Source organism: Saccopteryx leptura, chromosome 4 (genome assembly GCF_036850995.1).
Source record: "Saccopteryx leptura isolate mSacLep1 chromosome 4, mSacLep1_pri_phased_curated, whole genome shotgun sequence".
Lineage (NCBI taxonomy): Eukaryota > Metazoa > Chordata > Mammalia > Chiroptera > Emballonuridae > Saccopteryx > Saccopteryx leptura.
In genome coordinates, this window is record NC_089506.1 from 216,445,602 (window position 1) to 216,585,364 (window position 139,763).

Here is a 139,763-nt window from a genome sequence, read left to right on the forward strand (position 1 = left end):
GTCTTCTTCTGCATCATTCAGCTCAGCCTTAAATGCATGGTCATATAGATTTTATGCATTTCTTATTAAGGCTATTCTTAGGCCGGTTACCTTTAGTGTTGCTATTGCAAATGGGATCACCGCTCCCATTAAATCTTCTAAGTGGTTGTTGTTGGTATAAATAGGGAAGCTATTGATTTCCTTAGTGTAATTTGAGACCCGGACAACTAACTGAACGTTTGCAGTGTTTGTATTTCAACAGCTTCACTTGGATTTTCCAGACAGAAAACTGTACCTTCTACAAATCATGTCAATTTTACCTCCTTTTCTTCATTTTCTAAAGATGACTGAAAATGGAGGAGGACATTCCTCCTGATTTCAAGCCTTGCACGTTTGCGGCGAAGAAGGGAGAAATTTGCATCTACTGCAGCACCTCGTGACCTTGACCTCTGTTTTTTTCCTTTGCCACCCACCTCTCCCTTTACACAGTACAGTAGTCCCCCCTTATCCACAGGGGAAGTGACCCCCAGTGGATGTCTGAAACTGCAGTTTCCGTGCATATACTATGAACCCCATCTGTAGTATACGTTTTTTTATACATACAGACCTGTGATAAAGTTGAGCTTGTAAGTTAGGCAATTTCACTGATAGAAGGTAAATTCTTTTTCTGGTTTTTTTTGTTGTTGTTGTTTTTTTACAGGGACTGAGAGAGAGTCAGAGAGAGGGATAGATAGGGACAGACAGATGATAGATACATGAATTACAACTGCCCTTTTGCTGTTCTTCTTATCTGTTTGACCTCACCCTTAATTACCGACAATGACAATCGCCTCTGGGACAAAGGAATTCCAGGAAGCTGGTCAATCACCCCAAAGAGGAGTATTCCAGAAAGCTGAACATACCAGCACCCCCTTGTTCGAGGCTATCCCCAACCCTATAAAGTTTTCCTCGGTCTGTTTTTGGGGCCCTTCTTTCGGAGAAGTGCCCCAGCAGGTCTTTCTCCTCTAATAAAGCCTGCACACCTGGAGTTCGAGTGCCAGCTCATTCTTACAAGACAGGAACGGAGAGAGATGAGAAGTATCAATCATCAGTTTTTCGTTGGGACACCTTAGTTGTTCATTGATTGCTTTCTCATATGTGCCTTGATCGCGGGCCTTCAGCAGACTGAGTGACCCCTTGCTCGAGCCAGCGACCTTGGGTCCAAGCTGGTGAGCTTTGCTCAAACCAGACGAGCCTGCGCTCAAGCTGGCGACCTCAGGGTCTCAAACCTGGGTCCTCTGCATCCCAGTCCGACGCTCTATCCACTGCACCACCGCCTGGTCAGGCTAGAAGGTAAATTCTTATTGTAGACCTTAGTAATCTCAATATACAATATTTCTCTTTCCCTATTAACTTGAGAACTTTCACCTTTTCACTTAAAGGAAGCATTTTATGGCTTCTCTGTGGCCTTATCTGAATTTCCAGCATCATTACTCTTGTGCTTTGGGGCCATAATTACCTAAAATAAGGGTGACTTCAACACAGGTGCTGCAAGACCATGACAGTTGGCTAAGTGACTACCAGGCGCGAAGCGTCGAGAGCATGGACACACCAGACCAGGGGTCGGGAACCTATGGCTCACGAGCCAGATGTGGCTCTCTTGATGGCTGCATCTGGCTCACAGACAAATCTTTAATAAAAAAATAATAATAACATTAAAAATATAAAACATTCTCTTGTATTACAATCCATTCATTTCCTACCGCTCATGTTCATGGTTGTGGGTAGCTGGAGCCAATCACAGCTGTTCTCCGGGACAACACCAAATTTTTATTGGATAATGCATAACGTACACAGGTCATTGTGAGGTCAGGAAGTAAACTTCCCTCCTTTTAATCAAGTAGTCAGCTAGTTAATTGCAGAAACCCTTTTTTTTTTTTTTTTTTTTTTGCATTTTTCTGAAGCTGGAAACGGGGAGAGACAGTCAGACAGACTCCCGCATGCGCCCGACCGGGATCCACCCGGCATGCCCACCAGGGCGACGCTCTGCCCACCAGGGGGCGATGCTCTGCCCCTCCGGGGCGTCGCTCTGCCGCAACCAGAGCCACTCTAGCACCTGGGGCAGAGGCCAAGGAGCCATCCCCAGCGCCCGGGCCATCTTTGCTCCAATGGAGCCTCGGCTGCGGGAGGGGAAGAGGGAGACAGAGAGGAAGGAGGGGGGGTGGAGAAGCAAATGGGCACTTCTCCTGTGTGCCCTGGCCGGGAATCGAACCCGGGTCCCCCGCACGCCAGGCCGACGCTCTACCACTGAGCCAACCGGCCAGGGCCAATTGCAGAAACCCTTTTGACGAAGAAGATGGCTAAAAGAAAAAAAGATGATAGGTATCGTACTTTTCAGCAGGAATGGACAGAGGAATTCGCCTTTGTGGAGAGAGCAGGTTCTGCAGTGTGTCTAATAAACAATGATAAAATTGCATCGATGAAACAAATATAAAACGGCACTTCAACACACGCCATACTACATTTGCATCGAAATATCCAGCGGGGGACAGCAGGAAGAAAGCATGTCAAGAGCTACTGTGCAGAGTGCAAGCTAGTCAGCAGCAACTCCGTGTTTGGACCCACCAAGGTGACTGGAATTCGGCTAGCTTTGCTGGTGCTTTAGCAATTGTGAGATACAAAAAGCCATTCACAGATGGGGAGTATGCCAAAACATTCGTGTTTGATGTTGCCAATGAACTTTTTGATGACTTTTCAGATAAAGACAAGATAATCAAACAAATAAAAGACATGCCTCTGTCGGCAAGAACTGTTCACAATCGTACCATCATCATGGCAAATCAAATTTAGGCAACACCAGTGAAGGACATAAATGCAGCACCATTCTTTTCTCTCGCTTTGGATGAGTCAACAGACAGAAGCCATTTATCCCAGTTCAGAGTGATTGCAAGGTATGCTGTCAATGACACGCTACGTGAGGAAAGTCTTGCTGTTTTGCCTATGAAAGAGACAATAAGAGGGGAGGATTTATTCAAGTCTTTCACTGAGTTCGCTAAAGAAAAAAATCTACCGATGGATAAACTTATTTCGGTGTGTACTGATGGTGCTCTGGGCATGGTGGGGAAAAACAGAGGATTCGTAGCGCTTCTTCGTGAACATGAAAAGAGACCCATCCTAAGTTTTCACTGCTCAGATGTGTGGTGAGCAGCTTGGTGAGGTGATGTCGCTGGTCATTTGGGTGGTCAACTTTATTGTTGCCCAAGCTTTAAATGATCGCCAGTTTAAAATACTGCTGGATGAAGTTGGGAATAATTATCCTGGTCTGCTTCTGCACAGCAATGTGCGTTGGTTGTCAAGAGGGAAGGTGCTCAGCCGTTTCACGGCTTGTCTGATCGAAATCCGGACTTTTCTTGAAATGAAAAACATCAAGCATCCTGAGTTAGCTAACACTGAGTGGCTCCTGAAGTTCTACTATCTCATGGACATGACTGAACATCTGAACCAGCTCAATGTGAAAATGCAAGGCATTGAAAATATAGTCTTATCCCTTTAACAAGCAGTGTTTGCATTTGAAAACAAGCTGGAACTCCTCATCACTGACATTGAAACAGGTCGTTTACTACACTTTGAAAAACTGGGAGAGTTTAAAGATGCATGCACAGCAAGTGACCCTGCTCAACATCTTGATCTCCAGTAGCTAGCGGGTTTCACATCTAATTTCCTGCAGTCATTCAAAGCGTGCTTTGGAGGCCCTGGCCAGTTGGCTTGGTGGTGGAGCGTCGGCCTGGCGTGCAGGAGTCCCAGGTTTGATTCCTGGCCAGGGCACACAGGAGAAGCGCCCATCTGCTTCTCCACTCCTCCCCCTCTCCTTCCTCTCTGTCTCTCTCTTCCCCTCCCGCAGCCAAGGCTCCATTGGAGCAAGGTTGGCCCGGGCACTGAGGATGGCTCCATGGCCTCTGCCTCAGGTGCTAGAATGGCTCTGGTCGCAACAGAGCGGGGCCCCAGATGGACAGAGCATCGCCCCCTGGTGGGCGTGCCAGTGGATCCCAGTCGGGTGCATGTGGGAGTCTGTCTGACTGCCTCCCCGTTTCCAACTTCATTAAAAAATAAAAACATAGGAAAAAAAAGCGCACTTTGGAGAATTTCGTGAGTGCGCTCATCTTTTTTTTACAGGGACAGAGAGAGTCAGAGAGAGAGACAGACAGATAGGAACAGAGAGAGATGAGAAGCATCAATCATCGGTTTTCGTTGCAAGACCTTAGTTGTTCATTGACTGTCCTCTCATATGTGCCCTGACCACGGGCCTTCAGCAGACTGAGTAACCCCTTGCTCAAGCCAGCGACCTTGGGTCCAAGCTGGTGAGCTTTTGCTCAAATCAGATAAGCTTGTGCTCAAGCTGGTGAGCTCAGGGTCTCGAACCTGGGTCCTCTGCATCCCAGTCCAATGCTCTACCCACTGCGCCACCGCCTAGTCAGGACGCACTTGTCTTTTTAAGTTCATCACCCATCCATACGAGTGTTCAGTGGACAGCACCAACCTAAGTTATATCCCTGGTGTCTCCGTCAGAGATTTTGAGCTACAAGCTGCTGACCTGAAGGCCTCAGACATGTGGGTGAATAAGTTCAAGTCACTGAATGAAGATTTGGAAAGACTTACATGACAGCAGAGTTGGCAAGCAAACACAAGTGGGAAGAAATGAAAACACTTCAACCCGCAGACCAGCTGATTGTCAAAACTTGGAACGCGCTTCCCGTCACATACCACACACTGCAGCGTGTGAGTATTGCTGTACTGACCATGTTTGGCTCTACGTATGCATGTGAGCAGTCTTTCTCACATCTAAAGAACGTTAAGACCAACCTACGATCACATTTATTTATTTATTTATTTTTAAAAATTTATTCATTTTAGAGAGGAGAGAGAGAGACAGAGAGAGAGAGGAAAGACAGAGAGAGAGAAGGGGGGAGGAGCTGGAAGCATCAACTCCCACATGTGCCTTGACCAGGCAAGCCCAGGGTTTCGAACCGGCGACCTCAGCATTTCCAGGTCGACGCTTTATCCACTGCGCCACCACAGGTCAGGCACGATCACGTTTAATGGATGGAAGTCTCAACCAACGCCTGCGTGAAGCTTAACCTCACCACATATCAACCAGAGTACAAAGCCATCAGCAAAACCATGCAGCACCAGAAGTCGCATTAATGGTAAGAAGTACTTTATTTATCATTGGTTAGCAACATAACAATGTTATTAAAAAGAATTCAGAGACTTATTGTACTTTAAAAGTGTTGGTCTTACATAAAATGTACACATTTACTTGTATTTAGTGTTAAACATATGGTATGGCTCTCAAGGAATTACATTTTAAAATATGTGGCGTTCATGGCTCTCTCAGCCAGAAAGGTTCCCGACTCCTGCACTAGACAGAGGGAGGGCTCACATCCTGAGCAGGGTGGAGTGGGATCGTGGGAAATCTGATCACGACGCTCAGAACAGCAAGCGACTTAAAACTTCTGAATTGTTTGTTTCTGAAATTTTTCAGTTAATATTTTCGGGCCATGGTTGACTGTGGACAGCTGGAAACATGGAAAGAAAAACTATGGATAAGGGGAGAGACTATTATAAATCCCCATCACTCTTCAAGACTGAGATCAAATGCCACTTCCTCTGGGAAGCTCTCCTTGACTTCTCGGCCCAAGTCTGTTTGCCTGTACTTCTCCGTCACAGAGGTCAGCCAGTCCATTGTACTGCACTGTGGGAGGAGGGGGTTAGTCTGGGCCTCCCCCAGGCTGGAGCTCTAAGAAGGAAAGGGATTGTGCTTATTTGGGGGAGCACTTGTTGAGCACAGCCTGCCCAACATCCACCTCCCCCTCAATTCCCTTCTGGGGTTTTCCTCCTCTCATTAAGTATATATAGTAAATAGAGATTGAAATCAAACGTCTCTTCCCAAGTCAAAGGGCAAGGGGCATATGGCCAAAGCTAGACAGACAGATGGACCCCAGCACCAGGAATTTGAATAGTGACACAAAGAGATTGAAATGGTTGAACTATGCTCTAGATCAGGGGTCCCCAAACTACGGCCCGGGGGCCACATGCGGCCCCCTGAGGCCATTTATCCGGCCCCCGCTGCACTTCCAGAAGGGGCACCTCTTTCATTGGTGGTCAATGAAAGGAGCACATTGACCATCTCATTAGCCAAAAGCAGGCCCATAGTTCCCATTGAAATAATGGTCAGTTTCTTGATTTAAATTTACTTGTTTTTTATTTTAAATATTGTATTTGTTCCCATTTTGTTTTTTTACTTTAAAATAAGATATGTGCAGTGTGCATAGGGATTTGTTCATAGTTTTTTTTATAGTCCGGCCCTCCAACGGTCTGAGGGACAGTGAACTGGCCCCCTGTGTAAAAAGTTTGGGGACCCCTGCTCTAGATGCATAGATGTCACCCTAAATGACAAGTCCTCCTTCCTATCCCCAATAGCTGCCCATCTTCAAGCCTCTTGTTGACTCTAAGAGTCCTTCCTAGGAATTCACTTTTGCTCAGTTGGTCACAGTTGATGTTGGGGTAGGCTATGCTGCTGTAACAACCTAAAATCTCAGTAGCGTAACAGAGTAGAAGTTTATCTCTTGTTCCTGTCACAGCCACAGTTGTTGGCAGGGCTCCACATAGTCATTCGGGTTCCCAGACCTTTTTCATCTTGGGATTCACCTCCCTTTGGTTTCTTCAGTCATCACATCTTCTCTATCCGATGGCACACAGAAAAAGAGAGAGTAGGAAGCATTCGTCAGGAGGTATTTTAGGAGAAAGGTCTGGAAGCCTCATATATCACTTTCACCCCAAATTCCATCTGCCAGAACTTAGCCATATGGCCCCACCCAGATGCAAAGGAGATTAAGACATGTGAGTCTAGTTGTGTGCCAACATGAAAAGGAAACAGGGTTGGGCACTATTCTTGCCACCAACCAAAGTATGTCTTTTTTTTTTTTTTTTTTTTTTTTTTTTAAGTGAGAAGAGGGGAGATAGACAGATTTCGACATGTGCCCTAATCCCGTCTAGGGCGGATGCTCCGATCAACCAAGCTATCTTCAGTGCTTGAAGCCAATGCTTGGACCAACCGAGCTATGCTCACCTAGCTGCTCAGTGCCCGGGGCTGACGCTCGAACCCATCAAGACACTGGCTGTGAGGCCCTGGCTGGTTGGCTCAGTGGTAGAGCATCAGCCTGGCATGCAGGAGTCCCGGGTTCGATTCCCGGCCAGGGCACACAGGAGAAGCACCCATCTGCTTCTCCACCCCTCCCCCTCTCGTTCCTCTCTGTCTCTCTCTTCCCCTCCAGCAGCCAAGGCTCCATTGGAGCAGAGTTTGCCCGGGTGCTGAGGATGGCTCTGTGGCCTCTGCCTCAGGCGCTAGAATGGCTCTGGTCGCAACAGAGCAACGCCCCAGATGGGCAGAGCATCACCCCCTGGTGGGCATGCCGGGTGGATCCCAGTCGGGCGCATGCGGGAGTCTGTCTGACTGCCTCCCCATTTCTGGCTTCGGAAAAATGCAAAAAAAAAAGACACTGCCTGTGAAAGGGGAAGAGAGAGAGAAGGAGAGAGGGAGGGGGAAAGAAGCAGATGGTCACTTCTCATGTGTGCCCTGACTGGGTATTGAACCTGGGACATCTGCATGCCCTGTTGACACTCCAGCCACTGAGCCAACTAGCCAGGGCCCAAGGTATGTTTTGACTAATACACTCACCATTGTACTGTCAGCCCAGGCCTGACACAGAGTGTCTTCACACTAACCCTCACAAGACTCACGACAGGTGAGTAACTTGCTGAAGGTCACACAGCTAGTAAGTGGCAGAGCCAAGGTTCAAAGCCAGTGCTCCTTCCATTGTCCCATGCTGCCACCCAAAATTCCATCCATGTGCTTAGCCCTGAGCTGTGGGGAGAAATGAATCCATAAGAGCCAGGACCTGGCCTGGCGTTCACATCAAAAGAAAAAAGCTTGCTCTGGCTGGATGGCTCGGTTAGTTAGAGCTTTGTCCTGAAGCATAGAGGCTGCCGGTTCAATCCCTGGTCAGGGCACACACAGGAGCAGATTAATATTCCTGTCTCTCTCTCTCTCCCTTCCTCTTTCTCTCAAATCAGTGAATAAAAAAGTTTTTAAAGAGAGAGAAAAGCTGAACAGCAGCCCAAGGTTGCCAAGACTTAAACATGGATTTTTTTAATTTTTTTAAAATTTTTTATTTTTTTTTTACAGAGACAGAGAGAGAGTCAGAGAGAGGGATAGATAGGGACAGACAGACAGGAATGGAGAGAGATGAGAAGCATCAATCATCAGTTTTTCATTGTGGCACTTTAGTTGTTCATTGATTGCTTTCTCATATGTGCCTTGACCGTGGGGCTACAGCAGACCGAGTAACCCCTTGCTCGAGCCAGCGACCTTGGGTCCAAGCTGGTGAGCTTTGCTCAAACCAGATGAGCCCGCGCTTAAGCTGGCAACCTCAGGGTCTCAAACCTGGGTCCTCCGCATCCCAGTCTGACGCTCTATCCACTGCTCCACTGCCTGGTCAGGTGGTTGCCAAGAGTTAAAGACCAGCTCAGGACAACAAGAGATGAGATGGCACATAATTCAGTGCCAACCACACTGCACAGACAGACATGGAGAGCAGAGAGATGCACTTTGGGCTAAACCCAATGGTCTAGGAAACGCTCAGAGACAAGGCAGAGCTCAGACATCAAGGGAAGCTATGTGCACACTTTGGATTCAGACTCTGGCCAATCAGTGCCTTGCCCTTTGCACTGGGTCTGACAGCAAGCAGCTTGGGCCTTAGTTCCCGGCCTCGTTGCCTGCATGCCACACTGCTTGTCATGGGCTGAACTTCTCGGGAATATTTTAGTTTGTGGGACAGAAAAGCAATTCAAATTGGCTTTAATGAACAAGGATATATTCTGATTCCCCTATATTAAAAGTCTAGGTGTAGGAGGCCTTCAGGCATAGCCTGATCCAGGGGCTCCTACCACATCCTTGGGACTTGGTCTCACTGTCTCTAAGGTTGTTTTTTTTTTTTTAATTTATTCATTTTAGAGAGAAGAGAGAGAGAGAGAGAGAGAGAGAGAGAAAGGGGGGAGGAGCAGGAAGCTTCAACTCCCATATGTGCCTTAGACCAGGCAAGTGCAGGGTATTGAACCGGCGACCTCAGCATTCCAGGTCGATGCTTTATCCACTGCGCCACCACAGGTCAGGCTGTCTCTAAGGTGTTGCTTTGCTCTTGGTGATGACCCCAGCTGCTCCAGACCATCATTCTCTCGAGAATAACTCTAAAGGCAAGAGAGATTTTCTTCCTGAATTATTCTGGGAAGAGTTCTAGGATTTGTCCTAGATCTGGAACGGCTTAGGCCGTCAGTCTTGACACGGATGGCATCAGACCGGAAGTCCTGGGCCGCGCACACGTTCCACACGCCGACCACATGTGGACTCTGTCACCCCTCCGTTTCCGGGCCGTGGTGATTCAGTTCAGGGACGACGCAGGAGGGAGGGCCTTCTCACAGAAAGGGAGACCTCGGGCCAGCAAGAGCCTGCCTGATGTGTCGTGACCCACGCCATCGAAGACCTGCAGTGGACAGGCCTGGGTCTCCCTCCAGCACTCAGCGACCGGAGGCCTCTGCTGCCCGGGAAGGGGGCCAGAAAATGTGGTAGGTCCAAAGGTGGACAGTCCTTGGTGGGCTGTCTCCGTCCTCCAGGCTGCTCGAAGGACCAAGATTGTCAGCGGAGTGCCCGTGGGAAGCATTCCCTCATCCACGTGACTCACTTAAATAAAATAAACCCCGCTGTGGGGACCACCAGGGTGGAACTGGTGGCCGGGCCAGGCTGAACCAGGTAGAGGAACGGGAAGAACTGTCTTGCGTCCACCTGGTCCAGCATTCAAGACAGTTTTGGGGCACCATTTGTGACAATAAAGAGAAACTGATCTCTGCTAATTTAAATAAAGTGATAGTGTTAACATTAGGAATGCTTTCGGCAGCAAGTAACTAAGACTTAAAAATCAGGATGCATACCTGACCCGTAGTGGCACCGTGGATAGAGCACTGATCTGGGACATGGAAATGCAGGTTTGAAACCCGAGTTTGAGAGCTTCAGGGCAGGGTCACTGACCTGAGTGTGGGATCACAGACATGATCTCATGGTTGCTGGCTTGAACCCAAGGCCACTGGCTTGAGCAAGGGGTCACCGGCTTGGTTGGAGCCTCCTGGTCAGGGCACATATGAGAAGCAATCAATGAACAGCTAAGGTGCCGCAACTAGAAGTTGATGCTTCCCATCTCCCTTCCTGCTGTATTTCTCTCTCTCTCTCAAGACAAAGACAAAGAAAAAATAAAAAGAAAAGAAAAGAAGAAACATCAGGGTGGCAGACTAAGGGAGTCGGGACACCACCCAGGTGCTGTCGCCCTCCACAGGGAGGCTGCTCAATTCCCACAGACTTCACGCTTGACTTTCCTCTGTTGCTGAGAATAATGAAAGGTCATTTTGTTTTTAAAGGCACCACCTCTAAGTACAATGACATTCTGAGGTGCTGGGGTTAGGGCTTCAACACAGGACCCGGGGGAGGGGAGCCCCACTCCGTGGAGCCCGGACCACCTTGCCGCGTCACTGGGTAAACAGACCCCTGCCGTTTCTGAGCCCTTTCCTCTCTTGTGACGCAGGGGGTTCAACACGCTGGTGGCCGCTGTTGTGCTGCTACTGAGCTTCTCAAGGCTCCCTCTGGGCTGCTCTTCACCTGCATGTAGGGCCTCTCTGTCCCCGTCGTGAGCTTGGCAGAGCTGGAGGAGGGTGTAAGTAGACTCACAGAGTGACGCCTGCGAGGGCAGCTCCTCTCTGCCATTGACTGTCCTCCCAAAGGGCACCGGGAGGGGCTGTGGACACACGTGCTGGAGAAGTCCTGCTCCCCAGGGAGAAGGCCTGTCCCCCAGGGAGAAGGCCTGTTCCCCAGGGAGACGGCCTGTTCCCCAGGGAGGAGAAGGCCTGTTCCCCAGGGAGGAGAAGGCCTGTTCCCCAGGGAGGAGAAGGCCTGTTCCCCAGGGAGAAGGCTGTTCCCCAGGGAGAAGGCCTGTTCCCCAGGGAGGAGAAGGCCTGTTCCCCAGGGAGGAGAAGACCTGTTCTCCAGGGAGAAGGCCTGTTCCCCAGGGAGAAGGCCTGTTCCCCAGGGAGGAGAAGGCCTGTTCCCCAGGGAGGAGAAGGCCTGTCCCCCAGGGAGGAGAAGGCCTGTCCCCCAGGGAGGAGAAGGCCTGTTCCCCAGGGAGGAGAAGGCCTGTCCCCCAGGGAGGAGAAGGCCTGTCCCCCAGGGAGAAGGCCTGTTCCCCAGGGAGAAGAAGGCCTGTTCCCCAGGGAGAAGGCCTGTTCCCCAGGGAGGAGAAGGCCTGTTCCCCAGGGAGAAGAAGGCCTGTTCCCCAGGGAGAAGGCCTGTTCCCCAGGGAGGAGAAGGCCTGTTCCCCAGGGAGAAGGCCTGTTCCCCAGGGAGGAGAAGGCCTGTTCCCCAGGGAGGAGAAGGCCTGTCCCCCAGGGAGGAGAAGGCCTGTCCCCCAGGGAGGAGAAGGCCTGTTCCCCAGGGAGAAGGCCTGTCCCCCAGGGAGAAGAAGGCCTGTTCCCCAGGGAGAAGGCCTGTTCCCCAGGGAGGAGAAGGCCTGTCTCCCAGGGAGGAGAAGGCCTGTTCCCCAGGGAGAAGGCCTGTTCCCCAGGGAGGAGAAGGCCTGTTCCCCAGGGAGAAGAAGGCCTGTTCCCCAGGGAGAAGGCCTGTTCCCCAGGGAGGAGAAGGCCTGTCTCCCAGGGAGGAGAAGGCCTGTTCCCCAGGGAGAAGGCCTGTCCCCCAGGGAGAAGGCCTGTCCCCCAGGGAGGAGAAGGCCTGTTCCCCAGGGAGAAGGCCTGTTCCCCAGGGAGGAGAAGGCCTGTCCCCCAGGGAGAAGGCCTGTCCCCCAGGGAGGAGAAGGCCTGTCCCCCAGGGAGGAGAAGGCCTGTTCCCCAGGGAGAAGGCCTGTTCCCCAGGGAGGAGAAGGCCCGATCCACAGGGAGAAGGCCTGTTCCCCAGGCCGCATCCTCGCCAGCCTCTCAGAGAAGGGGAGTGAGTCACACTGGACAAAAGTCAATGCGGGGTGTGTTGTTCATGGCTAGCTCAAGAGCCCTCGGTTGACCGGGGGAGAAACTGAGGCAAGTCACGACACTTCCATCTGGGCCTTGAATCCCACCCCGCCCCACCTCGTGGGGAACTTCTCTCTTCTAAATTTTCTCTCAACCGGAATCCATCTCATCAACTTTCTAAAGAGGAAATAATTCAACAATTTATAAAAGAACTAAAAACGAGACTAAGTGGACGTGCCACTCCTGTTCTCCACTCTCCCCGTGAGCAGCCCTTCCCGGTCACCATATTTACTTGTTTCCCAGGGGTTTTCTTTCCGTGCAAATGCAATACATTTTCGCATTCCCCACTTCCCCCGTGTCTTACCTAAAAAGTGACACACTACATATACAATGCTTCCTCTTGCTTTTTTTCAACTAACGGTATGCCCTAGCAATGTTTCCATTCCAGCACATAGAATTTTTCTTCATTTTTTTACAGCAGCAAAATATTTCATTTTATGCATGTACCACAGTTTATTTAATCAGCCTCCTATTAATGGCCTCTTGGGCTGTTTTCAGCCTTCTTTTTTTTGAGAGAGAGAGAGAGTCAGGGAATGAGAGAGCGGGAAACACTGAGCTGCTCCCGTATGTGCCCTGATTGGGGAACTGAACCGGCAACCTCCACGCTCCAGGGCACTGCTCCAATCAACCGAGCAATCGGCCAGGGCTTCATTTTTATTGATTTTTTTTTTTTTTTTTTTTTCATTTTTCTGAAGCTGGAAACAGGGAGAGACAGTCAGACAGACTCCCGCATGCGCCCGACCGGGATCCACCCGGCACGCCCACCAGGGGCGACGCTCTGCCCACCAGGGGCGATGCTCTGCCCATCCTGGGCGTCGCCATGTTGCGACCAGAGCCACTCTAGCGCCTGAGGCAGAGGCCACAGAGCCATCCCCAGCGCCCGGGCCATCTTTGCTCCAATGGAGCCTTGGCTGCGGGAGGGGAAGAGAGAGACAGAGAGGAAAGCGCGGCGGAAGGGTGGAGAAGCAAATGGGCGCTTCTCCTGTGTGCCCTGGCCGGGAATCGAACCCGGGTCCTCCGCACGCTAGGCCGACGCTCTACCACTGAGCCAACCAGCCAGGGCCATTTTTATTGATTTTTAGAGAGACAGAGAGAGGAAGGGAGAGAGAGAAGAAGGAGAAGGGAGGCATTTGTTGGTCCACTCAGTTGTTGTTTTATTCCAGCGAAGAGGAGAAGAGATAGTGAGACAGACTCCGGGAGAGGGAGAGGGCGAGGGGGAGGGGGAGGGGGAGGGGGAGGGGAGGGGGAGGGAGAGAAGAGAAGCAGATGGTCACTTCTCATGTGTGCCCTGACTGGGGGTTGAACCTGGATGTCTGCATGCCAGGCCAAGGCTCTACTCAGAGCCAACCAGCCAAGGCTGTTGTGCATTTTTTTTTGGTTGCTTCCCGTGTGTGCCCCAACCAGGGATCGAACCTACAACCTTGTTGGTTAGAGAAGACTCTCTCAATTGACTGAGCTAACTGGCCAGGGCCCTCTTTCCAGTCTTATGAGAAAAAGTCAAGAGCAACAATAATGAACACGTGCACACGTGCACACACAGACACACACACACACACACAGACACACTCACACACGCACATGCACACGCATACAGACACACACGCACACACACGCACATGCACAGACACACAGACACACGCACAGACACACACAGACATACACACACATTTTTATCTGTGCCAAGTAGCTCTGTAGCATAAATTCCCAGAAGTGAGATTGCTGAGTCAAAAAATAAATGCATTTGCAATTTCGATAGATAATGACAAATTGCCACTCACGAGAATTGTATGAATTTGCACAATGCATCTGAAATGTACACAAGGGCCTATGTCTCTTGCCTCATAAGAGTCAAAATAAAAATGACAAACTGGGAAAAAATATTTACAATGCATATCTTTTTAAAAAGGGCTCTTGCCTGACCGGGCGGTGGCGCAGTGGATAGAGCGTAGGACTGGGATGCAGAGGACCCAGGTTCGAGACCCCGAGGTCGCCAGCTTGAGCGCGGGCTCATCTGGTTTGAGCAAAAGCTCACCAGCTTGAGCCCAAGGTCGCTGGCTCCAGCAAGGGGTTACTTGGTCTGCTGAAGGCCCGCGGTCAAGGCACGTATGGGAGAGCAATCAATGAACAATTAAGGTGTTGCAATGCGCAACGAAAAACTAATGATTGATGCCTCTCATCTCTCCGTTCCTGTCTGTCTGTCCCTGTTTATCCCTCTCTCTGACTCTCTGTCTCTGTTAAAAAAAAAAAAAAAAAGGTAAAATCAATAAATCTTAAAAAAAAGGGCTCTTCTGCTTGATATATAGAATTCTTAAACTCAATAAGAAAAAGACCAATAAACCAATAGAAAAATGGGTAGAAAAAACATTAAAAAGGTATCTCTTAAACCTATGAAAAAATATCAAGTTCACTCATATTAAGAGAAACGCACATCAAAACCATACTGTGCCGCTATTTTTTGCCTATCAGAGTGGCAAACAATTCAAAAGTTTGATTCGTTGTCATTATTTGTACCACCTCCAAGGCTTCCCTTCCTAAAAAAATAACAAAGTAACTCTCACTTTCCTCTCCAGGTACTAGCTTATTTCGCTTCCCTTCTCCACAAGCAAACTTCTAGAAACAACTATCTAATGTGACCGACTCTACTTGCACACTGCCAAGGCAGGGGTTCTCAAGGGGGGGGATTTTGCCCTCCAGGGTGCCATTAGGCAATGCCTGGAAGCAGTTTTGGTTGTCATTACTGGGGGAGGGGGGTGCTCTTGGCATCTAGGGGGCAAAGGCCAGGGGGGCTGCTGAGCATCTTTGCCAGCACATGCCAGCACAGGACCACCCACAACACAGAATACCCAGCATTCAGGTTGCCTCTGGCATCAAAGTTAAGTCTTGTAGACTTTTTCTCTTTTTTTTTCCTTTTTTTAAAGACTTTATTTAATCAATTTTCGGGGGGGGGGGAGAGAGAGAGAGAGAGAGAAAGGGAGAGGAGCAGGAAGTATCAACTCCCACATATGCCTTGACCAGGCAAGCCCAGGGTTTCAAACCGGCGACCTCAGCACTCCAGGTCGACGCTTTATCCACTGCGCCTAAGTCTTCATCCATGTCGGCCCCTCCTCAGCATTCAGCACTGTTGACCCTTCCTCTCCTTAAAAGAAGCGGACCTCCGTGACATTGGCTTCCCTACTCCATTCCCATTACTGGCTCAGCGCCCTCTGGTGGCAAGTAAATGTGTACGTTCCTCCGGATGGGACCCTAGGTCCTCTCTTCCTCTCACTCCACACTCAGCCGAGTTGATGTCACCCACACCCTTGACTTGAAGCACAGTCTGCCCAAACCTCGCCTTGGAGCCTCAGTTCTGTACCCCCAACTTCCTGCTCCACAATTCCACTCCGATGTTTCCGCCCCCGGCCCCCGGGCCGAGCTGGCCCTCGCGACCCTCCCTACTAGCCCCTTTTGGCAGTCTCTAGCCCAGGGAAGGGCAAAGCACAGGCCTAGACACGTGAACCGGAGGGCAGACGTCATCCTCAACCCCTTTCTCTTCCCCAAACCTCACCAAGGCCCCAGATTTACCCTCCAAACACCTTTCTAGCTCACCAGCTTCTCTCTTCCCAGCTGCCACCAGTCTGCCCCAGCTGCGGTCTCGTTTGGCTCGGCCCGCTGCACCGCCTCCTCCATGGGCTCCCAGCCCGCACCTGCCCCCAGCAGCCAGAGGGGGCATTTCAAAACACAGACCTGACCATGGCCCCTCCCGCTGTCACTGGCTTCTGCTCGCTCTGAAGATGAAATCAAAACCCTTGTGCTGCTGGCATGGCCTTGTCCCTGCCGGTTTCGTCACTCTGTGGCGGAGGGGACGCCTGCCCCAGAGGACCCTGTAGAGGTCTTCGCACCGGTGATATTCTGTAATTCAAGGCCTTGCTCGTGCGTAGTAGGTATTCCAGACAAAGAGACAGGAAGTGCAGAGGCCTTCGGGAATGAGACAAGCTGAAAATCTTTTCCCACATGCTTATTGGCTCTTTTTATTTCTTTATTTTGAAACCGCAAGTTCCTGGTCTCTGCTCTTTGTCTCATTGGGTTTGTGGTCCTTTCTGGACTATTTGTAAGAGCTGATCTTGTATTAGGGATATTATCCTGTATCTGTCGTTTATATTACATACTTGAAAAATAGTTGGCCACGGGGGGGGGGGGGGTTGTTCATATTAGTTTTTGCTGTATAGAAAATATCTTTAAAAAATGACTTGATATCTGAATTTCATTTCTCTCCTGGAAAACACTTTCCCTTTGAGATTTAAAAAACAGGTTTTTTTTCTTTTAATTCTTTTATATATTTTTTAAACTTTGAAATCATTGATCTACCTGTCGTTTTCTGTGCTTTAAGAAGTGCGGTATCCAGTGAGTGATTTATATTTTTCAAAGACTATCGAATCGCCCACCTTTTCCTCACAGATTTGAAAAGCCCAGGTGCTGGGTATTAAGCTCAAACCCATTCCTTCTATATACTCAGTTTGCAATGCCGACAGTGGGACTCTGGTCAACCACCTTCCGCTGGGTCAGCGATGGTGGCAGAGTCTGCCCGTAGGTGGCGCTAGAGGCAGACTTGGAGCAGGGGGGGTGAGAAAGACATACATGTTCCTGCTCCTGTGATCCTGGGGCAATGGCGACGCTAACGAGTGGCTTGAGGGGCTTAAGCTCTCCGACTAGTTCATCAGTTCCCCTCAAAGTCATCCCAAATAAGCATAGCCTTGATCTCCAGTACTGCCTCAAAGCCAACCCTTCCTCTTGCAATCAGATTGCTGGCCCAAATACCTCTACAGAGAAACTCGGGAACTGGTCTTCGTTGGGTTCAGAAGGAGAGATCATTCCGCGCCGCACACCCTCTGGCTCCTCCTCTCCACCTTATACCACTAGGTGGAAGGACCCGCGCCTGGGGGCGGTCCCCTGGTGCCAGAGACTGCCCCCGCTAGGCTGGGAATCCAGCCCCCTCTCTGAGGCCACCAGGTTTCTTCAGTGGTGGCCAGTGCCACCGTAGTTCTTTGGGTGGCTCCGTCACAACACAGGGACACGTGGCACTGCAGCTCTCTCCTCTGATGGAGGGATTGCTGCTCCCAGGGGAAAGCAATCTTTTGTATGGGCCCCCAAAGACAGACTTAGGGCTGGGGGTGAAGGCACAGGGGCCCTTCCCACTGCCAGCAGCTGTCGTGGAAGGTGGTAGTAAGTTCCCCATTCCTGATCCTTTGCCAGAGTGCTGTCTCCTCAAGTATTAATGTATCTTACCACTCACCCCCTTCCAGTCCATGCCTCTGTATCAGGGGTACCCTCCACAACCACCTTGTCTAAAATCCAAGCCTCTTACTCCATCCCTCTTTCTCACTCTACTTCCTTACCTTCTCATCATACAGTTTATTCATTCATCTTATTTATTTTTTTAAATTATTTTTTTTTATTTATTCATTTTAGAGGAGAGAGAGAGAGAGAAGGGGGGAGGAGCAGGAAGCTTCAACTCCCATATGTGCCTTGACCGGGCAAGCCCAGGGTTTTGAACCAGCAACCTCAGCATTCCAGGTCAACGCTTTATCCACTGCGCCACCACAGGTCAGGCTCTTTCGTCTTATTTATTGCCTGTCTCCCACCACCAGCATACAAGCTCCGTAGGCATTCTACGTCCAGGGGCTGTGCCCTTACCTCTACACGATATTGCAGTTACAAAATGTTATTGCAGTATCTTGTAACAGAAGAAGCCTTGGAAACAACTGAATTTTCCATCAGTAGAGGAGTGGTTAAATAAATTACAGTGCTAGGCACACTGTAATAGCATATAAAAGCAACCTATAAACACATTAAGCAGATCTATATGTGCTTATTTGGAACAGTCTCTAAGATATTGTTTAGTGAAAATAGCAAGGTGCAGAGCAAACAATGCATTTGCGTATGCTTGTATCTGTGGAGTCGTACACACTTCGGTTCAAGTGCAGAGAAATGTTCTGAAGGGGTTTTCTAGGAACTGTTGACAAGGTAAAGGGAAGCCTGGGGTCTCTAGCAGGAGGAAGCCTTTGCATTCTATTTTTTATTGTTGGGATTTTTAAAAAAAGATTTTATTTATTGATTTGAGAGAGAAGGTAGGAGGAGCAGCAAGCATCAACTGGTAGTTACTTCCTGCATGTGCCTTGATCAGGCAAGCCCCGGGCTTCAAACCGGCGACCTCAGCATTTCAGGTCGGTGCTTTATCCACTGCGTCACCTCGGGTCAGGCTGTATTGTTGGGATTTTAAATCATACACATGATTTATTTCTTTTAGCAACATAAATCTTCCACATAGTTTAAAACTCAAAAAAATCTACAGGGCTTATATAAAAAAATTAGCAGTCCCCTATCCCACCCTCTCTGTACTCCGGGTCTCTTCTGAAAGGCAATGAATTAAGCCTTTTCGTTGTTTCTTCTGCTTGCCATCATCTAAAGTCGGGGTTCCTCAAACTTTAAGGAACTGTGAATCACCTGGGATCTTGTTAAAATACAGGTCTGATTCGGCAAGTCTGGGGTGGGGTCCAAGGTTCTTCATTTCTTTTTTATTTTTTTAAGTTTTTGTTTGTTTGTTTGTTTGTTTTTTTACAGGGACAGAGAGAGGGATAGATAGGGACAGACAGACAGGAACGGAGAGAGGTGAAAAGCATCAATCATCAGTTTTTCGTTGCAACACCTTAGTTGTTCATTGATTGCTTTCTCATATGTGCCTTGACTGCGGGCCTTCAGCAGACCGAGTAACCCCTTGCTCGAGCCAGCGACCTTGGGTCCAAGCTGGTGAGCTTTGCTCAAACCAGATGAGCCCGCGCTCAAGCTGGCGACCTCAGGGTCTCGAACCTGGGTCCTTCGCATCCCAGTCCGACGCTCTATCCACTGCGCCACCGCCTGGTCAGGCGGTTCTTCATTTCTAATAAGCTCCTGGCTAAAGCTGATGCTGCTGGATTCTAGATAATAGACTAATGCAGGCATTTCTTGATTTTTCTGATTTTGATCTTACTTTGCAATATAAAAAGATGAAAATTTAGTTCTCTTACACCCTTGCCCCGCCTTCCCGCACACATGCATCCTGTCCTCATCCTCCCAAGGTAGTTACAGACCCTTTTTTTTTTTTTTACAGAAACAGAGAGTGAGTCAGAGAGAGGGATAGACAGGGACAGACAAACAGGAATGGAGAGAGATGAGAAGCATCAATCATCAGTTTTTCATTGTGCGTTGCAACACCTTAGTTGTTCATTGATTGCTTTCTCATATGTGCCTTGACCACGGGCCTTCAGCAAACTGAGTAGCCCCTTGCTGGAGCCAGCGACTTTGGGTCCAAGCTGGTGAGCTTTTGCTCAAACCAGATGAGCTTGCGCTCAAGCTGGCAACCTCGGGGTCTCGAACCTGGGTCCTCTGCATCCCAGTCCGATGCTCTATCCACTGCACCATCACCTGGTCAGGCACAAACCCTTTTTGGTTAAAACAGTTTTTAGCATTTATATTGTTATATCTTCATATATAATAATCACAGCTCGGCCACATAGTGTACTATGGTTACACGTCCTTTCTTGTGCAGCTTTTTGTTTTCCCAGTTAATCATTGCTGCTGCTGCTTTTTCTTCTTTTTTTTTCAACTTCACTTTCAGTAATGCAGTTTCCAACCCTCCTGACAAAACTGAAAATCTCGGTAAATTTCAACAACTCATATAATCGATATCTGGAAGTGTCTGTCCTTTGGCCCAATATAGATTGGTTGTTCCATATATTTCCTCAATTAAAAATAAGACCCAAACAATGGACTGGTAAACAGTTTGTGACAGGGAGCCGAGAGCAGGGTTCAGAGCCTCAGCTATGAATTAAGTCTTCACAGCTGCTAACTGTACTTACTCTCCTCTCTCTTCTTCCTTTTAGTGGCACCCCACTGCTGCCCCAGTTTTATGCATTTGGCTGTGCAGCTAGAAACTGAATTTCCCAGTCTCCCTTGCTGCTCAGACACCAATTACTCGGTGACAGAAAGAGTGAAAGTGAGGAATGCTACTTCTGTCTCATTCCCTCTTTTCTCCTCCTTCGGGACTCAAACGTGACTATGGTGCTCATAAGCCAGCCCCAACTAAGAAGATCATCTACCTCCACCCTATTACCTGAAGAGAAATAAAATTCCATTTTGTGATAAAGAAAACTTGGACCAAACCTGGTGTGAAACATAACCTCGGCCTTGGCTCAATGTTCGAGCACCAGCTCGGGTTCGACTCCCGGCCAGGGCACACAGGAGAAGTGACCACCTACTTCTGCACCCCTCCTCCTCCCCTTCCCTCTCTCTCTCTTCCCCTCTTGCAGCCATAGCTAGATTGGTTGGAGTGAGTTGGCCCTGGGCGCTGAGGATGGCTAGTGGCCTCCACCTCAGGCACTGAAAAGAAAAATGGCTCAGTTGCTGAGCAACAGCCCTAGATGGACAGAGCACCACCCCCTAGTGGGCTTGCCATGTGGATTCTGGTTGGGGCGCATGTGTGACTCTGTCTCTGCCTCCTCTCCTCTCACTAAAATTTAAAAAAAGAAAAGAAAGAAACTTAACCTTTTCCACGTGTTGTAATTCACAAGCTCCTTCTGGCAAGACACTAGCAGTTCTTGACAAAAGGCTGAAGCAATATTCTAGCAAACTTTCATTCAAGCGAGACCTCTTGTAGGAAGTGAGCGCCCACCCACCCTGCGTTCACTCACTCAGTGCTAACGATTTGGCACCGGACACTCTTCTGGCTTGTGTTGGCCAAACAAAGACTATCGAACCATTCTCTTTCCTGAAAAAGGGGAGAGTCTCTTTGAACCGACATGGTCATAGCCTCTCTCCTCGTGGCCAACTTGAAATAAAACTGTGGCATATGGTCTTTACTAATTGGTCAGAAGATTTGTTTGAGCCACTGTACTGTGGGCCTCTTTGTTACAGCAGCTTGGCTGCCCTTAATAAATAGAGCAAGAAGGGCCATCTCCCACCCACCCCACCCCCACTAAGCAGAGAATCCCCCCCCCCCCAGGTGAGACCACTCCCTCTCTGGGCCTGTCTAGGCCCTGTATGAACTGCTCAGCACGTGGCTGGCCTAGATGTGCTGAATCGGAATTTGAAATGGGAACTAGCTATGTCTTATCTGCTTCCCCCTCAGACTAGGAGCAAGCTAGGTTCAATCCCAGAGACTCTTCTGGTCTTTTTTTTATTTTTATTTTTTTTTTATTGATTTTTAGAGAGAGAGAAAAAGAGAGAGGAGAAGCAGGAAGCATCAACTCATAGTAGTGGCTTCCTGTATGTGCCTTGACCGGGCAAGCCCAGGCCCTTGAACCAGCGACCTCAGTGTTCCAGGTCGACACTTTTCCACTGCGCCACCACGGGTCAGGCTACCCACCTGGTCTTTAGTGAGGGACGTTGACAAACACCAGCCATGCTCGGGTGTACCACAGGGGAAGGCGTTTCATCCAAGCGTCAAAGAGCCCCGAGGAGAGACCCCGACTGGAAGCGGAGCTGGGCCTGCCCCGCCCACCAGTGACTGCGTGCGGGCACGTCGCACGCTCCACCCATGTCATTCCCCCGACAAGCCCACAGCTGGGTATTCGGAGTAAACTTCAGCTGCTTTTCCTGCCCGCCATCCACGGGGGTACAAAGGAACAGGGAAAGTAATCAAAACAAGGGAGGGGCCCCGCGTGGACCAAGAATAACAATGTGCCATGAACTAAGAAGGGCTAACTCAGCCTTCTGTGCGCCCACGTCCAAAATGAAAAAGAAGGGAGTGTGAAGAGAATGAAAAGGAAAGGGCAGAGGGGACTCAAGCCAGGTCTGCCCACTGCAAAGCTGAGCCTCGGAAACTTCTTGTCTGGCCTGGGACAGGCCCGTGTCCGTTGGGGCCTGGGTGGACGGTTGGGAGAGGCCTGGCAGCCCCCATTCTCCGTGTGCTGGTCCCTGGGTTCGGGAGGGCCGCCGCGCCAGGCAGGGACAGCCTCTTCGGATGGTGGGGACATGGCATTTTCAGCCAGCCAGGTGTGGGCTCTGGGTCCATCAGGAAAGGCCAGGTTTCTCCGGGAAGCAGGCAGGGTCCCTCAATGCCAAGACGGCTCAGGCCTCTTCCTTCTGGGGAAGCTCATTTTGTTGTGGAAGCCTAACTAAATCCTGAGGCCCTGGCAGGGTAGCTCAGTGGATAAGCGTTGACCCTGCACGCCAGAGGTGGCAGTCAGGGTGTATATACGAAAAGCAATCAATGAGTGCACAGCGAAAGGGAGCGGCTGAGTGGAACAATGAGTTAGTGCTTCTCTTTCTCGCTCTTTCTCTCCCTTCCCCTCTCTATTTCCCTTCCTCTCTCTCTCTTTCTCAAATGAATAGAAACATATCAAAAATAAAACAAAGGAAAAGAAGTCCTGAACACAGCATTGTGAGGACCATGGTGTAGCTTAACTGTTTATACAGGCACGCAGCATGATACGTTGCCCTGGTCACAAGATGATGACGGGATCCCTGGGGTGGGGAGGGTGTCTGTGGTGGGACGCACTCTTCGTGCCCCAAGAGCGTTCTCAGTTCTCTATCCCGTCCGAGAAGTGGTCCGAATCTACAACTGAATGTTTCACTGCATGCAGAAACAATATCAGTTTATATTTACCATATTTTTCGCTCCATAAGAAGCACTTTTTTTCTCCAAAAGTGTAGGGGAAAATGCCCGTATGCTTATGGAGCAAATGTTTATTTTTATTTTTTAGCTGCTGCGGGTTCCCGGACAACTAGAAGAGTATTTGAACATTAAAGTCTCTTCTCGTTTGTTAATAACAGAGCTAATGGTTGTTAATGCTGCTGTTGAGTTTACATTGTTGACATATGATTGTGGTATATTTTATTAAATATCTTAACACACCATTTGGTTCAGAATATTTTTTTTTTCTTATTTTTCTCCTGAAAACCCTAGGTGCGTCTTATGGTCAGGTGCGTCTTTCGGAGCGAAAAATATGGTAAGCCTTTTCGGGACCGTGAGGCCTGGGCTGGATTCACCCCGTCCCCAGGACAGGTCTGTGAGCCAGGCCCTCCGAGCCCTGAGTGGCCAAGCAGGCGAGGCCTCCCCAGGCCAAAAAACACCAGAGCTGAGAGCTGCAGCCCCCAAATCTGGTAGGGCTGATTTTGCTGGCCCACCTCCGGCCTATCCATCTGCTGCAGGGGCCAATAGGGGCTCATATCTCTTTGGGGGCAGGGAGCAACGAGGGAATGGCTGAGATTTAAGGACTTACACCCTCCCAGATGTTTGAGGCAGAGTGTGAGCTGCCTGGGGACCCTTCTGTCCCCCCCCCAGGTTGGAGTCAATGGGTCGGGGATAGGAGAGGGAACGGTGGACACAGCTGTCCGCCCTGGGTCTGAGTCTCCAGCTCCAACTCCCAGCCCAACAGCCAGGCCGGACCACGCAAACAGGAGACAGAGTCACAGCCACCGAGAATTAAACCCTATTGATTTTCCCCATTAGCTAGAGAAGGCCATCAGAGTGCATTAAAACCAGGCAGAGCACCAGCATCGTGAATAATTAACATCCGCAAATGACAACCCCTGGGGCCCAGGGGAGGGGGAAGGGGAGAGGGGGGACAGGAGGCCCAGTGCACCCTGACCCCTCCGACTCCCACCCCAGGGAGCCACAGCCTGGCCTGCCCTCCCTCCCCTCCTCGGCCCCTCCTCCCCTGGCCTCCTCTCTTCCTCTCGTCCCCTGTCCTCTTCCTCGGGTACACACGTGACCCTGGCTGCCCTGGAGCAGGGAAGACGGAGCACTGAGAGGAGAGTCGGGAGGCCCAGTGTCCCCGTGTGACCTCAGGGGCCTCCGCCCTTCCTGGGGTCCTAGCGATTGGATTAGCAGGCCTCTAGCTAAGTCTCTGGATCTGTGGTTCCAGAGAGGGACAGGGACTGGCCCAGGGCACAGAGTAGGTCCTTGGCAGAGTTCACACTGGAACCTAAGCCCGTGTCATCCCCCCCCAGCCCAGCCTATGGGGCACTTCTGTGCAGATCAGAAAAATGTCACCCCTTTGGATACACTAATTCAAATAAGGAACCCCTCTGGGTGGACCAATCAGAAAAAGATCTCCCTCCCCGTCCTGTCACAGTTCTTAAAGAGCGATGCAGAGCTCAGCAGAGCAGCCGCAGGGTAGACAGCCCCCACCCACCGTCTGCCAGGGGTCTCTGAGCGATGCGCAACCACCCTAGACACTCAGCTGACTCCACACCTAGCTCCTCAGCCCCTCAGCTGACCCTTGTGCACACGTCCATCCTCTTCCCACCCACCCTTCCTCCTCGGAGCCCTGGGAGGGCCAGCTCTGGGACGAATACCTCCTACCTATCTAACCGTGTCAACTCCCTCTTCTCCCTGCCTTGCAGGGCACCATCCATCGTTTCATGCCTCTGGGCCTTTGCACATACTCTGTTCTCTCTGATGGTGATGTCCCACCTCTTGAGCCCCCTGGAAAACCCTACTCACCCGGCGTGAAGACCTTCTCCTCGGCTCCTTCTCCTCCTCCTCACACAGGCCAGCTCGGTCTCGCTTCTGGGCCCTGGCGCCTGCTGGTCCTTCTTCCTGAACTGCTGTCCCTCCAGATCCAGCCGCTCCTCCTCCTGCAGGTCACAGCTCCGATATGAGCTCTTTTAGAGGTCTGCCCCGAACACCCTATCGACCCCCTCCCCATCCTCACCCTCTCTCATATCTCCCTGCTTTATTTTTTCACAGCACTTTTGACAACCCGAATTTCTTTTTCCCTTGTTTATTGATTCTTCTGTGCCACTGCCTGGCTGCGCGTGTTGTCGACTGCAGAGAAGGTGAGTGGCGCTGAAATCCAGCTTGCAATCACACACTACAAGCTGGGGAGGGGGGGGGGGGGGGGGGCTGCCCCTGCAGGGATGTGGGGGAGGACCTGTTTCTAATTCACACTAAGGCACCATGTAGAGGGCCACTATGCCATTGGCTTCCCGCTATGACGATGGGACCCCACTAAAGCCAGAATAGCATCTGCCCTCCCATTGCTGGGTGCTCAATAAACATTTTCTTTTTTGTGTGTGAGTGTTTTAATATTTTTTTTTCCATTGATTTTGGGAGGAGAGAGAGGAAAGGGAAGAGAGGTGGGGGAGGGAGGGAGAGAGAAAAAGAAAGAGAGGGATCAACTCGTTTCACTTAGTTGTTCCATTTAGTTGTGTCCTTATTGGTGGCTTCTCATACGTGCCCTGAGCAGGGGTTGATCCTGTGACCTTGGGCAGCACCAGGTTAATGCTTTATTCACTGAGCCACCTGGCCAGGGCCTCAATAAACATTTTCAAGCAAACAGATTCTGCTCGGATTCTCCCACACCCACCCTCTTCCCACACTCCTCAGTAGAACGGATGACTGTATAGTGCATCCCTGGGCCCCACGGGGCCGCATGCAGTCCATCTGGGTAGGTCCCACTGGGAGGCCAGTGAGGACGAAACTGGACCCAGAGTCAGTGACGCTGCTGTTCGGAGAACGTGGGGCGGGGAGGGGGGAACCAGCACACTGAGGGGGGGATGGATGTGTGAGTGCAGGAGTCCTGAGGACGCTCTCCGGGGCACCAACGAGCTCCTCCCGAGTCCTGTCCACCCCAGGAATGCTGCCTTGGGCCACCAGGGTAGCCCAGCTCCCTGGGAACATGCACAGAGAGTCCAAGTGGCCAGGGCACTCTGATCACAGGAGGTCGCATCTGAGGGTCCTTCAGAGGCAGGCCGGGCTCAGCTGGGGACAGAGGTGAGACACCACCCTTCCCTCTGTTCCCAGTGGTCACCTGCTCACCCCCCCCCCCCCCCGCCCGCCCCAGCTCTGGCAGGGAAGGAGTTAACCTCCCAGCTTCTCAGCATGAATGTGGAGCTATTAATACCCACAGCCTAGCTGGGCTGCCAGAGCAGACTCCGGAGTCTGAGGGAGCAGGGCGCGGAGGGAGGGAGCGAGCTCCAGGCTCCAGCTGGAGCGAGGACTCCAGGGGCCAAAACTTTTCTTGGGGACAGTGTAGGCACGGTGCCAGCCTCACCCCATCCTCACCCATCTCTCAGCTTCAAGTCCTGACCCTGCCTCCTGGAGGCCACCCATGCCACCCACTTCAGCAGGGGGAGAACAAACTTTCTCGGGGAAACCACCTCTCCTGCCCTGCCGGCTGAACAGTGAGGAGCGGACGCCCCGGAGAGACAGAGGAGCAGATGGACAGGACACCTGAGAACCTGTCCTCCCGGTCTCACCTGTGACAGGCAGCAGCAGAGGGGACAGCCCGCGGCCCGGCTGGACCTGCGTCCTCCAGCAGCCACCTGACCCAGGCATCCAGAGGCAGCTTCCAAGGTCCCAGGTCCAGCGCTGCAGCTGGAGGTCCTGTGCGTCAGGACAGGAGTCCCCATCACACAGAGCCGTGGGCTCCTCCGCCCACCGAGGCCACGGGGAACCTGCGTGAAAAGGCACAGGTGGCAGGTGGGCAGGCGCAGGGCCCGGAGGCCAGCCGGCTGCTGACCCTGGAGCACTCTGGCTCGGGGACCCCTGCCCAGCCCGGGGAGGATGCTGCTGAGACAGCCCCCCGTCACCCCCGCCCGGTCCTGGAGCTGCCTCCAGCCTGGCCCCTGGGCTGTGGGGCGGAGGACATGCCAGCCTTCTGCTTCATCTGCTTCCACAGGGAGGAGGAGGAGGAACTGCTGGAAGAGGTCCCGCTGCAGAGGTCAGTGCCCGTGGCGGGCCGCGGGTGGGCAGGACGAGGGCACGGTGCTCAGACTGGGGAGCCCTCGGCGCCTGGCAGACCGGCTTCTGGGTCTCTCCGTCTGCTGCTTACCTCCCGCCGCCACCTCCTACCCCAGACTCTCAGCTCTCTCACCTGTGCCTCCCCTGTCCTCCCATCCTGGCCCCACAGTGACCTTTCTGTCCTCTCCCACTGTGGTTACGGCCCTCCTACTCAGAGCCCTCGTGGCTCCCAGCTCCCACGGGAGGAAGTAGACACTTTAGCTGGGAATTCAAAATGTGTGCGATCTCACTGACCCCACCCACCTCATCTTGCTCTGTTCTCCTATATAGTTCACCCCCCCCCCCCGAGTAAAACTGACCAGACTTCCCTTCTCCAGCCCCATCCAGGCCCAGCTGCAATGCCTCCTCCTCCAGGAAGTCTTTCAGGAAGCCCCAGCCCCACCCTGAGCTGAGAGTCCCCTTTCTTCCCTGTACTAAACTGACACCTGATGGTGTTGAGTCTTTGTTGAATTAATGAGTGGAAATGTCTGTGTGTATATATGCACGTGTGTATGTGTGTGTGTGTGTGTGTGTGAGAGAGAGAGAGAGAGAGAGAGAGAGAGAGAGAGAGAGGGTTAGGGAGTGAGGTTTGTGTGGCTGTGACTGGGCACTTGGGGGGTGTGGCTGTGAGTATACACACATGTTTGTGGGAGAGTGGATGAGTTCTATGCACCTGTGAGGGAGAGGGGTTATGCACTGTGCCCGGGAAGGGGCTTCATGCCCTAGGGACCAGTGTCCCTATTGCCAGCTTTCCCCACCCCCACCTGCACGGGAACCCAGGCGCCGGCCAAGTGCATTACCCAAGCTGTGACCACAGGCTCCCAGGACAGATGGAAAATCTGCTGGGGACACTAGGGTCACCTCTGCTCTGACCCAGCCCACACACATACCTCTCTGTCACCACCGAAGTCAGAGCTGCCCTGCGTGGGGAGAAGGGCAGACTCAGGGCCAACCCACGTGCCCCCTCCAGACTCGTAGCAGGAGGCCGGGGACGCGGGCCCCTGATGCCTGGCCAGCTTCCTCCCTTAATCTCTCAGTTAGAGTCCCGGTCTGAAATCTTCGCTCTGTGGGCCTCTGTCTCCTCACCTGTGAAATGAGGGGCTGCTCCTGTCACAGCCACCGGGACATCGTCGGCAAACAGTGACTGAGCATGCACAGGGTGTGCGGGCTTGCGTGGGGGGCTGGTGCCCCAGCCCCCCCCCCAGGGGCACAGCCTGCTGGGAGAGACGGACAGCAGGCAGATCAGCTTCACAGTGACGTGCGCCCTGATGGGCATGGGTGCGCGGTGCCCAGGGAGTCAGGGAAAGGCTGACCACCTCTGCGCACGGGAGCCCTGCTGGTCCACCTCACAGTTCAGACCGTGGCAGGGGACGCGGGGAGCTAGATCATAGGTCCTAGACTCCGAAGCCATGAACTCCTAAAGAATCGCTGTTTTCACTTTAGGAGCTCAAAATGCTTGTTGAAAGAAAGAAAGAAAGAACGAATGAACGAATGAACGAATGAATGAATATGACATGGGGAGATAGGACATCAGAATCATCTGACTTGATTGTTAAAAAATACACCCCGCCTGGCACCTTTGCGGCCTCGGGCCTTAGACGGGAGGGCTTGTCATTTTAACCAGCACCCCCAGGCCAGCAGCGTGAGCAAACCAGCATTTGGGAAAACCAAGAATGGGAGACACGGGCCTTAGGGTCACAGCCACGAGCTCCAGCCCTCTCCCCTCATTCCCCCGTCTCCCACCTCCAACTCTGGGGGCCCCTTGTCGGGATGCCCCTCCACCTCCTGCCCTGGCAGTATGGTGCCTACGTTTGTAATCTACTTTCCAGCTGGTAGACGCTGGCCCTTTAAGGCCTGAGGAGGGGACTCCGCCAGGCTAGGCAGAGACAGTGACCACAGGTGCCAGGTGGTGAAGCTAAAAATACTGAGTGATGTGAACACCGGCTGGGCTGTGGCTGCGGGAGCCAGGCAGGGCAGGGCGGGGCCGGGTGGGGGAGGGAGGCTCCCGAGTGCTCTGTCCTCCTGGAGGAGGGGCAGCGGGCGGTGAGATTGGATGGGTCACCTTGGGGGGCTCAGAGGACCCTGCCCCCCACCCTGTTCGCCTCAGCATTTCTCCAGCCCCCCGAAAAACACTAGAATTCCCTCCCAGTAGCTGCTTCATGTCAGCAGCCCCGGGGCATGCTGAATCTACTGCCTGCTGCTTCCCTGAGACCCTGGGGAAGTCATTTCTGCCCTTCGGGACTCTGTACAATTGAAGAGTTGGGCTTATTGGGCACCTTTAGGGGCAGAGAGGCAATGGGGGGGTGTGCAGGTGACCAGTTCCACTTATTTGTGGATTCAACAAACCCTCCCTGAGACCCCCTGGGGAGTGGAGGCTGAGACCACCAAGATGGACATGACACACAGGCACTTCCCCGGGGGCGCCTGGTGAGAACAAGACGGCACACTGGAGCCATGACGAGCAGGGCAGTGTGCTGTCCCAGGGTGTGAGCGCGTGCCTGGGACACGTGAGGAGCTGCCCGCAGAGAGCACATCTGCCTTGAAGGAAAGTTTGTCAGCAAAAGCGTCACCCACAGTGTTGCTCGCCAGCCACCCACAGAGGTGCTTTGATGGATTAATTAAGGTGAGCTACCTGTTGTGACAGATAAATCTGGAAATCACACGGGCTTGACTCAGCAGAGAGCCATATCCTGCCCTGCAAAGTCTGGGGGTGGGGTGGGGGCAGACTCTGCCCTCCTCAGTCTCTCCGGAGACCCAGGCCCCTCCCACCTGTGGCGCTACCGCCAATCACCCTTTGCAGCCACTAGAAGAAAGAGGACAGAGATCATATAGGAAATTTTTACAAGCAAAAGTTGGAAGTGGCTCCCTTCACTTCTGCCCACAGTCATTAGTCAGAATGGCTAACTGCAAGCAAACTGGGAAGTGTAGTTCCAGTTGTGATGATTTCATAGGGTTCTTGTGCAAATAAAACGTTTGGTAGACGTGAAAGCACCGGGCACGTAACAGCTGTCCAGCATGTTCATTCATTCATTCATTCATCCATCCACCCATCCATCCACAAATTCCACTGAGCACTCTCTGTGAGCTAGCCCAGAAACTGGGCAGTGAAAACACCGTGCCTGCTCTGCGGGGGCTGCTGTCAAATGGAGCAGCTTAAACAAAGCCCAAGTAAACAAATAAAAAAATATGATCACCTATGGTCACAACCCTCTGTTAAAGACATACCCAGAGGCCCTGGCCGGTTGGCTCAGTGGTAGAGCATCGGCCTGGCGTGCGGAAGTCCCGGGTTCGATTCCCGGCCAGGGCACACAGGAGAAGCGCCCATCTGCTTCTCCACCCCTCCCCCTCTCCTTCCTCTCTGTCTCTCTCTTCCCTTCCCGCAGCCCAGGCTCCATTGGAGCAAAGATGGCCCGGTCGCTGAGGATGGCTCTGTGGCCTCTGCCTCAGGCACTAGACTGGCTCTGGTCACAACAGAACGACTCCCCAGATGGGCAGAGCATCGCCCCCTGGTGGGCATGCCGGGTGGATCCCGGTCGGGTGCATGTGGGAGTCTGTCTGACTGCCTCCCCGTTTCCAGCTTCAGAAAAATACAAAAAAAAAAAAGACATAGCCAGAGAGATGATGGGAGAGGCACCTCCTTTGTATAAAGTGAACAGGGAAGGTACGGACAGTCCCGTTCCTACCTAGAGCACGAGAAGGAGCCTGAGCGGTGGAGGCGCAGTGGGTAGAGCATTGACTTGGGACGCTGAGGTCCCAAGTTCGAAACCCCGAGGCTGCTGGCTTGAGCACAGGGTCATGGACATGATCCTAAGGTTGCTGGCTTGAGCCCAGAGGTCACTGGCTTGAAGTCCAAGGTCACTGGCTTGAGCAAGGGTCACTGGCTTGGCTTGAGTACCACTACCCCCCCGCCCAGTCCAGGCACATATGAGAAGCAATCAATGAACAACTAAGGCGCCACAACTACAAGTTGAGGCTTCTCATCTCTCTCCCTTCCTCTCACTCTCTCTCGTAAAAAAGAAAAGAAAAGAATGAGAAGGGGCTGGGCAGAGTGGAGGTAGGAGCATCCGGCAAGAACAGAGAGTGCAAAGGCCCCGAGGCAGGGGAGGGTTTGGTGAGTGTGAGGAAGTATCAAGGCAGTGTGGCGAGAGCGGAGTGAATGATGGGGACAATGACACGAGGTGATGGGGACAGTTATACAGGGTGATGGGGACAGACGGGAAGGGGCTGTATCCTATAGGTTTTATGGACCATGGTGAAGAGAATGGTTTTTCCTCTGGAGGGGATTGGGAAGCCTTTCGAGGATTTTAAGTGGGGGGAAGTGATATAACCTAAGGGACGTTTTAAACAATCATTCCAGTGGCTCTGGGGAGACTCTGGCAGCTGGGCCACAGTGGGCCCAGGAAACCTGTGGGAAGGTCACAGTGATGGTGGAGGGGCATGGCACTGGCCTGGCCCGAGGCAGGCCTTGGAGGAAGCAGATGCCTTCTAGCTATGTTTTTTTTAAGATTTTATTTATTTATTCATTTTAGAGAGGAGAGAGAGAGAGAAGGGAGGAGTAGGAAGCATCAACTCCCATATGTGCCTTGACCAGGCAAGCCCAGGGTTTCGAACTGGCGACCTCAGCATTTCCAGGTCGATGCTTTATCCACTGCGCCACCACAGGTCAGGCACCTTCTAGCTATATTTAGGAAGAAGGGGCTAGAACAACCCTGGGGTTCCGGGTTGGGTGAGGGGGTGGATGGTGAGCGGCTCCGAGGAGGAAGCAGTGGGCGCAGGACTCAGAATTCTGCCAGGGAGGGTTCCATGCGGGAAGCTGGGAGCTGTCCAGGAGAAGGTGTCACTCACGTGAGGACTCGACAGTGGGAGCCTGGAGCTCTAGGGGAGGTCTCTTGGCTGGCGACAGACGACCAGAGACAACAGAGAGGTGGCACTGGAAGCCATGAGGTCACACTAAAGAGAGAGGAGAGGGAAGAGGCCCGGACCCAGTCCCGAGGAGCTCTGCAAGTTTGAGGTCACATGAGGGAGAAGCCAACGAGGGGAGAAGGAGCCGCAGGCAAAGTTGGGAAAAGCCGGGGGTGTGGGCCGTCACGGAAGCCAGGAGAAGAGTGTCCTAAGCAGGAGACAGAGCCTGGACCACTGACTTCCAAGAGGTTGAACGGTCAGGAAAACAAGGATGGATTTAGGGACAGAGAAGTCAAAACTGACGTGGACAGAATGTTACCCAAAGGGCATAGACAAAAGCAGGGACGAGCAGAGACTTCTGGTTAAAGATGGTGGGTTGAACAGACACACGTAAGTTCTCTGTGTCCTGAATCCCCATCGAAAGGAAGTGAATGGAGCCCTGACGAGGTTTGCGGTTCGACACTGAGTCAGGGCACACACACACACAGATAAATCCTTCTCTTTCCTCCATCTCTCCCTCCCTTCTCTCTTTAAAATCAATAAATAGCTTTTTTTTCTTTTTCTTTTTCTTTTTTTTTTTACAGAGACAGAGAGAGTCAGAGAGAGGGATAGATAGGGACAGACAGACAGGAACGCAGAGAGATGAGAAGCATCAATCATCAGTTTTTCGTTGCAACACCTTAGTTGTTCATTGATTGCTTTCTCATATGTGCCTTGACCGCGGGCCTTCAGCAGACCAAGCAACCCCTTGCTCGAGCCAGCGACCTTGGGTCCAAGCTGGTGAGCTTTGCTCAAACCAGATGAGCCTGCGCTCAAGCTGGCAACCTCGGGGTCTCGAACCTGGATCCTCCGCATCCCAGTCCTACACTCTATCCACTGCGCCACCGCCTGGTCAGGCAATAAGCTTTTTATTTTTTAAAAAAGGAAGTGGATATTTTATGGTATGTACAGTAGTCTCCCCCTAGCCACGCTTTCACTTTCTGATGGTTCAGTTACCCGAGGTCAACTGTGGTCCAAAGGTTTGAAAAGAAAAATTACAGAAAAAAAAACAACTCGTAAGTTTTACATTGCACCCCAGTCCGAGTGGCAGGATGAAGCGTAGCGACATCGTACTCCGTCCGCCGTCGCACTGTTTGTGTTCAGGTCACCCGCTTTTACTTCGTGACGGTACCCACGCCCGAGAGCGGAGATGCTGGCAACCCAGGTGTGCCACAGAGAAGCCGGAAGGCGCTCCCTTTAAGCGAAAAGGTGGAAGCTCTTGACCTAGTAAGCAGAGAAAACAATACCGCGCTGGGGTTGCTAAGATCTACAGTAACAACAAATCTTCTATTCGTGAAACTGTGAAGAAAAAATAAAATTCACGCTAGTTGTGCTGTCGCACCTCAAACTGCCAACATTACAGCCACAGTGTGTGATAAACGTGTGATAAGTGCTTAGTTAAGATGGAAAAGGCACTAAACCTGTGGGTGGAAGGCATGAACAGAAAACATTTTCCTATGGACGGAGACGTGTTGCACCAGAAAGTGTTAAGCCTGTCCAAAGACCCCTGAAATGAGGGACACCAAGCCAGTGACCGCAAGTAGGAGATGGTCACACAGATTCAGGAAGAGGTTTGGACTGAACAATATAAAAATCACTGGAGCCTGACCTGTGGTGGCGCAGTGGACAGAGTATCGACCTGCAATGCTGGGGTCACCAGTTCGAAACCCTAGGCTTGCCCGGTCAGGGCACATACAACAAGCAACTACTATTGATGCTTCCCGCTCCTCCTCCCCTTCTCTCTCTCTCTCTCTCTCTCTCCTCTCTCTAAAATCAATAACACAATCTTTAAAAAAAAATTACTAGAGGGAGCCTGACCAGGTGGTGGTGCAGTGGCTAGAGCGTTGGACTGGGATGCAGGAGGACCCAGGTTCGAGAGCCCGAGGTCGCCAGCTTGAGCGCGGGCTCATCTGGTTTGAGCAAAGCTCACCAGCTTGAGCCTAAAGTCGCTGGCTCGAGCAAGAGGTCACTCAGTCTGCTGTAGCCCCCTGATCAAGGCACATATGAGAAAGCAATCGATGAACAACTAAAGTGCTGCAATGAAGAATTGATGCTTCTCATTTCTCTCCCTTCCTGTCTGTCTATCCCTCTCTCTGACTCTCTCTCTGTCTCTGTCAAAAAAAAGAATTACTGGAGGGAAAGAGAGAGACAACATTCACATAACCTTAATTACAGTATATTGGCATAATTGTTCTATTTTATTCATCTCTTAACAACAATAACTAATTTATAAATTAAGTGTTATCATAGGTATGTACATATGTATAGATAAAAACAGTATACATCAGTACGATCTGCGGTTTCAGACATCCCCTGGGGGGGGTCTTGGAATGTTTCCCCCATGGAAAAGGGGGACAAATGTATAGTAGTCTCTTGTTGCTGCCATAACAAATTATCACAAATTTAGTTACTTAAAAACCAAACAAATTTATCATCTTACAGATTCTGTGTCAGAAGTCTAGCACAGGTCTCACTGAGCTAAAAGCCAGCGTGTTGACAGGGCTAGTCTAGGAAGCACTTTCTGGAAGAATTTCTGGAAGCTCGAGGGGAAACTCCATTTCCTTGCCTTTTCCAGAGGGTCCCCGCACCCCTTGGCTCGTGGCTCCCTCCCTCCAGCAAGGTGGCATTGCTGGCCCACCTTTTCTCTCTTCTCTCGGCACAGCTCTCTAGCCACAGCTCGGAAACTACTGCGATCCCTGCTTCCTTTGACGGGACTGGGCTCACCTGACCCATCCAGGGTCAGCAATCCATCTTAAGGTTTTTAACCTTAACCGCATCTGCAAAGTTCCTTTTTGCCATATACTATAACATACAGGTTCTGGGGATGAGGACATGGGCATTTTGGGGGGCCATTACTCTGCCGACCACGGTATGAATCAAAAAGAATAAAGTGAAAAGCAGACCAGGGCAGCAGAGATTGAAATCTGGAAGACAGACAGATGCACGTGGGGTGAGTGGTTTAGCAGCCTGATGACGTTGCGCCCGGAGTGAACCCTAAACCAGCAGTGAGAAAGCCCAGAGGACACCGGAGTTTACTCTACAAAACCCCAAAGGCTCCCGGGTTAACAGACTAAGTACTCCTGGAAATGGAAGTCAAGCTGGGGCCAAAAACAGGAGGATTGGTCTAAAATGAGCTTTAATCCTCAGATTTCCTTCTCAGCACAGCTGGGCAGCCGCCTCTCCCCCACCCCAACAAAGACTGAAGGTTCATTCTCCGGAGATGATAAAACACAGGGTCTCTGAACCAAGGACACAGCACAATGACAAGGACGTGTGACCCACCAGAATGCTCCATCCTGAATGCGGGAAGCCTTGCCTCCCATCCTCATCACCTGGGGCCTCTTCACCCTCCGGCTCCCGGACCAGAGATGTCAGGACTCAACTCTCCAGGCAGGACATGGCCGCATTTATTTCCTTCAATCTCTGACTCTATTTTTTTTTTAATTTTTTTTTTTTTTTTGTATTTTTCTGAAGCTGGAAACGGGGAGAGACAGTCAGACAGACTCCCGCATGCGCCCGACTGGGATCCACCCGGCACGCCCACCAGGGGCGAAGCTCTGCCCACCAGGGGGCGATGCTCTGCCCCTCCGGGGCGTCGCTCTGCCGCGACCAGAGCCACTCTAGCGCCTGGGGCAGAGGCCTAGGAGCCATCCCCAGCGCCCGGGCCATCTTTGCTCCAATGGAGCCTTGGCTGTGGGAGGGGAAGAGAGAGACAGAGAGGAAGGAGTGGGGGGGTGGAGAAGCAAATGGGCGCTTCTCCTATGTGCCCTGGCCGGGAATCGAACCCGGGTCCCCCGCACGCCAGGCCGACGCTTGACCGCTGAGCCAACCAGCCAGGGCTGACTCTATTTTTTTTTTTAATTTATTTACTTATTCATTTTAGAGAGGTGAGAGAGAGAGAAAGAAAAAGAGAGAGAGAGAAGTGGGGGAGGAGCAGGAAGCATCAACTCCCATATGTGCCTTGAACAGGCAAGCCCAGGGTTTCAAACCAGCGACCTCAGTGTTCCAGGTCGACTCTTTATCCACTGCGCCACCACAGGTCAGGCTCTGACTCTATTAATGATGGATATTTTGTTACTGTTGTTTCATTTTCTGTTTGTTTTAGTTTTCTTCTCTTTGCATAGTTTTTGTTTCCTCCAAATATTTTTGTTTGTATTATTTCTCTTCTAGAGTCCAACGCACCAAAAAAGAAAGCCGAACAGCTTGGCATTAGGGACTTCCCAAGGAAACGGCCCAAACCCAGCTCTCTGTATTGAGCCCCCAACTCAATCAGCCCTCCCACCCCCAGCATAGGGCTACTCAGCAGCTTGCTTTTATAAGTTGTTTTTATATTTTTTAATCAAGGCAGAAAGACAGTGAAATGCAAGCTCAATATAATGAGTTTGACAATTGTTTATGCACCTTACTCAAGATATAGAACATTTCCATCTCTCCAGAAAGTTTCCTCACGCCCCAGTCTACAATCCCCCACCATGGAGGCAACCACCATTCTTCAATGGGCTCTTTAAATCTCTTAAATATGAACAGATAACCAGGGATCACCAACATTTGAGAAAATGCTCTAATATTAGGGGCAGAAGAAAAACAAACAGAAAAACAGAATTTAGAGGAAGCAGAATATGCAGGGGGAAAAAACTGTAAAGTTATTATTACTATATTCAAATATAGGAGAATATATTGCACATATGAAACAAAAAGTAGATGTTATTTTGGGGAAAGAAAAAAACACTCTGAAGAGCCTGACCAGTGGTGGTACGATGGATAGAGTGTCTACGTGGGACGCTGAGGTCCCATGTTCAAACCCAAGGTCACCGGCTTGAGCACAGGCTCATCAGCTTGAGCACAAGTTTGCTGGCTTGAGTGTGGGATCATCGATGTGATCCCCTGGTCCCTGGCTTGCGCCCAAAGGTCAACGTCTTCAAGACCAAGGTTGTTGGCTTGAGCAGGGGTACCTGGCTTGTCCGGAGCCCGGATGGTGGTGAAGGGGGGTGTCCCCGAGCAGCATCTCTGGGCAACAGGCCTGGAGGGCAGGCAGTTCACACTGGAATTCATCAGAAGGTTCTAGAAAAGATTTCTTCAGGGAGATGAAATGTATCGAATACCTAATGTATTTGAACTTTTGAAAGATTTATTCAACTTGGAGAGAATGTGGGTTGAACTAACCATAAACACATAGAAAAACAAGCTCTCCCCTTTGAAACGTCCTCAAACCCAAGAAAACAAAACTTCTCTTCAGAAAAAGGAAACAAATATAAAATTTTAAACTTCTGCTCTGCAAAAGACATGCTGAAGAGAATGAGAAGACAAGCCATGGAACGAGAGAAAAATATTTACAAAAGACATCTGATTTGATAAAGAACTGTTTCTCAGATAAAGGACTGTTTCTCAAAGTATACAAAAAAAAATTCTTAAAACTAAACAATAAACAAATAACTCAATTAAAAAATGGGCAAAGGATCTGAACAGACATCTCACCAAAGATGACACACAAATGTCAAATAAACATTTCTAAAATGCTCAACATGACATGTCATTCGAGAATAACAAATTAACACCGCGACGAGATACCACTACACACCTGTTAGAATGGCTGCAACCCAGAACACTGACAACGCCAAGTGCCGGTGAGGACGTGGAGCAGCGGGAACTCTCACCCGTCGCTGTCGGAGATGCACGATGGTACTGACACCGCTGGAAGACAGCTTCTTGCAAAGATAAGCATGTCTTACCATACGATCCCAAAATAGCGTTCCTTGGCATTTACCCAGATGAATTGAAAACATGTCCACACAAAAACCTGCATTTGGGTGTTTATAGCAGCTTCATTCACGATTGCCAAAAACTCGGAGACAACCAATATGTCCTTCAATAGGTGAACAGGTGAACAAACTGTGGTACATCCATGTAATCTTTGTTTGAAAAGTGATCTGTCAAGCCATTAAAAAGCTATGTCAGAACCTTATGTGCGTACTGCTAAGGGAGAGAGGCCCGCCTGAAGACGCTGTGTGGTTCTGGTGATGTAACATTTGGAAAAAGCCAAAACTACAGAGACAGTGTAAAGTCAGTGGTGGCCAGGGGCTTGGGGGAGGGCGGGGGAGGGGTGGCTAGGGGAGCGGAGGGGGTTTTAGCGCGTGGAACTATTCTGGGTGATACTGTCCGGGCAGGTCCACGACGTCCACATCTGTCCGAACCCATAAAATATGCAGCCCAGAGCGAGCCCTCCTGCACACAATGGACTTTAGTTAATAATAGTGCATTGATACTGGTTTATCAATCGTAACAGTAAGGCAAGATGTCAATCATAGGGGAAACCTGAAAACGCTTTAAAAAACAAAGTCTATTATGGAAAAGGGGGGGGGGGAGGAAAGAAATCATAGTATTTCACATAAAACTGTAAATAATGTTCCCACAAGGTGTGTGCACGACCAGCCTTGCCAATATCATTGTGCAGCTTTATTACCAGGGTGGGCGACAGGGAGTGGGGTGTGTGTGAGGAGTGAACCCTCATCTTCCAAAGTGGGATGTTGACAAAAGCCTAAAACTGGAGAGAAGCAATGGAAGCATGCCATGTAAGAAAAAACAGAGGTGAAAATTAGCAAGAGTTACAATGAGTGTCTTTAAGAAGTAGGAAATGGTGACGCAGTGGATAAGGTGCTGACCTGGAATGCTGAGGTCGCCGGTTCGAAACCCTGGGCTTGCCCGGTCAAGGTACATCCAAGCAGTCAATGAACAACTAAAGTGAAGCAGCTATGAGTTGATACTTCTCTACCCACCCCTAGTAAATATCAATAAATAAAATCTCTAAAAAAAAAAAAGAAGTAGGAAATAGAAATGGGGTTGCCCACGTTTCTTGATTCTAAGCTATGGGTGTGTTTAGCTTGAATAAACGTTAAAACTACATTTATAAGAGGAAAGGAGCGACAACAGTAAGAACGAGAGCGACGGGAGCTGGCGGCGCAGGGACAGGAGCCAAGTCCCTCAGGGAGTTTGCTGCGCGGAGGGTTTGAGGAATAGACCGAGGCGTCAGATCCCACCAGCGGTCCGGTCCCGGACTAGGGGCGAGGACGGCGCAGTGGGGAGCCGGGGCGGTCCTGAAGTGACAGGGTTCCTTCAAACGCAGGGCAGGGGCTGGCACCGGAGACGGCACACGTGGAACAAGTGCGAGAGGAGCTCGGTGGGTCTACGCTTCCACGGTGGAGGCAACCGGACTGCATCTGACCCATGTTTTCTCAGGGCAGGGGGAGCCACGGTGTGAGCAGAGAGGAGAAGGTGGGAGAAGGGTGACCCGGCACATTGTCACTCAGGGCGAGGTGCGCCACCTGGGGGCTGGCTGGCTGGATGTGCAGAGCCTCCCGCCTCCCCAAGGTCCTAGGTCCTAGGGAGATTCGCAGGCAAATTCAAGTTGGAGAAGCACTGCTCAGAAACAGCGGGAAACAGCCCCTGGCAGAGGCTGTGGGGCAGCAGCCAGTGCCCCTCTGAGATCACGAATCAGGGCGGACACGGCCAGCCTGGTGTGGGCACTCCAAGCAGGGCTGGCTTGCCCAATGGAAGTGGCGCGTGGGGATGGCTGGCATTTTGCCAGGCAGGTACTGCCCCCAAAGGAGGCGGGCACCGGAGGGGTTTCCCAGGGAGCGGCTCTGGGGTGGTGGGCGGAACCCCAGTGGTGTGAGTGAGGTGGACAGCGGTGGCCGAAGGCTGCTGGCGAGCAGGGAGAACGGGATGGGGGCAGTGGAAGGGTGGTCCCTATGAGGGTCAAAGAGCTGTTGCGTGTGGGTACCGGGGCCAGTGATGAAGAGGATGAACGGGGAACGTAGAGGAGGTGGAGTCTGCGGTGATTACCAGGTTGTCGGGGTCTGAGCCTGGGAGCAGAGGTCAGGGGACTGAGAGACAGGTGGTGTAGGTGGCTGAGACCAACCTTGTCATCCCCTTTGAGGGCTGGGCCCTGCGTATCTAAAGAGAGTGAGCTGGCCCTGGCTGGATAGCGTCGTCCCAACGCACAGAGGTTGCTGGATTGGTCCCCGGTCAGGGCACCTTGATGTTCCTGTCTCTCTCTCTCTCTCTCTCTCTCTCTCTCTCCCTCTCTCCTCCTTACTCTCTCACTGAAATCAATAAATTAAAATATATACTTAAAGACAGTGAGACAAAGGTAATTTATTTGCTCTGGGTGTGGTCTGGGCATCAGGATGTGTTAAAGCTACATTATAATTAATGTGCAGCCGAGTTTGAGAACCAGGCCCTGATGGAGAGAAAGGGAAACAGGGAGCAACAAGAAAGTCCCCTGGGGTTAGCCTCGCAGGGGGCGCCTGGCCAGAGATAGTGGTCTTGAGCGGAGCAGCTGGGTAAGGACGGCGCGTCAGGGGTTGGAGATGAGCAGCGGGGGATGCTGTGTGGTCTTGCCTTGCTGATTCAGAGAGTAAACAGGGCGAGAGAGACGGAGACACAGGCAGACCCGGGCGCTTAGCGGGCCCCTTGTCCGTCCTGCACTGAGGCTAAGCGGCCACTAGAGGGAGCGCTGCGCTCACACATGCGGGACTGGCCCCGGCAGGGAGCCCTGGTGCGCGGTTCAGGCCTCTTTGCTGACAGCTTCTATGTTCGAAGTTCAGCTTTTGCAGCCACACACCCTGTATTTGACTCCAGGTCCCATTATTTCCAAGGGCTTGTGACCTTGGCCAGGTTACCAGACCACTCTGCGGCCCAGTTTTATCAGTGGTTAAAGGGGCCTCTGATCAGAGGTTCCAGCCTCTCTGAGTTGTTGGGAGGGTGAGGGAGGCCAGCCGTGGAGCACGGGCCACGCTGGGGAATGGCTGATCACCTGGTGGTGGAGGAGGCTTTGCGGCGCCTGGCCTTTGTCTTTGCTTCTCCTGCAGCCCCTCACTCAGCCCAGCCCTGCCCAGGCCAGAACCAAGGCAAAAAATGGAGGTCAACTTCCTTGATCGGGGAAGAGCCAAGGCCAGGGTGGAGGTGGCCTCCAGGCCTCGGCTTCCGGCTCAGTCTTGCTGCCGCTCCTGTCCTTGTAGCAAACCTCACCTGTGGCTCATCCTCGGCCACGTCGCACCCTCTTGGCCCCAGGCTTTCACCATCATCCAGGTGCCCAAGGGCCCAGCAGCTGCCCTTGCCTGGCAAACATGTGAGCCCTGGAATAATGTCACCGCCTGGTACCCAAGGGGCTCGGAAGGGGTGCTTCTTCCCAGCCAGTCCTCTTCTAACTGCCGCTCCCCTCCCTGCTGCCAGACCAGCAGGAGCCGATGTCTCCGGCCACACCACCAGCAGTGTCTTCATTCCTAGGTCTGCAGGTGCCCCTCCCCCACAGAGGCGGTGGGCCTCTGCACACAGGAGACCCCCTCTCTATTTTATCTTTGGTCTCACAGAGGGCATAGCCTGCTCTGACTTCTTAAATATGTTTTGGCCAGGCCCTGGCCGGTTGGCTCAGCGGTAGAGCATTGGGCTGGCGTGCAGGAGTCCCGGGTTTCGATTCCCGGCCAGGGCACACAGGAGAGGCACCCATCTGCTTCTCCACCTCTCCCCCTCTCCTTCCTCTCTGTCTCTCTCTTCCCCTCCCGCAGCCAAGGCTCCATTGGAGCAGAGAAGGCCCAGGCGCTGAGGATGGCTCTATGGCCTCTGCCTCAGGTGCTAGAATGGCTCTGGATGCGACAGAGTGACGCCCCAGAAGGACAGAGCATCACCCCCTGGTGGGCATGCCGGGTGGATCCCGGTGGGGCACATGCGGGAGTCTGTCTGACTGTATCCCCGTTTCCAGCTTCGGAAAAATGAAAAAAAAAAATGTTTTGGCCAGTACTTAAAAAATCAAGGCGGCCCTGGCCGGTTGGCTCAGCGGTAGAGCGTCGTCCTGGCGTGTGGGGGACCCGGGTTCGATTCCTGGCCAGGGCACATAGGAGAAGCGCCCATTTGCTTCTCCACCCCCCCCCCTCCTTCCTCTCTGTCTCTCTCTTCCCCTCCCGCAGCTGAGGCTCCATTGGAGCAAAGATGGCCCGGGCGCTGGGGATGGCTCCTTGGCCTCTGCCCCAGGCGTTAGAGTGGCTCTGATCACGACAGAGCGACGCCCCCAGAGGGGCAGAGCATCGCCCCCTGGTGGGCAGAGCTTCGCCCCTGGTGGGCGTGCTGGGTGGATCCCGGTTGGGCGCATGCGGGAGTCTGTCTGACTGTCTCTCCCCATTTCCAGCTTCAGAAAAATAAAAAATGAAAAAAAAAGAGAAAAAAAAAATCAAGGCGTTACATCCTAAGATCCAGATTTCAAACTTCTCTTGAAAAATTGGAAGCTCTAAGCACCTGAGTCCACATGCCCAAGTGACAGCAGTGGGCCCCAGGGGAGGGAAGGCCACCGTTCCGAGGGGCCAGGGCTCTCCCGTGTCCTGCTGTCCCTGCACAGGCCGAGGGGCCAGGGCTCTCCCGTGTCCTACTGTCCCTGCACAGGCCGAGGGGCCAGGGCTCTCCCGTGTCCTGCTGTCCCTGCACAGGCCGAGGGGCCAGGGCTCTCCCGTGTCCTGCTGTCCCTGCACAGGCCGAGGGGCCAGGGCTCTCCCGTGTCCTGCTGTCCCTGCACAGGCCGAGGGGCCAGGGCTCTCCCGTGTCCTACTGTCCCTGCACAGGCCGAGGGGCCAGGGCTCTCCCGTGTCCTGCTGTCCCTGCACAGGCCGAGGGGCCAGGGCTCTCCCGTGTCCTGCTGTCCCTGCACAGGCCGAGGGGCCAGGGCTCTCCCGTGTCCTGCTGTCCCTGCACAGGCCGAGGGGCCAGGGCTCTCCCGTGTCCTGCTGTCCCTGCACAGGCCGAGGGGCCAGGGCTCTCCCGTGTCCTGCTGTCCCTGCACAGGCCGAGGGGCCAGGGCTCTCCCGTGTCCTGCTGTCCCTGCACAGGCCGAGGGGCCAGGGCTCTCCCGTGTCCTGCTGTCCCTGCACAGGCCGAGGGGCCAGGGCTCTCCCGTGTCCTGCTGTCCCTGCACAGGCCGAGGGGCCAGGGCTCTCCCGTGTCCTGCTGTCCCTGCACAGGCCGAGGGGCCAGGGCTCTCCCGTGTCCTGCTGTCCCTGCACAGGCCGAGGGGCCAGGGCTCTCCCGTGTCCTGCTGTCCCTGCACAGGCCGAGGGGCCAGGGCTCTCCCGTGTCCTGCTGTCCCTGCACAGGCCGAGGGGCCAGGGCTCTCCCGTGTCCTGCTGTCCCTGCACAGGCCGAGGGGCCAGGGCTCTCCCGTGTCCTGCTGTCCCTGCACAGGCCGAGGGGCCAGGGCTCTCCCGTGTCCTGCTGTCCCTGCACAGGCCGAGGGGCCAGGGCTCTCCCGTGTCCTGCTGTCCCTGCACAGGCCGAGGGGCCAGGGCTCTCCCGTGTCCTACTGTCCCTGCACAGGCCGAGGGGCCAGGGCTCTCCCGTGTCCTGCTGTCCCTGCACAGGCCGAGGGGCCAGGGCTCTCCCGTGTCCTGCTGTCCCTGCACAGGCCGAGGGGCCAGGGCTCTCCCGTGTCCTGCTGTCCCTGCACAGGCCGAGGGGCCAGGGCTCTCCCGTGTCCTGCTGTCCCTGCACAGGCCGAGGGGCCAGGGCTCTCCCGTGTCCTGCTGTCCCTGCACAGGCCGAGGGGCCAGGGCTCTCCCGTGTCCTGCTGTCCCTGCACAGGCCGAGGGGCCAGGGCTCTCCCGTGTCCTGCTGTCCCTGCACAGGCCGAGGGGCCAGGGCTCTCCCGTGTCCTACTGTCCCTGCACAGGCCGAGGGGCCAGGGCTCTCCCGTGTCCTGCTGTCCCTGCACAGGCCGAGGGGCCAGGGCTCTCCCGTGTCCTGCTGTCCCTGCACAGGCCGAGGGGCCAGGGCTCTCCCGTGTCCTGCTGTCCCTGCACAGGCCGAGGGGCCAGGGCTCTCCCGTGTCCTGCTGTCCCTGCACAGGCCGAGGGGCCAGGGCTCTCCCGTGTCCTGCTGTCCCTGCACAGGCCGAGGGGCCAGGGCTCTCCCGTGTCCTGCTGTCCCTGCACAGGCCGAGGGGCCAGGGCTCTCCCGTGTCCTGCTGTCCCTGCACAGGCCGAGGGGCCAGGGCTCTCCCGTGTCCTGCTGTCCCTGCACAGGCCGAGGGGCCAGGGCTCTCCCGTGTCCTGCTGTCCCTGCACAGGCCGTTTCCCCCAATCACCCCTCCCTGGTCCTGGTGAAGATCTCAACCTGCGACCCAGTAAAGGGAGAACTAGACAAACCAGGCCTAAGAGGGCTCGTGTAAACATTTCCACGTTGCAGCCACTGGCCCAAGGCAGGCAGAAATGCCGAGAGAGAAGGGGTGGGGGTACCCCCAAATGAGAGCCAACTCTCAGGGGCCAGGAATCCCAGGGACTGTGTCCTCAGCTGGTCGTAGAATTTCATGGTTCAGGTGCCCAGGACAAACCACACACACGCGTGTGCGCACATGCCTGAGCACACACACACACACACACACACACACACACACACCACACCCCTGTCGTCCGTCAGCAGATCCTGCCACTGTCCGTCCGCCTCCCCTGCAGGTCGCCAGCCTCTCTCACCTGTCTGGATGCAGGAGCCTCCTCACTCCCCACCCTCCCTCCCCGGAAGCAGCCAGAGGAAGTCTATTAAAACCTACGACGCGCCTCATTCCTCCTCTGCTCAGATCCCTGTCACGACTCCCCTCTCACTCAAGTCAAAGCCAAAGGCTTAGGTGACCCCAAATAAACCCCCCCCCCCCCCCCCGTCACCTCTCGTGGCCTCCGTGCTCCGTCAGCTCCGCCGCTGCTCCGAAGCATCCCAAGCGCACTCCGCCTCCCGGCCTTCGCACTGGCTGTTCCCTCTGGCTGTTTCCTGCGCCTGGCCCCACCCCACATCTGCCTGGCTCCCCCTCTCACCTCCTTCAAGTTCCTGCTCAGAGGTCACTCTCCCTGGATGCTGTGTCCCCTCCTTGCTTTATTTCTTGCTGCGCACAAACCCCTGGAAGCATCATTGTTCACGCATGGGTCCTGCGTGCTGTTTTCTGTGCTCACTGGCATGCGCGAGGGCAGGGAGTCTTCTGTTTTGTTTACTGCAAACAGTGCCTAGCGCACAGGAGACACTCGGTGAGTACTTGGTCAATGAATGAGTGGATAAACATGTAAAATGAGGGCAGCCACAGTACCACGGATGCAGTGACACGGCGGCCGTGAGGCCCCCGTCAGATTGTGTGCCACACAGGGTGTGGCCGGCGCAGTCGCACAGAGCCCTGGCTCGGGTCTCGGTCTCGGGCTCTGTGGTTGGTGTCTTGCGGTCCTAATCATTTCACCTTTGAACGTGTCAGTGAAGTCTGAGGGGACAGTGGAGCATACGCCAGGAGCCATCCCGCCCTCCCACGTCCAGGGGGTTCTCGGCACCCACTCCTTGCCCCCACCCTGTCACCACCGTTGTCCTCTGTCTGGCAGGGGCCTGAGTATGGGAAGGTCCAGTGTCAGGTGCGCAGTGGCGCGGCCGGGGGCACCTGGGAGGACCTGCACTGGCCACACATTCACCCCTGTGCCCAGCAGAGCCTGACACTAAATAGCAGATAAGAAACACTATGACCCGGAAGGCTGAGGTCGCCGGTTCGAAACCCCAGGCTGGTCAAAGGCACATACGAGAAGCAACCGCTATGAGTTGATGTTTCCCTCTCTTTCCCCACCTCCTTTCTGTCTCTCTCTCTTTCTCTCTTTTTCTCTTTCTACTCTCTCTAAAATTAATAAATAAAAATCTTAAGCCTGACCTGTGGTGGCACAGTGGATAAAGCGTCGACCTGGAAACGCTGAGGTCACCGGTTCAAAACCCTGGGCTTGCCCGGTCAAGGCACATATGGGAGTTGATGCTTCCTGCTCCTCCCCCCTTTCTTTCTCTCTCTCTCTCTCTTCTCTAAAATGAATAAATAAAAATTAAAAAAAAAAAATCTTAAAAAATGAAAAAGAAATACCATGACAGGCTGAGAGAGAGGCCTGGGTAGAAAGGCAGAGCTGTTTTCCTGCTTTCTGAACAAAGGGCCCCCCGTTCCGCCGTGGGCCCTGCACAGCTCATCCCTGTCAAGTGCTTCACCCTGCGAACTGCTGTTGTTACTCAGGACCCTTCCGTTGGAGAGAAACAGGGCCCGAGCAGGGGAGGCCTGCGGGCCCCCGAGACAGCTGGCCTTCCAAGAGACTGGCCCTGGCCCGCCGCCCATGGCCCACACCCAGGGTTCGCGTGCGGGCAGCAGGCTGAGGACCAGCGGGAGGTAAGCCCCTTCCCCGCTGGCCGCAGCGGTCTCATCCGCGAGCTGGGACCAGAGCCCTACAGCGGGGGTGCATGTGCTTTGCAAACTAAATCATGGGGAGAAGGAAAGACACAGGTGGCGGTCATGGTACCCGACCTGTCGCAGGGATGTCCTGGTGCCTCTGAAAGGTCAGGGACATTGGTCAGGGCTCAATGTCTGTGCCCCCCTGACATGTGCAAAGGGAATCTAGCTTTAAGCCTGGAGGGATGGGCAGCGGGACCCGGCCTCCACGGTGACTTCAGGCCCAGGTGCCAGCAGGACACGTGGCCCTGCTGAGGGCTTCAGACCAGACCCTGGGGATGGCCGCAGACCCTGCTGGTCACCGCCGGTCTTGGTCGTGGCCTCGGTGGCCTCCCACCCCGGGGGTGCCTGCAGACTCGGCTGACACCCAGAGACACGCGGAGGCAGCAGCAGCGCCCCGTTCCCCTCCCTCCGCCCCGCCGAAGCCCCCGTCTCTCCCCAGCCCTGAATTTGAGCCATCCTCCAGGATCCACTTAATTAGCCCAGCTCATTAACTCCCACAGGCTTCTCCTCCCCACCTAATTAACTGACTTAATTAGGGCTTAGAGGCCCAGCTCCACCCAGCCCCCTCCTGCTTCTACCCCTGCCTGCCTCCCCCAGGCCCCTGGCGCAGCCACTCCTCCAGCTGGTCGGGGAACGCATGAGGCGTCTGCCCTGTGTCCCTCCCTTAGTCCCAGGACACCCGCACAGAGCCCCGCCCAGGCCGCCCACAGGCAGGAGCACGACCCGGGACAGGAAGGTGGGTGGGGAGAGGGGCGGGAACCGGATAGAAGGGAACAGGTGCGAGGAGGAGGTGAGGATGGCCTGGCGTGGGTGCACTGAGCTGCAGGTGGTTAGGAGCCTGGATTCTGAAGCCCGCCCAGGGTTCGAGTCCCAGCTAGTGTGTGAACCACAGCAGTCTCCTCCTCGCTGTGTCTCTCAGATACGTGATGAGCATCCCCTCACCCCAGTGTTACCGTGCGGGTTAAGTGAGCTGACATGTGTGAAATGCTCAGAGCGCGGCCTGGCACAGATGGTGACATTAGTGGGTGGGGACGAACAGGCTCCCCGGGGGGGGGGGTTGGGGGGGGCGGGAAAGCCAGAGGGTGCTGTTCCTAAGGGGGGATCTCCAGGCAGGCTCCGGGGTGCCAGGAGCGGACGAGGCCCAGGGACTGCACTGGAGGCTGCTGGCTGGCAGGGACCCCCGGCCTGAGCCAGGGCAGAGGGGTAAGCGGCACTCCCGGGGTGGAACGGACCGGACCTCTCAGTTCAGGACCTCCATACTCCGTGCCTCCGTTTCCCTATCTGGGGGAAAACCTAAGCTGGCAGAACACCTGGCATACCAGAGGCCTGATCCGTGCCTGGAGACTCATCCCTGAGGAGGGAGATGACGAGAAAGCACGCAGAGAAGGTGCCCAGCTGCCCTTCGCCTCCCCGAGTCCAAAGCCAAGAAGGCGGGCTGTGCCGGCAGCAAGCGGGATGCAGGTTAGACAGAAAGCACGCAGCAAGCGGGATGCAGGTTAGACAGAAAGCACGCCTTCCTGGAGTCGGAGCTGAGGACAAGACCAGGAAGGAGGAAGCGTGTGTCTGAGCGGCTGCTGGGCAGGCTCCAGGGGACCCGTGGCCAATTAGTACCTGCACGTGAGTGTGGGAAGAGGTGGCAGGGGCCCGGAACACTGGGGCGGCCCTGTACCTATTAAGCTCAGTGTGACTAGTGTAGGGTCTCCCCGCGTTACACCGGAAGCTCCTGAAGGTGAGGACTATCCACTGAGCCCACCCTTTTATCCCAGTGACCCGACGGAGCGGGTGCCCAGGAACAAGTGCGAATGCGGAATGAAGGAAGGCGCGCCTTGGCCAGGAACCCAGAGCTCAGAGAGAAAGGGGCCCCACGTGGGAGCCCAGGCAACCCACGCCGCCTGCTCGGCTACGAGCCCTCCAGCTCCTTCCGGGGTGGGTGCTGGTCTCTAAGCAGTCAAGGACCCCTGGGCAGGCTGAGCTCCCTCTGAGAATCCCCCTGCACAAACTGGGGGGCTGAGGAAATGGGGGACGCAGGGGAGAGTCTCTCGTTTCCCCCTGCACCGTTAAACACCTTAGAAACCCACATCTGTACTTGGTGTAGAGTGTGGGGTTGCAGTTGACAGAGACCCAAGTCCAACTGACATCAGCACAAAACGGACTCCTGGATTACCGACCCGAGAAGCCCAGAGTCTTCAGGCATGGCCAGCTCCAGGGGCTCAGATGACGGCATGAGGGTGCTGACTCTCTGTCTCTTGGCTCTGTGGTCTGCTGTGCTGGCCTCTTCCTCCCGGAGGGTCTGCCTAGTGGTAGCAACTCCAGGCTTGCATCCCACCCTCCGTCACTGCAGTGGGAAGAGAGTTCTATCTGATCGGCTTGGCTCGGGGCACAGACCCATCTCGGAAACGATCACGAGGGCCAGGGGTCTGGTACACACTGATTAGTGAGGGCGGAGTCACAGCCCACCCCTAGAGCCAAACAGGGAAGCCCGGCCATCAGAACCCCTAATGAGTAAGGAAGGGTATGTCAAGGCATGTGGGTCCCCAAAGAAAAAGTGGGGTTCTGCTGCTAAAAGATGAGGACTAATGATGCTGGATAGCGAGTTCTTTTTTTTTTTTTTTTTTTTTTTTTTACAGGGACAGAGAGAGAGAGTCAGAGAGAGGGATAGACAGGGACAGATAGACAGGAACGGAGAGAGATGAGAAGCATCAATCATCAGTTTTTCGTTGCGACACCTTAGTTGCTCATTGATTGCCCTCTCATATGTGCCTTGACCGTGGGCCTTCAGCAGACCGAGTAACCCCTTGCTCGAGCCAGCGACCTTGGGTCCAAGCTGGTGAGCCTTGCTCAAACCAGATGAGCCTGCGCTCAAGCTGGCGACCTCGGGGTCTCGAACCTGGGTCCTCTGCATCCCAGTCTGACGCTCTATCCACTGCTCCACCGCCTGGTCAGGCTGGATAGCAGAGTTCTACTCCACTCGGGCACCAAGCCAGACCCAGGGCCCCATTCTAAGAGCTGGTCGTTTGTGGCAGTGTTCCCAGCACCACGCTCCCTAGGCCACCTCCGCACTCTGCCCTCCTCCCCAGGCCCTGCTCTGGTCCAGCCTGCCCGGCCCACAGCCACAGAGCTGACGGGAGCTGGGGTAACACACGTTCTGTGCATGTCGATGCACGTTCTGTCTCTGGGAGCTCCCCAGTGGGGTTCACGGCCAGCTGCTTGCTTGCTCGCAGTGGTAACCTGCGTGATCACGCACCCCTTCACGGCCTCCCTTGTATCTCCTCTCTCTCCTCCACTCCCCTACCCGGATCGCCTGCCAGAGAAATTATTTGCTCTCGAGTCTGCTTGTGCAGGGTCTGTTTCTGGGAAACCCAAACTAGGACATCTTTAAAGCCAGCGCCCCAGGGATGTGTACCAGACAGCACCTGTTTCCTTCCAGATGCCTCTCGCCCTGGGGGCGGCTTCGGTAACCCTCCCCAAGGGTAACCCTCCCAGGGGGCTGGGAGGAGCCTGCCCACTAGCCCCGCCTCTGTTCTGAGGATCCCAGAGGGTGCTGCCTGCTCCCTGGAAATCAGCGGAGTGGGGAGGGTAGAGGTCTGTCCTGTGCTCAGCCCACGACTTCCCAGAGAAACAGCCACATCCAGCCCTGAGGGGCACCGGGGTTCAGAGCCACAGTGAGCAAGGGGCGCGGGTGGCAAGGGACCAGGCAGTCAAACGTACTTCCCGCTCCCGTGGGTCTCAGAGTGAGAAATGAGCTCATTTCAGATAGTTCTTGAACTTGCCTTTAGAAAACAGAATCACACAGTGAAAAAGTTATTTGGGGTTCCCCCCCCCTTTTTTTTTTCTTCTCAAGATCTCATTTTAAAACACTTCACCTGAATTAATTATTTTGGGGGGGAAAAAAGTGACAAAATAGAGAAAATGAAAACCTGGGCAGATATACAGCTGGAATCAATGTTTACATTGTATCATCTTTGTGTCAGCTATCTTTAATCTAAAGAAAGAAAGGAAAAGAAACGGCAGATAAGGATGGATTCCATGGGCCGCAGTCCGGGCCATGTCCCCGGTTTCAGTCCCAGGGAGCGCTACCACGTGCCCAAGCGCGGGGACACTCTTCCCCGGCCAGTCGGCCGGCTTTCCGCTGCCAGGAACACGATTCCCTTTAAAGCAGCTCCAAGTCCGACTGGGCAGCCAGCCCTGTGACACTGCAGACAAGGAGGCTCTTCCCTCCCCACGCGGCCATCACAGCGTCCTTCCCATCATCACTGGCACCCCGCTGGCCGCAGTCACACTCCTACTTTGACCTGAGAGGCGGGGAGCTCGTCAGAACTCTCGCTGGAACACTTGCTTCTCACTTCAGAATAAACCCTGCAGAAGGCACCGCGAGCGTCAAAGCGCCGTTGCCTCCAGCGGCCGCGTGTCCTGGGCTTCCCCGCGGTCTCCCTTCTGATCCTGACCGTCCGTGGGTTCTGGTGGAACTCTGGGCTTTCCTTCCCAGCAGTGGTTTGAACTGTGTCTCCCAGTGGCCCTGCGAACTCCTGCTCCTGGCTGTTAGCAGTTTCTTCTGTAAGCTTTGCCCCAAATGTCATCCTCCTCCTCTTCCTAAACCTGATCAGTTCTCTGAGCTACTCAGTCACCAAGGCAACCAGGGTCCCTGATTATGTTGCACGTGTGCCGGTCACCAGCAGCGATGTCCTGGGCGTGATGGTGGCCACTGGGGATGGGGGTCCTTTCCATACAACGGGACCATCGTAATTCAGACCAACAAGCCAGTACACCTTCTCTCTGTCATAACTGGGGACATGAGCAATAGGGGGCATCAGAGAACATGGAGCACACTGGGGACACCCCAAATGTCACCATCCCCCCACCCCACCCCTGCATGGAAACTATCAATGAGGCCAGAATGGAGCACTTTCAGTACAGCTGATAGTTACCCAAGCTCAAACCTGTGAAATGTTCTGACGAGTAGGGTCTAGAGCAGTGGTCCCCAACCCCCGGCCGCGGACCAGTACCGGTCCGTGGGCCATTTGGTACCAGTCCACAGAGAAAGAATAAGTAACTTACATTATTTCCATTTTACTTATATTTAAGTCTGAACGATGTTTTATTTTTAAAAAATGACCAGATTTCCTGTTACATCCGTCTAAGACTCACTCTTGACGCTTGTCTCAGTCACGTGATACATTTATCCGTCCCACCCTAAAGGCTGGTCCATGAAAATATTTTCTGACATTAAACTGGTCTGTGGCCCAAAAAAGATTGGGGACCAATGGTCTAGAGGACAGAGACTATAGAATTCCTTCCTCACCCCCACCCCCAACAGTAGCAAAAACACTGACGCACTAGTAAATATAAACTGTCGCCAAAGGAAAGTTGCGTGATGACCAGAAGTCCTGGGTTCCTGGCCTCAACGTGCTTCCTTGGGAAGTCAGGGGGCTGCAGCTAACTACGGAGGGGCACTGGGACCCGCCAGCGTTGAAGAGGGTGTGGGCTCAGGACCCAGGAAATTTAAGTGGAGATCTCTGCTTTCTGATGTCTTTCCTGTGTCATTAGGGAAATCTGAGCCTAGGTTTGTCTTTGTGTTCTGCTGTCTAAATGATACCCACGGAGACCCTCTCTGGAAAGGCGGCATCGCTGTGAATACAAACTTTGAGCTGGCAAGAGCGGATTGTCCCTGGGCGTGAAGGGGAGAAAAGCTGTAGCATTACAAACAGCTGCTTTAGCCCCTCTCTTCAGATATGTTGTGTTGGTTCTGTCCTCTGAGAAGCAGGCCAGGATGGGGTGAGATAAGCCAGCATTTTATTTGAGGAAACGCTTGGGGGAGGGGATGCGGAAGGAGTCAGAACAGGCTGGGAGAACCTTCAGACCGCAATAACTGCAACATTTGGAACAGAGGGGGGTAGGAGGAGTCTTAGACCACGGCACAACGTTAAGAAGGTTTCAGTGAAGCCAATGGGAGTCCTTGATCCCAAGCTGCCCATCAGAGCAGGCCCTGTGTCTCCAAGGAGACTGCTGCGCAGTCCTTGCCTGGTGTTGGTGAGGACAAAGCCAAGTAGAGCCTCCCCTGTGAAGGGGAGAGAGACTCCACCGCAGCCGCCCTCGGAAGTCACCGTCTCTGCAGTCAGAGATCAGGGTGGCACAGTTTTACCGCCTCCACGCCCTGACCCTTGTGCCACCCAGATTCTTCGTGGATGCCGCGAGCCTCTCTTTTTAAGGGGAAACGTTGAAGAGGGAGCTTCATGGTACAAACCACAGCTTCTCTCTCCCTTGCTACCCTTGACCTTGGGGCCATAACTGGTAGCGATCCTTTCCCCTTTCACCATCCATATCCACTCTCAGCCACACCCTCAACAATCGCCTTGGCAGGCCTTGATGGGTCACTCTGTGGTGTTACCCCAACCTTCTGTCCCGAGGGGTCTAAACTCTTGGTTATCATAATCAGTGGATCACTCCAGTGGATCACAGTGATTTCAATATTTCTCTCTGCTCCCACTTTGTAAAAGCATCCCTGCCTTCTTTTAGTAACTGATCAGGGTACTTCTAGAAACTTCAGTAAGTTAGGGTTAGTTACTGAGGGTCTAGTGACGCTCACAAAGGATGATCAGTTACTCCTGCCTGGGCAGTGACTCTGAGCTACTTTTCTTGCCTGCTGGTCCTAGAACACATGGAGTTCAAAGTGTCCCGGCAGCAGGCATAGCTTAAATTGTAATGGGACCCTTGCTGTGTCCCCTGGTAGGAGTACGTCCCCTTTGATGTACCAGGACTTCCCACCCTGCAGAGCTCAGGGTGACGGACTTGATTACCACATGCACTTTTACCAAACGTTTACCGATCACATGGGTAGTAATCAAATCATTTGTTGAGGAATTTGGGAAGATGTCTACAGGAGGTAATCTTGAACTATGTTACCCTTGATGACCACGACTGGGAGCATTTCAAGGCCTGATTCTACCTCCACCCCTCTCAAGGCCTCAGCTTCCTCACCTGTATAAAAAGGAAACTGCTCTCTAAATCAGGGGTCCCCAAACTTTTTACACAGGGGGCCAGTTCACTGTCCCTCAGACAATTGGAGGGCCGGACTATAAAAAAAAACAATGAACAAATCCCTATGCACACTGCACATATCTTATTTTAAAGTAAAAAAACAAAACAGGAACAAATATAACATTTAAAATAAAGAACAAGTAAATTTAAATCAACAAACTGACCAGTATTTCAATGGGAACTATGCTCCTCTCACTGACCACCGGAAGTGCGGTGGGGGCCGGATAAATGGCCTCAGGGGGCCGCATGTGGCCCACGGGCCGTAGTTTGGGGACCCCTGCTCTAAATTCTAATATTCTGCCTGACCAGGCAGTGGCACAGTGGATAGAGCGTCGGACTGGGATGCCGAGGACCCAGATTTGAGACCCCGAGGTCGCCAGCTTGAGCGCGGGCTCATCTGGTTTGAGCAAAAGCCCACCAGCTTGGACCCAAGGTCGCTGGCTCCAGCAAGGGGTTACTCGGTCTGCTGAAGGCCCGCGGTCAAGGCACATATGAGAAAGCACTCAATGAACAACTAAGATGTTGCAATGCGCAATGAAAAACTAATGATTGATGCTTCTCATCTCTCTTCATTCCTGTCTGTCTGCCCCTGTCTATCCCTCTCTCTGACTCACTCTCTGTCTCTGTAAAAAATAAATAAATTAAAAAAAATTCTAATATTCTGGGACTCAGTGGTTAAACAGAGGAGTCATTCCCTTTCCTCTCCCTCTTTCTCTAGCCTTCCTCCACTGCAGGCCCAATGACTTATTCTCCTCCATTAGTTTGTTTCGGGCAATAAGGCCTTACCTGGAGAGGATTAGAACAAACTTAGGGTGAACTTTGAAACCTGGGAATATTGGTGGGACAGGGAAGAGTGAGAGAGGAAAGGGAGATGGAAAGGAGGCATCTTGGAAGATAAGTTGTTTGGGGAACAAAGAAGAGAGGAAAGATGTTCTAGACAGGAAGCACAGTGTATACGGCACAGAGGTATGAGAAAGCAGGTGTGACCTGAGAAGCTGGCTCAGGTCAAGGCTGAATGGAAACGAGGCAGCCTCCGTAAAGGACCCCAAAGGCTAAGGAGTTTGGACGCCAGGATAAGGAGTTTAGACGTTTACCTTAGAGATACATGGGAGTCGTTGGCAATTCTATGTAGAGGAGCAACCCTGTACACTTCGTATTTTACAGAGCTGATGGGTACATAGGAGTTGGATTCTGGGGGCGGGAGATAGTCTAGGTAGAGGCAGGAGGGAAACAAGTTAGGAACTAAGGCAATGTTCTTAGTAGCACAGGTTTTGTATTGATGGCCCCCAAAAATGTTTCATTTGGAGAAATTCAGTATTTCCGAACTTTGGAAATTTGTTTCAAACATTTAAGGGTAGAGGATGTTTTGTTGCAATATGGATTCACTGCTTCTGTTGAAAAATCACCTGGCCTGACCAGGCGGTGGTGCAGTAGGTAGAGAGTCGGACTGGGATGTGGAGGACCCAGGTTCAAAACCCCAAGGTCGCTGGCTTGAGCACGGGCTCACCAGCTTGAGCGCAGGGTTGCTGGCTTGAGCGTGGGATCATAGACATGACCGCATGGTTACTGGCATGAGCCCAAGGTTGGTGGCTTAAGCAAGGGGTCACTCATTCTGCTGTAGCCCCTTCACCCCCCACCCCCACCCCCGGTCAAAGCACATATGAGAAAGCAGTCAATGAATAACTAAGGTGCCGCAACAAAGAATTGTTGTTTCTCATCTCTCTCCCTTCCTGTCTGTCTGTCCCTATCTGTCCCTCTCTCTGTCTCTGTCACACACACACAAGAAGAAAAATCATCTGTTCACAGAGGGCCCACAAGGCTCCAGTTTGCTTCATCTCCACCTTTTCCTGTCATCTTACACCTGGCCCCAGTCACTAATTATGTGACATATAGGCACTTGAGTTTATAATCTCTGGTTCTAAAACTAGAAACAGTCCGTAGTTGGGAAGAATACGCTGGGTGGAAAAAAAACAAAAAACAAAAACGGCTTGAACAAAGAGTTTGAAGAAATAGGGAAGATGCAGGATGTTGGGGACTTTCTCCTTAGGGAAACTGTGGCTAGAGCTGCACGGATGAGGCAAAGAAAGAGACAGAATAGGGCCTGGGAGGATGAGCTCTCCTCTCTCCTCTCCATCCTCATCCGCCTCCCTTCCAGGTCCCAAACAGACAATGCTGCTTTCCACCTGGCGGTGCCTTTGCACATGCTGCCCCCTCTACCTGGAACTCCCCTTCTTCCCTCTATCTGGTGAGCACGGTGCATCCAGGACTAGTCACTGCCATTTACAACAGGGGTCGAGAACAGGACATGGGCTGGCCACGAACCCCAAGGCTCCTGTTGACGACCTCTTCTCTGGGCAGGCTGTTAGTTCTCTGAGGTCTTGCTCAAACAGGATGGATGGATGAATGGATGGGTGACTGACAGAGATATATGAATGCATACCCTACTGCAGAGCTTGGATTTCCCTCCTTGAAACAGGCTCCACCCCACAAGAACAGTCTGGGACAGTCTGGGGCAGTCTGGTCCCGCAGGGGCCAGGAGGATGGACCAGGTGACCCTCTCAGACTCCCCTGAGTCCTTTCTAACCTCGTTCCCGCCCCCTCCTGGGCTCTGACCTAGAAAAGACGGGGGAGGGAGGACAGAGAGGAAGCCCACAGGCTCTAGGACCCAGCGAGGCCGGAAAGCGGGTGGGTGCGCCGTGCGCTTCCCTCCGCGCGGGGAGACTCTGCGACCCGCGGCGCGCGGCGGGACTGCGCGGCGGGCGGGAGAGCGCGCGCCTGGGCTAGTGCGCGTGCGCAAGGGCGCGCGCCAAGCGGGGCGGACAAAGGGGCGGGCGGCGGCGCGCGGCCCGGAGGGTGGAGCCGCGGGCCGAGCGGGCAGGTGCGCGCGGGTCGGAGGGCGGAGCCGCGATGCCGCGATGGAGCGCTGCCCGGGCGGGCGCCGGGACCGGGGCCGGAGCACCAGGCGGAGCGCGATCCGGAGCCACAGCCAGAGCCCGGACCAGGCCGGGGTCCGGGACCGCAGGACCGGGTTGCTCGTAGCGGCGGCGACGGAGCCCCCCAGCGGCTGAGGGGCTTCCTCCCAGCCCCCTGCGGGTGGCGGGGACTCAGCAAGCCCCCGCAGCCGGGGACTGTGGGGATTCCCCCACCACATCCAGAACCCAGAGAGCCCCAGGACAGCGGGTGGGGGGGTGTCTCCAGATCCAACACAGAACGACTCCCCAGCTGGGGAAAGCGAAGACTTCCTCCGTATTCAAAAGACAGCGACGTCCCCACAGTACCGCGAAGACTCCCCCCTCTTCAATCCGAGCGACCCTCAAGACCTAGAACGCAGTGACCCTCCTGTCCGGGGTTGCGGGCACCCCCTCTCAAGATCCTGGTCAATACAACTCCACACCTCAAGACCCAGCTCAGAACGCCCCGAGAGCAAGGAATCCTACATCCCCCCAATTCCGGTACACAGAAACCCCAAATCTAGGAACCCGAGGACGGCAAGAGCTATCCCTCACCAGCAAGAGGCCTCGGGGACACCCCACCACACACACACACACACACACACACACACACACACACACACACACACACTCGCAAAGCTCCAGGACCCGGGCGACTGAGTCCCTTGCGGCGCCCTTCGCATCCCAGCCTATGGTTGTGGCGCCCTGAGCCCCCCCGGGCCGGGCTGACGGAAAGCGAGACGGCGCCCAGGCCCCCTGCCGCGGCGTCCCCGCGGCCCCAGCCCAGGTAAGCCGGGCCCAGGTGAGGAGCAGCAGGTGAGTGGCCACCGAGGCCCCTAGACCTGCAGATGGGGAAGGAAGGATCGGGTGCGCACTGCCCCCTCCCCAGCGTCGCCATGGAACAGAGGCTGAAGGACGTCCCTTTGTGTCTCGCTTGGAGGAGCCGCCCCCTCCTCCCTTCCCCCACCCTAGCTTTGGGGTTGTGGCCCGGCTCTCTGGCCCCACTGGGGCGTGGTGGCAGAGCGTCTTTGCTTCAGAGAGGGAAGAAGCTAGAGACCCCCCCCAAAAAAAAAAAAATCCTGGGAGCCTGGAGCTGTGGGATCTTCGGTCTTTTGGAGTATATGTACCCCTCCCTCCAGACCAGGCTGAGTTCTCAAGTGAAGTCCCCCCTGGGTGAAGAACTGGGGTGTCCATAGGTGAAAGGACCTGTTTTGTGTGGCCCTAGGCTGATGGCTGGGGCTTTGGGTGTGTGTCTTTGTCTGTGAGAGGGTCGGGAATGGGTGTGTTGGAGAGAATGGGTGGGAATCCCTTATTTTCTCTCTGATTCCACTGTCCCCTACCCAGGCCACGGTGGGCATATTTACCTAGGTCACTCTGCTCCCGGACAGGACAGGGAGAGGGCAAGTCCTTTCCAAAGTGAGGCACTGCTTTCTGGGGACAGGAGATGGTTTCTGGATGAATAAGCCATTTCAGGTCAGGCACTTTTCTGTCCCCGTGTGCCCCTACGGCAGCAAACCCAAGGCCTTCCCTCCTCCTCCTGACCTCCAAAACAGCCAGGGCCAAACCTCAGAGTGGGTCAGCGTGTCCTAGACAACCGAAGGACCATCGCAGGTTATTACTTTAGATTTCCAGGATGTAGACAAGGCAGAGCCTCATCCTGGCCCTCAGTGAGGTCCTGAACCCCAGGCCCTGCAGCCAATGGGAAGATAAGAGGCCTGGGGATGTTATAACCTGAAATTCTGGAAAAGCAATCCTGAGAAGGGACTGAATGGTGCCAAGGAAACACTCTGGGCTGCTGGGGTTTCCGCCAGTCCCTTCTCTCTGAGCCCTCTACAGGCAAGCAGCAGTGCTGAAGAAGGCAGGACTCTGGGTACAGGTAGCCCCACCAGGAGTTTCTTTGTTCATTTATTCATTCAACAAACTGTAGCCAGTGTCTGTAATGTACCAGGCATTGTAGTCAGGGTCCTTCTTCTCACTTCAGCCTGATCTTTCTTGATCTTCCCTGTTCATCAGACCCCTGGGGTGTTCTCAGTTTGCCCAGGCTGCGCTTGCCTGCTTGCTTGCTTAGTTGGAGGGAGGTGGGCCTGGTCAGGAACCTGCTCCCCATTGTACTACAGACTTGGGGCCCTGAGCCTGTGTGGCCATTTCCTCTTTCCCTCTTTGCCCCCACCCCACCTGCTACTGGCCTTGACCCAACGGGGAGTATGAGATCAGCAGGAGAAAGGGTCGGAGGGCTGTTCTGGCCAGCTCTCTGGCAGCCCCTCCTGTAAATTCAAGGACAGCCGAGCCCCCTCTTGCCCCCCAGCACAGGCTGTGGTGGAGCCAACTGCCGGAAGACTGGGTGATCCCGAGCAAGCTTGTGGCAGCTCTCAGAGACGATGAGAGAGGGAGCCCTCGGTAGCTGTAGATCACAGTCGGCCTCAGGAAGCGTCCAGACGTGTCCTCTCCGTCTCTTGGGAGAGTTCATTTCCCACAGTGGGTTTCCAGGAGCCTAGGGCTTTGTCGGGTGACCCACAGGCAGGAGAGGAGTGAGAGGCTCCGGAGCAGAGATTTGAGTCCCCGTGTCTAGGGAAAACCGTCAAGAGGCCAGAGGGGGACGGGGAGTAAGATCCCCCTTCTCACTAACCTGCAGTGGCCCCGTAGTTAGTAGTGAGTCTAGACTGAATCTCAGTCAAAGCCCTTGGCAGTCTGGCCCTGACCTGCCTCCCAGATGTCATCTCCCATTGTTTACCCATCATCCTCTGCTTCCCCTCTGGTTCCTCTTCCCCATGTCCCCTAAGTCTCACCCTCCCTCCACCATGTGCTGTTCCCTGACCTGAAAATCTCCACTCTTGGATGGCTCAGAAGTAGCTCTCTGCCTCTACCTCCCCTTTTGATCTGACCTGGATGGGCACAGAGCGGAGTGCTGCATTGACTTGGCGGATGGGTTGGTAGCTTGGGGACAGCAGCACGTGTCTACATGTGCGGTGAGAGTTTGTCTCCCATCTAGATCCTGAGCACCAGGAGATGGACCAGATCTGCCCCCACCACATCGGCTCTGTCTAACCCCGGAGCCCAGCATAAGAAACCACACACGTAAAAGACTTCGTCTAGACACATTTTGAAGATCCAAACAGTGTTTTACTCACATTTGCATTTGTTACCAATGCTAAAACAAACAAACAAACAATTTCACATACAAATTTTGATTTTTGGATTCCACTGGAAAAAGCAGGTGATGTGGAGAGCCCAGGCGAGAGCCGAAGAGTGGTGATGACACTTTAGACAGAGCGGCCTTCTCCAGCCTGGCCCGGGCCCTGCCTGGCTTGTTTGCTCGTTAGTCACCTGCCGGTCCCTGCTGCAGGCCTGGGATGGAGGCCAGAGCATGTTTGCTCTGTGGGTGACCTTCGTCTGTGTGTGTCTTGCACGTGTAGGTACTCCCCGCCTCCCCCATGGCCGAGGCGGAACCTACACAGAGCAGCCTCCCTCTGGCGTCTTCAGGCCGGGGTGCAGGGAGCCTGCGCCCCCTTCCACCAAAGCAGCAGGAGCCTGGTCCCACTCTCTACCCTTTGTCCCAGCTGGTGCCCCTTCGCCTTTGCTAGAAGGGTTCAGCCACCCAGAACCAGTGTGAACTGTCTCACTCACCCAGGAGCAAAAGTTCAAGGTTCAGGCCCAGGTCGTGCTGAGGACTTGGGGGGCGGAGGGGAGGAGTGCTCTCTGGGCCTTGGTTTACTCATATGTCGGAGAGGAATTGGAACCTATAAGCGTCCTCTTGGTTCTAACTTTCTAGGACTTGAGAACAAGCTGCTGTGGTTTGGGTCAGGCAGCAGAGGTGGGGGCCCAGATTCAGAAGTCTCTCAAAAATATCGACATTCCCTAAACATTTAATGAAACTGATGGGTGTTGTTGCCAAGTAGCTGGGCCAGAGGCCAGCACCGGGCACCGGGCACTTAGCATGGCACTGGAAGGGAGTGTGCTGTCTTCCTGGATGAAGGTCTGCAGTGGCCCAAGGTTGGAGTGACAGCAGAGGACCATAGTGGAGCGCACAGGCTCTGGACCCTGCCGGGGTTTTAGTCCTACTGGGCTGCAGTGTGACCATGGACGAGTCACTCAACCTCTCTGAGCTTTTGATTACTCATGTGGAAAACAAGGCTAATACCCACCTCAGTGTCATCGGGGGAGGGAGTGAAAGCGTGGAAAGGGCTTGGACCTGGTCCAGCATGTGTGAAGTGCTCAGTAACAATTGGCTCTTAGTTTAAAGGTGCATTGGCAAGTGGGAGACCAAGCACTGGTGACCACCTGGGCTGGCCTACTGCCTGTCTGGGGAGGCCATAGGGCTTTAGGGGCTATCCCCATGAAATGGGAGGCGGTATTTGAGAGGCGGTGCTGTGAGGGGCTTCAGAGCATGGAGTGAGCCCCTGCCCCAGGGGGGTGAGGGTGGGGTTCAAGCCTGAGGGTCTGTGATAGCCTTTCCAGTACCTTGGCCCCGGCTCTGTCTGAGGGGCGGGATCTCGGGTGGCCTGCCCCAGTCCTGTCACTGAGGCCTTCTTCCTCCCCAGCTCTGCTGGTCTGGGTGCTCCGCCAGCCTGGCTCCTGGCCCCAGGCTTTCTGCCCCAGGCAGATGGGCCTCTGGCCAGAGCCTGGCCTGGCATCTCCCGGAGACTCCGAGTCTTCCCCAGGCTCCCCCTCCTTCCCCTACTCCCCTGCTCTAAGGAAGCCTCAGCAGTTAGGCCCAGAGGGGCCGGTGCAAGCCCCCCACTTTCACCCACCCTCCCCAGTCCCTACTCTAGCTGGGCCGCAGTGTGGAGAGGAAGCTGGTCTAGACTCCCAGGCCAGCCCGCACTCGGCTTTCAGGGAGCGGGGGATGTTGGGGTTGGAAGGAAGCAGCGGAGCCTGTTTTCAATGTCAGGTGCTCCCTGCCGGGCTGGCCACTGCGTTCTTGTTTCACGCTGACGGCAGCATGAGCCCAGAGCAGAGCCGGGGCTGAGCCCAGCTCCGTGAGCACCCAGTCTGCTGTGTGACTGCCGCCAACGGCCTGGGTTTGACACCTGCCTCTGCCGTCGCTGGCTGCACGACCTTGGACGGGGCAGTTGCTCTGTGCCTCAGTCATTTCTGATGTGGAAGGGGGGGAATAACAACTGCTCCTGCTTCCTGGGGTCGTGCAGAGGAACAAAGGACCCCTTACACATAAAGCGCTTGTAACAGTGCCTGCCATTTAATTATTTATATATTCTCTTGTTTTTGAAATGTACTGATTGAGTTTAGAGAGACAAGAAGAGAAGGAGAGAGAAAAACATTGATTTGTTCTTCCGTTTATTTATGCCATCGTTGGCTGGCTCTTGTATGTGCCCTGACCAGGGGACTGGACGTGCGAGCTCGGCATACTGGGACTGCGCTCTAACCCACCGAGCAGTCTGGCCAGGGCACAGTGTCCGCTGTTGAAATGTTTGTTCTTGCTTCTGCCGCACCCTGCCAGGAGGATATGCAAATAAGCTGGGGTATGCAAATGAGCTGGTCTGGCCAGAGGAAGTCACAGGGACTAACTATACCAGTTCTCCCTGTGGCTTTAGCTGCCTCTGCGTGTTGAGAGGGCTCTGAAGGGCAGGGGTAGGGGCTGCACAGGACAGTCACCTCATCTTCCTCCTGATCAGGACCCAGAGAGTCTGCAGAAATCCCCGCCCCCAGGCAGTGCCCCCCCCCAGGTCTGTTGGATACTCCCACCATAGCAGGGAGATCCTCCCATGTCTGCCAGCCCTGACCCCATGGGTCTCCAGGAGGAGCAGTGGGGCCCACGGTGAACATGGTTTAGTGTAAAAAGTACAGTCCCTAGATCCTGCTGTGTGACCTTATGCAAGGTGCTTAACCTCTCTGATCCTCAGATCCCTCATCTACAAAAAAGGTGGGTGGTACCCTGAAGGGTCACAGTGAGGATTAACTGAATGAATGTGGTAAAGTGCTGTGCATGCCACCGAGTACCCACTAAGGCTTGGCTCTTACCATCAGTCCTCAGAAGCCCTGAGCAGTATGGGAATGTGAGCCCCTCTTCTATGTAGATAAGAAAGCTGGGCTCGGGCGAAGGTCTTGCCTCGAGGTTCTATCTCGAGGATCAGAGGAGATTCTGCCCACCTTTCCCTCACTCCCTGACAGTTTACGGGCAAGGCCAGCCAGACAGACCCAACAGGATGTAACTCAGGCTCCAGCTGCGGTCCGGGCAGGTCTGTTAGCCCTCCTGCCCACACCTCTGCTCCTATGGGCCACGGCAGGTGAGAGCCACAGCATGGAGGGTCTGTCCCTGGATGGGAGCCTCTGAGGCTTCCCTCCCCTGCTCATCTCCAGCTTCAATCCCAGGATGGCGGTGAAAGGCCAGTAAACCCCGCGTCTCTGAGTCTGAGTGCGAGCTGGGTTGTCACTGGGTTGTAGTGCAGTCTCTCTGCCTCTGACCCTGGCACACAGATCAGATCGGCTCCAGGAGGGGTTTGCTCAGGCCCAGCGTCAGGAGTGCATCTCACCCAGTGGGAAAGGCAGGCCCGCACACTGGACCCCTTTTCCCTCTGCCCTCATGCCTCATGCCCCGCCCCTCGCCCCTCGCCCCTCACGCACCCCTCTGCCGGCCAGCGCATTGTTCCCTGAGCACGCCAGGTGCAGTCCCCTCTTGCCTTTGCCAGGAGAGCTCTTCCGCCACAGTATTTGTGTGTGTGCAGTCTTCTCGGTGGGGCCTTCCCTGACCCCCATCTACAATCTCGCCCCTACCCTGGGCACTCCCTTGCTCCTCCTCCCTTTGTTTTTCCTTTCAGGGACTCCTCACACTGTCTGGCATACACCTCTTCCCGATCTTCATTACTGTCTGCCCCAGATTAGAGTACAGGCTCTGAGAGCAGGGCTGTTGGTTTGGCTCATGGATGTATTCCGGGTCCAAGAACAGTGCCAAGCACATGGAAGGCGCTCAGCTAGTACTTACTGAGTGCTCTGGGGCCAGTTATCTCTGAGCCACGTCCAGCTGAGTGAAACTGGACATGTGACTTAATCTTCTCTGAGTCTCGGCTTCCTGAGCTGTAACATATATACTGTAATGGGAATGAGATGGTTGTGAGGTTTAAATGCGTCAATATATATGTAAAGTATTTATACTTCTATTGTTTCATAAATGTTGGCTGTTATTAATACTTTAATCTGCTTATTATGCCGATTTACTAATATGAAAATGGAGGCATAGAGAAAGTAAGGTGACTTACCCCAAGCTTCATGGCAAGAAATGATGGTCATAGCCTGACCAGGCGGTGGCGCAGTGGATAGAGCGTCGGACTACGATGCCAAGGACCCAGGTTCGAGATCCCGGGGTCGCCAGCTTGAGCGCAGGCTCATCTGGTTTGAGCAAAAGCTCACCAGCTTGGACCCAAGGTCGCTGGCTCCAGCAAGGGGTTACTCGGTCTGCTGAAGGCCCGTGGTCAAGGCACATATGAGAAAGCAATCAATGAACAACTAAGGTGTTGCAATGCGCAAGAAAAACTAATGATTGATGCTTCTCATCTCTCCGTTCCTGTCTGTCTGTCCCTGTCTATTCCTCTCTCTGACTCTCTTTCTGTCTCTGTAAAAAAAAAAAAAAAAAAAAATGATGGTCATAGAAGGTGACGGAAGACAATTTGATTTTGGGTGATGGGTATGCAACATAATTTAATGTCAAAATAACCTGGAGATGTTTTCTCTGAACATATGTACCCTGATTGATCTATGTCACCCCGTTAAAATTAATTTAAAGAAAGAAAAAGAAATGATGGCCACCTGGCTTTACCCAGGAATGCCGGAATCTGGGCTCTAGGTTCCTAAGCCAGGCTGCACCCCCATTGCATCCCTCTACAGGGGCTCAGGGAAGAGCTCTTCTCTTCAGGAAGACTCTGTTCACTTGTCCATCTCCCCAGTGCCCACCATCTGTCTACTTATGGACACCCAGCCAAGGCCCCTGGCCTAGCAGCCAGTGGTGGGTGACAACCATGCTCTCACCCTTCACTCCTTTTGATACCCTGAGTGCTGGGTTGCCCAACTCACCCAGGCAGCCAGGCCCATACCTCCTCCCAAGATGGCTCTGGCCAGTTGGCTCAGTGGTAGAGCGTCAGCCCAGCATGTGGAAGTCCCGGGTTCGATTCCTGGTCAGGGCACGCAGGAGAAGCGACCATCTGCTTCTCAAGCTCTCCGCCTTCTCTCTCTCTTTCTCTTTCTCTTCTCTCTTCCCCTCTCCACCTCTTGAAGCCATGGCTTGATTGGTTTGAGCACATCGGCCCTGGGCGCTGAGAATGACTCTGTGAAACCTCTACCTCAGGTGCTAAAAATAGCTCAGTTGTGAGCATGGCCCCAGATGGCAGTTGCCAGGTGGCTCCCAGTCAGGGTATACGAGGGAGTTGTCTCTCTGTCTCCCCTCCTCTCACTTGGAAAAATAGTAGTAGGCTAGGGGTGAGGCCCAGGGCTTCCACTGCCCTACAGGGCCTGGCTGGGAAGGCCAGCCCTGGACACCAGCTGCACATGGACAGTGTCACAAGCTATTAATGACCACCAAGGCTGTGCCCCAGGGAAGGGGCAGACTGCACCAGCTGGGAGGGGAGGCTGAAGCAGAGGCCAGAGCCAGAAGCCAAGGTTGGCAGCGAGGGGCCCACCAGGCTGCCCCTGGTAGGGAGGGCAGGGGGAAGAAGCTGTTCCTAGGTTCTGCCACTCAACCTTGGGAGAGTCCCAGCTCTTCTCGGTCTCCTCGCCTGGGAAATGTGGGAGCTGGGTCGCACGATCCCCAAAGTCCCTTCTGGCTCATGCGGATTCAGGGACCCCTAGAGAGGTATGTGTGGATATGTTGCCATTTATTTAACCAACCCCTATTGATAGACACCTGGGTTTGGTCCAGCCTTCCCAGCCCTGGGGATCTGGGTTTGGATTCTACAGCAGCTCCTCCATCCTGGCTGCCTGGCCTGCTCAGGCCTGGCCTGGCCCCAGTGCAGGGCCTGCCTGGGTGCTGTCCATGCCTGTGGTGCTGAAGACAGTAGCACTGGAAGGAGGCTGGGCGGCACACCGGAGACCAAGAATAGAGAAGGAGATAGAGCAGCCCCTCCCTGGCTGAGTGTGACCTGGAGCACGTGGCTTAGCCTCTCTGGGCTTCAGCATTCTTCTCTGTAAAAGGGGGTTGCTGTGCAGATCCAATGGCAGCAGTGATGGAAAGCATTGGTGTGGTGAGAAGAGAGGTAATAAGTTTTGCTCTATTATTTTAGAGAGAGTAAAGCATTTTGGTTAAGCTTTTGGACACTGCAGTGCTAATGCCTGGGTTTGAACCCTGACCCTGTGACTACTTACTGGGTAGTCTCGATCTTGTGCTTCAGTTTCCTCATCTGTAAATTGGGATGATTAATAGTCCGGTGTCAGGATGTTGTGGGGACGAGCTGAGTTAATTTATGCAAAGCAATGGGCACATGACCGGGGTTCATAAAGTGTTAGCTATCATGATCACTTCCCTCCACTGGTCTCATCAGAGCACCTCCAGCCTCTCCGTTCACGCTGACCAGGTTCAGTCTAGCCGCTTCCGTCTCTGCTGTGCTCGGGGCTGGTGCTGTCTGAGGGAGGCCGCACATCGCCTGCAGATGCCCTGGCCTCTCGCCACATCCTGCTACTGGCTTTCTCTGTGATTTTGAGCCATGGCTTCCGCATCTGTAAAATGGGGCTAATGATACCTCATGCAGGCCCCTGGGAAAATAGCTGGCGGATCACCTTCAGGAAAGCCAAGATATAAAAAGTTACAACTTCCCAAACACTTAAAGAATTACTCACCCAGCATGTGTCACGTCCTGACGAAGTGTTAGAAATAGCAAGATGATGAAGGCATGGGGCTTGCTTTCAAGGGGCTCCTGGGTTTCCGGGTGAGTTGTTAATCTTCTTCAAGGCTCATTCAGGTGTCACCTCCTGCTGGAAGCCACCCTGATCCCCACTGCCAGTGCCCTCCTTGGGAATGTTGGAGCATTGACCACTGCCTTCCTGGCCCCCTGGTTATCTGAGTCCTTCTTCTATCGGCATTCCTGATTTGTAAGCTCATACCATGTATCGGATTCATCGCGCTAACCTCCTCACCTCGCATCAGCACCCAGCGTGGTGCCCGGGCTTGAGCAGATATGCTCCCCTGCAATCTTTAGTTTGCAACTTACATAACCTCAACTCAAACCGGCTTACGTGAAAAGGGAAATGTTTTGATCCATGACACATTCAGGAGTCTAACTGGCTTTAGGCATGCCTGAACCAGGTGCTCAGAGCCACAGTGACCTAGCCGATGGGATGGATCCGCTGGTTGGCCAGGGTCAGGGCCTGCCGCTAAAACCGGGTGGAGACAGCTCTACAGAACCACGGGCCTAGAGGAACCGTTCCCCGGGGAACGGGGACTTGGGGCCGAGCAGGGGAAACATCACAGGCCCATTCAAGAAACCCCTGCAAGTGCGTGAGCAAGGCGAGAGCGGGGCCCAGTTGCTGCTCAGAAATGTATCCGATCCCGTGTAGAGGAGAGGGTTGAGGGGAGAGTGGAGGTGTGGGGGTGCTGACTCAGCCACACAGGCTGAGGGGGTGCAGCGTCAGCCCTGGCTTCACGGAGAAGCAGAGTGGAGCAGGGGAGAGGGGGCAGAGGGGCTCCCTGTCCCCGCTCAGTACCTGAGGGTCCATCTGGCAGCTGCTTTTTCACAGGGACTTATTTTAATAATAATATTGAACCAAAGAGGTGACCCACCCTAGAGCAGTCATTCAATGGCAGCTTTGCAGGTGAGGGCCTTAAGGAGACCCTTGGGGTTTGCCTGTGCTAAGGGCTAACACGGGGACTGAGAATCTTAGAATCCCAGAGTGAGAGAAAGAAAGGTCTGACTGATGCCAGTTTGCCCTCCACTGGTTCACAGACAGACGCCCCCCCCCCCCGTGTCTGCCTGTCTCCCCCAACCCCCCCCCACGTCCTCCCTGCTGTGACCGAGCACTATCTCATGTTGAGTTGCTGTCTGCCTTCAGGAGCCTTGAAGGGCACAGTGCATGGGCTCTGCCCCTGATGGTGTAAGTTCGAATCCCAGCTGTGCTAATTATTATCTCTTGGCAACCTGCTTAGCCCGTCTGTGTCTCAGTGTCCCTTTCTGTAAAATGGGGATAGTAACAGCTAACGCCTCCCTCCTAGACTTGTGATTGTTCAGTGATATAATCCATAGTGTTAGCACAATGCCTGGCATATTAGCCCGTATTTTCCATCAATTGATTTTAAAGCGAGTGGGAGACATCGATTTGTTGCTCCACTTATTTATGCATGCACTGGTTGATTCTTTTATGTGCCCTGATCGGGGCTCTAACCTGATACCCTGGCGTATAGGGACGATGCTCTAACCAACTGAGCTACCCGGCCAGGGCTAGCTGGTATTATCATTCTCCCACAGATAGGGTGAGAACGGGCCCCCTTCTCATTACATGCCGGTCACCCTCCACTGACTCCTGTAACTGGATCCTTATCCTTCAGTTGCCGGTGTTATTGCCACCCATGTGACCTTCTCTGGCCACGCTCCAGGTGGTTGGACACACTGAGGTTCAAATCTTACTCTTTTGCTTCCTTGCTCCATAACTCTTGAACTAGGGTAATGCTAGCCTCTATAACAAACAAGCCCCCATGTCTCAGTACCCTAACACAATGGGAGTTGACTTCTGGCTCAGATAAAATGCAGAGTGGGTAAGCCTCCCACAGCTGGGGACCCGGACTTCTCCTAGCTCCCAGCTCCACCATCTTTTAGGCTCTTGGAATCCTCTGCATCAAGTCAGCATAAGAAGAGAAAACAGAGAAACTGCCTGTTCTTAAAATGCCCCGCCTAGTAGTGACACGCCCACTGTTCTGTTCTCATCCTGTTGGGGAGGCCAGTCACGGGGCCACACCTGGACACAGGGTGGCGAGAGGGGGCATGCTGGCCGCCCTCCAGTGACAGCTCTGTGCTGTAGGGAACAGCAGGGTCGCGGTGGGCAGCACTCCGTCTTTGCCGCAACCGTAGTAAATCATCAACCTCTCGGGCTCCATTCTTCCTCCATAAAATAGAAAGCATCACTTGGTTGTGGCCGTGGCTACACAGCTCCATCCTTTTACTAAAATCATTGAACTGTACGCTCAGAGAATTCTGTGGTATGTGAGCTCCAGCTGTGTTTCAGAAACGGAAGGTAACGGCGTGTTGCCCTCCCTGGGCGGGATACTTGTGAGGACTGGGGAGTTGTGCCGCGCGGGCACTGTGTGCGTCCGTGGGGGCGGGGTTTCCACGGTAGGCCGGAGCCGGGCTCTGCGTCTGTCCGCAGTCATTTTCAGAGCGCCCAGCTCCAGCCACCTGCCAACAGGAAGTGGTTAATGGTTCTGTCTTGCTTCTGGCTTGGGAAACCCTCCCCCATCACTTCCTCCCAGCCTGTGGAGGAAGACCCAGCCCACAGGGCCAGAGCTTTTGTGGCCAGAACCATCAAGAGTGGGTGACACCCTCCTGGCTTCGGCAATACAGATGTGAAACCGAGGGCCTCCCTGGGGGCCAGTGAGGACATGTTTGAGGTGCAGGCCATGTGGGCCCCCTGGGGCAGCACGGTCAGCTTGAGAGGTGCAGTGCCGAGCACACGGGTCGGCCAGGAGGCTCAGTGCCTGGTTCTGGGGCGTTCACAGCTGCTCCTTAGCGCAGAGGCAGTGGTAGCGACAGAGGTAAAGCAGCCAGGTCCCGTTCCCTGCTGATGCCAGACAGATGCCTTCACCACTCTGGTCTCAAGTCCCCACCTGCAGAGAGTAGCCGGTCCCTTCTGCCTGGACTGTTGTGAGGTTGAAGTGAGTCACTATATGGGAGGCACCTGGGCCAGCGCCTGCACCCTGTCAGCTCTCAGCGGGAGCTGAATGAGCGCGTGCACATCCCTGGTGGAGGCTCCGCCCTCTTCAGGCCTCATCTGGAGATGTCCCAGCATCCTGACCTGGGAGCCCTCCCGGCGCTAGCTGTTTGACTTTGTTCGAGTGTTTTAGTCTCTTTGCCTCGCTCTCTTCACACCTGAAGTGGGGGTAATAATAATTCTTACCTCACAGAGTTGTGAGGATGAGATGCGTTGATCCTTAGAACGGGGCCTGATACTTAGTAAGTACAACTTAAGTGCTCACCTGCTGGTTTCTTGTTTCTTTTTTAAGTGAGAGGAGGGGAGATGGTGAGACAGACCCCTGCATGCATCCCAACCGGGATCTACCTGGCAACACCATCTAGGGCCGATGCTTGAGTACCAAGCTATTTTTAGAGCCTAAGGTTGATGTTCTCTGACCAACCAAGCTATCCTCAGTGCCCAAGGCCATGCTCGAACCAATCAAGCCACTGGCTGCAGGAGGGGAAGAGGGAGAGAAGCAGAGGGGAAAGGGTGGAGAAGCAGATAGTCACTTCTCCTGTGTGCCCTGACTGTGAATCAAACCTGAAATGTCCATACACCGGCCTAGAGCTCCATCCACTGAGCTACCGGCCAGGGCCTGGGTTTTTTATTTTTTATTTTTAATTTATTGTGTTGACATGGTTTCAAGTGTCCCACTCAATATCATGTAGCTGCTGTTGTTTTTATTGTCATTATTTTCTTCATCATATGGACGTGGAGGCCCAGAGAAGTGACATGACTTGCTCAAGGTCACCCGCCTAAAAAGTGGTGCACGTTAGGATCAAGGCCAAGCCTGCTGAGCCCCAAGGCCCATGCAGTTCCCATCAGTCCCCACTGCGCCTCTTAAGTCACGTGTGCAGTAACTGGGTCAGAGGCAGTGCGTACCTGGGGGATGACGCAGCAGCAGAGACAGTGTGTGGATTAGTTCTTTGTCTCCCGCGGACACCTTACGGAGGACAGGCCTGAGGGAGAGGGAGGTGGGGAAGGAGATAGGGGGTGATAGGGATGACCCCGTAAATGGGACCCTAGGAACCAGGGAAACAGATAGAAAGTGTTGAATCTGGTGTCACCCCAGCCCCTGGGGTACTTGTGGCCTACTGATGGGGACAGGCAGGGAACATCTGAGGCCACCCCAAGATACTCAACAGACCTGGAGAGAGGTAAACCCAGTCTGAACCCTGGGGCCCAAAGGGACAGGAACTGGCGCCTGGGGCAGCAGGGAAGGCTTTTTGGCAGGTCAGGACCTGAGGATAATGAGACCCAAAAGCTGGGGTGGGGCTGGGGAGGTGAAGGCAGCGGCCGGAATGGTGGGGGAGGGGGAGGGACATCAAAGCTGCAGAGAGGCAGTGCAGGGCAGCGGCCAGAACATGAGCAGAACTTGGGGCGAAGGGGTCCACCCCCTCTGGATGGACCCCTGACCCAGCCTGGTGCCTACCCGGGGCAACTCCAAGGCCAACGCAGCAGAGAGGAACCAGGTATCCACAGCCCCTGGAGGAGGGAGAGAAGGGCTCCTAGCATTCTAGCAACTTGCAGCTACCCGTCAAGCTCCCCAAGGATGTGGGAACAGCCCAAAGTGGAAACATTGCACACGTGTGGACACATGCCTACACACACGTGGCCCACCCCCCTCAGCAGCCCTGGGGAGTCCACACACTTCAGGAGAAGTAGGTCAGCAGAGCAGCCCAGTGGCTCCTCCGGTGGGCGGGGCCGAGGGCGTGTGCTCAGCAGAACCCTGTGGGGAGAGCCCCACACTCCCTCCGAAGGAGGCTGGAGAACTGGCGCAGGTCCTGGCGAATCAGAGCCATCGCGGGGCTCTCTCCGGGCATCCTCTCCACCCAGGCAGGGGAGGCTATTTTACAGGTTGGAAGAGCTGACCCCATCCAGCCCTGACACCAGGGAAGACTGGGGGGAGGTATTCCCCTGTCACCCAGAAGGACCCAGTGCTAACCAGCCTGGAGCTGGGGCTGCAGAGACTTGGTAACGGTGCCACGGCAGGGATGGGGTCAACACACTGAGGGTGATAAGAGACAGGAACACAGGATTGGGTCTCCGTGGGCCTGCCACCATTCCTCCGGGGGGGGGGCTGTGAAATGGGCGAGGGATGCTCTGAGGACTTTCATGCGACTCTTCAGACAGACTGCTGATGGTGGTCCAGGCTAAAGGAACTAGGAGAGGAGAAGCAGCAGGCCGGGGAGGCTTCTATCAGAACAGGCTTATTCATGAGTGGGGGGCAGGGGGCTGAGTGGGGCAGCATCAGCCTGAGGAAGAACGGGAGGAACCTAAGCCGAGGTGGGGAGGGCTCCCCGCTCCCCAGCCAGCTGGGAGATGCGCAGATGGAGCTCCTTGGTTTGTGGCTAGGTGGGAGGCCAGGAAGTTCCCTCCTGATGTTCCTCCCTGTGACGTGGGAGGCTGGGTCGTGCTGAGAGGGAAGGGGGGAGCCCGGCAGGAGAGGAGGGTTTGGGTCTGGAGAGTGCGTGGCTGGGCCAGGTGAGGTTGCGGGCTCAGAAAACGCGCCCGCCCCGCCTTTAGCGGTGCCCAGCCAGGTCACACTCCCGAGAACACGCACACACCTGACACGGGGCGCTCCGGGCCAGGCCCCGAGCACTGTATCTGAACTCACTCAGTCCTCACGGCAGGCACTCACACCTCTTTAATAGGTGGGAGTGAGGCTCAGAGAGGAAGGGCCCAAGGCCGGCAGCTAGCAGTGACAGCTGGGGTTCAAGTCCAAGCCATCTGCTCTCTCTTGGCCACCGGGTGGTCTTGCAAGGGGTGGCTGCCGAGAGTGTCCGGTGGTACCCCTGGGGCTGGAGGTCGAGGGCAGGCACACCCAGAGTCGGGCTCTGGGGGCCGCGTGTAGGGGGTCCAGTGCTGGCCTCAAGCTGGTGCACATGCAGACACGTGCGCACACATGCACACCTCCTCCTGGAGGCTCCTGTCCCTCCACTGGACAGGAAATGCAAGCCCCGGAAGAGCGTTCACCATTGCTCGGGACTGACCTCTCCCCCCTGAAGCTCTCTGCCTGCCCCCCAACACCATCTGCAGACAGTACCTGTGGGGGGCAAGTGCCCCCAGCTTGTGTGGACGCAGAAAGGCTCAATGAGTCCTTGAAGTGGAGGGTGGGGGTGGCCTGGGACTTTGTGGACAGCTCTGTCCTTGTGTCTGAGGGCGCAGGCAGGGTCCAGGGACTGCAGCTGTGGCTCTGTGTACGTTAGTGGCCTTGTGTTGTCATCTGTAGTGAGGGAGGAGCTCTAAGGCTGTGGTGGGTGTGTGGCCATATCTGCACCGTCCTGCCAGAGTTTCCGGAGACTGCACCTGGGGTAGTTGGTATTTGACCTCTGCCCTCAGACCTCTCCTCCCCCACACCCTGCTTTATTTGCTTTTCAGCCTATTTCACCTTTTCTCATAATAGATAATTCATGTGTTCACTGCGTTTATTATGTCTCCTCCTAGAACGTAAGTCCCACAAGGCAGGATTCTCAGTTGTTGGTTCAGTGCTGTGTCCCCGGGGCTTTGAACGACATCCGCCAACAGCAGGTGCTGATCAATACTTGTGGACGGGAGCACTTGTGTGCACTCAGTCGAGAGCGTGTCTTCGTGTTAATATCATGCTCGACACTGTGTCTGGATGATAACACGAGACAAATAGGCCGACGGTACCCAAGTGGGGGCTGGGTGGCAGTGACTGTCTCTGGGGGATGCTGGCTCTGCTTGGTCCGAAGGTTTGGGGAAAGGTAATGCGGCGAAGGTGCTTTGTCGCCCCCTCGTGGTCATCTTGGGCCTGGCATCTGGCCTCAGCCGCAGGAATCCTGGGTGCTTGGGAGGGAAAAGGTAGGTGGAGGAGGAGGGTGCCCTGGCCTGATGTCACATGCTATGCCACACCCCCCACCCCACAACAGGGAGAAGATGAGTGTGGGCTGCCCAGAGCCCGAGCCGCCCCGCACCCTGCCCTGCTGTGGGCCAGGGTCCGCCCCTGGACTGGGTGCCGGCGTGCCCCTCCTCACGGAAGACATGCAAGCGCTGACCCTCCGCACGCTGGCTGCTAGTGACGTCACCAAGCACTACGAGCTGGTCCGGGAGCTGGGCAAAGGCACCTACGGGAAGGTTGACCTGGTGGCCTACAAGGGCACAGGTGAGCGTCTGCAGGGTGGCTGGCTGAAGGCTTGGGTGGGGATTAGCTGTGGCTCTCTGAGAAGCAGGAGGCCAGCAGGGGGCAGCGTCAGCGGTCCAGGTGAAGAGGGTGCAGCCCGAGTGGCCCAGGGAGGTGGAGACCAGGCAGACTGGACGAAGGAGGGATGTGGGGCGGAGTGCCCAGACTTTGATGCTTTGGGAACATCCAGGGTGCTTGTGGGACAGTTAAGGGGATGTGGAGCTCAGGAGGTCAAAGTCAGGGCTGGTGGTGGCACTTGGAGAATCACCAGCATACCAGTAATAGCTGACCCCAGGGAGACAGGCAGAGCTGAGGGTCCTCCGGGACAGGGCACTGTGCTCAAAGGAGGCTGGAGGGCGACCCTGTGAGAGCAGCACGGCCATCTTCACCTCTCAGGTGAGCACCCTGAGACCCCAGGGATTCAGTCACTGGGCCGAGGGCGTGCCGGGGATTTGAGCTAGGATGAGCCCCCAGGCGTCAGCTCCAGAACCTTCTCACTGAGCCGCTGAGCTCGATGCCTTCCCTGCACTGTAGGCTTACAGCAGGGATGGGGTCTGCAGAAGCTCCCACATCTGCACACACCGGGGCAGGGGCTCTGTGCTGACTGAAGGAACAGGAAGAGCCCTGAGCCCCTTGCTTGCTGAGTGACTTTAGGCAAGTGACTGAACCTCTCTGTGCCTAGGTTTCCTCTCCTGTAAAATAGGATAGTACTGTATTAGAGTCATGAGGAGTGAGTTGCGAATGTGAATTGCTGAAAGCAAGGCCTGTTATGTGTAAGTGCTCTGTGGACACACAGGTGTGTGTCACACTGCTACGTACCCAGGTGGGTACAGGTGTTTTCCCAAGCAGAGTCAGGGATATGGGCCTTGCAGGCCCTCCCCTCTCAGTGTTTAATTCCTTCTTATTCATTCACCCATTTAACAAGCATTTGTTGAGCACCCACTATGCGCCAGACTCCTGTAGGCACTGGAGATACGGCAGTGAACAGGACGAAGGTCCCTGTGCTCAGGAGGCTCTGTCCCAGCTGGGGAAGACTGATGAGATAAATCAGTCTATGTGTCAGGAATAAGGGGAGATAGGCTGGCGGAAGCAGCAGGCTGGGTGCAGAAGACCCAGGCTGAGCCCCGACTGGCCGCGTGGCCTCTGGCAAGTTCTTTCCCCTCGCTGGGCCGTGCCGGCTGGGACCCCACGTCGTGCCTCGCGCCTGGGACAGGCTGTGCAGGCAGGCATGGGTATGTGTCCGGTGCAGGTCAGGGAGAAGGGGCCTTCACCGCTGTTGCCCTGCCAGGCACGAAAATGGCGCTGAAATTTGTGAACAAGAGCAAAACCAAGCTGAAGAACTTCCTGCGGGAGGTGAGCATCACCAACAGCCTCTCCTCCAGCCCCTTCATTATCAAGGTCTTCGACATCATGTTTGAAACCGAGGACTGCTACGTCTTCGCCCAGGAGTACGCGCCCGCTGGGGACCTGTTCGACATCATTCCTCCTCAGGTACTTGGGGTGGTGGCTGAGGGAGGGGAGGTGGTCTCCTAGGGCCCCAGGGTGCGCAAGGTGGGGAGGAATCAGGCCATTCATTTAACCCATGAGTACTTATTGAGTCACTGCTCTGGAGGGCTGGGGACTCACAGTGAACAAGACAACGGTTCTGCTCTGGGCCTGGTGGAGGGGACACAGGCACCCAGCAATAAGCCAGATAGCATACCGAGATGGGCACTGCAGGAAACAGCCAGAACAATGGCTGAAGGCCCCAGCGCTCTGTGCTGCAAAGGCCCTGGGGCATGGGAAGGGAGGCAGCAGGGCCAGCGGAGGCTTCTCAGAGAAGGTGCCCTGGAGGAGAGCTAGAGGCAGGAGGATTTGGGCACCCGGCTTCGAAGTCGGCCAGCGCCAGATTTGAATCCCCTCTGCCAATACTGGGTAAGTGACAAGTCTCCAAGCTTCAATGTTCCTACAAGAGAAATGGGCATAATAGAAGCCCCTGTGAGGAGTTGGTGAGCCAACGCAGGGTAGGGTAGTTTACCACGGCACCTAGGGCTATGGTGGGTACTCAGAACCGAACCGTCAGTCGCGGCGTTACTGGGGAAAGGGGCCACACGGAGCTGGAGGCAGCTGTTGGAGAGGGTGGCCGGCGGCCGGCTGGCCCGCGCCATTGCCATTGGGAGGAGGGGGCGGGGCCTCTAGGGACACCAGGCCCAGACTGGAGGCGGCGGCTCTGAGCACACCTCTCCCGTCCCCAGGTGGGGCTCCCCGAGGACACGGTGAAGCGCTGCGTGCAGCAGCTGGGCCTGGCGCTGGACTTCATGCACGGGCGGCAGCTGGTGCACCGCGACATCAAGCCCGAGAACGTGCTGCTGTTCGACCGCGAGTGCCGCCGCGTGAAGCTGGCCGACTTCGGCATGACGCGCCGCGTGGGCTGCCGCGTGAAGCGGGTCAGCGGCACCATCCCGTACACGGCGCCCGAGGTGTGCCAGGCAGGCCGCGCCGACGGCCTGGCGGTGGACACGGGCGTGGACGTGTGGGCCTTCGGCGTGCTCATCTTCTGCGTGCTCACCGGCAACTTCCCGTGGGAGGCGGCCTCGGGCGCCGACGCCTTCTTCGAGGAGTTCGTGCGCTGGCAGCGCGGCCGCCTGCCGGGGCTGCCGTCGCAGTGGCGCCGCTTCACCGAGCCGGCGCTGCGCATGTTCCAGCGGCTGCTGGCGCTCGAGCCCGAGCGGCGCGGCCCGGCCAAGGAGGTCTTCCGCTTCCTCAAGCACGAGCTCACGGCCGAGCTGCGGCGCCGGCCCTCGCACCGCGCGCGCCGGCCGCCCGGGGACCGCGCGCAGGCCGCCGGGCCGCTGCGCCTCGAGGCGCCTGGGCCGCTCAAGCGCACGGTGCTGACCGAGAGCGGCAGCGGCCCGCGGCCCCCGGCCCCGGCCCTCGGGCCCGTGTCCGCGCCCGTGCCCGAGGCCGGGCTGGCCCCGCCGGGGCCCCCTGGCAGGACCGACGGCCGCCCGGACAAGAGCAAAGGGCAGGTGGTGCTGGCCACGGCCATCGAGATCTGCGTCTGAGCCGCCCTGCCGCCCTCGGGCCGGGGGCCGAGCAGGCAGCCGCGCTGGGCGCCGGAGATGCCCCGGGCCCGCGCCGAGCCGGGGGCGGCCGCAGCAACACCGACCAGCCCCGTAGAGGCAAGAGGGAGTAGTGGTAGATTGGGCAGGTCGGCAGCCCCGGCGCCCGGCCCTTCGTCCTTCGAGGGGCTGGGGAGATAGCGACGAGCAGCCCTCCGGCCGCGCCCATGCGGCAGGGGCTTGGCCCACAGGAGCTGAGCGCCACAGACCTGAGGGTGCAGAGCCCCCCCCCCCCCAACAGGAACAAGGGAGCTTGTGGGTGGGCTCCGCAACACACCCCGGGCCCCTGGAACCCTGACCGGTTGCTCCTGGCAGGTCGTCCCTCCCACCTCTGGTCCTACACTTCTGCTCCGGGACCCACGGACCCAGGACCCGCCGTGGACACAGGGAGGGACTGAACTGTTGGAGCAGAGAAGAGGCTTAGGGCCCCTAGCACTGGCTGGGAGGAGGACCAGGAGCTGAGGGCAGGGTGTTGCTCAGCTGCGCCCCACCTCTTTCCTGGGCAGCTGGAGGGGAGGCGCCAGCCCCCTGCAAAATGTAGCAGATGTCTGGATGTTGTAGAAGTGTGTGCAGGCACAGGCGTAGGCCTCTAGGGACTCCCTCCAGCCCCTTCCCCTAATGAGGACGCTGAGCCCACCAGGACAGCCGACCTTGGGCCACATAGCGGGAGGACAGAATTCAGGACAGAAGGGCTCCCAGGGCAGGAGCGCCAGGCACCCCTGGGGCAGGGGGGTGAGTGCAGAGCCCAGGACTGGACCCAGCTCCCCTGGCGGCCGCCCCTTCTCCAGACCCAAAGAACCTCTCAGATCATCTCAGTACTGGCTGCCCAGCCCACACAGTGCCCTGGGGGTTGGCAAATGGTGAGGTGATTTCTACAGGAAATGTCCCTGGATTTCTGCTGGGGTCAACATGTCAGCTTTGAGCCGACCCTGTCCCCACATCGCACACACTTCTGGTCCTGGAGTGTGATGCTACTATGGGTATGAGAACTGGGTGCCGAGGAAAAGTGCGGGCGCACGCGTGCTGTGTGAGTGCAGAGTGCGCCTGTGCGCCTGTAGCCGTGTGTGTTGAGTGACTGCATCCAGGTGGCTCAGTGACTCCTCCCAGCCCCAGGATTCTCGCCAGGCAGCTGCCAGAGGGCATCCAGGCCTGCTTTTCACCACACCCCTCAGGGAATGCGGCCAGGAGGCACCACACTGGCAGGTTGGTTTAGGTCCTTAGGCAGCAAAACAAATGAGAGGAGCCCAGCCTCACCCAGGGCCCCCTCATGCGCCCTGCCCTCTCTGGGGGCGCCCAGGACCCCGCAATAACCTCAACATGGGTGAGGCCGCTCCCTCCGCCTGGCAGTGCACCATCTTCCATCCTAGGCCCCACCTGCCAGGGTCCCTCCTGGGGTTCTAGGTGAGGGGCTCCTTGCTGGGCCAGGCTGACCAGAGGCGCCCAACCACCCTCTGGCCTGGAGCCCCGCCTCCATTCACCCCTCATTCCCACCGCTGAAAAGGGCTATAGGTCCCCCTGCCCGGCCTGGGTCCAGTTTACAAACAGGTTGCCCCAGGGCCTGGCCCCCCTCTGCGGTGTGCCACCCCCTCAAGACCCACCTCTCTGTCGGGCATTGGGGCCTCCACTTGCCAGGTAAGTAGCAAACCCCTCCTTCCACCAAGGGCCAAGGCCCCCCCATCACTGCCCTGCCCCCCCACCTGGAGCCCAGCAGGGCACCTCTCCCAGCCACGACTTCTCCTTTTGCCTTAGGCCTTTCAACATCCTGTCTCCTGCAATAACAAGGAAATGAGATTCCAAGTAGATGTCCCTCGTGCATCCTCTCCCTGTCTCTCTCTTGAGATCCTCGTCTTCGTAGCTAGGATGTTAGAGTCGGGAAGGAACTGTAGTTACATAGCCCAGCCGTTTCGGAGGCACAGCTGGGAGCAGTGGCGGCCTGACTCGGAAGTGAGGCAGGGCCCAGGGCTGCACCGCCACTGCTGCCGGTGCTGCCTCTGCCGGCTGGGGTGGGGACCCTTTGCCCCTTAGGAGAGGTGTTGGTCACAGATGTTTACCTCAGTTTATGTCACTGTTGAAGAAACAAAAAATGAATAGCAAAAAGTTAGTAATACCGTAGACATGAAAACTTAGAAAACAAAAAAATAAAAAAACCCTCCCCGTGCTGTTCCTCTGTGAGGTGTGTGTGTGTGCGCGTGTGTGCACGCGTCTGTCCCACCCTGGGCAGGCTGGGCCCTCTGCTCCAGCCCCTGTGCCCCCACACTGCCCCTGTCCTTTGGTGCTTCCCAGAGACCCCTCTGAGCTCGCCTGTGGGGTATGGGGAAGCCCCCTGGGCAGGAGCCAGGGCCACAAGTCAGCTGGGGGGTCTCCCTCCGGTCCCCGAGCACAGCCTCAAGGCCGCCGATGCTCCCTGAGCCCCACACTGTGGCTGACGGGACAGACAGAGCATCAGTGGCTCGGCCTGGCTCAGGGCCTGGGTGGGATCCCAGCCCCAGCACCTCATATATTGACACCTCCCCCACCATGTCTTTGTAAATATTCTGGCATCCTTTGGCCCTGGGGAGGTTTTTAAATGTGTTATTTACTTCTCTAATGACAATTGCTATAAAATAAACAAAAATTTAGAAAAATTACCACTGGGTGGCTGTCTTGTCTCAGATACAAGGGGGGGGACATACTCTGGAAACTGAAAACCTGATATATTCTAAGGCGGGGTCCTCAGAGTCAGGGCAGCTGCCCCAGGCTTCCGGTGACCTCCCAGTCAGAGGAGGACCAGGCCAGGCCCTGAGAGCACAGGACCTGGGTCCTGGCGGAGGGGGTGGGAGTTGTCCCCGGCCTGGAGTCTCAGCCTCCAGACAGCCCATCCCCTGCCGGTGGCAGTAGCTCCTCACTCTGCCCCCAACCCTGGCCACTTCTCAGCAGACTGAGCGAGTCTTCACAGGTGAGACCAGTCACTGTTTTCTTTTTTTTTTTTTTTTTTTTTTCTTCATTTTTCTGAAGCTGGAAACAGGGAGAGACAGTCAGACAGACTCCCGCATGCGCCCGACCGGGATCCACCCGGCACGCCCACCAGGGGGCGATGCTCTGCCCATCCTGGGCGTCGCCATATTGCGACCAGAGCCACTCTAGCGCCTGAGGCAGAGGCCACAGAGCCATGCCCAGCGCCCGGGCCATCTTTGCTCCAATGGAGCCTTGGCTGCGGGAGGGGAAGAGAGAGACAGAGAGGAAAGCGCGGCGGAGGGGTGGAGAAGCAAATGGGCGCTTCTCCTATGTGCCCTGGCCGGGAATCGAACCCGGGTCCTCCGCACGCTAGGCCGACGCCAGTCAGTTTTCAAAACCCTAACAATATTCCCTATTGCACCCAAATCAAAGCTGAAGTCCTTACAGTGGCCTCCACGGTCCCAACTTCATCCCCTGCACTGCCTCCCAGCCACGCTGGCCACTAGGACAGCCCACCACAATCTCACTGAGGGCCTGTGCCTTTGTCTCGGGCTGAGCACCCACCACCACTCGCGATGCCTGAGGCCCTGTGCTCACTCTCCCTCTCTCCCCCAGGAGAAAGCGCCATAAGAACAGGCAGTGTTTGCTGCCACACTGCTGCCCTCCCACCCTCAGGCCTGGCACAGGCCTGGCATGTGACAAGCTCCCCTGAACAGTTTGTCAAATGAATGAGTGACTGAATGCCCAATACGATGTTAGGGGTCAAGGAATCATCAACAAACAAAACAAATGATCTGTTCCCTGAAGCTTGTTTTCTAAAGAGGCAAACAGACATTAAATAGGTTACATAATTATCTATGAAATAGAAATTGGGAGTAAAAAAAACGGGGGGGGGGGAAATACATGAGAAAAAAAGAAACCTACCCAGACCAGATCAGAAGGAAAAGGACTTCTACCCAAGAATTTGATCTAAACCCTGTTATTTCAAAACATCTGCCAATTGTCTGCAATGATAAAGGTGGATATCTGGAGGCAATGACCCCTTTGCTTAACAGAACACTTGGATTGTTAAGGGGTGGAGAAAGGCAAAGAGGATACCTGCTTCTGCTACTTGGTGTACAAATATCACCCCTTCATTTATAACTCCCAATATGTCAGGAAAGGCCAGCACTTACCACTAGGGGGCCTCGTTGGGCTGTTGTCACTTCTGCTTGCCACTCAGTGTAACTGTAACTGCTGACCTCAGGCAACCTCTGGGGCAGTGATTGGTTCATCTCATAGCACACAAAATGACTCAACTTCTGGGGCACACCAAAAAATATTTTTTTGCCAATCTGACAATAAGTATAGTTTTGATTCATTCACACCGAATGGCTATTGTTGAGCTGACCATTGTCCCCTTTTTATTTGACCATCTAAAGGAAAAGAGGTCAGCGTCCCGGACTTGGTTAGGTGTCGCATGGTTTAAACATTCTTGTGGCACACCAAGTGTGCCTGCCTCGGCACACAGCGGTTGGATAGTGCTGCTTTAGGGTGAGAAGGCCATCATCCTGTCCGGTCAAAGGGGCTTGGCCTGAAGGGTGTCCAGCTTATCCACACACTGGATGGGAGCCAGACCCATCCCTGGAACCCCTTCGGTCCTTCCATGTTGCCTGGGTCACTTCCCCTTGATCATAGAGCGTTCCTCCTTGAGGGAACCTAGTGCCCTTTGCTGCCTGTGGTCTTCGGTCTAGACTGACTCTGCCCATCGAAAAGTTACCTATGACATGGCACTTCATAAGGAAAGGGGTCAAACTCTTGATTATTTCTCCCCAAGAAGCATCTTGAGCCCTAGGCAAAATTTCCCAGCTCCTCACCAGCGACAGCTAAGAATGCCCAGACAAGGGGTATTAGAGAGGGCAGCCTCTGAGGTGCCAGTGTACCCTTCACACAGGGTAGTAGATGCCTACTCGACTTACATCCCTGAGGGAGAGAGCCCCCAACACCATCTCTCTCTCAGACGTGTGAAGCCCCACCCACCCACCTCACACCTGGTTCAGGATGGAGGTGTGGGCGGAAGACAAATACGTTAGAGCTCTTTACTGGCAGCTGAGGGGATGTGCACGCTCACCGCCCAGGCCTGGGTTACCGCAGCTTCGGGGCAATGGAGGAATTCGGGTGTTTCCATTCGGAGACAAAAAAGGGTAGCACACAGGAAAAAGTAGGCTGTGTAACTCACATACAGGATTGTCTACTTAAAATTTGCTGAGAGCATGTCTGAAGTGTTCTCACTACAAAAAGTTCTAACTATGTGAGGTGATGGATATATTAATTAGCTTGATTGTGTTGAACATTTCACAATATACACATATATCAAAATATCAAGTTGTATGCCTTACATGTGTACAGTCTCCATTTGTCCATTTTACCTCAGTGACGCTAAAAAGAATAAAAAGAGGTGGGAGGCTGGGAACGGTCTGACTCAGGGTGCAGTGAGCCCAGCTTGGGGATCCTCAGCTCACGGGGTGGCCCGGTGGTCCTTAGGACGTGGTAAGGGGCTCCCTCCAATTGTTCTGTGTCCATGTTAAAGGAAAACAAGGGTGATTGCAGATGGTGGAGGACTTGGGCTTATATTTAATTACAGTTGTGATAAGGACCATGGGATGCCAAGAATAATAGAAGATGTGGTCGACATCTGCTATCTGCCTGTTCAGCAACAATTGGGTGACAGTGACAGCACCCCAAGTTTCCTTCTGATTTTTTAAGTTTACTATACATTTTAATTCATGATTTAAATGTTACTGTAATGCCAGTGGCCAAGGCCAGGCAGGTCCACGTTGGAATCGGGTAGAGAAACTGCAGAATTGGAAAGCGTTGGGCCATTCCATTTAATAGTCTCACAGTGGCGGAGAAGCACACAGATGGGAAAACCTCTTCTCCGGCAAACAGCAAGAACGGCCCCTCACAGTGGCGGGCCGGCAATCCACCAGCCACAATCCTCCATCTCTCTGCAGGGCCAGCCCTCACAGCTGTACACAGGCCACACACACGTGGTGCAGCCCCGCGCTGAAGCACCAAGGAGGCAAAGTGCCTGCAGCCGGAACACCAGCGAGCAAGCCTAACACAGCTGCTTCCCCAGTTACCCAAAGACAACCCTCCCACTTTCTTTCCAAGATTTTGATTTTAGAGATAGGAGAGTGACAGAAAGAAAGGGGAGGGAGGAGCAGGGAGCATCAACTCATAGTCGTTGCTTCTCATATGCTTGCCCTTTGACAGGGCAAGCCTGGGATTTTGTCATGCTGGTGGCCAAGGCCAGGCAGGTCCACACTGGATTCAGGCAGAGCTGGAAAGCGCTGGGCCATTCCATTTAACAAAGTCTCACAATGGCGGACGAGCACACAGGCAGGGGAAACCGCCTCTCAGGCACACAAACAGCAAAATGGCCCCTCACAGCCGCGTCGTGCATCCGCAATCCCCTATCTCTCCCCTCTCTCGAGCACAAGCACCCATAGCCTCATACAGGCTGTGCACACATCACTCTGCCGCATGCTCACACACTAATCAAGCACGGTGCCTGCAGCTGGTAACCCCGCGAGCAAGCCTAACACAGCTGCCCCACATTCCACCCCTTTAGCATTGCTCACCTCACAGCAGGCACAGTAACAGACATACCAAAAATAACAATTACAGGCCCTGGCCAGTTGGCTCAGCGGTAGAGCGTCAGCCTGGCGTACGGGGGACCCGGGTTCGATTTCCGGCCAGGGCACATAGGAGAAGCGCCCATTTGCTTCTCCACCCCCACCCCCTCCTTCCTCTCTGTCTCTCTCTTCCCCTCCCGTAGCCAAGGCTCCATTGGAGCAAAGATGGCCCGGGCGCTGGGGATGGCTCCTTGGCCTCTGCCCCAGGCGCTAGAGTGGCTCTGGTCACGGCAGAGCAACACCCCGGAGGGGCAGAGCATCGCCCCCTGGTGGGCAGAGCGTCACCCCCTGGTGGGCGTGCCGGGTGGATCTCGGCCGGGCGCGTGCGGGAGTCTGTCTGACTGTCTCTCCCTGTTTCCAGCTTCAGAAAAATACAAAAAAAATAAATAACAATTACAGAGGTGCCCTTCACAATGTCTCCCTAAAGCACTCTGCCCAGGGAGTTAACTGGAGGCCCACCTCCAACGCCCCACCCCACAGTGCCAACAAGGCCACCCATCGTGTGTGTGGGGGGACCTGTATTGTTGGGGACCAAAAGCCAACAGGGTCTTTGCAGTTAAGATTTTTGGGGGACAGAGGTGTGGGGAACTGGCAGTAAGCTGACAGTCTGCCCATCCCCCACCTCACTTGTTCTGTGAAGTTGCTAAAGGCTGTTTTTCCCCACACCTCCATGTTAGCTGAGGTGCTGGATTGTTTATACTCCTCCTATCCCCCACGTCCCTCAGAAAGACTTGAGGCAATTTCCTTTTTATCCTTTCTCTTGTGAAGATATTATGTATGGTGGGGGTTTTCTGCACTAGTAGAATTCTTGGGATGCTTTGGAAATGTGACTTTGTTTTAATGATCTCTTTGATTTGCTAATGGCCTCACTTTGCCCTATAAATACAGCAGGTAGGGGAGTGGAGGCAGGCTCTTTGCAAGCTATCTCTTGTGTTGTGAAGAGTCCTCTTGAGCTCATCCTTTTTCTCTCTAGGTCTATTAATTCCACGCCGTTCCCACTCAGGACCTGGAATTACTAGCCGCGCTGGTTCACGGCACAGTCCAGTCTAGGGCCTTGTCCGTTGAAACAAAAAATGTCCTTGGTGCGTCTCTGCAACTGGGTGAGAGCAGCTTCCGGGTGCAGGAGGGCATCCACCAGAGCTGTCCCCTCCACCATCAGGGTCTCTCATACTGTCCAAAGATGGCATGTCCATCCAATAAGGGACACAGTGCCCCCCTCACAGGCCGTTTCCCCTGCCTGTGCGCTCGTCCGCCATTGTGAGACTTCGTTAAATGGAATGGCCCAATGCTTTCCAGCTCTGCCTGAATCCAGTGTGGACCTGCCTGGCCTTGGCCACCAGCGTTACAAAACCCCCTCTGGTCGCAGTCCAAGAGTCAGTCCATGACAGACAGCCCAGCCAGCTGTCTCTGCAAATCACCAAGGTTAAAGGTCCATTACAGGCAACTAGGTTCACATGGAGCCTCAGGCCTTCCTCCCTCATCTTCAGAGCTGTCATGGCAGCTCTGAAGACGCTGCCCAAGGAGCACATGGCAGCAGTGGCCACCCTCTGCTGCAGAGAGCATGATGCCATCCACCTCTACGCCCCACAATTGCAGCAAGCCTACCAGGGGCTCAGTGGGTTTCTGCCTGAATTTCACCCCAACTCCATCAGCTCTGCCTGGGTGTAGGGCCGGACCACAGAGGGCTCCACGACCTGGGGAGGAGGCTGTGGGTGCCCCCGAGGGACTCTTGGTGGCTGGGTCTTTTTTACTTTCTTGGCTTCCGCCGGCCAGGCTCTGAGTCTGCGGACGGCAGTTTCAGCCTGAGCCTCCATCTTAGAAGAGTTGGAAACACCTGCTCCCGCCGACTCAGAGCCACTCCGCCCACACGAATGCAGCTCCATCTTCCGAGCCCACTTCAGCTCCTGCGGCTGCCGGCTCTAGGCCAGAAGCCGCACTTGTTCCTCCAACAACTGCCGCTCCCAACGTTCAACCTCCAGGGCAAACTGCAACTCCCAAACCCGTTGGCCTCTCGCACAGAGCTCTCGGTTTCCTCTCGGCAGGGCTGTAAAAACACTCAGCCCACGGCCCCCAGAAGGACAGCCACTGAGAACCGCGCCTCTACCCCGCCCTTCAAGGGTGTCGGCGGCTCCATACCCATCTACTCCAAACCCTGCACGCTGCGCCCGATGTAATGCTGGTGGCCGAGGCCAGGCAGGTCCACCTTGGATGCGGGCAGACGGTAGAGAAACTGCGGGGCCGGAAAGCGTTGGGCTGTGACCATTTAATAAAGTCTCACAGCGGCGGACAAGCACACAGGCAGGGGGAACCGCCTCTCAGGCAAACAAACAGCAAAATGGATCCTCACAGAGGCAAGCAGGCGATCCACGCACCCGCGATCCCCCATCTCTCATCTCTCCCGAGCACAACCACCCATAGCCTTACATAGGCTATGCACACCTGCCTCTGCCATGTGCTCACGCACTAATCAAGCAAAGTGCTTGCCCCTCGAGCAAGCCTACCACAGCTGCCCCAAAGGTTTCAAACCGGCGACCTCCAGCGTTCTGGATCAACACTCTATCTGCTGCGCCACCACAGGCCAGGCTGCCCTCCCATGGTTTTTGATCCGTGTGGTTCAGGTGGGGCTGGCTCCACCTTGGCTCCAAGGAGTGACCACATGGCCCAGGTCTGGTCAGCCAGCTTCTTCCATCTCCTAAGACATAGAAATTGGCTCAGGCTACTAAGTGAAACAAGTAAATTAAAAAAAAGCTAGCCTGACCAGGTGGTGGCACAGTGGATAGAGCATCGGACTGGGACGCGGAGGACCCAGGTTTGAAACCCTGAGGTTGCCGGCTTGCGCGCTGCGGGCTCATCCAGCTTGAGCGCAGGCTCACCAGCTTGAGCATGGTGTCGCTGGCTTGAGCATGGTATCATAGATATGACCCCATGGTTGCTGGCTTGAGCCCAAAGGTTGCTGGCTTGAAGCCCAAGGTCGCTGGCTTTCACAAGGGATCACTTGCTCTGCTGTAGCCCCCAGGTCAAGGTACATATGAGAAAGTAATCAATGAACAACTAAAGGAGCCACAACGAAGAATTGATGCTTCTCATCTCTCTCCCTTCCTGTCTGTCTGCCCCATCTGTCCCTCTCTCTGACTCTCTCTCTGTCTCTGTCACACAAAAAAAGAAAGAAAAAGCTAGAACTATATGATTTCATACATATGTGGGATATAAAACTGAGACACATGGACATAGATAAAAGTGACGTGGTGACCAGGGGGAGGAGACAGGGGGGTGGGGCATAAAGGGGGACACATATACGGTGACAGAAAATGAGTTGACTTTGGGTGATGGGCACACAAAGCAATCAACAGTTCAAGTGCTATAGAGATGCTCACCCGAAACCTGTGTACTCGAATTGATCAGTATCTGTCACCCCATTAAATTTAACATCTAAATTTAAAAAATAATTATTTTGAAAAAAGAAATGGGCTCAGGCATGGACACACAACGGGGGTCAGGCAGCTCCTGGCCTTTTCTACACCTTTTAGGGGGAAACAAGTGTTCCCTTTTCATTAGAGTTGCTGAGCTTGTGGGACATAAGCCTGGAGCTGCTGGTGGCCATGTGGGCCACCGTGGGGGGGGGGGGTCCAACCCAGCACGAAACCCACACGAGTGAATAAAGCAGGACCAAGAGGCGAGGAAAGATGGATTCTGGTGACCTTATCTGGGCACAGAGATCCGTGACTGATATTAGCTCTGACTGGGTTTCCCGGTTACATGAGTCAGTATACGCTCACAAATCCATTTGAGGTTAGTGTCTGTCACTTGCAAAGGAGCTCTGACAGGTACCCGGAGAAACCTCATCGGTAAGATCGCTGAAGCCACCAGTATATGTGAGGCCCTGCCCAATAGCAGTTCCTGATCAACACAATTATTTGACTACTAGAAGCACTGAGCCCTTTGGAGATGAGAAGTGCTCACTTCTGAGGCTGAGATTACCGGAGTATTCCTCAGGACCCATTTGGTCCCAAGTAACAGAACACCCAATGCAGACTGCTTGCTTTGAAACTGATTTGAAAAAGATAAGTCCAGTAGAACCGAGTTCATTCAGGGGCAGCTTCGTGCAGAGGTTTCCGCTTCAACGCCGGCCGGGTTTCTCTCTCCGTGTGCCGTGCTTCCTCTGGGCACACAATATTGCTGGACTCCTGCCTCTCTCCTCCAGTTGTCGGATGGCTGCCAGCCACCCCAACTTGCATCCTTCCAGAGTGATGGTCAGCGGGAAAGCTTGGGAGGACTCTCCCCCAACGACCTGTCCTGGTTGGTGTTTGTATCGTGTTTAGTTGGTACGGATTGGGTCCTGGATACTGATCCCATCAATAAGGCCAGGACAATGTGGTTCTCTGATTGGCTGAGGCCTTGTCACATGCTCTAGTCCTGAGCTTGGGGGCGGGGCGGAGAAGGTAGGCGTGAAACCTCACCCAAAGTAATTTACACAAAGGGAGTGCTCTTCCCGGGAAAATCAGGTTAAGTGTGTGGTGGGTGTGTCATTTGGTCCCAGCTCTTCACCCTTCCCTGTACCCTGCGTTTTGCTGTGTTATTTTGCAGTGCCCTCCCACCAATGGGCAGGATGGCCTGGCCCTTCTCTTGAATCTAGGATCAAACATGTAATTTGCGGCAGTTGGTGGATGTTGGCAGATGCAATCCAACCGGGACTTGAAAAGGGGCTTTCCCAGTGGTGCTTGTGTCGCGTACCTTCTGCTGTTGCCGTGAGACCACATGTTTGTTGCTTCTTCATTGGACTGAAGATCTTCCCATTTTCCTTTATTCCTTATCCACATACATATGTCTTTTAGGAACTGGAAAGCATTGCAGGTAGACATCTTTTTTTTTTTTTTTTTTTTTTAAGATTTTATTTATTCATTATAGAGAGGGGAGAGAGAGAGAGAGAGAAGGGGGGAGGAGCAGAAAGCATCAACTCTCATATGTGCCTTGACCAGGCAAGCCCAGGGTTTTGAACCGGCAACCTCAGCGTTTCCAGGTTGACACTTTATCCACTGCGCCACCACAGGTCAGGCTAGACATCTTTTTTAAGAATGGCCCTACCCTTCCACTGATAGGGAGAGAGCTAACTACTTTAGGTGTGGTTCCGGCTGTACCCAAGATGGGCTAATTGGATCCTCTCTCTTAGAGATTTAGAATTGAGACCGATAAGCCAGTCAATATCTCTTTAAATTAAAAATATGGGAAGTTAGCCCTGGCCAGGTGGCTCAACGGATAGAGCACTAGGCTGGCATACCAAGGTCATAGTTTGATCCTTGGCCAGGGCATATATGAGAAGCAACCAATGAGTGTACAACTAAATGAAACAACTAAATGGAACGAGTTGATGCTTCTCTTTCTCTCTCTCTCTCTCTCTCTCTCAAATCAATAGAAATTTTTTTTTAAAGATATGAGAACTTAAAAAGCTGTGGGGCAGCTTTGTTTAGTGATGAGTCCAGAGAAGCAGAGAAAATCAGTGTAGTAGTTAAACTGATGTAGGTGGCTCTAACAGATTAACCCCCAAATCTCTGTGGCTTAACATCACAGAAGTTTATTACTACCTCATGTAAGTACAGGTATTGATCGACATGTGACCTATGCAACTTACGACCATTCAACTTTACGACCACAATCGCTAGCCACGACTGCTCCGCGTCTGGCAGCGCAAGTGTTGCCCAGCTGGGCATACAACAGTGCGGACCAGCTTCCGGCAGCACTACCATCTCCGCGTGCACCATTTCAACTGATATCCCAGACTCGGTATAATAATGAAAGAAAATTATGATAAAATATGACTTAAAGATTTTTATAACATCATTTCACAATACTGCACAAATAGCCTACTCAACTTACGACCAAATCGTGTTACGACCGGTCTGTTGGAACCAATCGTGGTCATAAGTCGAGCACTAGCTGTATCTGAAGTTGGTCTGGGGATTCAAGGCCCCCTCTCTTGTGGTTCTGCTCCCACTGGGGCTTCAGCTGGTGGATGGCAAAAAATACAGAGAAAAGATATATCCACTTACTTAAGCAGCTCAGTACCAGAAGTGGGCCACACCCTCCATCACATTTCATTGGCAAGAACTAGTCACCTGACCACACCCAAATGCAAGAGACTATGTGCCCCAGAGAAAAAAAAGAACCATAGTTTCTGGCCACTGTACGGTGGCCAGAGGGGAAAGGCAAGAAACGAAAATAACTGGCTGGGTACTTACCGATTTCCCGGTCCTGAATTCCTACCCACAGGAGGCCTAGCTTCCTAAACTTGGATATCAGGATATATTCTGGGCCCTCAGAATACATCTACTTTTTGCCTTAAACTAATATGGAGTGATTTTTCTGTCACAACCAAAAGAAACCTAAGACACATGCTTACCGTTTTGTATATTGCTTTTTGTTTCTTTCACCAAAGATTGTCTCATAAACATTTTTCTTTTCTTTTCTTTTTTAAATATTAAGTGAGAAGCAGGGAGGCAGAGAGGCTCCCACATGCTCCCCAGTCGAGATCCACCCAGCAAGCCCCCTACTGGGTGATGATGCTCTGCCCATCTGGGTGGGGCTGGTGCTCAGCAACTGAGCCACTTTGGCGCCTGAGGCGAGGCGATGGAGCCATCCTCAGCACCCCGGGGCCAACTTGCTCAAACCATTTGAGCCATGACTGAGGGCAGGGAAGAGAGAGAGAGAGAGAAAATGAGAGAGAGAAGGAGGAAGGGGAAGGGTGGAGAAGCAGAAGGTTGCTTCTCCTGTGTGCCCTGATGGGAATCAAACCTGGGACTTCCACACTCTGGGCCGACGCTCTACCACTGAGCCAACCGGCCAGGGCCTCATAAACATTTTCTAAGTGACTGTAGAGGCTGCCTCATACTCAGTCATCGTTTCAATGGCCTGATAGTGTTCTCCTGAGTGGATATCCCCTTAATTTATTTAACCATCTTCTCACTGTTACCTGAATTACTTCTAATTTTTCACTATTACAAAAGACCCTGCAGTGAAATTCTTCATAATTCAGCCTTTGTTTGGAGTAGCTCTTTAGGATAAATTCCCAGAAGTACAACTTCTAGGTAGGCCAGTTAGCGTGAACATTTTTATGGTTCTTGAAAAATGTTGCCATATTGTTTTTCACAGAGTTGTACCTATCTCTTTGGAGGCCGATCTGACGTCGTATTTTAAAATGTTTTGATTCTAAGGGAAATGGCTCCAGTATTTAGAACAACACCCTGGCCAGGTAGCTCAGTTGGTTAGAGCGTCGTTCCTATACATTAAGGTTGTGTGTTTAATCCCTGGTCAGGGCTCATGCAAGAATCAATCAATGAATGCATAAATAAGTAGAACAACAAATCTCTCTCTCTCTCTTTCTCTCCCTTCCTCACTCTCTAAAATCAATTTAAGAAAATATTGTGCCACCAGTGGTGGCACAATAGATAAAGCATCGACCTAGAGCACTGAGGTCACTGGTTCGAAACCCAGGGCTTGCCCAGTCAAGGCCTATACAAGAAGCAACTTTGAGTTGATGTTCTCACTCCTCTCCCCATTTCTGTCTCTCTCAAAAATAATAAAAATAAAAAATAAAATCAATTTAAGAAAATAAAAAATTAATACATAAAATCTTCAAAAGAAAAATATAAAAGCCTGACCTGTGATGGAGCGTCGACCTGCAATGCTGAGGTCACCGGTTTGAAACCCAGGGCCTGCCCAGTCAAGGCACATACAAGAAGCAACTGTGAGTTGATGCTTCTCATTCCTCCTCCCATTTCTCTCTCTCTCCTCTCTCAAAAATAATAAAAATAAAATCAATTTAAGAAAATAAAAAATCAATACATAAAATCTTTAAAAAAGAAAAGAAAAGTGTGACTCGTAATGGAGCGTGGACCTGGAACGCTGAGGTCACCGGTTTGAAACCCAGGGCTTGCCATATGAGAAGCAACCACTATGAGTCGATCCTTCCTGTTCCTCCCCCCTTCTCTCTCTCTCTCTCCTCTCACCTCTCTCTAAAAATCAATAAATAAAATCTTTTAAAATCAATTTTTAAAAATAGAACGATGTTTGCTGTTAAGTTTTGGCAAAGAAACTTTATCATACTTAAGTAATTTATTCTTCTCTTTTTTATTCACTTTTTAGTATTTTCTTTAAAAAAGCTGTTTCACTTTTTCTTTCTTTTTTTTTCTTTTTTACAGAGACAGAGAGAGAGCCAGAGAGAGAGCCAGAGAGAGGGATAGATAAGGACAGACAGATGGGAACGGAGAGAGATGAGAAGCATCAATCATCAGTTTTTTTGTTGCAACACCTAAGTTGTTCATTGATTGCTTTCTCATATATACCTTGACCGCGGGCCTTCAGCAGACTGAGTAACCCCTTGCTCGAGCCAGCGACCTTGGGTCCAAGCTGGTGAGCTTTGTTCAAACCAGATGGGCCCCGCGCTCAAGCTGGCGACCTCGGGGTCTCGAACCTGGGTCCTCCGCATCCTAGCCCAACGCTCTAGCCACTGCGCCACCGCCTGGTCAGGCTGTTTAATTTTTTTCAACTGACTTTTTCATGTCACTTGATATGACCACATTGTATTGTCTTTCCGTGTGAGGTAAAGAATTATGCTGACCAATCACTTCACACAGAACCTGTCTTGCACTCCTGAAGTGAGTTCTTTTTGCTCTAAGTTTGTTATTCAATTGTATTTGATATTCAATTTGTATTTGTTATTCAATTGAAATACAATTGTATATCAAGTTGATATACAATTGTATTTTGTTGGTTAGCATTTTATTTAGAATGTTTGCATTCAAATCATAGAGAGATTGATCTCTGATTTACTGGTTTGTGTTTTGTTGTTGTTGTTGTTGTATTTGTTTGTAGGGTGTACTATGTTTTGGGGGTTTTTTTATTAAGGGGATGTTGCCTTCATAAAATAAATTGGAGAGTTGCCATTTTTTCTCTAACCTAGAATAGTTAGAGTAACATCAGAATTACCTTTATTTATATCCATTTAAACTGTCTGAAGATTAGCTAAATTTACCTTTGAAATCACTTCACACATTCAAAAAAGATACGTCACGCAAATGTAAGTTAGGAAGCAGGATGGAAACACGAGAGCTTAGTTAACATATGTTTATAGCAAAATTGTCTGTGTCACCAAGGTCAAGCCTGTCTGATAGAACAACACACACTACCTTGTGGTTGTTTTTTTCTTTATTGATTTTAGAGCAAGAGGAAGGGAGAGAGAAAAATAAACATCAATTTGTTGTTCCACTTATTTATGCATTCATTGGTTAATCCTTGAACCCACAACTTGGGGGATGATGCTCTAACCAACTAACTACCCGGCCAGGACTCACACTGCCTTGTTCTAACAGCAGATTCTGGAGTGGACCAGTCTGTTAGGCAGGTTACGTGGGAAGAAGTGAGACCTTGCCGTGGGATTCGTGGTTTTCTCTCCGCCCTCTTCTGTTTTTCTTTGTAATTACAATGTACCAGTTTAAGGGTCAGGCTACCCAGGGAGGGAGGAGGACAGATGAGGGTTTGAAACCCAGCTCTGGCCTGGACAACTTGGGCATGTTTGCGGGGCTGGTTTCTCAGCTGGACCACAGACTTGTGTGAGGTGTTTTTTTGTTTGTTTGTTTTTTTAATGTTTTTTTTTTATTTTTTTTTTACAAGGACAGAGAGAGAGAGAGTCAGAGAGAGGGACAGATAGGGACAGACAGACAGGAGGGGAGAGAAATGAGAAGCATCAATTCTTCGTTGTGGCACCTTAGTTGTTCATTGATTGCTTTCTTATATGTGCCTTGACTGGGGGGCTACAGCAGACCGAGTGACCCCTTGCTCAAGCCAGAGACCTTGGGCTCAAGCTGGTGAGCCTTGCTCAAACCAGATGAGCCCATGCTTAAGCGGGCGACCTCGGGTTTTGAACCTGGGTCCTCTGCATCCCAGTCTGATGCTCTAGCCACTGCGCCACCATCTGGTCAGGCAACTTGTGTGAGGTTTAATAAGATAAAGGCGGCCCAGTGTCTGTAGATTGTCCACAAATACATCTTGTCCTCGTCCTGCCAACACCTCACCACCAACAGAAGAAGGTTGCATTTTACTGTGTGGGCAAGAGGGAGTCACCAAGATCCAGTGTGACGGGAAGGGGTTAGTGCTGGGAGGTGCACTCAACCCACCCGACGTTATAGGTGAGGAAACTGAGGCCCAGAGAGAAGGTCTTTGCCCAGGGTCACACAGCTATGAAGTCACAGCCCTGGAACTCAAACCCGGGTCTCTCTGACACCGGCCCTCCGAGTCACAGGGTCTCTTCCCCCATCTGAGGGACACTCCGGACCTCCATAACCTGCTGTGCCACCAACCTCTTGGGAGGGACACGCATCCCCCCTTGTGTCCTGGCGCCTTTCATACCTGCCCCCGCATGAGTCACTCAGCAGAGCCGGAGTGAAAGAACCGCCCCTGGGAGAGTTCTCTCTGTGAGTGTGTCTTGGGTTCCTGTCTTAGTCACCACTTCTCTTGGTTCCCACCCCTCCCCCGACTGCTGCGAGCCCCCAAATCCCTGGCTAGATCAGCCTGTGCCAGCCCCGTCCCCCCGGGCCCCCCACAGCTCAGGCCCCCCCATGCAATAGGAGCCTGGTGGTGGGGCAGGGTGGCTGGGGGCCCCAGGCCCTAGAACCCCCACTGCCTCCCGCCAGCTAAGTGAAAGCAGGGCGCTGGCAGGGCAGACACAGACAGACAGCTGACATTTCCACAGTGCTGACTTCAGCCAGGCCCTGCTCTGAGCCTTTTACTTCTATTTTTAAAAAGCCTATTAGGCACTATTGTCCCAATTTCATAGATGAGGCAACAGACACAGAAAGGCGAAGTGACTTGCCCACGTTCACAGAGCCGGCAAAGAACGGAGCCGAGAGCCCAGCTCAGGCGGTCTGTGAGCCAAGTCATGCACACGCTCACTACGGACCCTGCCTCTGTCCCGCTGGCTTCCCGGCCCTCCCCGCCATGGTCTGTACGCCAGGCAGGGCAGAGTCCCTACCCTGGACTCATCCAGACCCTTGAACCCAGCCAGCCAAACCCCCGAGAATGGTGAGCAGGAGCCACCCACTGGGGGAAGGCACCAGCTCTGCTCAGTGTTTCTTTTGCTTGGAACACCCTCCTCCTTCTCTTCAGTGAACCAATCCCCACTCCAGTACAACTCTGGGGCAACAACACCTCCTCCAGGAAGCCCTCTGGGATGTGTCCCATCGAACCCTACACTTCCTTTAGTGAACCCTAAACTTGCCACTTGCTTGCTGTGACCTTAGGCAAATCACTGAATCTCTCTAAGCTTCACTTTACTCATCTACAAAATAGGGCCATTGCCTGACCAGTGGTAGTGCAGTGGATAGAGCATCTACTTGGGACGCTGAAGTTCCAGGTTCGAAACCCCAAGGTTGCCGGCTAGAACATGGGACCATCAACATATTCCCAAAGTCACTGGCTTGAGTCCATGATCACTGGCTTGAGCAAGGGGTCACTGGCTCAGCTGGAGACCCTGGTCAAAGCATGTATGAGAAGTAATCAATGAACAACTATGAGTTGATGCTACCCATCTCTCTCCTTTCCTGTCTGTCTCTTTCTCCTTCTCTCTCTTTCTCACTAAAAAGATAAATAAATAAATAAGGCCAGTGATATCTCAAGGGGTTGGGGGTTTTTTCTTGAGTATATGTCTTTATTTATTTATTTTTATTGAATTTATGAGGGCAGCATTGGTTAATAAAATTATATAGGTTTCAGGTGCACAGTTCTATAACACATCATCTATATGTTGTATCGTGTTCACCACCCCGTCGAGAGGTTGTTTTATGAAGAGATAAACTAGGCACTGTGCCTTTAACAGGGCCCGGCTCACAGGCTCTGAGAGCACCGATGTGTGTGTGCTGGCTTATAATTGTGTGTGAATGTCTCTCCCACTGGATTAAGGGCTCTGCAAGCACAGAAATGGTGTCCTGTTTCCATGCTTGCCTAGAACCCAGCAGTGGGCCTGCTCTGTTTACTGACTGGACAGCCATGAGCCTGGCCCCCTGCAGGTCAATGGAAGCAGCAATGGCTGGGGCCCAGGGCTCATGAACGGTTAGGCTGGTGAGGAGGTCCAGAGCCCGTCAACCCAGAACGTGCTGACTGTTTTGAGCTAAAGGCAATTGAGCTTCAGGCTCAAGAGAAACTTCTGTCCCTCCCTGGAACAACTTGAATTGGGGGCCTTGCCCATAGTAAGAGACTATCAGAGATCATCTCCCTCTCTCTCTCTCTCTCTCTCTCTCTCTTCTAATTTATTGATCTTAGAGAGACAGAGAAAGGGAGAGAGAGAAACATCAACTGTTGTTCCACCCATCCACGCACCCACTGGTTGATTCATTCTTGTGTGTGCCCCAAGCAGGGATCCAACCCGCAACCCTGGCACATCAGGACGATGTCCCCACCAACTGAGCTACCAGGCCAGGGCTAGAGATCACCTCTTTCCACTTCTCCACAGAGCCGGGCAAACCGCTAATTCCTGCATCTGTGCTTTCCCTGCAATGGCCCTGTGAGACCCCCAAGGCATCTGACCTCAGCCCTAGCTCAGGACGTCATCATATACACCCACAGGTTCAGAGACAGAAGTTCCCTTTCTATCTCTGAACCTCTCGTGTACGGGGGTCTCTGCCTGTCCCGTGTGTGTGAGGCTTCCAGACGTATATGCATTGAATTTGCTCATTTTCTCTTATTCATTGGCCTCATGTCTGTTTGATGGTCAGATCAGCCAAAAGAACAAGGCGGGCAGAGGAAAGTTTCCTCCTCCCCCACTCTGGGCTCAGCCTAGATGGGGATTGTCCTTCATGGATGTGCGGCCTTGAGCAAGGGGACTGTCCTTCATGGATGTGCGGCCTTGAGCAAGGGGACTGTCCTTCATGGATGTGCGGCCTTGAGCAAGGGGACTGTCCTTCATGGATGTGCGGCCTTGAGCAAGGGGACTGTCCTTCATGGATGTGCGGCCTTGAGCAAGCCACATGAATCAGACTCTGCGTCCCAGTGAGTGCCGTCTCGGCCAAGCCGGTCATGGCCAAGCGGAAAAATAGCCCACCGCGGGCTGTGATGAGGACTGACACTGCCGTCTGCACTGAAGAGAGCGCCACCCTGTGGGTGCGGCATGGCTGCGGTCAAGATAAAGTGCAGCCCCGGCCCCTTCGAGTGTCCGCCTTCCTGTCACCTCTGGCCCGGCCACCACAGGGTCCACGTCACTAGAAGCGCCTATCCAGACACCTGCCCCTTCGTGCCATCCCGTGCTTTGCCAACTGTCCTCAAGGTCCTGCTCATAGCTGAGCTCCCCGCTCCAGCTGCTGCGCCCTGCGCCCTGCGCCCTGCGCCAGGCCAGGTGCCCTGTGCCCGGAGCCCGCAGGCCAGCCAGGCCACAAGTGCAGGGAAACAATATAGTTTTATTTCTAAACAAATGTAATTTTCTTGACTGTCTCCCATCCTATTTCCCCCACTGCTTCTGACAACATAATCCCGACCCGCCCAGGGAAATTCAGTCCCAACCGGTGGTTTCTCTGTCGTGCAGCAGACGGAATCCCAGCCGGTGACGAGGGGCGGGGCGTCGCGGAGCTCCTCCCCCGTCGCTGGCCTCTGAGCAGGCCTCAGGGGCCGGTGCGGGGTGGGTAGGAACCGCCAAGGCGACAGGGCCGGGGAGCCGGTTTGGCCAGAGGGCGGCTGCCTGGTGCTCCCCCACCATCACCACCTGCCCCAGGGCGAGCGGGGCTGCGGTTTCCCCTGCAGCTTCAAGGCGTTCCTGGCAGGCTTGCTGTCGCTGAGCTTTCTCAGGTCTCCTGCTTGACACCTGCTGGGCGCCAGCCTCCAGCTAGAGGTCGAGAGGAGGGACCCTGCCTGTTGGCAAGCACACTAGCCACTCCTTCCAGCTACCTTCTGTGTCTCCACGGAGCCTGCAGAAACTTCGGGAAGGCCTCTTCACTGTGATACTCCTTCTAGCTTCCCCCAGAAATGTCCTCCCTTCCCCTCCCTGCCCTGTCTCCCTCATGCCTGTGCGTAAGCCTGTCGGATAAAATACAGGACACTCAGTTAAATTTGAATTTCAGAGAACCAACAAATAGTGTTTTGGTATAAGTATACCTCCTGAGTTTTTTATTTGCCAGATCTGCTCACGTAGCTCCCAGGGCTGGTTTGCCCGTGAGGCCTGGCCGAGGAAACTCCGCCGGGAAGAAGGTTGCTGGGCCCCCTTTCCCTCAGAGCCCGCACCTCCTTGCGAACCTTTTATCTGCACGTCCCTCCCTGTCCTCTGCCCTCCCCAGGACCCCACCCTCGCCCACACACTGGCCCCACGGAGGGGAGGGGAGGAGGACCTCCACCCTCCCCTCAGCATCTCAAACTCTCCCTCGCTGCCCCCTGCCCAGCTCTGACCTTTGCCCTCTCGTGGTAGGAGAGACCCCATTCTCCCACTGGCCTCCCCACCCCGCCTCTCTGTCTCGCACCTGGCAGGGCCCTCTGAGCTGGCAGTTCAGGCTCTCTGGCTCCTCTCCCAGCTGCTCTTGTGGGGGGTGGGAGGAAACAAAACGCATGTTTGATGTCCCACATTCAGGGGCTGCCACCGATCAACTCTCTGGCTGTCCTACTGTGCGCACACACCCTCTCCTCCGAATCCCACTACAACCTGCCCATCTGACAGATGAGGACGCTGAGGCTCAGAGGGGCCACGGCTTCGCCCCAGGTCACACAGCAGGTGAGTGGTGGGATGGGGGGTCTCCTTTGAGGGCTTTGGGGCTGCCCAGAGCAGGCCCCTCTTTGTCATCGGAGGCCTGGTTTTCCTCCAGTGCCTCCGCAGGCCCTGTGCAGGGGGGGAGGGGGGTGCCCCAGGTCCCTCGAGACGCGAGGCCTTTTCGCACGGGAGCTAGTGCTGCAGCGCCTGATGAAGCCTCATTCCACACCCCACACACTGGGGCCCCTGTGACATTTCCTCTCTGAGGATCAGCCACAGCACCGGGCTAGGAGAGCGGGTGGGGGTGAAGGCCCATGAGGACGCTTAGAAACCTGACTGCCTGAGGTGGCCAGGCCCGCTGTGTGTGGCTCACGAACAGGGAAGGCCAATTGCACACAGTCAGTGCCACCACTCACCAATGTCCTGGGCTGTCATTTCAGTCTCCAAGTCTCAGTTTCCTCACCCACAAACAAGGTCATCAATACTTTCTACATAACAGCGTTAAAGGAAGGATTAGAAATGCCCTTAAGAGCTCTGGCTGGGTACTTGGTGGCTTAGACAGAGCATTGTCCCAATATGCCAAAACCGTGGGTTTAATTCCTGGTCAGGGCACATGCAAGAAGCAACCAACGAACACATAAATAAGCGGAACAGCAGTTCATGTTTCTCTCTCTCTCTCTCTCTCCCTCCCCCCTTCTCCTTACTCTAAAACAAATAAATATCTTAATAAGTGACCTTAAATAACAAAAATAAATGGTTAACACCACCCTGGCTGGGTGGCTCAGTGAACAGTGTCGGTTATGGTGCCCCAAGGTCGTGGGTTCAATCCCCAGTCGAGGTACATATGAGATGCAACCAATGAGTGCACAATTAATTGAGACAACTAAGGAGAACAAAGTTGATGATTCTCTTTCTCCCCCCTTTCCCCCCCTCTCCCCCCCTCTCGCTCTCTCAAATCAATGGAAAAGTTAAAATGAATAAAGAAATAGTTAACACCTAGTGTGTGTTATATGTCAAACACTGTGCGAGGCACTTTACATAGGGGCTGTTGCTATTTCCACTGTCTGAGCGGAGACGCTGAGGCGGTGATGGCAGTTACGTGTGCAAGGTCACTGGCATCGGTATCCCGAGGGCTCAGGGTGCCAGCTGTGAACGCCTACAGCGCATGCGCGACGGTTTGGCGCAGCAGCGCTCCACAAGCCTCCAGGTCAGGGCTCGCCACCGGAAATGGCCCGGGAGCACACCGGCATTAGCGAACGGACCAGCGATCCAGAAACAGGCCAGAGGAGTTGACTACAGGATACGGTACATTCCAGATTAATAAAGAAACCCTAGATTATTCAGCAAATGGCGTGGGGACAAGGTTTAGCCATCTGAAAAAAAAGAATAAGGCTGCTCTCGACCCCATACCTTACTCTAGGATCCATTCCATTAAACAGCTAAGTGAAAACAATAAAATGGCAACAGTACTGAAAAATCAACTATGTCAGATTTTATTTTTTAATCTCGGAGTGGGAAAAGCCTAACTATGGCACAAAACCTAGATTGATAAACTCAACTACGTAAAAATAAAAATGTTCTCATGGCAGAAGCCCCAGTGTGATGAACGGTGGTGGAGGACAGGGGACACAGGTGGCTCGCTTTCTGAAGATTTGGCACTTTGCTGTGTGTCATAGACTTCAGAAGATTTTTTGTTTAAAAGAGAGCCAAACTGGGAGCATGACAAACTGGGAAAATACATTTGCTCCTCATATCACAGACAAAAAGTTCATTTTCCTAATACCTCAAGTGTCCCTAGAAATAAATAAGAAAATGACAGGCTTGGGCTGGGTAGCTCAGTTGGTTAGAGCATCGTCCCGATAGGGCAAGTTTGCGGGTTCAATCTCCGTTGGGGACAACAGTCCAACAACCAGTCCCAACAAGAATCAACCAGGGAACGCATAAATAAGTGGAACAACACATCGATATTTCTCTCTCTCTCTCTCTCTAAAATCAATAACTAAAAACATTTTACAAAAAGAAAACAATAAACGATTTTAAAAATTGGCAATGGACACAAAACAAGTCATAGAAAAGGAAATACAAGTGACTTTTTTTTTTACAAGTGACTCTTAAACACATAAAAAGATGTTCATCTTTTCTCGTAATAAGAGACCTGCAATCTAAAACTACAGTGAGATGCCAGTTTGTCCCTGACAGTTTGGCAGAGGATAGCTTTCGATAGCACTCTGAGTTGGCAAGGATGTGGGGGCCCCCCCTCTGCGGGAGCGTCGGCGGCCCCTCCCCCGGAGGGGAATTTGACATCTATCACGATAACACTTGCTCCTGCACTTTGACCAAATGACTTCACTTCTAGGGAATCGTTCTACAGAAATACTCCCACATACACAAAATGACTTATGTGCAAGGCCATTCATGGCAACTTTTTGTTTTGTGAAGTAAAGTATCTACATGTCCATCACTAGAATACTAGTTCAGAGTGCAAAGCGTGCGGTCGTAAAACGGATGAGCAGGTCGGGAGTAGAATACGGCACATCTCCAAGATGCGAAGAGCGCGCGGATGACAGCGTTCACCTACCGCAGGAGGGGGCGATGTGCACACGCAGCTATTTGCTTATATCCGCATGGAAAACCTCTGCGGGACAGAGAAGGCCAGCTCCACCGTGAGGCAGGAACTTGGTGATGAGGGATACCCAGGGATGTCACGCCCCTTTTGAAAAATGCATTACATTTTAATTGGAAAGTAAAATAAAACAGGCAGGTTCTGGCCAAGCACTGCCCTGTATGGGAGTACAGACCCCGCGTCACCAGATCTCTCACGTTTTCGGGAGAGGCCGGACCTGGAACCTCACGGGGAAATTGTCACCTGTGCTCTTAATGTCAGTACCGCTGGGGGCCCGCAGCTGCCCTTGCATGACGCCTGAAGAGCTTCTTCCTTAGTTACAGGGCTCTGTATTTGAGGTCACCAGTGCTCCGAACACAGAGTGCGTTTCTAGCCTCCCTGCATGAGGGGTGGCCAGTGAGCGAGAAGCCATGGTATCCCCGAGTGGAGACGCAGAAACTCTCTCCGGGAAGGGCTTTACTGCTGGTGAGACAGGGCCTGTTTGGCTCCCTGGCCCTTGTCCTCCCCGCCGCAATGCAGAAAGGCGTGAGCATCAGCAGCCATCTTGTGACTCTGAGGCTGAGGCTAAAAGCTGAGCTGAGGCAGAAATACAGGAGGAAGCTGGTCCTTGGTGACACCGCGGAGCTGGCGCACCTCCCTGGACTGGGGGGGCCCTGCCTGCCCGGAGCATGGCATGTGAGGGAACACCGTTCACGTAGTTGCAGGTTTATATATATGCTGTGACCATTTTTTTTTTGGAATATAGTAATAATGGAAAGTCTTATTCAAACAAAATCAACATTTGACAACAATTTTCTAATCGGTGGAAAAATCTCTTGGAGCATGAGTACCGTTTTCTAATTTGCACAGGGACTCAGCTGCCTCCCCCCAGTTTTGGGTTTTGTTTTGTTTGTTTTTTTCCTTTTTTACACCCAAAAGAAATAGACTTTCATATAGCCTGAGTTACTGTAGTGAGGTCTCTTGCTTACAGACAAATTGAATTCTAGCTGATAGAGAACTAAAAATTTCACAGTTAAATAGAAAAATATCATCCTAATATTTATATGGAATCTCAAGAAACTCCACATAGCCAAAATAATCTTGAAAAAGAAGAACAAAGTTAGAAGACGCATGCTTCCTGATTTCAGAACTCATCACAAAGCTACAGTGGCCAAAACTAGCATTAAGACAGACATTAGCCTGACCTGTGGTGGCGCAGTGGATAAAGCGTCAACCTGGAAACGCTGAGGTTGTCGGTTCAAAACCCTGGGCTTGCCTGGTCAAGGCACATATGGGAGTTGATGCTTCCAGCTCCTCCCCCCTTCTCTCTGTCTGTTTCTCTCTCTCCCCCTCTCTCTCCTCTATAAAAAATGAATAAATAAAAAAAAATTAAAAAAAAAAAAAAAAAAAGACAGACATTAGGCTAATGGAATACACTGGAGAGTCCAGAAGAAATAAGCTCTCATATACATGGTCAGGTGATCTTTGACAAAGGTGCCAAGACCACTCAATGGGGAAAGGACAGTATTTTTAACAAATGGTGCTGGAAAAAAGAATTAACGCCTGACCTGTGGTGGTGCAGTGGATAAATCGTCGACCTGGAAATGCTGAGGTCGCCGGTTCGAAACCCTGGGCTTGCCTGGTCAAGGCACATATGGGAGTTGATGCTTCCAGCTCCTCCCCCCCTTCTCTCTCTCTGTCTCTCTCTCCTCTCTCTCCCTCTCTGTCTCTCTCTCTCTCCTCTCTAAAAATGAATAAATAAAAAAAATTTAAAAAAGAATTAAGTTGATCCCTTACCTAATACCATATAGAAAAATTAACTGAAAATGGGTTAAAGATCAAATGTAAGACCTAGACCTATAAACGTCCTAGAAAAACACATAGGGGAGGAACTTCGCAGCGTTGGATTTGACAAGGATTTTTTGAAATGACACGAAAGGTATTGCAACAAAACCAAAAATAGACAAGTGAGACTATATCAGACTTCGCAGCTTCTGTGCACCAAAGGACACAATCAATGGAGCTAAAGGCAACCCACAGAATGGGAGAAAATATTTGCAAATCGTATATCTGATCAAGGGGTAATATCCAGACTATATAAAGAACTCCTACAACTCAACGACAAAAACCCAGATAACTGGGCTTAAAAATTGGTAAAGAATTTTTTGTTTGTTTGTTTGTTTGTTTTTTCATTTTTCCGAAGCTGGAAACGGGGAGGCAGTCAGACAGACTCCCGCAAGCGCCGGACCAAGATCCACCTGGCATGCCCACCAGGGGGCGATGCTCTGCCCCTCCAGGGCGTCGCTCTGTTGTGACCAGAGCCACTCTAGCGCCTGAGGCAGAGGCCACAGAGCCATCCCCAGCACCCGGGCCATCCTTGCTCCAATGGAGCCTTGGCTGCAGGAGGGGAAGAGAGAGACAGAGAGGAAGGAGAGGGGGAGGGGTGGAGAAGCAAATGGGCGCCTCTTCTGTGTGCCCTGCCCGGGAATTGAACCCGGGACTCCTGCACGCCGGGCCGACGCTCTACCGCTGAGCCAACCGGCCAGGGCAAAATTGGTAAAGAATTTGAAAAGACATTTCTTCATACAAATGTCAACATGTATATGAAAAGATACTCCAACATCACTAACCGTTAGGGAAATGCAAATTAAAACCACAACAAGATATCACCTCATACTCATTAAGATAGTTACTATCTAAAAAAGAAAAAAAAGGGCCTGGCTGAGTAGCTCAGTTGGTTAGAGTGTCATCCTGATGCGCCAAATTTGACGGTTCGATCCCCAGTCAGGACACATACAAGAACCAACCAAGTCATGCATAAGTAAGTGGGACAACAAACCGGTGTTTTTATTTCTCTCTCTCTCTCCTACTCTCTCTCAAAAATCAAATAAAATTAAAATTGAAATTATAAGTGTTGCCTGATCCCATGGTTGCTGGCTTGAGCCCAAAGGTCGCTGGCTTGAGCAAGGCATCACTGGCTCAACTGGAGCCCCCGGTCAAGGCACATATGAGAAGCAATCAATGAACAACTAAGGTGCTGCAACTACAAGTTGATGCTTCTCATCTCTCTCCCTTCCTATCTGTCTGTCTTTCTCTCTCAAAAAATAAAAAATAAAAAAATAAAAATAGGCCCTGAGCAGTTAGCTCATTAGAGCTTCATCCCAAAACAACAAAATTGTGTCAGGGCACACGTGGGAAGCAACCAACGAATGCACAACTGAGTGAAACAATAAATAAACCTTTCCCTTCCCCTCCCCCTTCTCTCCCTTCCTCTCTCTGCCTCTCTAAAAATCAATCAATCAATAAAGAATTAAGCCCTGGCCGGATATCTCAGTTAGTTGGAACGTCGTCCCGAAACACAGAGGCTGCCGGTTCGATCCCCAGTCAGGGCACATACAGGAACAGCTCAGTGTTCTTGTCGCTCTGTCTCTCTTGCCCTGCCTCTCTCTAAAATAGGTAAAAAAAAAAACTTTTAAAAATTTAAAAATAAGCTATAAAAGACATAAGTGTTGGTAAGGCTTAGTGAAATTGGAATCCTTGTGCACTGTGGGTGGGAATGTGAAATGGTCCAGTCACTACGGAAAACAGCATGGTGGTTCATCAAAATATTAAAAGTAGACCCTCTGATTCAGCAATTCCAGTTTGGGTACACACTCAAAAGACTTGAAAGCAGGATCTCAAAGAGATCTGTGCACACCCATATTCGTAACAGCATTATTCACAATAGCCAAGAGGTGGAAGCCACCCGCCAGGCCACTGTCAGAGGAATGGAGACACCGCACGTGGTGTGTGCATATGTCCACGTGCACATCTCACAGGCGACAGCACAGGTGAACCCGGAGGCCTCGTGCTGAGTGAAGGAAACCAAACACGGAAAAACGAGTCCTGAGTGACTCCACTTCGGCGAGGTATCCAAAGTAGTCAGACGGCAGAAACAGAAAGTAGAACGGTGGTGAGTTTGTGTTTAACGCTTACAGTTTTAGTTTTGCAAGATGAGAATGTTCTGGAGATCTGTTGCATAGCAATGTGAAGATACTTCAGACTACCGAATGGTACACTTAAAACTGACTAAAATGGGGAATCTTCTATGATCTGTTTTTCTCGCCACAATTTTAAAAAAGTTCAATAGTACGGTGGGCCACCGGTCTGCCAGCTCTCCTGGGCACGGACCCCGTGGTCGGGCTGCAGGGCTGTGAGGGACTAACTGGTCGTTTAAAGGCTTGCACGCTTGTCGTAAGCTCTCTTCCAATTCATTACTGACTGAGCAGCGACTCCACACCACGCTCTGTGTGGGCCCTGAGGTGACAGGGTGAGCAGGGAGCTCACAAGCTAGGAGGTGACGGACCATAAACACAAAGGTCTAAGAAGATCAGCCTTACGATACCAAGTCAAGGGGGTGACAGGATACAAGGTGATCGGGAGGAGGACAAGGTTACATGGAACGACAGGAAAGGCCTCTAAGAGGGGGAGTGTCATCTGAGATCCGACTGACAGAAGGAGTGGGCCATGTGAGGACAAGGGGGAGGAGCCCCAGGCAGAGGGCACACGGAGTGTGAAGACCCGGAGGCAGAAGCGAGTCTGCCCAGGGGGGTGGGGGGGGGTGAGCTGGAGCAGAAAGGCCAGCTTGACTGACCACGGGAGCCAGTGTGAGGTGGATGGTTGAAATGTACATGAAACAGATAAAAAGCAATCTTTTTCAGCACAAACTTGTTTTGTGAGTTCAAATGTATTATTATCTTTTACAATAAAAAAGAAATTATAGGCCCTGGCCAGTGGCTCAGTGGATTGAGTGTCAGCTTAGCGTATGGACGTCCTGGGTTCAATTCCTGGTCAGGACACACAGGAGAAGCCACCACTTGCTTCTCATCACCTCCCTCTCCCTCTTCCCTTCCTGCAGCCAGTGGCTTGGTCAGTTCATGTGTTAGCCCCAGGTGCTGAGGGTAACTTTGTTGGAGCACAGAGCACATCAGCCTCAGGTGCTAAAATTAGCTCAGTACTCGAGCATCAGCCCCAGATGGGGGTTGCTGGGTGGATCCCGGTCTGGGCGCATGTGGGAGTCTGCCTTACTATCTCCCCTTCTTTCACTTAAAAAAAAAGAAAGAAAGAAATTATAACAACAAACTGTGTGTCCTAGAGAACAGCTGAGTCAACAAACACCCTTCAAATTTTCCTAGGTGCTTCAACACATACAATGTCTGTAGAGTCCCTGAATTCATTAGCTCCTGGGACTGTCTTTAAACCCATCAGCCTGCTGGGGCCCATCACCCCAATCAGCAGATGGATGAACCGAGGCCCAGAGTGGGAGGGGCTCCAAGCGAGGCTGGGCCAGAGCAGGAGTTAGGCCTACGGCGAGGGGTGCCCGGCTCCTTGCCCAGGGACGGGGAGGCCTGGGAAAAGGAGGGTGCCACTGCCCACGGCCCTCACTGAAGTGGGAAGAACTGCAATCGTGGGGCACTAGAGGGCCCTGGGCCCCACTTCCCTAGTGGGAAAAAAACCCTCCCAGACCCCCAGGTAGCCTGGGAGTGGATGTGGGCCCTGGGCTGGGCCAAGGGCATGGTGCGGGTGACCAAAGAGCCAGGGACAGCTGGAGGTCAAGCCACTGTCCTGCTGGCAGTGCTGGGGAGGCCTGGGCACAGCCTTGGCAGCCACCTGCCCAGCCAGACTGTCCCCTCACTTCCTGCCGGCTCTCCTAGCCTGCTTCCGCCCCGCCCTGTGATCCTCCGGGCCTGGCCTCCCTCCAGTGACTCTGAATCAAACCCCCGTTGGCTTCTGTTGCTTGCCACCAGAGCTGCAGGGCGTCTCAGGCCTTGGTGCTGCCTCGGTCACCCCTACACCCCCTGCAATGGCTCTCGGAGTCCCTGCTCTGCTGCCGGCTGACCTTATGGCCTTGGGCAGGCGATCGGGGCCTCTGCCAGGCTGGGGGTGGGGGGTGGGGGGCATGGCGGAGCCAGAGAAAGACTCTCAGTCACCAACTGGCTCTGGGGTTCCTGAAATTCAACTCTGCATCCACACTCAAGACCTTGACCATATCCCAATTGCCTGTACCTTATTTCATTAGTTTTCTTTAAAATGACTTCCTTTGGAAACTTATATTTATTTAAAAGGCAACTACAGGGCACACTCCTTAATGGAAAACCTTGCCTAAGTAAAAGGAAACCCTAAAAACAAATCCAGCAAAATTGAAACAAAGGATACAGTCCGCAGAGCTGCCGCCTCAGGGCCCGGAGCCCCGGCGCCCGCCCTCTGCGCACAAGGAGGGCTAGCCAGCGCCCACGGTTGTTGGACAGCAGCATCTGACAAAGCCTTTCTCTGTAACTCGATCACAACTGAGAGGAAAACGACCTGACCAGGCGGTGGCGCGGTGAAGAGCGCATCGGCCCGGGACTCTGAGGACCCAGGTTCAAAGCCCCAAGGTCGCCAGCTTGAGCACAGGGTCGCCGACGGGAATGTGGGATCATGGACCTGACCTCAGGGTCGCTGGCTTGAGCAAGGGGTCACTGGCTCAGCGGGAGCCTCCCACCCCCGGTCAAGGCACATCTGAAAAAGCAGCCAATGAACAACTAAGGTGTCACAACTATGAGTTGATGGTTCTCATCTCTCTCCCTTCCTGTCTGTCTGTAACTGTCTGTCTCTCTCTCTTTCAGAAAAAGGAAACTAGCTTTCTTTCCCCAGCGTTTAAGGCGAGCTGATGCGGCCTCCTTTAAAAGGGGCATATATGCCGAGCAGCCAGAGTTGGCAATGACCAGTTTGATCAGCGTCAGATCAAGTGAAGGGTTCCTAGCTGTGCCTCAGTTTCCCCATCTGTAAAACAGAGTTAATAACCGTCCCCACCCCCGCTGTGAGGGTGAGAACAGTGAATAGCAGACATGACCTGTCACACAGTAAGTGCTGCCAACCCCGGTACAGATGGAACCGCAGGCTCAGGGACAGGAGGAGACTGGCCCAGGAGCACAGGCCACCTGTGAGCCTCCCTGCTCTCAGCCAGCCTCGCCCTCAGATGCCCTGGCACGGGCCCGCCCTCCTGTCCCTCCTGCGCGGGGTCTCACCGAACCCTGCTCTGGCTGAGCTACTTGATTTGATTCTTGCACCAACCCTGCAAGGGAGGTGGGTCCTCAGGCTCCGTCCACAGGATGGGGCTGAGACCCAAAGTGACACAATTCCTCTGTCTCTGCGTGCAGGGCTGGGAGGAAGACGCGGAGGATTCTGGGCCCCCCTCAGCCCCCTCCCCCATGCATTATCTCTAGGCAGCAGCAGCTGAGCCTCCTGGTATCTCTCTGATCCCCCAAATTTCCGGTTCCCCAAAGACAACTCAGGATGTGGGGAGGGAGGGGCAGGGAGAGGAGGAGGGAGACAGAGAAGGAGAGAGAGCAGAGAGAGACAGAGAGTCAAGAGAGATGAGAGAGGGAGGGAGGGAGGAGGAGAGAGAGACAGAGAATGAAGAAATATCCGAGACAGAGACAGAGACAAGGAGAGACAGGGCAGAGGGACAGACAGAGACACACAGAGTAAAAGGGAGACAAGAGGGAGAGACCGAGAGACTCGGATGGGGGCGAAGACAAGGCAGCACGTGGGGTGGGAGAACGGGCCAGAGTCGGGGCTCGAGGTGTGGGTGCTGGGGGGACCCGGGAACAGGGGGACTTGCTGAGCCCGAGAGCCAGGTGGGAGAGGGTGGGAAGTGCTCAGAGGGCCCCCCCCCCCTGGTGCACGCAGAGGCAGCGGGGAAGGGGGTACCGGGACCCTGAGCAGGTAGGCAGGAGGGGCCCCCGGGGAGGAGGCCAGACGCCCTATATTCCCCCTTCTCTCCCAGCTCCAGGGCCCTCCTCGCCCCCATCAGGCCACAGATGCTCCAAGTGTCCACCCTTCAGATTGACACGGCCTCTGTCCTCAAAGAGGACTCGGCTTAAGGCCAGCCGTGGCGCCGTCCACAGCCCCGGAGTGGCCAGCTGCTCATCCTGCTCAGGGTGGACGGAGAGGCCTGAGGGGACTCGGTGGGCGTGGAAAGAGGCACCTGGGAGCAGGGGTGGCCTTGGAGCTCGAGGGGAGAGCGTCAGCACCCTACTGGGTCTGGCCACCCACCCTCTCCGAGCCTCGGTTTCCTCCTCTGTACAAGGGCAGTAACGAGAACAGCATACTCAGCGTCACAGTAAGAACCAAATGTATGTGAAGTGTGTGGGACCTCCGGGGCATGTGTGAGTGCCTGACATGGGCCCGGTGAAGGTGAAGGTCATGCTCCCAGCATCCTGTCTAGATGAGTCAGGGCCCTTTCATCTGCAAATGACAGAAGCCCAGCTGGAGGAAGGGTGTTGATTAACTCCTCTAACCAAACAGGTCAAGAGTGAATCAGTTTCAGGAAGAGCTGGATCCAGGACCTCAACCCACATTGTCAGGAACCGCTTGCCCCGGCAGGCCTCGCTTGTCCCCACGCGCCCTCTCTTCCGCGGGTGGCCCTCACGTGGCGGCCTCTGGCAGCTCTGGGTCCAGGTTCTCCCTATCGAGTGGTCTCAGAAGAGAGAGAGCCTTATTCCCCAGAGTCCCAGCAGAAGTCCCTACGCAGAGCATAATCTGCTCTTTGTGGAATTTCTCTTCCAGCCTGTCTCTTTGTTTCCCCCTTTTTCACTGCTGGGCTTCAGAACAACTCACCTCAGGACGTGCTTCTGTGGTGTTCAGATTGTTTTTGAGCTAAAGGCAATTGAGCTTCAGGCTCAAGAGAAACTTCTGCCTCTCTCACCCCCAACTTGAATTGGGGGCCTTGCCCATAATAAGAGACTATCAGAGATCATCTCTCTCTCTCTCTCTCTCTCTCTCTCTTCTAATTTATTGATCTTAGAGAGACAGGGAAAAGGAGAGAGAGAAACATCAACCGTTGTTCCACCCATCCACGCACCCACTGGTTGATAAATTCTTTTGTGTGCCCCAAGCAGGGATCCAACCCACAACCCGGGCACATCAGGACGATGTCCCCACCAACTGAGCTACCAGGCCAGGGCCAGAGATCACCTCTTTCCACTTCTCCATAGAGCCGGGCAAACCGCAAATTCCTGAATCTGTGCTTTCCCTGCAATGGCCCTTTTTTTTTTAAAATTATTTTTATTTATTTATTTATTTTAGAGGAGAGAGAGAGAGAGAGAGAGAGAGAGAGAGAGAGAGAGAGAGAGAGAAGGGAGGAGCAGGAAGCTTCAACTCCCATATGTGCCTTGACCAGGCAATCCCAGGGTTTTGAACTGGCAACCTCAGAGTTCCGGGTCGATGCTTTATCCACTGCGCCACCACAGGTCAGGCTGCAATGGCCCTTTGAGACCCCCAAGGCATCTGACCTCATCCCTAGCTCAGGACTCATATACACCCACGTTCCCTTTCTGTCTCTGAACCTCTCCTGCATGGGGGTCTCTGCCTGTCTCGTGTGTGTGAGGCTTCCATACATATATATGTGAGGCTTCCATACATATATACAAATGAGCATTGAATTTGCTCATTTTCTCTTGTCCATCGGCCTTATGTCTGTTCGATGCCTAGACCAGCTGAAAGCTTCCTCCTCCCACAAAGCCCCGGTTCTTAACCAGCGCACAACCTCCCTCCCTGCACCCCTACGCACGCTGCACGGCCATAAGCAACTTGGGAATTTGCTCTGTGACCTTACGCATGGAATAAATGCAGCTCACTAGCTACCTTCCTTCCTACCAGTAAGAGCCCCTAATTTTCTCTGGGTGCCTTCCCGATTTCCAGTCCCCTAGAGTTGGGGGTGAAGCAAATGACACAGGAGTAAGGCAGTAAGTGGCCTTCTCCTGGCTAGTGATTGGTTCAGGGTGTCATGTGTCTCTAGCGAGGGCAATCAGAGAAATGTTGAAGCATTTGCAGGAGACACTGGGACATTTTGCCCCCAGGGTGGCCATGTGGAAGGACATGGTCCCTGGAAGTGCTAGAACCTTCCCATGAGCACAACAGGGAAAAAAAACAAAAAACCTCTAAAGATGAAGTCCACAGAGAAAGGAGAACCGAAGAGAAACTAGAAGTTGGCGATAAGATTGAGGTCTTTGACTCTGGCCAGACCTGAGCATTTTCAACCTTCTCAGCAACAGCAGTCCTATTGTTTTACATTCAGGGACACCTTTGGGGGCTGGAGATCACAAAATAACAAGGTTTTAAAATTTAAGTCCAACATTCTCCAAAGTCCTCACAGTCCAGAAAGCCAGCGGCAGAGTTCGGACTGAAACAGCTTGCCAGCTCCCAGCCCAGTGACAGCAACGAGGAAAAGAGAGGGAAGCCCAAGCCCTGGCCGGTTGGCTCAGCGGTAGAGCGTTGGCCTGGCATGCGGGGGACCCGGGTTCGATTCCCGGCCAGGGCACATAGGAGAAGCGCCCATCTGCTTCTCCACCCCTCCCCCTCCTTCCTCTCTGTCTCTCTCTTCCCCTCCCGCAGCCAAGGCTCCATTGGAGCAAAGATGGCCCGGGTGCTGGGGATGGCTCCTTGGCCTCTGCCCCAGGCGCTAGAGTGGCTCTGGTCGCGGCAGAGCGATGCCCCTGAGGGGCAGAGCATCGCCCCCTGGTGGGCAGAGCGTGCCCCATGGTGGGCGTGCTGGGTGGATCCTGGTCGGGCGCATGCGGGAGTCTATCTGACTGTCTCTCCCCGTTTCCAGCTTCAGAAAAATGAAAAAAAAAAAAAAAAAGAGGGAAGCCCAAGAGGTTGCCCTGCGCGGGCAGGGGCAGGCGGGACCCTGAGAGGGCGTTCAAGCTGCGCGGGCAGATCCGCTGCCCAGGACGGGCGGGCCGCCTGCAGAGAAATGTCCCTCCCGGGGTCTCTGAGGGTGGTTAGATGAGGGAGAGACTCAGCAAAAAGGCAAATCTGGAACTTTCCGCCTTCCAATGGCATCATTGGAAGAAGGAGGAACAGATGCTGGAAAGACTGAAACAAAAGATGTCCCCTGGCCTGGCCTGTGGTGGCGCAGTGGATAAAGCGTTCACCCGGGATGCTGAGGTCGCCAGTACGAAACCCTGGGCTTGCCCGGTCCAGGCACCTGTGGGAGTTGATGCTTCCTGCTCTCCCAACCCCCTTTCTCTCTCTTGCTCTCCCCTCTATAGAAAAAAAAAAAAGGAAAAGAAAGTCCTCTAGAGAGTTAAAAGGTGGTCTGCAAAATGCTAATAATAACATTTTTAAAGGTCCTGAAGTCAAATAAATGAGGAAAATACCAGGTTAGGCAAAGAGAAACGAAGATGTTTACTGCGGGTCTCTTCAAGCACTCAACCAGGTCATGCAAAGTTTGACTCTCCGAAGGGGTAGAGAATCCAGCTCCCCCCAGGCATTCCGACAGCAGGATTCTTTCTTGGGGAGCTTCTCCCAGGACGTGTAGGCCACGCAATGCCTTTGGGGACAGCTGCCTGAGGCTCTCTGACAGCGTGCACCCGGAGCAGGCGCTGTGGAAGCCGCGGCGCTGCCCGTCCTGCGCAGGGCGCTGCGTGGCCCCTGCCTTCCTTGGTTCAGGACCTGCTCCGGCCGCTGGAGCCCGCTGTGCCCCTGTCTGTGGCCGGCCTGAAGTTCTGAAGAATGAACAAGCCCTGGGAGCAGGCCTCCACCAGGGACTCCCGGGAGGAGATGTCTAAGTGAGCGGCCCCCTCCCAGGCCAGGGGGCTCACAGCCCCCTGCGGCCTCTCGGTGAGGACAGGACCTCGCCCCAGCCGCCCACAGTGGTAACTGGCTCTAACATGCGCCTTTTGTTGGCTGCCTTCTCTTTCCTGTCTCACTCCCCCAAACCCCCACCAGTGACTTCTGGGACCACCTCTCAAATAAACTACTTGCACCAGGACCCCCATCACAAGGACTGTTTTAGAGAGAACCCAAGTCGCCGGAGCTGTGGTTCTGACTGGGAAGCAACCGATGTCTCCACTAGCAATTCCGGAAAACACTCTCTCATCACTTACCACTAAGCCTACCTTTCCTCCAACAACAAATGTCAAGGAAAAGCTATTTCTGCTCCCACGCTTCCATCTGAAGGCATTTTCTCTCCTGATCAGCCCAGTGTGCTAAGAAATCCCAGCCCCAGCCCCTTAGAGCCCGTGGCTCATTGATGGGTGGAAGCAAAGTCGCATCCTCTGTTGGTCCAAGAAACACAAATGGGAATCTGTTTAGTGCCTCACAGAATGCCCCTCCCCAACCCACTAAAACAAGAACCAGGGTCACCCGAGACTCCCCCATGCCTAACAGCCAGACATCATCACATCCGGAACATCTCATTCTCCGACCTGTCTCCATTGCCCCTGCTGCTCCGACTACCCCACCACCTTTCCCACGTGAATTACTGCAACAGCTTCCTCACCGTTTCCCACCGCAGGGCCTTTGCATATACTGTTCCTAAGTCCTGAAGTGCTGTATGCAACTCACAGGCCTGGCACAAAAAGACCAGTGGCTCTCAGCCTCCTGTTCACAGTCTCCTAAAGCTGCCCTGCCCTCCCAACTCCAACCATTCCCTCCTTGGGCCCCGGAGTCTCTTCCTATGAAACCATTCAGATCTGCAAACACTTGAGAGAATCATACGTCGAAACTTATGTACCCAACACTGCTTCAGAATAAGACACGACACATATCATTGAGGCCTTCCTGAACTCCTTTCCCACGTCTCTCCCCACCTAACCCACCATGGTCACCGCTCTCCTGAGGCTGGTTTTCTTCACTCCTTTGCCTAACTTGCTATCCTTGTATATGCGTGTACCCTTGAACAATATATATATATCTTTATTCATGGTCTTTTAGCTTTATATAAATAACTTGTTCTCATTTTCCTACTCCAGTTCCATGGGTGACATTTGTTTGACGTGAGAGGTGCCGGTTCTTTCTTTCACTTCTATCGCTGGTGAGAGCCCTGGTGTGTGTCCACTCCCTGGGTGGCCATCACCTATTGTTTCCAGCCAGCACAGTGCTGCCCTGAGCCTCTTCTACCCACCCCCTTAATCCATGTGCTACTTTTTCAGGTTTCTTTTCTTTCTTTCTTTTTTTTCTTTTTTTTCTTTTTTTTAATAAAGGTGATAAGCACCTTTGTTTTTTTGTTTTTTTTTTATTTATTCATTTTTAGAGAGGACAGAGAGAGGGAGAGAGACAGAGAGAGAGAGAGAAGGGGGGAGGAGCTAGAAGCATCAACTCCCATATGTGCCTTGACCAGGCAAGCCCAGGGTTTCGAACCGGCGACCTCAGCATTTCCAGGTCGACGCTTTATCCACTGCGCCACCACAGGTCAGGCCTCTTTCTTTCTTTTTTTAAGTAACAGTTGAGACAGACTCCCGCATACCTCGACCAGGATCCACCCGGCACGCCCTATCTGGGGCTGATGCTTGGATCAACCTAGCCCCTGGCTGCGGGTGAGGAAGAGAAAGGGAAGTGGGAGAGGGAGGGGAAGAGAAGCAGATGGTCGCTTCTCCTGTGTGCCCTGCCTGGGGATCGAACCTAGGACGTCCGCACACCAGGCGGACACTCATCCATTGAGCCAACCGGCCAGGGCCACTTTTTCAGGTTTCCACCCGGGAATGTGTTAGGTAAAGGGACTCACCATCTTTAGCTTTATTGATGTTACTAGATTGTTCTCCAAGGCGGTTGTACCAACACATCTTGTTGGCAAACAGTTTCTGTCCCTCAGCCCAGCACAAAGGTGCCTCTGCCCATTTCCATCTCCCCAGATAAACGACTTAGCTCCACCTGTTGATGGCCAGACAGTCCAGCGCTCTCCTCAGCTCTCTCCCCTTCGTTTCTCCAGCTGGACCTGTGACACGCTCCCCACTTGCGGCCGCTGACAGACACTCTGTACGATGCCCAAAGCAGGACCCAGCGGAAGGCTGCGGGCCCAGAGCTAATCCCAGAGTTAATCCCAGATTTGCCACTTTGGGCGAAGCACTTCTCTCTGAGCCTGCGTTTCCTCGCCGGTGAGATGGGGGCACCTCCAGGAACCAACAATAGGGGACGACAATGATTAGATGAGCTAAGCCTGAAAATGCAGCAGGCGCACAGTGAGGAGAGCTGTCACTATCAGCTGGGGAGCCCACAGAGGACGCCAACAACCTTGTTTATCACTCAGGACTATTTTGATTGTAGGCATCAGAAAGCCCAGGCAGCCTGACCAGTGGTGGCACAGTGGATAGAGTGTTGACCCGGCCCTGGCTGGTTGGCTCAGCAGTAGAGCGTCAGACTAGCGTGCGGAGGACCCGGGTTTGATTCCTGGCCAGGGCACACAGGAGAAGCGCCCATTTGCTTCTCCACCCCTCCGCCGCGCCTTCCTCTCTGTCTCTCTCTTCCCCTCCCGCAGCCAAGGCTCCATTGGAGCAAAGATGGCCCGGGCGCTGGGGATGGCTCTGGCCTCTGCCTCAGGCGCTAGAGTGGCTCTGGTTGCAACATGGCGACGCCCAGGATGGGCAGAGCATCGCCCCCTGGTGGGCAGAGTGTGCCCCATGGTGGGCGTGCCGGGTGGATCCCGGTCGGGCGCATGCGGGAGTCTGTCTGTCTCTCCCTGTTTCCAGCTTCAGAAAAAATGCAAAAAAAAAAAAAAAAAAAGAGTGTTGACCCGAAACGCTGAGGTCCCCTGTTCAAAACCCTGAGGTCTCCAGCTTGAGTGCAGGCTTGCCAGCTTGAGCACAGGGTCACCAGCTTGAGCAGAGGATCATCAACATGACCCCAAGCTCTCCGCTGGCTTGAGCCCAAGGTCGCTGGCTTGAGCAAGGGGTCATGACTAGGCTTGAACCTCCTTGTCCCCCCCCCCCCCCGTCAAGGCCCGTATGAGAAGCAGTCAGTGAATAACTAAAGTGAAGTAGCTATGAGTTGATGCGCCTCAGCTTTCTCCTCTCTCTCTATCAAATCAATAAAATTTAAAAAAACTGTTTTTAAGTGAGAGGAGGGGAGATAGTGAGACAGACTCCCACATGCGCCCTGACTGAAATCCACTCAGAACCACCCCCCCCACCCCCCCACCCCCCCCACCCCCGTCTGAGGCCAATGCTCAAATCAACTGAGCTATCCTCAGCGCCCAGGGCCAACACTCAAACCAATCGAGCCACTGGCTGTGGGACGGGAAGAGGGAGAGAGGGGGGAGGGGAGGGAGAGAAGGGGGAGGGGAGGGAGAGAAGCACATGGTCACTTCTCCTGTGTGCCCGGACCGGGAATTAAACCCAGGGTGTCTATACGCCAGGCCAACACTCTATCCACTGAGCCAGCCAGACAGGGCCTAAATCTTTTTTAAAAAAGAAACCCCAGTCAAGCCAGTGGAGAAAACTAATTTATTGGCCCGTGTAACTGGGAAGTCTGAGGGGATGTCTCACTTCAGCTGTGACAGTCGGAACACAGAGGATCCAGGGACTCTGACCAGGAAGCTTCTGGTCATTCTTCTCCATGTTGGTTTCATTCTCGGGCAGGCTCTCCAAGTGAGGGCTCCAGGACCACATCCCTCCAGCTGAACACCTGCCATGACCAGGAAGAGCTTCTCGCTCCCGGCACTTCCTGCCGAGGTCCCAAGCCGGTCCTCATTGGCCGGGTTAGGTCACATGCCCACACGGAAGCCAAGTGCAGGGCATCCACCAGACCCTGCTACTCCGGGTGTACTTCTCGGGGCAGCAGCATCAGAGCCAGTTGGGCGCTCCTGGGGAATGCAGAGCCTCAGGCCCCATCCCAGACCTACTGGGTCAGAATCAGCATTTTGCCAAAACCTCCAGGTGAGCCGTCCGCGCACCCGAGTCTGAAACGCGCCCTGCTGCACGTGAACCTGTGCAGTGGCTTACGGCGATTTTTAAGTTGTTTCATTTAGAACCGCAAAAGGTAAAAACCAAGAAAGCCCTTCAAAGTCATCAAGCCCTCTCCCTTTTTTTAAAGATGGGAAAGCTTGGAGCCAGCAGGGAACGGTTTTGCTCTAGACACGCCACCAGTGCGTCCCCACGCCCCCCCCCCCCCCCCAGCAGGGCCAACGTCTCTGTGGACTCTCTCCAGGGGACCCCAGACGCGCAGCCCGGGTCAGACTTGCCTCACTCGGTATGGGACGTGTCCTAGTCACCACTCTGTCACCGTGTGGTGCCTGGCCGGGACCCGCCGGAGCGCAGAGGCCCCGTGGAGGATGGAGACTCGCAGGCATGAGGACACAGACACACGCGGGCCCTCTGCACAGCGCCCCTCACCCGGACCCCAGCCCACTGGCCCGCAAAGCCAAAAGCACTACAGACCGCACCAGCCTTTATTCTACTACAGAGCGGGGCTGGGGTCTGGCAGCTCATTCTCAGGCTGTGTCAGGAGGTTCAGAGTGTTGGGGACACCCAGACTGGATTCCAAAGTGACAATAAGTTAGGGGGGAAATTCTCAGGCTATTTTCAGGCTAGAGCCAGGGTGGGGTGCCAGGTGGCTCCCCCCTACCCGGAGCCACTGCCGGCGGCCAGCTCAGCCCTCCCAGGCGAGGCAGGTTCCCGGACGGCAGGCCTCACGCTGAAACACAGAGTGCAGGGAGAGGGAGGGGGCGTGGCGTCAGGAGAGGGAGGGGGCGTGGCGTCAGGAGGTGGGCTGTAAAGAGGGGTCCCAGCGTCAGGGAAGGTCTGAGGGGGGGGGGCGGGGCCTCCGAGGGAGGGTCAGGAGCCAGCAGGCCCAGGGCGGGGCTGGGCAGCTCTCACCGTGCCCTCATGGCAACTGCTGGAGGTTCTCATAGTCGGGGGCACCCTCGTCCTCCTCCTCCTCTGCCTTCTGGGAACTCACGGTGGCTGTGGGGGAGGAAGGTTGGTGTTCAGCTCACACACTGTCCCCCCCATCCAGGGGGCTGCCCCACCCCCGGCCAGCACACACCAGGGTCAGCCTGAGCCGTTGGCTGCAGCTCCTCGGACACGTTCACATACTCCCGGCTCCCATCTGTGGGGACAGGTCAGAAGGGGGGACAGCCACACTGAAAGGGGCCAGGCCCATTGAGAGTGAGGGCCGCAGCAGGGATACAGGCACAGTCACACTGAGAGCGGGGTGGGTGGCAGGGTGAGGGGCGGAGGGAAGGGGACCCTAAGAGGGCAGCAGCCACTCACCCAGAGAGGCGTCCGCGCTCTCCTCACTCTCAGGAACGTTCACGTAATCTTCCCCGGACTCCACTGCAGAAAACCACCGGCCCCCGGCACTGTCACCCGGAGCCCTCGGGGCGTAGATTCCCAGAAGCTCCCAACCACAGCCACCAACGACTCTCAACAAAACCAGCCCAAGCCTGCTGCACACAGACGCCCACAGCTGCCCCAGAGGGGTGCAGAGCAGGTGGCCCAGACCCGCGAGGCCAGTGGCCTGAAGGAGGGCACAGGGCAATGTGCCCAGGGCTGACCGGAGAGAATGCACTTGCCCTGATGCCCACTCTTGTCTTGGTCCCTTCCTAGCATCTACTGTCATTGATAGCATCTTGTTCTTTTATGTGTTGACTTGTTTCTCCATGAGGATGTGGAGAAGACAGGCTTTGGAGCCAGACTGCCCAGGTTCAAATCCAGCTCCAGCACTAACTGTGTGACCTCAGACAAGCTACCCAACCTCTCTGGGCCTCAGTTTTCTCATCTGTAAAAGAGGATGAGTAAGTACCAGTCATAGGGGTACTGTGAGGACTAAAGAAGTGACTATTAAGTGTAACTATTAAGCAGTAAGTGCTACTAAGCGTCTGTTAAGTAAATAAACCCTGCCCTTGTACAGCTGGGACAACTGAGGTATAGGAAGGGAAAGGCACAGGCTCAATAGCACCTGGAAATTGTGAGGTTCAATAAACTAATACATGTAAAACTCTTAATAGGGCACACACTCGGTTCTCAATGATGTTAGCTCTCTTATCATGACTCGACCGCACTAGTTGTTCTATCAGCGGCATCCAGTAAATATTATAAATGAATAAGGGAATGAATGAAAAGAAGCACTTGGACAGATGAAGCTGAGCTCAGGAGAGAGGTGACAAGTTTGGATTCTGGATGGTATATGAAGCCAGGGTGCAGAAGTGCTGACCTGGGCATGTCTCTATAGACAGGAGAATAACAGAACACTCAAGACAACCGACACTGAGGAGAGTGCCTAACAGGCAGGATGTGACCAAAACAAAGGGAGAAAAGCAGCTCAGATGAAACTGAGACAATGCAGGAAGCAGAAGAAAAATTCCAAAAAAAAAAACAAAGACAAAAAAAGACACCCTATAATCAATATCCTTAAGAGATTTGTAAGATGACATTGTCTCCATGAAACAAGAACAGGAAGCTATGAAAAAGGAACACTCAGGGATCAAGAAAGAGCTTTCAGATAGAAAAGACAAAATAAAAGAATAGAGTCAAGGCCCTGGCCGGTTGGATCAGCGGATAGAGCGTCGGCCCAGCGTAGGGACATCCTGGGTTCGATTCCCGGTCAAGGGACATAGGAGAAGTGCCCATCTGCTTCTCTCCCCTTCCCTCTCCTCCTTTTCTCCCTCTTCCCCTCCTGCAACCAGTGGCTCAATTGGTTCGAGCATCGGCCAAGATGGGGTTGCCGGGTGGATCCCAGTTGGGGTGCATGTGGGAGTCTGTCTCACTCTCTCCCCTCCTCTCACTTAAAAAAAAAAAATAGCATCAAGGAATAGAGCCAAAGAAGAATAAAGTCAAGGAAATCTTGTGGACAATAAAAAGAAGACAAAGAGATAAGAAAAGTAAGAAAATCAGAAGGTCGGAGCAGAAAGTCCACTGCTGAAGGTCAGGCGTTCTAGATAGAGAAGACAGAAGACAAAGCGGTGCGAGTATCAAAGGAACCACGGGAGAGAGAAGAGCAGAGGGGCCGGGGCACAGAGAAGCGGGAGAGAGGAGGGCAGAGGGGCCGGGGCACAGAGAAGCGGGAGAGAGGAGGGCAGAGGGGCCGGGGCACAGAGAAGCGGGAGAGAGGAGAGCAGAGGGGCCGGGGCACAGAGAAGCGGGGGAGAGGAGAGCAGAGGTCGGGGCACAGAGAAGCGGGAGAGAGGAGGGCAGAGGGGCCGGGGCACAGAGAAGCGGGAGAGAGGAGAGCAGAGGTCGGGGCACAGAGAAGCGGGAGAGAGGAGGGCAGAGGGGCCGGGGCACAGAGAAGCGGGAGAGAGGAGGGCAGAGGTCGGGGCACAGAGAAGCGGGAGAGAGGAGGGCAGAGGGGCCGGGGCACAGAGAAGCGGGAGAGAGGAGAGCGGAGAGGCCGGGGCACAGAGAAGCGGGAGAGAGGAGAGCGGAGAGGCCGGGGCACAGAGAAGCGGGAGAGAGGAGGGCAGAGGGGCCGGGGCACAGAGAAGCGGGAGAGAGGAGAGCGGAGGGGCCGGGGCACAGAGAAGCGGGAGAGAGGAGAGCGGAGAGGCCGGGGCACAGAGAAGCGGGAGAGAGGAGGGCAGAGGGGCCGGGGCACAGAGAAGCGGGAGAGAGGAGAGCAGAGGCCGGGCACAGAGAAGCGGGAGAGAGGAGGGCAGAGGGGCCGGGGCACAGAGAAGCGGGAGAGAGGAGCGGAGGGGCCGGGGCACAGAGAAGCGGGGGAGAGGAGAGCAGAGGCCGGGCACAGAGAAGCGGGAGAGAGGAGGGCAGAGGGGCCGGGGCACAGAGAAGCGGGAGCGGTCAGGACGGTGACTCACTGGAGAAGGCGCTGTCTCGGAGGCCGGGGTTGCTGGGCACCGGAGCTGCTGGGACAGCAGTGCAGGTGACCGGGGCCGTGTCAGGAAGCACCTCCCTGAGGAAAAGTCCAGGGAGGGGTGAGCACACACCTCAGCCTTGGCCCCCGCCTCCCACCGGGCCACTTACAGGTAGCCCTCATTGTGATAGTCCTCCTCATCCTCGTCCTCATCCTCGTCCTCACAGGCTGGCTCTGGGGTAACGACACAGGGGTCAGCGAAGCCCAGGTCAGGCCCCCCCCCCCAGTTCAGGGTATCGGGATCTCAGACGCACCCTCATTCTCATAGCTTGCCACACTGTTGGCTGGAGAGACAGAGCGAGAGGGAGACTGAGTCAGGAGAGCGGGGGCCTGCCCACTGCCAGCCCAGCCCCCTGGGCCCTGCTCCAGCTCCCTGGGCCCTGCTCCAGCTCCCCGGGCCCTGCTCCAGCTCCCCGGGCCCTGCTCCAGCCCCCCGGGCCCTGCTCCAGCCGCCCAGGCCCTGCTCCAGCTTACCACCGTCCGAGTCCTGCCTCGAAGACGGCATTCGGTGGGAGCCCCGTGGGGGCTGGGGGGACCTCCTGAGAACCGAAAGGCGGAGTCATGCCTCGGACGGGGCCCTGGGGCAGGAGGGGCTGCGGCGGGAAGGGCAGCCCCCCGTCCGAGGAGGTGAGGGGCACTCGGAGGGGAAGGGGTTCCTTACGGGATGGCGAGCTGGTCTGGCTGGCTCGAGGGTGGATAGGAGGTAACAGGTGGGTAGGAAGTAGCTGGTGGCCAGGGGGCGAGCGGGGCTGAGGACACAGGACCGAGTTGAAGGAACGGCTCCAGACGACACCATGCCCCTAACCCTGGTCAAGGCCTTGAAGGGCAAACTAACCCCCTGGAAGCCCTGGGCCCTGGACAGGCCTGAGGGCGCCGATATCCTACCCGGTCCCAGCCCAGGTCAAGGCCGTGGGGTCAGCCACAGGGGACCTGAACACAGGCACACGCTCGCTCGCTCACACGCCAGGGAGCTCCCTTCCCTCCCCGGAGGGAGGGGACCCTCCTTGTACTCACGAGGCGGTTTGAACATCATGCGGCTTGGGGTCAAACTGGCAGGAGAGACACAGCTTGGTGAGGGACAGGGGGTCGCGGGCCCAGCCCCACGCAGGGTCTCGGGAGCCCCCCGGGCCCCGGGGGCAGACTCACCTGTCGGCGGTGGGGCCCTCATAGGAATCTGTGGAGGAGAAGGCAGGAAAGGGGAGTGCCAAGAGCAGAGGTAACGGGGTCGGGCTCTCAGCACCTCCACAGGCGGGACAGTCGGGGACAGTCAGATGGAGGGAGGGACTGAGCAGTGGGCTGCGGACCCCCGTCTGCCCGCGTGTCCGAGCCTCCGATTGCCCACCGGCTCCCACTCACCCGACAGCTCCCGGCAGCGCACACAGAGCGCCATCAGCAGCACGGCCAGGAGAGGCAGCAGCAGCAGGCCCAGCAGCCAGGGCAGCAGGAGGGCCACCTCCATCTGCAGGACAGAGCGTGGGCCAGGCCTGGCCGCCCGCCATACACTGCCCGCCCCTCCAGGACAGAGCTGCGGCAGAGCGCTGGCCGGCCAGCAGCAGCGCAGGGGCCTGGCGGGGGGCGGCCGTGTCCCCCCGACGACTCCCCGGACCCCTTCCCCTTGCTGGGCCGAGTGGGGGTCGGTGCCGGCTGTGGGAGACCCTGGACCCGAGGGTGGTCAGGCCAGGGCCTGGGCTGGATTTCGGGGTACCAGCCGCCCCGGCGTGGCCCCGCACGCAGGCCTACCTGCTCCTCGGCTGGGAGCCTGCTCTCCCCAGCGCTGGCCCACCCGCCGCCCGCCTGCGGCAGGAAGCTGTGGTGAGCGCTGGGTGAGGGCAGGAAATCATCAGGCCCCTCAGCCGGCTGCACCCACCCCTCCCACCCCCACCCAGCCAGTGGGGACAGGAGGAGGCCTCAGGAGCCGCCCCCAGGCCCTCAGGAAGGGTCTGCCAGTCTCCAAGGCAAGGGGCAATTCGTCCCAGAGGGGAAACAAGGCAGATGGTGGCCACAGCCAGGGCTTGAGGGGGCATTCAGAGGGGCACGGGGCCACCCCCACCTCGTCCCAGTCAGCCTTCCACGGGGCGGGCCCGAGGAGAAATGGGGGCGTGACTCACAGTCACACACAGCCAGCTCACGCCACCCTGTTCCCCGGCCCAGAAGCCTCACAGGGGACCTGGCAGCCCCCGGGAGTCCGGGCACTGGGGAGGGGCATGCCCTACAGTCCAGGGGTCACCCGGAGAGACTCAAGCAGGCAGTTGGAGTCTGGCTACAAATTTTATTCAGTACAAATAGCACCGAGCCCCTGGGGCTCCCCCAGTGGAGGGGGCTGCCATCCCAGACCCCCGCCGCCCGCCCTTGGCTGCCCGTGTAGTGTGTGGGAGCTGGGACATGGCCCAAGGCCCCCCCGAGAAGCCGGGCCAGGCCCCGGGTTTGGACCCAGGAGCCCGCTGTGGTGGGCCTGAGACCAGCTGTGGTCAGTACGCAGGTGGGTGAGTGACGGCCTTCAGATGAGCACGCTGGACACAGGCACCCGGGTAGAGCGGCCTCGCTGGGGCACCACGATCCGGTCATCTTCGGGCCCCGGCTCGTGCAGTAGACCTGGCGGGGGAGGGGTCAGAGCCAGGCTTAGATGGGCAGACAGACACAAAGCCTGGGAGGGGACAAACAGGCGGTGGGAAACGAATGGGGCCTCAGAGCTGTGGCCACAGCGGGACGCGAGCTTGTCGGCCTGGCAGACCCGAAGCTAGGTGAAGGGAGAGCTGTGGACAGAGACGCCAGGTACACAGGACGGGACACGGATGAATGAACAAGCAGGCAGTGTCATGAAGGTGGCCAAGGAGCCGTGCGTGGACAGAGGACAGGCCCCACTGACCCTGTGCGTGCAGCTGGGCCTGCTGGCGGTCACCCTCAATGAAGATGGCGGTACCCAGGAAGGCCGCGCCGCCCAGGGCCCCGACAAAGGCGCAGAGCATGAGCGAGAACTGCAGGGCCCGGAACTCGGACAAGAAGGAGGGAGGCCAGTTCCGGCGGAGGCGGTCGGAGATCTATGGGGACACGGGGAGAGGAAAGCCAGAAGAGAGACTTGGAGAGGGCACTGAGGACAGGGGGCACCGAACTCCAGCAGAACAGAGGCTGGAGCCAGGAAGGGAGGGTGTCGACCTCCAGGGAGAGGTCCGTGGCCTCCGTAGAAACTCGCAAAGACCAAGTTCTTCCTGTCTAGCTGAGGATCCCGGGGGAGGGGTGCCTGGCACCGACCACACTGAGGCCTAGCTGGGGCCTCAGCCCAGGCTTGGGCCACGGACCACCGGCCAGAGCGAGGAACGCAGGGTGCTGACCCCACCCCCAGGCCCAGCAACAGGGCCGTGCTCACCAGGCCAATGAGGTAGGGGCTCCCAGCGTCGCCCAGCAGGTGGGACAGCACGATCTGGAAGGCCTCGGCGGTGGAGCGTCTAGTAGGGATCACCACATACTGGGAGGAGAACAGAGACGAAGGGCACAGAGGGGCCAAGGCTCGCTCGGCTGAGGGCAGAGTGAACCCCGGCCCAGAGATGTGACTGGGTGAAGGGCTCAAGGCCCTTCTGGGGCTGAGTTCTGAGGAAGGGGTAGAGGCCACAAGTCAAGGTGAGGGCGCCCTCCCACACCCACTCCCTGCTCCTGTCAGCTCCGGCCACGCCTGGAATGGCCCGCCGACTCACCAGCAGAATATCGGCCACAATGGCCCAGTTCATGGACAGCAGTGTCTCTCCAATAAAGATGAAAGTCTGGGGGAGCAGAGGGTGGTGGGGAGCAGGGTTACTCTCAACACGAGAGCAAACACAACGAGGCCCACCTATTAACTCAGTCCTCACAACACCCCTGTGGGACAGGAACTGTTATTCCCTTTTTACAGATGGAGGAACAGCACAGAGAGGTGAGTCACTTGGCTAATGCCACACAGTTGGGAAGGGCAAGACCTGAAACTCACACCCAGGCATCCCACTCTGTAGTCAGCTCGGAACCACTGCGGGCTGACCCCGTCCCGCCCAGTGCACATCCTCCACCCTGGACCCGAAACGGCCCCCTTGGTACCCCCTGGCTACTCACGTAAGTGGCCACGATGCTGCCACGGGCACAAGCCACGGCCAGGAAGAGGAAGGGAGCCGAGCCCAGGAGGCCAGCGGCACAGACCAGCGGGTCCGCCCGGGGATTGGCGCGGCGGAGGCGGCGGCTGATCTCCACACCCAGGCCCACACCCAGGACCCCGGTCAGGCAGGTGATGAGCCCAAAAATGAGGCTGGGGGCAGGGGGACGGGCATGTGGACACGTCCGTCTGCCTGCAAAGTCCCCTAGCCTCACCCCTCTGGCCTGGAGAAGAAGATGGTTTGTCCCAGCCACCTTCACGACCCAGGTGTACGCGGGCACCACACCCCACGGGCAGAGAGTCCCCATCGCCCTACTTCCCGGACCGGGACCCCGACACTCTGGGAGAGGAGAAGAGCTGGGGGCTGGGGTTCCAACTCCCTCGGTCTGGGTCTGAGGCATCCCCTTCCCAGCGGGCCCCCTGCCCCCTGCAGGCCACCCACCCCAGCCCCCACCGCGGACCTGTCAGAAGAAGAGCAAGAGTCTCCAGGAAGACAGGGGGGCGTCTCCCCCAAGACCACACGGGAGCGCAGCAAGAACGCAGGAGCCCAAAGCGCCAGGGAGCCCGTGACAAAGGCCACAGCAGTGAAGCCCAGGGAAGACAGGACAAAACTAGGGCTACAAAGACAGTCGGGAGGGAGGAAGTCAGACTCCACTGAGGTGTCGGGTAGGGGCTCTGCCCTCCTCTCCTGGCTATTTTCCTAGGGGCAGGGCCCTGGGTGTGGTCGCTGTCCTGGCTCTCAGGATCTGGGCCTGTCATGCAAGCAGCTGCCACCGGGGGCGGTAATGACGGAATTACTAGCTTTTGACGTTTGGCCAGGTGACAGGAGAGAAAACAAAGACCCCAGTAAATGTCAACCCAGTTGTCAGAGCCTTGCTGGGGATCTAAGATGACAGGTTAGGATGGAATTAAACTCACTTTCTTGCCAGAGCCCTCAGATCCGCCCACCACGAGGTGGGGTGCAGGGGTGGCGAGTCCGAGCGGCGCTCCACAGCCCCCCTGGGCGGCTCTCGCACTACCAGGAACAGCAGCAGGACAGCCACCACGCCTAGACCTGGTGTCACCTGGGGAAAGAGGGGGCTTCAGGATGGGCACATGCAGAGACACACTTAACCCCGAGGGCTGGGGGAAAGGGAAGGGCGGTGAAGGCCACTCAGGCCCCAAGACCTCGGACACCCGGACACCCAGGAGCGCCTGCCTGCTCAAGGTCGCCAAACCTGCCACTGGGGCCGGGGGTGGGGCGAACGCCTCTGGGGGCCACCCCAGTTCTGCAAGCCTAACGGCTCCCTCTTTGGTAACAGCACCTTAATTTTCTTTTGGGAAACCACTCTCCCCACTTTTCTCAATCCATGTGGTTCAAAGAGGGCAGGGCTTGTAACCCAGGCTTGGCCGGCAAGAGTGTTAACTTCCCCGGCCTCGGTGAGTGAGTCAGTGGCCGGCACGTGATCCGTGTTCAGCTAATCAGATACTATCCGGGACTATTGCTCAAGGATCCAGGGTGCCCAAGTTTCTAAATGGGAAGATAAACGTGTGGCGTCTTCACTTGCTGGAGAGAACAAAGGCAGCACAGAGGTAAGCAGGGCTAAGAAAAGGATGATCAAATTCCTGTGAGTGGGAGTCCTGGATCCAGCTCTACCTGAAGCTCACCTGGGGCTTTCCAGTAGGAGAGCCAATCCAGTCCCATCTGAGGGCTTACACTTTTACAATGGGCTTCTGTCACTTGCAACCAAGAGTTCTGTCTAGCACATGGCTTTATGGTGAGGGCAGCCAGGCTTCCCCCGGGCTTGGCAGAGCGAGCACTGCCTTCAGACAGGGTGTCTGAAGTGACACAAGGGGGAATCGGGGACAATGTTGCTGACCCTCCCCCAGGCCGTGAGCAGACTCACCCTCAGAGCCCAGTGCCAGTCCCCAGCCACGTCCTTCACTTTGGACCCTGCGATATAACCCAGACCACTGGGGCAAAGAAGGACCGCTGGTCAGTCGTGCCCAGGGCCAGGCCCCTCAGCCTCCGCAGCAGGCAGGCCCAAGGCCCACTCACCTGCCCACCGGGATGGCAAAGTAGAAGACACTGAGCATGCGACTCCGCTGGTCTGCCACGAAGAGGTCCGCAATGAGGGTGGGCGCGATGGTGGAGTAGCTGGCCTCCCCGACCCCCACCAGGCCCCGAGTCAGGAGGAGCAGCCAGAAGCGCTGGGAACGAGACGGGGTGGGGAGATGGCCACCCAGCCTGGAGCCAGCCTCCGGCCTATCTCACCGGCCAGTTCCAGAGAGGAGGCAGGGATGGCGGGAGAGGCCGGCTTTACAATCAGACACACCTACGCTGGAGTCCCGGTCCCCCGCTTACTAGCTGTGACTTGGATAATGCAGCTTAACCTCTCTGAGCCTCGGTTTCCTAATCTCGATAAAGGGGATAATATCAACTTGTTCATATAACTATCGTAAGGATTGGATGATATAAGGTCTATTCATTACCTTGTGCCTGGTAAGTGCAAAATGAATCATTTCTATCCTGCCCACCCCACCCAATAGTGAATAATGACCTTAGGTCATTTGTCTACCAAAGCCCCCCAAAGCCAGGACAGAGTACGTCCCCCAAGGAGTGTGCCTGGGGCTGAGGACAGAGCTCGGGGGCAGAGAGGAGAACAGAGGAGCTTTTAAAGGAGCAGAGAAGCAACAGGCAGGGCGGCAGCAGGAAAACCAGAAGGATGGCGTCACCGACGTTAGAAGAGTTTCCAGAAGGGAGAAGTGGGTCAGTGGAGCCAGAGGCCCCCAGGAGCCCGGCGAGAAGAGGACTAGGAAGTAGGAGCTACGTTTAGCAACGGCGAGGTCACTGTTGACTTTGGCAATGGAGTGGTGGGGGCAGCTCGGCGGGCAGCGCTCAAGGGGCAGTGGGAGGGGCGTGCCAGCAAAGGGACAGCCTCTGCCCGGCTGCTCCTGCACCCAGACTGGAGCTCGGCCAGGGGCCTTTCGGGAAGTCTGGCCAGACAGGGGAAGGGGGGACAGGGCAGCCTGGGCAAGGTCTGTTCCACGGAAGAGAAAGAGATGGGAGTGGGTGGGGGTTCAGTCAGTGGGAGGAGTCGGCGGCCAGGAGGAGCAGGGGGGACAGACAGAAGGTTCCGAAAGGAGAGGGGAAAGGACAGGGTGGGCCGATTAAGTCAGGCAAACAGGAGCGAGACAGCAAAGTCCTCCAGGCTCAGTCTGCAATGACTCCAAAGAGCAGAAGCCAAGATCGATGAGGGAGTGGAGGGGCCAGAAGCAGGAGCCATCGGGGGGCCTCACCTCTCTGGGGATGAAGGACGACCCCAGTGTCACCAGGGACCAGAAGGCAATGCCTCCGCACATGAGATACTTCCGATTATACCTGTCACCCAGGTAGCCAAACACAGGCGCCAACACCATGTAACTGGAGATGAACACTGAGGGGAAGCAGAGAGTCACAGCCCAGCCCCGGCCCCCTGCCCACCCCCCCTCCCAGCTCCAGGAGGGCAAACGGGGGCCAGAATAACCCCCACCCTGAAACTATCGGAGCTTCCTGCCAGGGGCAGTCCAAGCCCAGGTCAGCGTCTCTGAAACCCTCCGCTGTAGAATGGATGGCTCAGCCCTGCACACTCGGCCTTTCCTCCCACCCAGCCAAGTACGAAATCCAGCCTCCATACCACGTTCCGCCCTGCGCCATCTGACTGGACCCCTCCCTGCCTCTCCCACCCAAGCTCGCCCCTTCCTCTCTCTGCACCCCAGCGGCTCAACAGCCAAGCCCAGCGCCATCTTGGGGCTTTGGGCAGCAGCTGTCCTCTCTGTCTGGAACACTCTGTCCTCTCCTCTGAGTGTCACAGAGCTTAGCAAGTGCAGGTTCCAGCTGAGACACTTCTCCAACCACCACACATCCAGTCTCTACCACGTTTACCTAACACTGATCCCTATGGAAAACTATCACATTAGCAGTTCAGGTGTCTATGGGCTGTTGCCCACTCAGGCACAATAGAACATCAGCATCAGCTCCATTAACACAGTGACCTTGCCTATATGAGCCATGACTGTATTTTCATTATTTAATACACGGCCTAGCACACAACAGGTGCTCAATAAACATGTGTTGGATGAAAAGGTGAACGGGGCTGCTGAGAAAGACTTGCTTCTTCTCTAACTCAACCACGCTTTAGAGTTTAGAGTTTTGCAAACCATGACCTATGATTCCATTCTCGTGTCTCCTGTCTTTGCCTTCAGTATCTGCAGTTCCCTGTTGGCCTGGACTGGAGCAAAGAGCACTGCAAGACCTCGACTCAAATTCCTCTTCTGCCTCTAACTTGTTGTGCAACTGCAGGCAAGCCTTAGCTCTTCTCCAAGCCTCAGTTTCTTTATATAATACTAACTACTTCCTCCCTAAGACTAACACCCATTCCTTGGCTGATGGAAGGATTTAAAGACAATGGACATAAAAGGTCTTGGACAAGTTCTGTGGATGTTATCACCACTTTCTCCAGGGCCGGGCACATAGTAGATGTTAAAAAAACACTCAAGAAATGAAGGCCTGACCTGTGGTGGCGCAATGGATAGGGCGTTGACCTAGACTGCTGAGGTTGCTGGTTCAAATCCCCAGGCTTGCCCATCAAGGCACATACAAGAACCAGAAGCAGCTACTAAAAGATGATGTTTCCTGCTCCCCCTTCCTCCCCACTCTTTCTCTCCTCTCTAAAATGAATAAATAAAATCTTAAAAAGAAGAAAGAAAGAAAGAAAGAAAGAAAGAAAGAAAGAAAGAAAGAAAGAAAGAAAGAAAAGAAAAAGAAAAAGAGGATTTGGCCCTGTCTTTCCCTCTCTCACAAATCCCAAAGTTCTAAACAAGTTTCACTCACCTCTCCCCATTCCAGAAACCCCCTCCTGCCAGTGTTTCTTGGGTGCCTACCATGTTCTCAGCACTGCACTGTATTCCACACTTCACAAGCATTGTCTCATTTCATCCTCACATCAACCCCCGGAGCGGATCTGGGTTATTACTAGTTCCATCTCACTCACAAGGAAAGTGAGGCTTAGAGAGGTCGAGGGCCTTGCCTACCATCACACTGTGAGTAGAATGCTGAGATTTAAACCTAGGTCTGTCTTAAACATTACACTAAACTGACTCCCTCTTTAAACCAGGTATGCTAATTGACCAGAACAACTTCAGAGCAGAATCAGGGCCACCCTTTCCCCTAGCTCTGGCCACTATTCCTCCATCAGTGAGGGCCCAGGCACGCCAGCATGTGGCCCCTACTGGGGTAAGAAAAGGAGAAATAGCTAGCTGCTCCTTACCCGGGAGGGGCCGCTACTCACCGGTCTGGATGAGGCCGGAGCTACTGTCCCCGATATCGAAGAACTGCTCAATGTCCGGAAGGACGCCTGGGAAGAAGACTCAGGATGGGCTCCGCAAGGCCGCACCTTTGGGACCCCGCCTCCTCCCCCACGTCTAACTCAAGTCAGTACCAGCCACGGTGAAGCGGTCCATGTAGTTGAGGAGGTTAATGTAGCACAGCACGGCCACTATGAGAGCCGAACGGCCCGCAGACAAGCCCGTGATGCGCTGCAGCTCCTCCTGGTCCGGGACCTCCGGAACCTGGGGCTTCGGGCTCCCCGTGGACCCCGGTAATCCCGGGGTGCCGGGCACCGGCCCGTCGTCCGTGTCATCCGCCTGGCTGAGGAAGGGCTCGTTTTCGGACCCGGTCATGGTCTCGGGGACCGCGCGCGCCTGCGCTCCGGTCCCACCGACGATCCTACCTGCGAGAGGAGGAGGCTGGAGAAAGGAGGGTGGAGGGAACCCAGGCGAGGGAGCTGCGCGCCCAGACGGGTGGGAGCTCGCCCCGAAGCACAGAGCACGGCTGGGATGGAACCCGGGCCCGTCCCCGGTCTCGCCCCCCGTCCCGGCAGACACCGCGCGGAGGGGACGAGCGGAACTCGGGTGATGTCGGGGACAGGAGAGCGCGCAGGAGGACGCGACCGTCCCCACCCCCCAGGTGGAGGCCACCCCTCACCCCGGGTAGGAGCCCGCTACACTCGCTGGAGTTCAGCCCCGACGCTGCGCCGCGGCCGCCGCCATGATGTCTGACAGTCGGTCATGTGACGATGGAGCTCGGGTGTTGGACGCCACCGCATGCAAGCTTTTGACACATGACGGCCGCCCCACTGCGAAGCCGCGGCCCAGGGCCGCGCATGCTCCTTCGGCTTCCCCGCAGGCTCCTGCGCCACGTGACTGCCTCGCCGTCGCCGGGGTAACCACGGAGCGTTCGCAGACTCCTGGAGCCCCGCTGCCCGCCGCGGAGTCACCGCCCAGACAGCCACGCTAAAGGCAGTGTGGGCGGGGTTGGTGAAGTTGCCCAACCCTCTGAATCTCGGCTTCCTTATCTGCAACACCCACTTGGCTGACTTCTTCCCAAACGAGATAATGGAATGTTAAGAGGTTCTGGGAATAGTAAATATTTCTAGAAATGCCAATGAGCAGTTCTCGCTCTCTTAAGTGATTATTCTCTCTTCTTCAGGGTCTGATTTGGGCTTCATACATGCTCACTGAGTGTTGAATGAATAAATAAATGAGTGAATGAATGTTGAGCAGCCACCTCTAGCTCTGGCCTCTTGCTCAGCCCCCTTCTGTCGCTCTGATCCCCCTAACAGCTGCCTGTAAACTTAGCTTTCGCAGTAGACGCTGAAGGGAACGTCTCCAGAACCCCAGCCCGGGTCTGGAGTGGGTTTTCCTCACCACCGTCTGGGAGCCAAGCTCTTGCGCCCTCTGGCGGTCTTGTATGGGGCAAGCAGGGACTTGCCCCTAAGGAGCTGCAAGACGGGGACGCAGGGGGGTTGCAAAGCAAGACCACAGAGGCCTGGCATCAAAGGACAGCCTGGCGTGGTTCCTTATGCACACCGCCCCAGTCTCCAAGATGCAGCTTATAAACACACACTCTAAATAAAATTAGTATAGTTCTATGCAAACGCTGCTTCAGGAACCCCCTGCCAACCAAGAGCTCTACTGAAACCCTGGAGTCTCACGGGGAGAACGTGAGGCCCCCAAGGGGCCTTACTATGAACTATTTTGAGTCAAGGAGACCCCTCATTGGCATTGTCCCCGGAGATACTTTATGTTTCAGAAACTAAACCAGGCCTCCCCTCCGCATTTAATGGGAAGAGATGGAGAGAAACTTCAGATTGCAGTTACTGAATTTCCTCAGCAAAATATTGAGCATCTATGAGCTTGGCATTGTCAGGCAAAAGCAGGTTTAGTCCGTGCCCGTATCAATCTTATCTGAGGAGACACATGTAAAATCACACCTGTGAGATGCAAAGGCAAGCCACAGACTGGAAACAAAGATTTGCAAGGCATGTAGCTGACAAAGGACTTATACCTTTCCAGATGTAAAAAGAACTCTTACAACTCCATAAAAGAAAACACAGTTTTTTAAATGGGCAAAAGATTTGAGTAGATATTTCAAAAAAGATACACGAACGGCCAACAAATATATGACACTATTGGTCATTATGGAAAATGCAAATTAAAACCACAATAAGCCCTGGCTAGGTGGCTCAGTGGATAATTCTTTGTCTCAGCACACTGAGGCCATGGGTTCAATCCCCAGCCAGAGCACATAACAAGAAGCAAGCAATGAGTACACAACTAAATGGAACTAAGTGGAACAAGTTGATGCTTCTCTCCCTCTCTTCCTTCTCTCCTCTCTCTATGAAAAAAACTTTTTAAAAAAATACAATAAGCCTGACCAGGCGATAGCGCAGTGGACAGAATGTCAGACTGGGACGCAGAGGACCCAGGTTCAAAACCCCGAGGTCGCCAGCTTGAGCGACCTGGTTTGAGCACAGTTCATCAGCTTGAGCCCAAGGCACTGGCTTGAGCAAGGGGTCACTCAGTCTGCTGAAACCCTCTGGTCAAGGCACATATGAGAAAGCATCAATGAACTAAGGTGCTGGAACAAAGAATTGATGCTTCTCATCTCTCTCCTTTCCTGTCCGTCTGTCCCTCTCTGTGTGTGTGTCTGTCTCTGTCACCAATAAATAAATTAATAAACAAATAAATAAATAATACAATAAGCCTGACCTGTGGTGGTGCAGTGGATAAAGTGTTGACCTGGAATGCTAAGGTCGCCAGTTCGAAACCTTGGGCTTGCCCCAGCAAAACACATAAGAGAAGTAGTGGTAACCAGTTGATGCTTCCTGTTCCTCACCCCCCCATACACTTTTTATCTCTCCTCTCCAAAATAAAATCCAAAATAAAACTTTGTCCGACTGGTGGTGGCACAGTAGATAGAGCCTCCACCTGGAACATTGAGGTCCTGGTTTGAAACTTCAAGATCCCCAGCATGAGCACAGGATTGCTGACTCATGTGAGGGGTCACTGGCTGGACTTGAGCAATCCCTACCCTCAGTCAAGGCAGGTATGAGAAGCAATCAATGAACAACTAAAATAACCAACTACGAGCTGATGCTTCTCACCTTCTCTGCTCTCTCTCTTTCTCTAACAAATATAGTAACAAAACAAAACTCTTGAACTGTAAATTTAAAATCAGTGAATGTTTGGGCATATAAAGTAAACTCCAGTAAGTTATTTAAAAACAAGTAAAGCCTGTAGCCCAAACAATACCACTGGATCTATGAAAATAAAACTTTCTCGTTATAAAGACAAGGCCTGACCTGTGGTGGCGCAGTGGATAAAGCGTCGACCTGGAAATGCTGAGGTCGCCGGTTCGAAACCCTGGGTTTGCCTGGTCAAGGCACATATGGGAGTTGATGCTTCCTGCTCCTCCCCGCTTCTCTCTCTCCTTTCTAAAAAAATAAATTAAAAAAAGTAAATAAATAAAGACAAGTATTCTGATGCTAATTGGTTTTGCCAAATGTGGAAAATAATCAGCTCTTCTCTGAATACAGGTGCTTTTTAAAATTTGATGGATCTCTTGATTAAAATTTCTTTGAGGTCAGATAAATAAATGTCTGTACAGGTCTGTTGGTTAAAACTGGAGGCTAACTTTTGCTCTATTTGCTTTGGAAAGTGTGGATTTTGAAGAAGCATATGGCAATGATTTGAAAAAATTTCACTTATGACAAGTGCCACAAAAAAAGTAGTCTGGCATATGAGAATTATAAGGACCTGATAACAGGGACCTTTGATCTGGTCCGAGGGGTTGAGAGCCCCTCAGGAAGTGGTCCTTGATCTTAGATGTGGGGGATGGGCAATTACTGACATCCCAGGGAAAGAGAAGAGAGCAGTCCAGGCAGTGGAAAGCATGTGCAAAGGCCCTGCCACAGGAAGAAGGATAATAAAGAAAAGGATTGAAGAGAGGGCAATGTGAAGAGCAGTAAGAGAGAAGTCTGCGGGGAGCAATCAGGGGTCAGGCTGGAGGGGGCCCAGGCTATGTGAAGGACATCCTTTACTTTAAAATCAGATTTGCATTTGAGACCCCTCTGGCTGCAGTGTGGGTGGACCGGAAGGGGCCAGCGGGGCAGCAGAGCACCCTGTCAGGTGGCTGTGGCACTCTCTCGGCGGCTGGCAGTGGTGGCTTGCATCAAGATGGGGTGGAGGGAGAGAAGTGAACTGCTTTGAGGGCCGTCTAGGGCAGTGAAGTTGATTTGGTGATGGAATAAAAATGGAGTGAAATAAGTCTCAAGAGTGAAGGTTAGGGCCCTGGCCAGTTTGCTCAGTAGATAGAGCATCAGTCCAGCGTGTGGACATCCAGGGTTTGATCCCCGGTCAAGGCATACAGGAGAAGCAACCATCTGCTTCTCTTCCCCGCCCTCTCCTGTTTCTCTCTCTCTTCTTGCAGCAGTGGCTTGATTGGATCAAATGTTGGCTCCGGGTGCTGAGGAGAGCTCAGGTGATTCGAGCATCAGCCCCAGATGGGGGTTGCCAGGTGGATCCCCGTCAGGGCGCATGTGGGAGTCTGTCTATCTCCCCTCCTGTCACTTTAAAAAATAAAAAGAATGAAAGTTCAGTTCCTAGCTTATGCAGTAACATGGGTGGTAGTGGGATTCTTCGAGACAAGGAGCTTATTTATTCACCCAACAAACGTTTGTTACTTAACTCCTGAGCCAGACACTGAACATGGATCTAAGAAAAACAAGATAAAGTACAGTCATGCATCACTTAACAAAGGGGATACATTCTGAGAAACGGGTCAGATGATTTCATCGTGCAAACATCACAGGGTGAGTGCATTTACACAAACAGCACAGCCTACTACACACCGAGGCTGCATGGTGCAGCCGAATGTTCCTGGGCTACAAGGCTGTGCAGCCGGTCACTGTGCTGAATACTGGTGGCAGTGATAACAAAAAGGATTTATGTATCTAAACATAGAAAAGATACTGTAAAAATACGGTATAAAAGATCAAAACTGCCTGACCAGGCAGTGGCGCAGTGGATAGAGCGTCGAACTGGGATGCAGAGGACCCAGGTTCGAGACTCAGAGGTCACCAGCTTGAGTGTGGGCTCATCTGGTTTGAGCAAAAAATCCACCAGCTTGAACCCAAGGTCGCTGGTTCCAGCCAGGGGTTACTCAGTCTGCTGAAGGCCCGTGGTCAAGGCACATATGAGAAAGCAATCCATGAACAACTAAGGTGTCGCAACGCGCAATGAAAAACTAATGATTGATGCTTCTCATCTCTCCCCGTTCCTGTCTGTCCCTGTCTATCCCTCTCTGAATCTCTCTCTGTCTCTGTAAAAATAAATAAATAAATAAACAAAAAGATAAAAACTGATACGCTTACCATGAATGAGCCTAGAGGACTGGAATTTGGTCTGAGTGAGGGAACACAAAGGCCTAGGCCGTTACTGAATGCTGCTGCAGACTTTATCAACACTGTAAACTGAGGTGACACCAAACAAAAATTGTTTCTTCAATAATACATTAACCTTAGCTTACAGTAACTTTTATTTATTTTTACTTTTTTTGTAATAGCTTAACACATTGTACTACTATACAAAAAAAAATTTTTATATTCTTATTCTATAAGCTTTTTGTTATTTTTTAAGCTTTTGGTTAAACCTCACACACACACACACATCAGCCTAAGCCTGCACGGGGTCAGGATCTGCAACGCCGCTGTCCTCCACCTGCACACTTGAGCCCACTGGACCATCTTCCTGGGCAGCAACAGGCCTGCAGCTGTCGTCCCCTAAGATGACAATGTCTTCCTCCGCAATCCCCCCTGAAGGACCTGCCTGAGGCTCTTCCTGGGGAGAGGCCACTTTTCAGAAAGCATTAATGACCTTGGCTTTATTGCACTGACCATGTCACTAGACAATAGGAAAGGTTCGGCTCCACTCTGATTTTACAGGACCAGCCTGGTGTACGGGGCCCATCCTTGAGCACAACGGCGTTAGGCAGTGCCTGAGTCTATGTTTTCACACTATGATTTTACAGGACCAGCCTGGTGCACGGGGCCCATCCTTGACCACAACGGTGTTAGGCAGTGCCCGAGTCTATGTTTTCACACTCTGATTTTACAGGACCACCCTGGTGTACGGGGCCCATCCTTGAGCACAACGGCGTTAGGCAGTGCCCGAGTCTATGTTTTCACACACTGATTTTACAGGACCACCCTGGTGTACGGGGCCCATCCTTGAGCACAACGGCGTTAGGCAGTGCCCGAGTCTATGTTTTCACACTCTGATTTTACAGGACCACCCTGGTGTACGGGGCCCATCCTTGACCACAACGGCGTTAGGCAGTGCCTGAGTCTATGTTTTCACACTCTGATTTTACAGGACCACCCTGGTGTACGGGGCCCATCCTTGACCACAACGGCGTTAGGCAGTGCCTGAGTCTATCTGTTTTCACACTCTGATTTTACAGGACCAGCCTGGTGCACGGGGCCCATCCTTGACCACAACGGCCTTAGGCAGTGCCTGAGTCTATCTGTTTTCAAGGGTCTTGGAGCCTCGGCGGGGAGAATGACACAGACCAGTGGTGTAAGAGTATGCTGAGCTAGACCCTGTCTAGGCCGAGACGGGACACGTACAGGAGTCTGGCCAGCCTTATGGGGGACTCGGAGGGAAGGGCAGGGGTGGGGAGGTGTGTAGTGGAATAACCCACTGCATGGCCTTGGATGGGGACACAGCCAACAAGAAAAGAATGTTTTGCCAAGAGAATTGTTTTGTGACTTGAAGGCGGGTCACTAAAACAAGTCTATGTGACTGAAGGCAGTTGCTGGGCTTTTTCTCAGTAAAACATTCTCATAAGATTTCTGTACCTTCCAAGGTTATCCCTTAAGATAAAGAGAGGAATGTTGTGGAAACCATAGAAGCAACAGCAATTAATGCCTTTTGATATTATATCGTTATTAAGCTATCATGCAGGTATGCTCCATGTATCTTTAAGTAAAAATTATGCTTGATGTTATGCCAATTTCTCAGTAAACAAGCTTTTTGAAGTCTTGTGAATAAAAATAGGACACAGCGCAAACTCTAGGCCATTTGCCTGAGCGAGCGGTGGTCCTTTGCTAGTCCTTGATGATTTCGTCTGCTGCTCTCTCTCTGCGCCCCGACTCATAACAACAGAGGTGGGAGGCATTCCAAGTGTGAAACTTTAGAGAAAAGGCTAAATAAATAACATCTGGCTACTCAAAATGTGGACGGCAGTGTTGTAACACGTGGGGAGCTTGTTAGAAAAGCTGTGCCTGGGGCCCCGCCCGACCTGCTGAGCCCCAGTTCTCACAGCTCCCCAGCCGGTTCGGGTGCACACGGAAGTGTGAGTGCTGGCCTCATTAAGAACCCAGTCGTAGGTCAGGCCCCTGCTTTCACACCTGGCTCCGCATTCACTGGCCGGGTGCGGTCTGGGTTAACCAAGCTTTTTTTTTTTTTTTTTTCATTTATTTATTTTTTAATTTTTTTTTTTTTTTTTAAGGAGACAGAGAGTTAGAGAGAGGGATAGACAGGGACAGACAGACAGGAACAGAGAGAATTGAGAAGCATCAATCATCAGTTTTTCGTTGCGCATTGCGACACTTTAGTTGTTCATTGATTGCTTTCTCATATGTGCCCTGACTGTGGGGCCTTCAGCAGATCAAGTAACCCCTTGCTCGAGCCAGTGACCTTGGGTCCAAGCTGGTAAGCTTTTTGCTCAAACCAGATGAGCCCTCACTCAAGCTGGTGACCTCCCGGTCTCGAACCTGGGTCCTTCCGCATCCCAGTCCAACACTCTATCCACTGCACCACCGCCTGGTCAGGCTAACCAAGCTTTTTATGCTTGTGTTTCTCGCCTGTAAAATAGGAATGCAGCAGTCTCTCCCTATCCACAGCGGACACGTCCCAAGACCCCCAGCAGATGCCTGCAACTGTCGGTAGTAACAAACCCCATATGCATAGTTTATTCTTGTATTGATACATGTATATCTATGAAAAAGTTTAACTGATAAATTAGGAATAGTAAGAGATTAACAACAAATAATAAAATAGAACAATTATAACATATACCACACGCCTCTTTTTTTTTTTTTGTATTTTTCTGAAGTTGGAAACGAGGAGGCAGTCAGACAGACTCCCGCATGCGCCTGACTGGGATCCACCCGGCATGCCCACCAGGGGGGGATGCTCCGCCCATCTGGGGCGTTGCTCCATTGCAACCGGAGCCATTCTAACACCTGAGGCAGAGGCCATAGAGCCATCCTCAGCGCCTGGCCCAACTTTGCTCCAATGGAGCCTTGGCTGTGGGAGGGGAAGAGAGAGACAGAGAGGAAGGAGAGGGGGAGGGGTGGAGAAGCAGATGGGCGCTTCTCCTGTGTGCCCTGGCCGGGAATCGAACCCGGGACTTCCACAAGCCAGGCCGACGCTCTACCACTGAGCCAACCAGCCAGGGTCTACCACACGTCTCTTGATAGCATCCTTTTCTCTTCTGCCCGACTTAATCTCACACTGTTTTTTAGGGACAGGCTGTACCGGGTCATATCCCAGGACAAACAGGTTGTCACACACAGCCCAGCTGTGTGGGCCGTACCACACGACCACAAAATCACCAAACACCGCACTTCTCAGAATGTTCTCTGCCGGTAAGCAGCACGAGACTGTGCTGCAATGTAACTTATGTGACCGGTCTCTCTCAAAACACCTTCCTGCTCTGTGCTTGCCCTTCTTCTCGGGATGTGAGGTGACAGAGAGCCTGTGTGATAAGATGTAGTGAGGTGCTCAGACTGGCATTCAATTTAAAACATGAATTATTTCTGGCATTTTCCATGGTTGTAACTGAAACCGCAGAAAGTGAAAATGCAGAGAAGGGGGGCGTCAGTGATAACAAAACCTCCGTCTGAGGGTTGCACTGCGGGCGAGCAAGACTGCAGGCGCCAAGCAGGGTATGTGATAGGGCGCCAAGTAAGCGTTTCAAAGGTTCTGAATCAGGAGAGTTTCAGAAAGACCACCTGACAAGTAACCAAATCTCTTTTGATCAATAGGATAAATCATGTCTCTGGTCAGAAGAAATGCCCATTCTTTTGCAGTTCTCTCCCGTGTCCTCTCCGGATTAAGTGTTGAGGAAGGGGAGAGGAAACCAGTGCCTTCCAGGCCTGGCCAGTTAGCTCAGCGGTATAGCGTCAGCCCGGCGTGTGGAAGTCCCGGGTTCGATTCCCGGCCAGGGCACACAGGAGAGGCACCCATCTGCTTCTCCACCCTTCCCCCCTCCTTTCTCTCTATCTCTCTCTTCCCCTCCCGCAGCCAAGGCTCCATTGGAATAGAGTTGGCCCCAGGCACTGAGGAAGGCTCCACAGCCTCCGCCTCAGGCGATAGAATGGCTCCGGTTGAAATGGAGCAATGCACTGGACCAGGCGGTGGCGCAGTGCATAGAGCGTCGGACTGGGACGCGGAGGGCCGGGTTTGAGACCCCAAGATCGCCAGCTTGAGCGCGGGCTCATCTGGTTTGAGCAAGGCTCACCAGCTTGAGCCCAAGGTCGCTGGCTCAAGCAAGGGGTCACTTGGTCTGCTGTAGCCCACCGGTCCAGGCACATATAAGAAATCAATCAATGAGCCCTGGCCGGTTGGCTCAGCGGTAGAGCGTCGGCCTAGCGTGCGGAGGACCCGGGTTCGATTCCCGGCCAGGGCACACAGGAGAAGCGCCCATTTGCTTCTCCACCCCTCCGCCGCGCTTTCCTCTCTGTCTCTCTCTTCCCCTCCCGCAGCCAAGGCTCCATTGGAGCAAAGATGGCCCGGGCGCTGGGGATGGCTCTGTGGCCTCTGCCTCAGGCGCTAGAGTGGCTCTGGTCGCAACATGGCGACGCCCAGGATGGGCAGAGCATCGCCCCCTGGTGGGCAGAGCGTCGCCCCTGGTGGGTGTGCTGGGTGGATCCCAGTCGGGCGCATGCGGGAGTCTGTCTGACTGTCTCTCCCTGTTTCCAGCTTCAGAAAAATGAAAGAAAAAAAAAAAAAAGAAATCAATCAATGAAGAACTAAGGAACCACAACGAAGGGGATGTTTCTCATCTCTCTCCCTTCCTGTCTGTCTGTCCTTATCTGTCCCTCTCTCTGACTCTGTCTCGGCCACAAAAACTAAAACCACACTGAGCAATGCCCCAGATGGGCAGAGCATCACCCCCTGGTGGGCATGCCGGGTGGATCCTGGTCAGGCACATGCGGGAGTCTGTCTGACTGCCTCCCAGCTTCTTACTTCAGAAAAATACCCCCCCAAAATAATAATAATAAACCGGCGCCTTCCAGCATTTGCTAACAAACCTGCAAAGTCCAGCCACATCGGTCAGAAATCTGACAGCTCTCTGGAGAAACTGGGGAGGTGCACCTCGCTCGTGGATGTGAGCCTAACACCCACCTGGGTCCCCAAAGAGGAGCGCTACGACATGGCTTACAATAGCAACATCAGGGGCTAGAGCTGGGCTTGGTTACAAGGGACAGAAATGCTCAAACAGCACCGATGTAAACAAGCTCCCCTTCCCCGAAAGCCCCGAGGTCAGTGGCACAGGG

At 54.0% G+C, this 139,763-nt stretch overlaps 3 protein-coding genes, 1 long non-coding RNA gene and 1 other non-coding gene across 7 annotated transcripts; 1 reads left to right on the forward strand and 4 right to left on the reverse strand.

Annotated features, from left to right (window-relative positions):
• Positions 1 to 5,244: 5,244 nt before the first annotated feature.
• On the reverse strand, positions 5,245 to 26,498 carry LOC136403846 (uncharacterized). Its single transcript, XR_010751188.1, has 4 exons — positions 26,353 to 26,498; positions 24,587 to 24,729; positions 6,378 to 6,697; positions 5,245 to 6,005 (listed from the first exon to the last, which is right to left on the reverse strand). It is a non-coding gene; the product is annotated as an uncharacterized lncRNA (long non-coding RNA).
• Positions 13,123 to 13,198, reverse strand: TRNAA-AGC (transfer RNA alanine (anticodon AGC)). Its single transcript has one exon. It is a non-coding gene; the product is annotated as a tRNA-Ala (tRNA).
• Positions 26,499 to 26,695: 197 nt separating the features above from the next.
• On the forward strand, positions 26,696 to 78,803 carry SBK1 (SH3 domain binding kinase 1). Of its 3 annotated transcripts, none has more exons than XM_066383119.1 (4): positions 26,696 to 26,816; positions 72,838 to 73,070; positions 74,338 to 74,579; positions 75,323 to 78,803. In XM_066383119.1, the coding sequence occupies exons 1-4, from the start codon at positions 26,743 to 26,745 to the stop codon at positions 76,130 to 76,132; spliced, it is 1,359 nt and encodes a 452-aa protein (XP_066239216.1). In that variant the 5' UTR covers positions 26,696 to 26,742; the 3' UTR covers positions 76,133 to 78,803. The 3 variants fall into 3 exon arrangements, with proteins under 3 accessions (XP_066239216.1, XP_066239217.1, XP_066239218.1); XM_066383120.1 differs by having other exon boundaries at positions 74,377 to 74,579; XM_066383121.1 differs by lacking the exon at positions 26,696 to 26,816 and adding an exon at positions 55,949 to 56,852.
• A 36,540-nt stretch (positions 78,804 to 115,343) lies between these two features.
• LAT (linker for activation of T cells) lies at positions 115,344 to 121,529 on the reverse strand. Its single transcript, XM_066383122.1, is given in 13 exon segments — positions 115,344 to 116,546; positions 116,729 to 116,815; positions 116,898 to 116,960; positions 117,125 to 117,187; positions 119,668 to 119,762; positions 119,834 to 119,963; positions 119,966 to 120,007; positions 120,198 to 120,262; positions 120,385 to 120,472; positions 120,738 to 120,772; positions 120,870 to 120,897; positions 121,080 to 121,182; positions 121,464 to 121,529. Coding segments are annotated over 11 exon segments (792 nt in total). The 5' UTR covers positions 121,464 to 121,529; the 3' UTR covers positions 115,344 to 116,546; positions 116,729 to 116,735.
• Positions 121,530 to 121,972: 443 nt separating this feature from the next.
• SPNS1 (SPNS lysolipid transporter 1, lysophospholipid) lies at positions 121,973 to 129,994 on the reverse strand. Its single transcript, XM_066383170.1, has 13 exons — positions 129,842 to 129,994; positions 129,297 to 129,587; positions 129,147 to 129,212; positions 127,117 to 127,253; positions 125,876 to 126,027; positions 125,724 to 125,790; positions 124,756 to 124,901; positions 124,299 to 124,454; positions 123,801 to 123,990; positions 123,413 to 123,478; positions 123,088 to 123,186; positions 122,590 to 122,761; positions 121,973 to 122,315 (listed from the first exon to the last, which is right to left on the reverse strand). The coding sequence occupies exons 2-13, from the start codon at positions 129,535 to 129,537 to the stop codon at positions 122,221 to 122,223; spliced, it is 1,587 nt and encodes a 528-aa protein (XP_066239267.1). The 5' UTR covers positions 129,538 to 129,587; positions 129,842 to 129,994; the 3' UTR covers positions 121,973 to 122,220.
• Positions 129,995 to 139,763: the final 9,769 nt, after the last annotated feature.

What these genes read in the sequence shown, in the direction of transcription:
- SPNS1 (XM_066383170.1), bottom strand. Translation starts at nt 129,537, where the DNA reads ATGACCGGGTCCGAAAACGAGCCCTTCCTCAGCCAGGCGGATGACACG. An exon ending in GGACCGCTTCACCGTGGCTG is followed by an intron (nt 129,213 to 129,296) that starts GTACTGACTTGA and finishes TCTTCTTCCCAG; the next exon opens with GCGTCCTTCCGGACATTGAG. An exon ending in CTGAGGGCTCTGGCAAGAAA is followed by an intron (nt 124,455 to 124,755) that starts GTGAGTTTAATT and finishes CTGTCTTTGTAG; the next exon opens with CCCTAGTTTTGTCCTGTCTT.
- SBK1 (XM_066383119.1), top strand. Translation starts at nt 26,743, where the DNA reads ATGCCAGCCTTCTGCTTCATCTGCTTCCACAGGGAGGAGGAGGAGGAA. An exon ending in GAAGAGGTCCCGCTGCAGAG is followed by an intron (nt 26,817 to 72,837) that starts GTCAGTGCCCGT and finishes ACCCCACAACAG; the next exon opens with GGAGAAGATGAGTGTGGGCT. An exon ending in GGTGGCCTACAAGGGCACAG is followed by an intron (nt 73,071 to 74,337) that starts GTGAGCGTCTGC and finishes TGTCCGGTGCAG; the next exon opens with GTCAGGGAGAAGGGGCCTTC.